The 144,179-nt window shown below is 37.7% G+C and overlaps 1 protein-coding gene across 2 annotated transcripts; it reads right to left on the bottom strand.

The window, feature by feature from the left end:
• Window positions 1-39,433: 39,433 nt before the first annotated feature.
• On the bottom strand, window positions 39,434-80,869 carry LOC129870145 (electron transfer flavoprotein-ubiquinone oxidoreductase, mitochondrial). 2 transcript variants are annotated; one of them, XM_055944764.1, is made up of 17 exons: window positions 80,311-80,868; window positions 80,155-80,231; window positions 79,477-79,583; window positions 76,113-76,194; window positions 75,933-76,041; window positions 71,411-71,457; window positions 71,232-71,306; window positions 68,766-68,951; window positions 68,538-68,630; window positions 68,071-68,173; window positions 43,529-43,653; window positions 43,185-43,234; window positions 43,012-43,078; window positions 40,841-40,920; window positions 40,146-40,274; window positions 39,996-40,062; window positions 39,434-39,715 (listed from the first exon to the last, which is right to left on the bottom strand). In XM_055944764.1, exons 1-17 carry the CDS (start codon window positions 80,669-80,671, stop codon window positions 39,632-39,634), a joined length of 1,842 nt encoding a protein of 613 aa, XP_055800739.1. In that variant the 5' UTR covers window positions 80,672-80,868; the 3' UTR covers window positions 39,434-39,631. The 2 variants fall into 2 exon arrangements, 1 of the variants encoding a protein (XP_055800739.1); XR_008762044.1 differs by lacking the exon at window positions 39,434-39,715 and having other exon boundaries at window positions 43,012-43,092; window positions 80,311-80,869.
• Window positions 80,870-144,179: the final 63,310 nt, after the last annotated feature.

Below are 144,179 nucleotides of genomic sequence, written 5' to 3'. Positions count from 1 at the left end.
GGAAAATATGGAGAGAATATGAGGGTTAGAAGACTTTAGGATAGTTAATAGTTAAGAATCTAGTCCCCAAAACTGTCCATATTCATTAATGAAATATAGGGAAAAGACTAGAATAACCCTTATTTAATCTAAAAGCTAGGGCTACACTGAGGACCCACCACTGTCCGTAAACATTACCACGGCCCGTGGTCAGTGCCTTAATCTTGGGAAAAAGGGGAATCCTTAGGACCTCCTTTACAAAGACCATAATGGTCTATAAGGGTCACCACGACCCATGGTGAGGGTCGTGGTGAGGATTATTATAGGAGGGTCTATAAGGGTGACCACCACGGAACCCACCACGGTCGTGAAGGGCAATACGACTCGTGGTGGTTGGGAAGTAGTCCCTGACTTGGAATATTTTTTGAGGTTCTCAGAGGAGGGGTCCTCACAGAGGGCACTACAGCTTGTGGTGCTCACCACGGCCAGTTCTCCCTATCGTGGACCCTTTCTTACAGGGCTTGAGGTTCTAAAACTTTACCATGGTGGCATACCACGAGCGGTAGTTCTCAATACAACCTATGATGGCTTTCGTGGTCATGTTCTAGTTCCAAAACTGAGTTTTTCTGAGAAATTCATTTTTTATTCATTATTTTCTAACTTTCCAACTTATAGGATCTTACAATATGGTAGGAGGTGTAGATCGCCTATTGGTTGGCTTAAAGTTGGTGAAGTTACCTTGATAGGACCCGAGTTGTTACATGAGGCTATGGAGAAGGTTCAATTGATTAAAGCTGATATGATGTCACGATATCCTCATCTCTTTTCTTCCTTTTCTAGTTAAGGTATTGAGTTCCTTCATGAACCAGTTACTTAAAGCCATGTGTTTTCAGTCATTCTCATGTTTCCATATGTATTCATGTTCATGAAATGAGTTTTAAAGTCATGTTTTATCTTGGGATTTAAAATTCCATGTTTTTATGCATTTTTAGTATACTTTGCATTCATATTGGGCTGTTATGTCTCTTTCCTATTCCATTTATACTAGGTTGAGTCCCATTTGAGGATGAATTTTTCTAAGGGGGAGATTTTGTAAGACCCCAAAGGTTGGAAAGTCGGGAAATAGGGTTTAAGATGAAAATCACACTTTTGGAACCAGGTGAAAGGACATTCTCACCAACTCATGGATTTTTATGAATCAATCATGTTAATGAGTTATTCTTATGATTTTCTTATGATGAGGATTGATATATTTTATTGTCTATCCTAATGTTGTTAATGACTATGTTTTATGAATTTCGATGGGATAATGATTAAGTACCGAGAGGACTTTAAAATAGAATTCGGTCCGATAGACATAATAGCTACCCAAGAGAATCCTAGAAGCAACATTTAGTCCCTAACTACGTTGTCCGCATAGGTTTATGATATCAATATGGACTAGCTAGTGGATCCACATATAGCTCATGAGTATGATGTTCTCATGGAGTCTGCCTTGGAAAGGTAGCCTTTATCTTTTCGATATGGTACTTGCATCAGATTCCATTTTATAGCTCACATAATCTTATATCTCAGTTAAAGGTCCTATCCCATACCAAGGTATATAAAAAGTTAATAAGTTTTCATGATGATATTTTGATGAATTGACCATATGATTATGATGTTTTAAGTTTTCAAGGTTTTACTCATGTTTTATGATATTGGTCATTCATCTCATGATTGATTATGTCCTATATTCATTATTCATACATACTTATCATATACTTAGTGCATTCCATGTACTAATGCATACTTTTTGCCTATATTATTTCATAATGTAGGGTCAGACGATGATGGCGCACTCCTAGTCGTGGCTAGAGTTGAGCCTTACTTTATTTTAGTTGGTGAGTCCTTATGCTTCGAGGACATGACTTTTATCTTTTCATCTATTTTATGACTATCATATGTTGACATTGGGTGATCTAGGAGCTTGTCTTATGCCCCCATCTAGTTTAATAGAGGCATGTTATATGTCATGGAGTCTATGTTGTCTTTTCATTCGAGTTTGAGTCTTTTTCTCTTTTATTGAGACCTTTCACATTGAGTCTTTATTTCCGCATTTATGTCTTACCTTTATTGCTTTACTTACCTTATGTATGCTCATGAATGATATGCTAAGAGGCTTGGTTGGGGTCCTTCGAGATTCTAATAGCTCTGTTACATTTAGGGTCTAGCTTGAGTCGTGACAGAGAGTTACCCTTGTGGAATCAAATAAAGTTGGTGTCATTATTTAGAATAAAGCTGAGTCTTCACTAGTGATGAAAGTAAAGGAAAAGTAAGACCAAGACCCCATCCTACCTTAGTTAAAGGACAATGTTCACAAGCATAATTTGATGGCTTTTGCATAAGGAGGAGATGGTATATCAAAGTAGACTGTGTGTTAAAAATGTAGATGGTCTTCGAGATAGGGTTATGGAAGAGGCCCATAGCTCTAGATGTTCAATTCACGCGGGTTCCACAAAGATGTACAATAACTTGAGAGAAGTCTACTAGTGGAATGGTATGGAGAGAAATATTATAGACTTTGTTTCTACGTGCCCAAATTATGAACAAGTCAAAATTGAGAATCAAAGGCCTTATGGTGTTGCTCAGAATATAGAGTTTCCAAAGTGGAAATATAAGATGATCAACATGGATTTTATTACAGGCTTATCACTATTTCATCGACATAATGGTTCAATTTGGGTAATTTTAGACAAGATGACTAAATCATCCCACTTCCTACTAGTTAAGACGATAGATTTAGCAAAGGACTACACCAGATCGTACATTCATGAGATAGTCAGACTTCACAGAGTTCCCTTGTCTATCATCTCAGACATAGGTTGTCAATTAACTGCTCAATTTTGGAATTTATTTTAGAATGGTCTAGGCTTGAAGGTAAATCTTAGTATCGCTTTCGACCCTTAAAAAAACAGTTAATAGAGCATACAATTAGGGCTTGCATCATTGACTTTCAAGGTAATTCGAATGACCACTTGACTCTCATAGAGTTTACATACAATAATAAATACCACTCAAATATCTAGATGGCCCCTTATGAGGCTTTTTATGGGAGGAGATGTAGATCATCCATTAGTTGGTTCGAAGTTGGTAAAGCTGGGTTGATATGAGACTTTGTTCATTAGGCTATGGAGAAGGTGAAAATCATTCAAGAAATATTGAAAACTGTGCAAAGTTGCCAAAAGTACTACATTGATGTTAGGAGAAGAGTTTTAGATTTTGAGGTGAATGATTAGGTATACTTGAAAGTTTCACTCATGAAGGGTTTTATGAGGTTTGAGAAGAAAGGAAAGATTAGCCCCCGTTACATTGGTCCCTACCAGATCAAAGAGAATTGGTAATATAGCTTATGAGTTAGAGCTACCATCAGAGTTAGCAGTTGTTCATCTAGTATTTCACATTTCTATGCTTAAGATGTGTTTGAGAGATCCTTCGCACATTGTTCCTACCAAAAGAATAAGAGTGAAGGATAGCTTGTCTTATGAGGAAATTCTGGTTCAAATTCTTAATAGTCAGGTTCGCAAGTTGAGGACCACAGAGGTCGCTTCAGTCAAATTTTTGTGGAGGAATCAGTTTGTTGATAAGGCAACATGGGAAGCCAAAGAAGATATGAAAGATACATAACCTCATCTATTCGTTCCTCCTAGTGTTGAACTTGAAAGTAATACTTCTTTCCCCATCACAAATTAAGTGTCTTTTGGAGTGATTGAGGATTTCTATTTTTGCATTGCATTCATGCCTTGAGTAAATTCCTAGTTCGGTCATCATTCGAGGATGAATGATCCCAATAAGGAGATATTGTCACACCAAAAAATATTTTAACTTAGATCAGTCCAAAAAGCCATGAGAAAAAGCTGAGTCTTTGCATTAGAGGACTGTTACGAATGCCATCTACGGCTGATCATATGAGGGACTCAAAGGTCACTTCCTAACATAGTGAGATCCTGATATTTTTGTGACTCTTTTATGGCTTCTAAGTCCCATGAAAGTTTCTATAAACTATAGGTGGTGTCTGTAGGGGAGACCCTAAAGCCCAATTTCAGACCCTTCCATGGGCAAGTTCGTACGACTCTTGAAAGGGCCTACTATAAGGCTCTGTAAGTCAGAAGGTTGGAACCAAGGAGAAAAGTTTCAAAAATCTTGAACTGGCCCAAGTATATGAGTCACTTTACGGCTTGTAGAGCTCTTTATGGCTCATAAATTGAGTTGTAGGGTGACCCATCGAGCAAAAGTAGATGTTTCCCTCAGGAGAGGTTCTACGACTCAAAAGGACAATGATCATCCTATCGAAGGGTCATAGAAACCCCTCATCAACCAGAGTTTAGAGGCCTTGTTCAAAGTTTCCCCAAGGACAAGGTGACGAATTGACAGGATGGGTTGTAGAAGACCTTATGGGTCATAAGAACCACCCATCATAAAACTTCACAGACCCTAAAATTTACAGGTTTTGGGACCTGCAAGACGAGCCTCAGGAATGACTCATTTACAAGTTGACGGGTCGTAAACTTGTCCCATTCCCAAACTTTAGAGACTCTATTTTCAGACTTTTTCTCAGACCTGCAGGATGAGTCGTTTAGACGATTCGTCATCCCTTCGACGACTAGTAGGAGTTTTTTGTCGATTTAAAATTTGAAGTTTAATGAGGGGTAATTATTTCTTTTCCAAAGTTTGGTTCAATGAACCTAGATACTTTTATGACAAAGTTCAAAGTCTGTAAATATTCAATTCTTCAAATTTCCTTTCTATTTAATTCATTCTCCCATAAATTTGACTAAGGCAAGAACAAAGTCTCTCAAAGTTTCTCTCCAAATTCAAGCTAGGGTTTCCATATTTCTTCAACGTTCTTCTTCAATTCTTAGTGAATTCAAGCAGGGTATGCGGGGATTGATTTATGGGTTCTTTTCACCCATGAAGTCCCAAATATTTCTCAAGTTTTTATTCAATTTATAATTGATTATGAGCCCTAGTTTTGATGAATTGCATTGGGCTGAGTTAATTTTATTTTTAGATGTTATTAATGATCACTATATGCATGTTCTCATATGAATTGCATGATTTTAAGTTGAGTTATAGATGCTCATGCATAAAGTTATTTTCAAGTTATTATAATGAGTTAAAGACGAGTTTATGAGTTGAGCTTGAGTTAAATGACTGACAATGAAAGTTTTCAGTGATATAAAGTTGAGATTATGATTTTAATGTTGAAGTTATGATTATGATAAAACTTAAGAACAAAGATGTTATTATAGTGTGATAAGTCTAATTTTCACACAAGTATGTTTTAAGATGGTGGTAAGGATAATTCTCACCTGAGTTATGGATTCTTATGAATCACTAATTTAAGATAAGCTATTTCTATTATGTTTTAAAAGATGGATTGATAGGCAGTTACTATATTTCCCTATTATGTTATGATCATGTTTTTTAATTATGAGTTTCTGTTGGGATATTGACTAAGCATCGAGAGGGTTTCTAGGTAGGGTTCGGTCCGATAACGCAGCTACCCAAGGGAATCGTAATAGCAACCTAAAGTCCAAAACTACATTGCCTGCATAAGTTGACTTTATGGCCTAGCTGGTGGATCCACATAGCCCAGTTGAATAGTTACTTTTGGAGTATGCCCTGGCAAGGTAGCCTCACCTATTTCGATGTAGGAGTTATTGGCCTATCTCGATACAGGTGTCATCGGATTCCATGTAATAGCTTGGATGGTTTTAGATGTCGGTTAATGGTCCTATCCCACATAAGTTGGAGATAAGTTATAAGATGTCAAATTATGAGTTTATGATAAAGTTATATGATATGCATTGACCAAGAGTTTATTATGTTTTAAATTTCTTTTAAGCTTTACTCATATTCATTGTTATTGGTCATGCATCTTATGGCATATTGATTTTGTTTCGTTACTTGTTAATGCATACTTCGCATACTTAGTACATTTAAACGTACTAACGCATATTTTGCCTACATTGTCTTATAATGTAGGGACATACGACCTTCTCGATCATCCTATTTATGGCTAGAGTTGCCCTAGATTATGAAGAAGTTAGTGAGTCCTTATTCTATCAAGGACATGACTTTTATTCTCGTTGCTTCCTTGAATTTCACTTATTGTTTGGGTGAGCTAGGAGATTTACCTAATCCCCCATCAAAGACTAGATTAGAGGCATGTTTAGATAGGCCAGTTTGGACATCTATTGAATGGTTTTCCCTTAGTCCCATTCCCTTGAGTCGATGTCATCCGCTTATTTTGCTATGTGTATTTACCTTATGTATGCGATAAATGCTAAGATGTCTTATGGTTAGGGTCCCTCGCATCCCAATCACCGTGTCGCGACTTGACCCTAGTTTGGGTTGTGACAAACTTAATATTAGAGCACAAGGTTTAAAAAAGTCCTAGGGAGTCTAACATACCATTTTAAGTAGAGTTTTATTCATTGGTGTGAAGTGCTCCATATCCATGAATAAGAGGCCACATTCACTTTTTTCACGATCTATGTCGTGCGGTAGCGTGGTTAAGTCTTTTCCCTCTAACACTTGTTCTTTACAATTTTTGATAGTATGCCTCCACATAGATACCCCATTAGATGGAACGTGGTTAAAGAGGAGAAACAAGATCCAAATGAACCTATGAATAATCAAGTTACCAATGCTGAGTTTCGAGTAGCCTTTCAAGTACTTGCGCAAGCCATTACGACTCAAGTTAACCGTGAGGTGGTAGCTTCTGTGAACCCAAATATGGGTACGGTGGTGACAAGAGTTTGTGATTTCATGAGGATGAATCCTTTGGAGTTTTGGGGTTCTAAAGTTGATGAAGATCCACGAAAGTTTGTTGATAGCATCCATAAGGTTTTTGAGATCAGGGGATTAGCCCAATTGAGAAGGAGGAGTTGGCTATGTACCAATTAAGGGGTATTTCTCAAATTTGGTTTAATCAATGGAAAAGTGAGAGGCATAGAGAGGCAAAGCCCGTGACTTAGGATGGGTTCAGGGAGGTGTTTCTTGATCATGTTTTCCCATTAGAGTGAGGGAGGCTAAAGTGAAAGAGTTTATCAACCTTAAGCAAGTTGGTATGAGTATGAGGGAGTATGCCTTCAAGTTTGGTCAATTGTTAAAATATGCTCCATTCATCGTTGCCGACTCAAGAGCTTGTATGAGCAAGTTCGTATCGAAGGTGTTGGATATGGTAGCGATGGAGTGCAAAATGGCTATGTTGATTCAGGAGATGGATATATCTAGAATTATGAGCTATGCGGAGAAAACAGAGAGTGAGAAGATAAAGGTAAATAATAGGATGTCCAAGAGGCCAAGGATCGATGGTAGTTATTTCTCGCATGCCAAGTCCAGAAGTGGTGGACGTCTTCATTTTTCCAAAAGTACTCTGACCAAGGGTCTTTTAATACCACTACTCCACGATTTGACAAGGATAAGGTGCCCAACCCTAAACTTTAAGAAGGTTCTCTTATAGGCTAAGTTACTCCTGCATATAAGATGTATGGTAGGAACCATAGTTGGATTGACTGTGTGCTACTGGTTTGGTAAGACGGGTCGTCATGCTAAGGAATGCAAGGTCAAAGATGCTCGTACTCAAGGCCAAGTTGCTCAAGGTGGACAAGTGTAACCAAAGGGTGGTTAACACAATAATAGGTTTTATGCTTTCCATGGTAGGCAAGAGGCGGAGGAGACTTCTGATGTTATCACTGGTATGTTACGGGTCTTTTACTATAATGTTTATGCTTTGCTTGATCTGGGTGCAAACTTGTCTTTTGTTTTTCCTTATGTGGCCATGAGATTTGATGTTAGTCCCGAGACATTATTAGAGCCCTTCTCCATTTATACTCCCGTAGGTAAGTCGGCTGTGGCTAAAAGAGTCTATAGAAGTTATTTGGTTATGGCCTTCTATAAAGTTACTTTATATGATCTAGTTGAGCTTAAGATGACTAATCTTGACGTTATCCTTGGTATGGATTATCTATAAGCATGGTATGCTTCTATTGATTGTAGAACCCAATGGTTTAGTTCTAATTCCCAAATGAGCTAGTCCTAGAATAGAAGGGTAGTAACTTCATCTTTAAAGGTCAACTCATTTTGTGCCTTAAATCTTGGAAGATGATTTCCAAGGGTTATATTTATCATATTGTGAGGAATAGGGATAAAAATTCTGAAGCCCCTATCTTAGAGTCGGTCGCTATTGTAAATAAGTTTCTGGTTGTGTTTTCCGATGATATACTCGGTGTCCCTCCCGAAAGGGATATTAATTTTGGTATAGACCTTCTTCTAGATACTCAACCTATTTATATTTCTCCTTACTGGATGGCTCCAGTGGAGTTAAAAGAGTTGAAAAGATCAATTGAAGGACTTGTTAGAGCGGGGTTTCATTAGACCAAGTATATCCCCATGGGTTGCTCCTATATTGTTTGTTAGAAAGAAGGATGGTTCACTATGTATGTGCATTGACTACCGGCAATTGAACAAGGTAACCTTCAATAATATCCAATTTCGAGGATAGATGACTTGGTTGATCAATTACAAGGGGCAAGTTACTTTTCCAAAATAGACCTTCATTCCGGTTATCACCAATTTAGGGTGAGGGAGTGTGACATTCCTAAAATGGCATTTTGGATGAGGTATGACCATTATGAGTTTTTATTCATGTCATTTGGTTTGACCAATGCTCCCACGACTTTCATGGACTTAATGAATAGGGTGTTCAAGAAATATTTAGATATGTTTGTGATTATTTTCATTGATGACATTTTGGTTTACTCTCGGAATGAAGAGGACCATGGAAATCACTTGAGGATTGTATTGCAAACTCTAATATACAAACAACTATTTGCAAATTTCAACAAATGTGAATTTTGGTTAAGGGATGTGGCTTTCCTTGGTCTCATTGTGTCTGGCGAAGGGATTATGTTTGATCCTAAGAAAATCGAGGCAGTTAAGAATTGGTTGAGACCATTATCTCCTTCAGATATTAGAAGTTTCTTGAGATTTGTGGAAGGGTTTTCATCGATCTCATCACCTTTGACCAAGTTGACTTAAAAGAAGGTAAAGTTTCAATGGTCTAAAACATGTGAAAAGAGTTTTCAAGAGTTGATAGATCATCTCACTATTGCTCCTATCTGGACCTTACTGGAAGGGTCCGATGGTTTTTTGGTATATTGTGATTCCTCAAGGGTTGGTATTGGTTGTGTATTGATGCAACATGATAAGGTAATTGCCTATGCTTCTAGGCAACTTAAAGGTGCATGAACGAAATTATCCAACCCATGATCTTGAGCTACCGGCGGTTGTGTTTGCTTTAAAGATTTGGAGACACTATCTTTATGGTGTCCATGTGGATGTGTTCACCGACCATAAGAGTTTACAAAATCATGTTTAAGAAAAAAGATTTTAACCTTCAGCAAAGGAGATAGCTTGATTTGTTGAAGGATTATGATATGAGTGTGTTGTACCATCTGGGCAAGGCGAATGTGGTTATCGATGCACTAAGTAGGTTGTCTATGAGTAGTGTTGCACATATTGAAGAAGATAAGAAAGAATTGATTAAAGATGTTCATATATTGGAACATTTAGGTGTGCGTTTGGTTGATTCTAATGGTAGAGATGTCCTTGTTCATAATGGTTCGGAGTCGTCTCTTGTAGAAGATGTTAAGGCCAAGCAAGAACAATATCAAAATTTGGTTGAGTTAAAGAAGTTAGTTGTCAAAAATGCCATTGAGAGTTTCTCCCAAGGGGGAGATGGTGTGATACATTACCAAGGTCGTTTGTGTGTACCCAATATTGATGGGTTAAGAGAGTTGATATTGAATGAGGCCCATATTTCCCAATATTCTATTCATTCGGGTTCCACAAAGATGTATCGTGAATTGACATGAGTGTATTGGTGGGTCAGTATGAAGAAGGACATAGCAGAGTTTGTAGCTATGTGTCCAAATTGTCAACAAGTTAAAGTTGAGCATCAAAGACCGGGAGGTCTAGACCAAGACATTGAAATTCCTACTTGGAAATGGAAAGATGTAAATATGGATTTTGTAATAGGTTTTCCTCTTACTCAGAAGTAATATGATTCCATTTGGGTTGTTGTAGATCGTATGACCAAGTCATCTCATTTTCTACCGGTTAAGACTTCCTATGGTGCCAAAGATTATGCTTAGTTGTATGTTCTTGAGTTGGTATGACTTCATGGTGTGCCATAGTCCATCATATCGGATCGAGGTACACAATTCACTTCATACTTTTGGAAGTCGTTTTAAAAGGGTCTTGGCATAAAGGTTAAGTTGAGTACCACTTTGCATCCTCAAAATGACGGTCAAGCCAAAAGAACAATCCAAACATTAGAGGATATGTTAAGGGCGTAAGCTATTGATTTTAAAGGAAGCTGGGATGAACATTTGCCATTGATTGAGTTTTCCTATAATAATAGTTATCACTCTAGCATTCAAATGGCTCCTTTCGAAGCATTGTATGGGAGAAGATATAGATCTCCAGTGGGATGGTTTGAAGTAGGTGAGATGGCCTTGATTGGTCCAGATTTGGTGGTAGATGCTATGGAGAAGGTAAAACTCATAAAGCAGAGGTTGAAGATGGCTCAAAGTCATCAAAAGTCCTATTCCTATGTTAGGAAAAAAGAGCTTGAATTTGAGGTAGATGATTGACTGTATTTGAAGGTTTCACCCATAAAGGGTGTAATGAGTTTCAGCAAGAAAGGGAAATTGAGTCCTAGATATGTTGGACCTTACAAGATATTGAGGTGTGTTGGCAATTGCTTATGAGTTAAATTTTCCACTTAAGTTAGCTATGGTTCATCCGGTGTTTCAAAGTTCGTTGGTGATGCAAACTCCATTGTGCCATTAAAAGATGTAAGTGTTGAGGAGAATTTGACTTTTGAAGAAGTTCTGATGGAAATCTTAGACCGGCAAGTTAAGAAGTTAAGAAACAAAGATGTTGTGTTCGTCAAAGTATTATGGAGGAATCAACAAGTAGAAAGTGCTACTTGAGAGGCGGAGGCAGATATGATGAAATGATACCCGTACCTCTTTCCCTATACTCAAGACTAAAGTAGTAAGTTGTTCTTATTCAAGCTATTAAAACTCTTACCTATTCAGTCCCTTCTCTATCATCCATATACATGCATGTTTATGAAAAGTTGATTTTAAAGTCATAATTTTATGTTAAGTTGAAGTTTTCATGTTCTATGCCTTTTAAGGTGTCATCATGTTCATGCTGGGCTGCTAGTTCTCTTTCTGTGTCTTTCCTTTGAAAAGTTAATCTCATTCGAGGATGAATATTTCCAAGAGGGAGATATTGTAAGGACCCGTAAGTCAGAAGGGTTGAACCAAGGAGAAAAGTCTCAAAAGGTTTGAACTGACCCAGGTATGCAAGTCACTTTACAGCTCATAGAGCTCTCAATGACTCATAAAGATGAATCGTAGGGTGACCCCTTGAGAAAAAATAGATGTTGCCCTCAATATAGGTTCTACGACTCAAGAGGATGAGTGGTCATCCTATTGATGGGTCGTAGAAACCCCTCGTTAACCAAAGTTCAGAGGCATTTTTCAAAGTTTCTGTAACACCCCTCAAAAATTTTCCCTAAGATTCGGACCCTTCTTATAGTCAGGTAGGGTCGAACTCGAGTATTGTGGAGCATTTGCATGAGTTAAGATGAGTCCTTGAGAAATTAAGAAGTGTTAGAAGTGATATGGGGTCACAAAGGACCCCTAGGGCCAAGCTAAGTCCAAAAGATTCGTCGTGGCTAAGTTTTAGGATGAGTTCATATAATAGGTCGACTTCTAATGACCCTATATTTTGAAAAACGATAATCTGGGTGGCCCACGGCCTATTAAATTAAAGGTCATCGAGTCTTCTTTCCAACTCCACCAAGAAGGTAATTTTTAGATTTCAGAGTCGAAAGATATGACGATCCTAAGACGAACTAGCACGGTAGGGATTTTCAGGCCTGAGTTGCAATTGCTGGAAAACTGGGCTTGGCGCCGCAGTGTCGCGATGCGCCACTATCACGCCAGGAATATGCCTCAGTAGTTTGGCCCCTGGCGCGGTGCGCCACTACGAGGTGTGCAGGGTTTTTCAAGCCAATTTCCAGAACCCAGAAAATATGGCCTTGGCGCTGTAAGGGCGCGACGCGCCACTATCGCACCAAGAATGTGCCTCAGTAGTTTGGTCCTTGACGTGGCGCGCTACTACGAGATGTGCAGGTTTTAGGCGTAATCGGCTTGGCGCTGCAATGGCGCGACGCGCCACTATCGCGCTAGGAGCATTTTTGCCTATTTTCAGAACTTTTAAGAAGGGGCAATTTGGGAATTCACCAAAATTATATATGTATCATCCTTGGACATTTTGGGATCACAATTTGAAGCCTCTCTCTCTCTAGAAAAGCCCTAGAAATCTCTCTCTCTTCTTCTTCTCCTTCTCCATTTCCAACAAGAGATTGTTCCAAGAGCTTCAAGACTTCAAGCTTTCCATTGAAGAGCCAACAACAAGGTTTCTTCAAGAATCTATTCTAAGGTATGTAAGGCTATCCAAAACATGGGTTGAGTCCACCCATGTGCCCTACTCTTGCTTTGAGGTTAGAGGTCCATGATAATGGAGTTTCTTAGTATGGTTTATGTTTGAATGAGTTTTATCTCCTATTAATTTGACTTTATTGGTGTTGATGTTGTTGACCTAAGAAGTTCCTAAAACCTTCATGTTAGTATGAGTTGATGGAGATGACTTGTTATTATGTTTTGTTGACCTCTTTAACCATGTGATTATGTTGCATAAGTCAATTTCCATAAATGTGTTATTTTACTTAAATTGTTGAGTTTAAGTCATAGAGTTGTGATGAGTCTTGAGGAGAGGTCATAAATGCTTAACTAAATGAGTCTTGATTGAGTTGATTGGAGGATAGAATTGACGAGTGGACGAGGTCCTAAATGGAACTTGTCATTATGACTTAATTGAGTTAAAATGAGAATAGAGTTGATGAGTTGGCAATGTCCCACATGAAACTAGCCGTGAGGGCTTGTTTGAGATGATTGGAGGGATTCTTATGAGCATAGAGTCATGGTAGGAGTATCGAGCACCGAGGCGGGCGAGAGTATAGTCCATACTCGAACCCTAAGAACTACGCCACCAACGTAGGTAGGGATGGAACCGTTAAAGTCGGATGTTTCCCATGGGATCGAACCGTTAAAGTCTGATGTTTCCCATTTATTTGTCCTGAAATGATAGGACTTTACTAATTCATAGAATCCATGATTAGGGAGACGTTCATGCCCTGGCAAGGTATGGACGGACGTGGCAACAACGTCTGATTATTGTACTATCACTGGCTCATAAGTGATGGTTGTCGGATAAGAGAAACTCCCATTTAGGTCTTGCTAGTACTCTGAGTTAGTTGAGTTGAGTGGTATGAGATTTGTTCCGGTCTAAAACACTTCTTGTTATACTTAGGACCCTTGAGTGAGTTGTTATGTATATATATATATATATATATGAGTTGAGATCCTGAGTTGATATTGATGTTTTCTTGATGTTCGTTTCATCCGGTCATTTTACATACTTGTACATTCCCTGTACTGACACCATTGGCCTGCATCATGAAATGATGCAGAGATAGGTACTAGAGATCATCAACCGGCGCTCCGTTGAAGATCCACATACACTTCCAGCCAGTTGGTGAGTCCTCCTAGTTTGCGGAGGATGTTGAGCTTTCTTGTATAGTTTTGTTGTCGTTTCCTTTATTTTGATTGTTGGTATCCATGGGCTTGTCATTGGCACCTTCTAGACTTTGATAGAGGCTTCATAGACTAGAGTGTGGGAAGGTTGGACTATTATTTTTGAGAAGTCTTATTATATCTATTTTGATGAGTTGATAGTGATTGGCCCTCGGCCCTTATATTATGAATAGTATGTTATGATTGAACCCTCCTTCGAGTGAATGCGATTGAATTATAGTGTGACTGAATCAGGTGGTTCGCTTGAAGGTCAGAAATGGCTTTCGAGTGCCGTTCACGTCTAGGGTACCCTCCCGGGGCATGACAGTTTCCCCAAGTCCAAGGTGACGACTTGACATGACGAGTTGTAGAAGACCTTACGGGTCGTAAGAACCATCTATCACAAACCTTCAAAGACCTAAAATTTATAGGTTTTGGGATCTGCAGGACAAGCCTCAGGAATGACTCATTTACAAGTTGATGGGTCATAAACTTTACCCATTCCCAAACTTCAGAGACTCGATTTTCAAAACTTTTCATAGACCTGCTGGATGAGTCATTTAGATAAATCGTCATCCCTTCGATGACCCATAGGAATTGGTTCGTAAGTTCAATATCTAAAGTTTAATGAGGGGTAATTGTGTCTTTTCTAAAGTTTGGTTTAATGAATCTAGATACTTTTATGGCCAAGTTCAAAGTCTATAAATATTCAATTCTTCAAATTCCCCTTCGATTCAATTCATTCTCCCAAAAATTTGACAAAGGCAAGAACAAAGTCTCTCAAAGTTTCTCTCCAAATTCAAGCTAGGGTTTTCAGATTTCTGCAAGGTTCTTCTTTAATTCTTAGTGAATTCAATCAAGGTATGTGGAGATTAATTTATGGGATCTTTTCACCCATGAAGTCCCAAAGATTTCTCAATTTTTCATTCAATTTATAATTGATTATGAACCCTAGTTTTGATGAACTGCATTGGGATGAGTTAACTCCATTTTTAGATATTTTTTACTGATCATTATATGCATGTTCTCATATGAATTGAATGATTTTAAGTTGAGTTATAGATGCCCATGCATAAAGCTATTTTCAAGTTATGATTATGAGTTAAAGATATGTTTATGAGTTGATCATGAGTTAAATGATTTACATTGAAAGTTTTCAATGATATAAAGTTGAGATTATGATTTTAAAGTTAAAGTTATGATGATGATCAAAGTTAATATGAAAGATGTTCTTAGTGTAATAAGGCCAATTCTTTCACACGTATGTTTTAATATGGTGATAGGACAATTCTCACCGGAGTTATGGATTCTTATGAATCACTAAGTTAAGATAACCTATTCCTATTATGTTTTAAAAGATGAATTGATAGGCAGTTACTATCTTTACCTATTATTTTATGATCATATATTTTTTATTATGAGTTTCTGTTGGGATATTGACTAAGCACCGAGATGGCTTCTAGGTGGGGTTCAGTCCAGTAATGCAGTTAATTACCCAAGGGAATCCTAGTGGCAACCTAAATGTTATGCCCCGTACTTTTTTACTTCAAAAAGCTTTCTTAAACTTCTTAAAAGTTGCCATGTGACCAAGATTATTTATAATGTTATCAAATAACTCTAAGGAAGGGAGGACGTGATGTCCCATAAGAGTGAAGGTTGTAAATAGGGCTATAAGGATTTGAAACAAGTTGGGGGCCAAAATAACAAGTTGGGGGACTCGACTTTCTTGCGTAAGCTACCAACTTGGATGTCTTACATACTTAAGCTATTAGAGGGCGTGTTGAGCTTACGTAGCAAGTATTACATAGGTTCTTAAAGTAAGACGAGATTACGAATCTATGAAAGAGGCATAACACCTACTTGGAAGCAAGTAGGTGACTCACCTACTTAGGGTGGACCCACACTGCCACATGGCAGCATATGAGTGGACACATGGATAAGGTGGCGCTCTAAGGAGATTCCACGTGTCACTCCTAGGGGTATTCCATGTGTCACCTCCTAAGGAGGTATATATATGTATGTTATACTGAAGAATATCACATTTTCAGCTTCCTTAGCCAAAAAAAGAGAGAAAAACGTGAGAGAGGAAGAAGGCTGCCACGAATTTGGCCAATTTGAGGTAAGCCTCCGACTTTCTTTCCTTGAATTAATTATTTAAGATATCCCATGGCTACATGATGGTGTTTAAAATCATAAAATTACTTTTTGGGGCAGCAAAGAAGGGACGCGAACAGCCCGTCAATTTTCAGCATGTTAAGAGAACTTCCAAGGCAAGTTTTAGCGAGTTCTAGCAAGGTATGGCTTGGATCTCTTCTCCCACGTTTTGGTAAGGGTTTGGACATGTTATGAAGGTATAAATACGGATTTGAAACATGAAAATATACATGTTATGACTAAAGAACATTGCAGGTCATGTAGGGGCTGGTTTGATGCAATTTTAACGAGTTAAAGTTTGGCTAGAGTCGTTGTTATTGTGGTATTGTGTTTGGCATTGTTTTGAATTATTTAAGGGATGGAACATAACTAAAAATGACTGTATATTCTTCTGGTTTCAGCCACATGACACCCCGGTTCATGTGGTTAAAGGTTTTACAAAATAGAGATTAAAAACCCTATTTTGGTATCGTAGTTTTAAGCGAGTTGTTTGGAGTTTGTGTTGTGTAATGTTGAAGTGGTTTACTTATATATATTCTGCTGATTGTTGTTTTTGGTTGTATTCAAATGTTTGGAGGCTAAAATGGAAGTTTGGATAGGGAAAGTTATAGGAGAGATGTTGCCCGATTTTCGCTAACTTTGGAACTAGTAATGAACTAGTCTAAGGGAATGGATAAGGGATTGGTTCCTATGGGTAATTGGTGGTAGAATTACAGGATGGAAAGTCAAAGTTCACTAACCTTAGAATTACTTTCATGTTAAATAGGTTCAAGAGACGACGAGGCGAACGTGTTAAGAGTAATCCGTAAGAGGTATGTAAAGATAACGTTTCCTCCTTTTGGCATATTTTTGGCATAAGTATGTAAAGCTTATTCTTTCTCTTGGCATGTTTTGACATAAGTATGAAAAGCTAATCTTTCTTTTGGCATGTTCTTTATGAACCAAATATATGAATTTTTTTATGGTTCCAAGGAAGTTCCTATTTCTAGAGCCACTAGGATGGCCAATTTCTTGATTTCCAAAGGACATTTTATTACGCTTTGATGCGAGTATATAATTCCAGAAGTTCCATTTTGATGTAATCCATAGTGACTTTTAAAAGGTACTTGATATGATTCTTGTCTTGATTTTGAACGATATCTTATTTTAATCATTCCATTGAGCCCCATAATATATTTTGAAATATGGAAACGATTTCAGAAAGACTATTTAGACATAGACCATCATGACATCTGGAAATGTTTTATATTTATATTGCATTTAGTTTCTTACTACTCCACTCGTGGATGTCTCAGTGCATATTTCACTAAGCCCGGGCTAGGATTTGTTATTATGCGTACTTTTTTGCATTGTTCGCCATGCCCCAACGTGAGGGGGAAGGTACGACCTGTACATGGGATTTGTGGAGTTATGATGTTCCATGTACACATATGATATGATATGATTTGATATGATCATCTGATATGATATGATATGATCTGTTATGGAGATATTTCCTACTCTAGAGTTATGATGTGCTGTGGCGCCAGTGACGGGGCGGCGACCACGATTTGTTCACCGAGTCCCATAATGGGGTCAGATAAGGCATATGTTTTCTGCATAAATTATATGTAGTTATGAAAAGCATTTTGGTATTCTAGATATTTTGCTCATTTTTTCACCTTTTGTTCTGGTAATGGCTTTACTCATTACAGTCCATGTTTTACATACTCGGTTCATTGCCCATACTGACCCCTTTTCTTTGAGGTCTAAATTACATACCCGTAGGTATAGATACTCGGTTTGCTGATCCTTTCGCCTAGTACATCCACCTTGTTGGTTGGCAGTGTTTCTTTGTCTGGAGCCCTATTTTGGTACTAACTTTTCTGTTGTACATTTGTCCATGTTGGTTAAGGGTACGATGGGGCCTTGTCCCTTCATATGACTAGGCTATCATTTTGTAGAGGTCTGTAGACTTGTGATGTAGATTATGTATATATGTTTTGGGCTTTGTGTTCTGTGATGGACTTAACAGCCCTCTTGTGCTATATCTGTTCTCATACGCTCTCTAGCGACCCTTTTTTGACTCTTACTTTTGTCTATTCTGCTAACATGCTAAGTGGGGCTAAGGGTATGTATGGGTGCCCAACTTGGGCACCAGTCACGGCCTACGAAGTTGGGTCGTAACACTAAAGTCCAAAACTAGATTCCCCACGTAGGTTGCCTTCATTGCCTAGCTTGAGGATCCACATAGCCCAGTTGAATAGTTACTTTTGGAGTATGCCTTGGCAAGGTAGCCTCCTTTGTTTTGATGCAAGAGTCATTGTCCTGTCTCGATGTAGGAGTTATCGGATGGTCTTATATATCGGTTAATGGTCATATCCCACACAAGTTGGAGTTAAGTTATGAGATGTCAAGTTATGAGTTTATGATAAAGTTTTATGATATTCATTGACCAAGAGTTTCTTATGTTTTAAATTGCTTTTAAGCTTTATTCATATTGATTGTGATCGTCATGCATCTTATGACATATTGAGTACGTTTTGTTACTTGTTCATACATACCTCACATATTTAGTACATTCAAATGTACTAATGAATATTTTGTCTACATTATCTTGTAATGTAGGGACGGACGACCTTCTCGATCATCCTATGCATGGCTAAAGTTTCCCTAGATTCTCAAGGAGTTGGTGAGTCATTATTCTATCGATGACATGGCCTTTATTCTCATTTTTTACTTGACTTTCTCTTATTATTCGGGTGAGCTAGGAGCTTGTCCTAAGCTCCCATCAAAGACTAGATTAGAGGCATGTTTAGATGGCTTATGATGTAGTCCGGCTGGTCATCTATTGAATGGTTTTCCCTTAGTCTCATTCCCTTGAGTTGATGTCTTCCGCTTATTTTGCTATGTTTCTTTACCTTATGTATACGATGAATGCTAAGATAACTTATGGTTGGGGTATCTTGTATCCCGATTCCCATGATATGGCTTGGCCCTAGTTCGGGTCGTGACATCTACCACTCATGAAAGGGACTCTTAGACCCATCCCTATAATTCTAGTAGCTTCTTGAAGTGTACGAAGTTTCTATGAACTAGGGTCTATAAGTTGCATGAGGATCTACGACTCATAGGTGGGTCTATGATCCATTGGTGGGACCTGTAGACCCAATCTCTGAGAACCAGTAGTTTCCAGTAGATTAAGTGGGATTCTACGAGCTGGATTGTATGATCGGTAAGTACTTCTACGGACCATAAGAGGGACGTGTAAAATGCTTCTGCCAATTTTATTGAGAGGAAATCCCATCTTTTCCCACCTTTTCCAAGCTAAAAACTTGACGTATTGGGACCAAATTAAGCCCATTATCAGTACCCTATGACACTTTTCTCTCATCAACACTTCAAAAACTTATAGAAAGGATTGAAAATGAGAAAACGCTAGGGTTCAAGGATATTCATAGAGTTCTTCGAGTTTCTCCAAGAATATCATTCTTCTAAGTATGTAAGGCTAGTCATAGTGTCAGACTGATTTAGCCCCTAGAGCTCTACATCTCGATTCAGTTAGTATGAGCCCTAGTTTGAGTTTAATCCTATTGTATTGATCTTTTCAAATAAGTTATGATTCCTTTCATCGAGTTCTAGGTGTAATTATTCAAGATTGTGATTATTTGCATAATTCGAATTCTTGAATTTACTATTCATGCTTACATGAACCCTAGTGGAGTATTCAATTTCTTCTTATGATGCATTGTTTTGAGTTGAAGAATGATGTAATTTCATGTCTTGATTGAGAAAGGAGTTCTGAGTACATTACATTACTTGAGTTACAAAACTTTACATCACTGATTTTTATGCATGTTTTGACTTAGTCTAAATGCGTTAGAGTATTAAGCATAAATGATATTCTTGAGAAAGAGTTTGAGAGGATGCAAGTAGTCCTAAATGCATATCAACTTTTAAAAGAGAAAGCATAAAGAGTTGAGAAGAGTTTGAGCTTATTAAAATAAACTCCAATGAGACTAAATGAGATATAGTTTGAGTGTTTTCACTCACCTGAGGATGTGAGCATTATTGGATATTTTTTTGAATAGTATTGAGCACCGGTTTGGGTAAGAATTTAGATAACTAAAACTCCATAAACTGCATAACCACCGTAGGATAGGATCGTGTCTTTGGTTCGGGCAACTCCTCACTTCAGTTCCTAATATGGACTTTTATATGAATCCATGAGTTGAGTTTGCATCTCTTATCATGGCAAGATAATGGATGGCTCTTGCAACGTAAGCAATACATTGTATCATCATGAGGCTCATAGTGATGGTTGCCGGTTAGAGAAACTCTCCAATAAGAGAAAATACTACATTATTTTGAGTTGCATTTATTGTCTTATTTTACTATAAAGTTGTGAAGTTTTTATTACATCTACATGCTTACTTTCAGTTAGATATTTTCAGTATTCATTTCAATTTAGTATTCAGTGAGAATGTTTCTTTCCAACTATTTTATATATCGTACATTCCATGTACTAATGTCTTTCGACGCTACATTAATTTATGATGTGGATATAGGTATTAGAGATTCTCAATAGGCACATCGTTGAAGATCGAATTTATCCAACTTTTGGAGAGACCTCCTTGCTTTCAAAGGAACTCTTTTAGTCCATTTATTCTTTATTTATTAGTCCTTTTGAGGTAGTCGTAGGCCTATCTCGGTACCTATGTATATTAGTTAGAGGCTTGTTACATAAAATATAAGGTATTTCAGTTTTCAGAGATTACGTTTTAAACATCCTTTTATATTATATTCACAGTACTTTCAGTTTATTATTGAAATGAGATGTCTATGATTTACTCAAAAACAGAAGAAAGGGTGGAAAGTGAGTCTTCCGCTGAGTAGTTAGCTAGACCAAGAGTTCGCTTAGGACCAACAATGGTTTTCAAGTGTCGGTCATGCCTAGGGTGTTAACTCGGAGTGTAACAGTAGCATTCATTAGTCCAAAAGACAACCAAAAATTCATAGTGACTATACCAAGTCCCGAGGACATCTTCAAAATGTGAAATTCTCTCACTCTTATGATAACCTGATCAAAGATCAATCTTCAAAAAGAAACTAACACCCTGTAGATGATAGAACAAGTCATCAACCCTTGGGATGGGATATTTATTCTTAATTTTTACTTTGCTCAGCTGTTAATAATCAATGCATGTGCAGAGAGAACCATCGTTCTTCTGGAGCAAGATAACTGGATCACCCCTAGAGAGATACTCGGTCTAATAAAATCCTTATCCAAAAGGTCCTTTAACTAATCTTTCATATCTTTAAGTTTTGCCGGAGTCATTTTGTAAGAAGGAATAGAGATAGGCAGGATATCTGAAAGAAGATCTATGCCAAAGTCAATTTCCCTTTCGGGAGGAACACTAGGAAGATCACCGGGAAAGATATCCAGAACTCATTCACAATAGGAACTAACTCAAGAGTAGGGGTTTCAGAATTTTTATCCCTAACTCAACTTAGATGATAAATACTACCCTTAGAGATCATCTTTCTAGCTTTAAGGCATGAGAAAAATTGACCTTTAAACGCTGAGTTACTACCTTTCTACTCTATGACTGGTTCATTCAAAAATTGGAATTTAACCACTCAGGATCTATAGTTAACAGAGGCATAATAAGTATGAAGCCAATCCATACCAAGAATAACATCGAAGTCATGTCTAACTCTACTAGATCAACTAAGGTGATTTTCTAAAAATTAAGACCAGGCAATTTCTGAAAGCCCATTTAGCAAAAATTGAATCATCGATAGGAGAAGAGACTGAGAAAGATTATAATAGGATTTTTGAACTGACATCAAACTTCATAGTGACAAAAGGAGTCACAAAAGAAAGCTCCACCTCAGGATCTAACAAGGCATAAACATAAACTGCAGAGCTTGGTGACCTGAAGAACAAGATTGATTCTGCAGACAAACCTCCCTAATATTACTAGCAAAAGAAGGGCAATCTCTCAATATATGTCCAACCTTATCACAACCATAGATCCATTGATACCAGCTAAGCATCTCCCAGGATGACTCTTGCCATATTTTCTGGCAAGGAGGAAAGTCTGACCACTAGAAGCACTCCTTTGAGGCTTAGGGTTAGACACCTTATCCTTGGTAGTACAATCTTGTTTTCATTCCCTATTTTATTACTTGATATTGATAAATTTTAGTTGTTATCTAAAACCTACTTATATATATATATATACATGCTTGTTCAGAACAATAATATCTAATTCTTTTGACTTGTGAAATCAATTGAAGATAGTCCTATTTTCTAGTCCTTATGGTTCTACCCCGACCTCATATGTTGCATAATATTTTTCAAATGACCCCCTATGCTCTGAAATATGGGATATAGTAGAGTGTTCATTATCACGAGTCCCATAAATAGCTATAACTCAACAATTTCTTAACACAAGCTTATAATTATCACCAAACCATCTCATTCAAGCAAACTCAAGATTAACAGTTGAGAACTAGAGAACCACCCCCTGGTCATTATTTATTCCCTCCTTGAACAATAACAATCAACAATCTTTAACCATCCAAACTCTATACCCGAAAGCCTATGCATGATGTCTCCCGTCAATTTACATTATAGTATGTAATGGGGAAAGGTCTATAACTACTAGATTGAGAAAATCAAGCCTACATGAGTTCCAAGAAGTTACTGCGAAGTCTGATCACGAACTTTGATTCTATTGCGACGCTTCATTTTGTTCTTGGTCTAAGAACAACACAAAATACAAAAATCAATCGCGTATGGCATAATATTCACAGATTATAGCTTAATCCCAAACCCCAGGCCAACCTCATGATTTTACCACTATCAATTTCAAGTTAAAACACTACCCCAATGTTACCCTCCTGGATTCTAAAGCTTAAGAATCATATTTACAATTTGGGGAAGTAATTAACTTACCTTAATCGATGAACACGATGAAAAACTTGTGAAAATGGCATAAGTCGCCCTTGCACTTCTCCAAAATGAGATGGCCAATTAATGATTGGTTTTGGGAATTTTCTAATGTAAATCTCGACTTACCCTACTATAGTGGCCCAACCCTCTATAGTGTCCCTACCCCTCTATAGCACCCAAATCCCATTATAACGCCTTATTTGCCTTGTTGTAGTACCAGATCGAGTGCATCTCTCTATAGAAGCACCCAACCGCTATAGCGACTTAGACGGTTCTATATCTTGGAAATTCCCCCAAAAGACCATATATTACAACACACCTCTAATTCTTGATGTTCCAAACCAATCCTTCCACGCTAAGTTAAATTTCGTGAGTTCTACTCACCCAAAAATAATTTTGTAAAGCCCTATGGTAATGTCTTGGCTACTAGAAAATCTAACTGAAGCTTAGATAGTATCCCTGATTCATTCCTGGAATTCCCTAGATCTTACCTGACTTAGATTTTGTCGGAGTGTGATCTAACCTAGTATTTTTAAGACACTACCCAAAAAGTTTTTGTGGCCCAATTCTTTCACTATTCATTTACCCATAATGAACAAAATGAATCGTTAGAATATATACCAATATAAAAATCACTCATCCCCAAGTGGTCAAATAAGAAAAGCTGGGCTAAGTCAGAAAAGAGTAAGGGTACTTGTCCTGCATACCCCTCTCCCAAGTATGGAAAGAGATATACATACTAACCTCATTTGCTGATATTCCACCCTTCACATATAATCCTTTGCTAACGACCCTTCCCTTAGGCCAATTTAGTGAACTATCAGGAAGACTCCTTCTTAACCACCTTGACTAAACCACACAGTCAAATATATTCTAAGTCAGTTTAACAACCATAAATAACCCCAGCCATAATGTTTGCACTAGACCTTCCGGATGAATCGGCTACAAATTATAGGCTTCTGCCAACACTTTCTGAACTAAATCATCAACCCGGGGTATATAAATTCTCCCTCTAAAACTAAGCACCCCACACACATCGAGTGTGGCTTATGATTCCTCACCAAACACCACCTTAATTTTATCAAATGCGACACCTCGAGACACCAGATATATCTGAACCATACAACACATAAATTTTATTAGAAACCATCGTAGCCTAAGAATTTTGTCAACTCTCATCCTAAAGAACTTTACCCGGGCACTTACACCCTAACTAATGCTATAGAGAGCATACCATTACCACTCTATGAGAAGTAACCACAGGGTATTATCATGGCCAACAAGAGGGACATAACTGATCAAGAAACTATCTACTAACCCCACTCCCTCAACTGACCCTAGTACTAAGTATCATCTATCAAGAACAATCCCACATATTTCAAATTCTCCACAAGTCTGCTGTATCTTTTCTAAGAGCTGCTATCGGCCAATCATTCTTATAAAATAAGCCTATGGCAATGTCTAACACTACTCAGCCAATTATAATTATTTAGCAAATTACTACATAGATGACTAGTCCTACTAATGGACAAACACAATTTCACCAATACCCAGAAACTTGGTGCCACCATAGTCTCACGGTTCCTCGTTAACTGAACATTATCACTGCAACATAAGTTGTTACTCAATCAAGGGTAAAATCACTGAGTCAAATAATGTCTGATATTCTAATATATATAGGTCACCTCATTCAAGAAACATCACTGACATCAAACCAATAGCCTTTATACCTAAGGCTACCATATCTACCCTTTCCATTTAACGCACATGGATGTTAATCTTTATAATTCATGCAATAGCTTACAGCTCAACTAATGATTTAAAATAACTCATGTGTCACGACCCAACCTTGCAGGCCGTGACTGGGGTCCGACCTGGACCTTCGTCTACCTAACTATCAAATATAAGGACTATACACCAGAACCTCCCATGGGTGATAACATACGTACATACATATAGCCTCTTTAATTTGTATCATGTCATGAAAGGGCATAAAAGCCGATAAGGCTGCCTTAACATAATAAAATTTGCAATATGCCATATAGGCATAACTGAAGCAAACTTGTAAACAACCCACGTACATATGTTTATAGACCTCTAAGAATATCAATGGTAACATATAGCGGGACAGGGCCCCGCCGTACCTATAAATAAACAAATATATACATCAAGGGTCATTACCAAAATCTGGGCTCCGGCACAATGGAGTTCTCCCAAATCGCTGAGTGGAAACCCTAAGCTGGAGGATCTCCAAAGTAAGTACTTGTACCTGTGGGCATGAAATGCATCCCCCGAAGAAAGGAGGGTCAGCACGATATATGTACTGAGTATGTAAAGCATAACACATCATAATTGAGACCATAGTTGAAACCGGGATGCAGGGGATACGTATAACAATTAACAAATTACTGTACTTGCACCTTAGGACACGTAATCATATACATTATCATACACTGTGCCCAGTCTGCTAAGGAACTCGGTGTCATAATTATTTCATCATATTACCATATCATCATATCATCATGTCATCATCCCTCTCCATCATGTACATTATTTCATTATGCCATCGTATATGGCATCATATCATCGTATACGGCATAATCTTATCGTATATATCATATCCGATCCACTATGGGGATTGGGGTCACAAATGTATCCCTATATTTTCATATGCATGCCTATGTAAAGTATCTGGCCCTTTAGTGAGGGACTCGGTAAAGAGAATAGTGTACGTCTATAGCATACCATCATCATGTATATAGATACCATACTCGGCCCTCTAGGGAGGGACTCGGTGCCATTATCACATGGTAAAATATGCCAAGGAATGTTCGGCCCAATCCATAATTTAAAATAATGCCAAGAAATATACGGCCCAATCCATATTTTTATCATATCATATATATATATATATATTTGGCCCAGAACTCGGTGAATAACATCATCACATACAGCATCATCGTATGCTTCACTTCATCATATACGGCATTTCATTATCGTATACTTCATACATAAATATATATAGCCGACCCGAGACTCGGTGAAAGAAGTAGTAAAGCTGCGCCCAATATAATTTCTGGCCCATCATGGGATGCAGAGAAAGAAAGGTTATAGCATGCACGAGTGGAGTAGTGAGAAACCATATACAACTAAGTCATCATCTGAGACTCGATGAAACAGTCAAGTAAACTATCACCTGAAGACCCGGGGAGTAATTATCCGAGGTACCCCTTTAGATGTCATTAGGCTTACATCAGCTGGGGCCTCAGAGATCACAGACATGCATCAAGATAATGCCACACAATTTATGCAATCAGGAGCATAGTTTATGCAATCGGAAACACAACGTACGCAGTCAGAGACTCAACTTATGCAATCAGAGGCACAGTTTATGCAATCAGAGACATTGATCATTTCAGATCCTATAGGAAGAGGAACTTGTATTTCCCCTTACTATTCAACATAAGGTGACTCAGGAGTAGTGGTCGAACCACTTTAAGACTCTTAATATTCAAAAGTGACTACAAGTCATGAGTGATACCCAGAGTTTATAAGGGAGTTACCTTCAAATACATATCCTACATTACATACAGTCAAGTCTTTCCACAAGTAACAAGAGATAGGCTTTACATGTGCTACTTTTCATTTTCTAGAAGACTTGGAAGGTAGTGACTCAACTATTATCGGAGTTCTAACATCAAGAAGTGAACAGGAGTCTGGACTCATAATCAGAGCTTTAGGAATGGAATAACTTCCAAATTTCACATACATGACACTTACATCTAAGACATGTCAAAAGAGAAGAAAGGATAGGCTTTACATACCTGTAGTAGCTAGATTGTAGTCTAGATTGTTTTGTTTCTCCTTCAACCTATTTAACATGAGAGTAATACCAAGATTACTAACTTTAAACTTTCCATATTCACAATGTATACTCAAGTATCTATAGGCACCATTTCCTTTCTCACCTTCCTCGACTAGTCTGTTGGCTAGTTCTAAAGTTAACGGAAATCGGGCAGCATCTCCCCTATAACTTGCCCTATCTGAACTTTCAATTTAAACCTCTAACCTTAGAAGACATATCAAAAACAACAAGAAACATACATACACCATCAAATCACTACCATATCACGCAATACAAGTTCCACACAACTCACCCAAAACTATGACACCAAAGTAGGGTTTTAGCTCTTTATTTTGCAAAATCTTACCGATACAAATTGGAGTATTACAAGGCTAAAAACATAGGCCTATATACTCATATTTAACCATGTTTCATCCCTGAAACATAGATAAACCACCTCTATATACAATACCACGCTAACGACAACACTAGCCAAACTTTAACTTGCTAAAATAGCGTCAAATCAGTCCCTACATGACCTGCAACATCCTTCAGCCATAACGTGCATATTTTCACATTTCCAACTCATATTTATACACCCACAATATGTTTAAACACTTTCCCAAATGTGGGAGAATGGAATCAAGCCATACCTTAACAAACGACTTCCCCAAACTTGCTGAAAATTGACTTTGGGAGCTTCTTATCGTGGCTGAAAAGTTAATGGCTGCTCGTTGCACTCTTTCGCTTCCCCAAATATTAATTCACATTTTTAACACCTTTATCTAGTTGAAGAATACCCTAGATAATTAATTTATGGAACGAAATCGGAGGACTCACCTTGGAGGAGCAAGCCGTAGCTCTCCTTTCTTCTTTCTCTAGTTTCCTCTCAAGTTTCTCTAAGTTAAAAGATGAGAAAATGAATTCCTTAGTCATCAAACTAGGCATATATACCCCACTTTTGGAGGTGACACATGACATCCCCTAAGGGGTGACACGTGTCCAGCCCCTAGGGATCCCCCTCACACTATGTACCCAATCATTGGCTGCCACGTAGCAGCATGGGGCCCATCCTAAGTAGATGGGTCACCTACTTACTTCTTTTCATAAGTTCGTGTCATGACCCAACCCCATAGGCCGCGACTAGGGTCCGACCTGGACACCCCGTACACATATCAATCAGCTGTGGTCACATTAAATTGTAAATAAGATGATATCATGTAACAGTTCATGATATCGTCTTATTTACAGTTCAATGTGACCACAGCTGATAGATATGTGTACGGGGGGTCCAGGTCGAACCCCAGTCGCGGCCTACGGGGTTGGGTCGTGACAGTTCAGAACCTAGTTATTGCTCCTTTTCATGGGTTCGTAGTCTCATCTCACTTTATGAATCTATATAATCTTTGCTACCTAAGCTCGACATATAATCAAGTAGCTTAATTTTGTAAAACGTCCAAGTTGGTAGCTTACGCGAGTAAGTCGGGTTCCATGACTTTTTACTTAGCCTCCAACCCCTTCCACATCCTTCTAAATCTATTTCCAATTATTTGGGATGGCCTCAGCCTCCCTTCCTTAGGATTATTTAGTCACATTGTAGCCAGTAGGGGTCACATGACAATTGTCAAAAAGCTTAAGAACACGTCCCAAGGTACGAAAGTACGAGGTATAACATCATGAGTGAAAAGTAAAATAGGGAAAATAGGATAGGGATTCTACTGTGCCCATCCTATTTTAGCGGCTTGCACACCTCTATGGCAACCCCTAACAACAACAACCCAAAAAAATTATCATTTTCTACAAAATTCCCCATTTCCCTCCCTATTTTCAATCCTAACACCTGAAATTGCATTATGGCCTTTAACATAATCCCAAGACCAAACCCAACATTCCATAGACAAGAACTTAACATCACATTATTTAAAATTAGTTATGAAACACTAAGAAAATCATTCATAACAACAAATTCGGCTATTATACATCAATAACCCTTTTCCCCATGGCTCCCAATCAAATCTTGAATGTCCTGAAACCGGAGTTTCTCTATATTCATCAATCATTAGGTTCCCTTACTAGTTTTACCAACAGTAAGGCGATGCACAATTCACAACACAAAAATGCTTAGTTATTCAAATAAAAAATTACTACAAAACCACGACACATAACCAATTTATGATCTTTTCCTGACCACAAATTTCACAGTAAATCAAACAATTACATCTCACATTTGACTCATTTAGGCAAGTACACTTCACATAATGGTAGTCATTCGGAAAATTCTATACACATAATTACAATTCCAAGCTATATTTGTCACGAATGAAAAATTGAGGTCATGATGGCACACATACCAACACTACCTTATGTGTAAGTCTAAGTAAAATTCATACAAGACTCCCAAAGGGGAAGTCAGGCCACAAACAAAATGAAAAAAAGGACAATTAAGAAAATATCCCAAAACCTGGTTTCATAAGTGTATACAACATCTAGTACAATATTCAAATCTGATATACATCATAAGCCTATGAATAATAGTAAAGACTAGAAATAAAACATAGAACTAGTGGTAATTCGGAACCCAAGATCTCACCACTAATCTGATAAGGCAAAAACAACTAGAAACATCATCTGTCACACGGGATATCCTGACTAGGATCTGCATCAAAAAGGAACACAGAAAAGGGGGTGAGTACAATCCACATGTACTCAATAGGTCTGACCAAAAGAGTATAAGGAATTAATCAAGATGATGCAATACACTAAGGAATACTTCCACCTGTATACAGAAAAGTCCTATTCCGGCTTCAATATTGACAATTTATATAAAATGGTGCAAGTAAAGTAAACACATATGGATAGTTCAATATCTCATATGATCATATAAGTCAAGTAATCCAAATAGCAATGCAATGAAATTATGCAATGATGTGGTGGTACGGTAGAATTAAGGATGTCACATAACTATCGTATGCACCAGTCGAGCTAAGGCTTATGGACAAGGACCTATGGAGGACTCATAGTCCATATACCAAATCACAATCTCAATATCTCATCAACATACCACCTAGCTCGTGGTTAAGGATATAAAAAGGTGTCATATTTTATTTCTCAAAAAGAATTTCCATATTTCTCAACTTCCCAAGATCAATAATATAATGAATGAGGATGAATGCATCACAACACAAATCGCATGGAGGAAATATTCAACTCAACATGTAATATAAGGTTCAAAGTTCTCAAAACTCAACCTAAAATGATATACACCCTCAATAGATAGCAATGTAAAGGAGGTACATTAAAAGAGTGTTCATCTCGTTTGGAAAATGTTCTAATACTTAAGTGTGATCAAAACCCCCCAACTCAACTCCTATGATGGGCATTACAAGTTAAATAGTATCACAGGCCTCTCTCACAAGAAAATCATGAATCTCAGCCTCTCAAAGTAATTAGTATAGCAAATAAGGCCCTGACACAAGCTACAAAGTACAAATAAGTCCCCACAAAGGCAACACTGTATGATCAAGCGCCCATGCGGGCATCACAATAAACTTACAGTCCCAAATCACATTACTACTCCATTCTAGAGTCTATAATATAGGAATGAATAATTATCCAATCCTAGTCTCAAAGAAGAATAGCCAAACCTACCTCGAAGGCTAAAACTTCGCACGAACGCTCTAACTGGAGCTCAACTCATGAACACCAAAAAGTTTACCCATTATCAAGAATGGAAAGAGCTCATCAAAATAAGTCTAAAGATACTCATATTGCAAGGTTTTAAAGCCGAGGTCAAAATCGCCCAAAAACCACTTTGAAAATGAAAATGGAAAAACTGGAAGTTTATTTGAAAATCATATTCTACAATTCAAGGGGATTTCATGGTTAAAAAACCCATTAAAATTGATCAAGAAATGAACTAGAAATCATCTAATCTTTTATTTTGAAATTGGGAAGAAAAACCCATTTGAAATCTTGATTTTGAAGATGATTTGAAAGATAAGAATAGATGAAATTGATTTAGTAATGATAAAGGAACTTACCCAAATGATTTATCTCAAGAAATCCCACGAAAATCCCTTCTTCTAAGCTCCAAAATGAGTGAAAATGGTGAAATGGAGAAAAATGGGAAGAAACCCGCTATTATACTATTTTGGGAAAAATTTGACTGCCGCGAACATTGTGCACACTGAGGAAACTTTCCGCAAATGCGGTGAACTGTGTCATGAATGTAGATCACAAAGAAGTCCTTCATCGCAAATGTGGGCTTTATACCGCGAACGTAAAGTGCAACCTAGAGGCGCTTCATGAACTTAGGCCTGGCCACCATTATCGCGGAGAAGAAAGGGTTTGGCACTATAACAACATACCAACTTTAGGAAAAAGTCTCCGAACGGACCCTTGAAATTCATTCGGGGTACGATTAAAATAATACGGATATGTTACCATTCTAAATTTGATATTTCAGACTCAATAGAATCATTAGATTTCGAGAAAAGGTCGTTATGATGAAATTACCTTTCCGGACCCCTTTTTGGCCTAAAACTCAACTTTTAGCCCAATTTCCCAAAATAAAAACTAAGATCCCGTAGCTCTAAGTCAATACTCAGCTAGACCAAACTCAACGTTTTGGATGCAATGAAACTGATAGAATTCTCATTCGACGCTCGGATCTTAATATATTTGCCAAAGTCAACCATTTGAATAAAACTCCCCACTCAAAGCCTCAAATCGCCAAAATCACACCTGATCGATTAGGAACCATGCCAACCATCCCATATCACAAACAATGTATGAAAATACTACGGGAAATGGAAAAATGGTCATTTCTCATAGAAAATTAATTTCTCTAGAATTGAGATATTATATAATCCACCACTAAAACATACGTTCATCCTCGAATGAAAAGTAAAGTAAAGTAAAGTACCTATAGGGGAGAAAAGCTGAGGATATCTACGGTGCATGTCAGACTCCACATCCCATGCAGCCCCTTCAATAGGCTGGTGCCTCTACTGCATCTTCACTGAGTCAATATGCTTTGATCTCAATTGTCTAGTCTGCCTATCTAGGATAGCAATAGGCTCCTCCTCAAATGAGGAGTCCTGATCTAAAGCATCAAGTCCCACTAAATCACATGAGAGTCAATGTTTCGGTATCGCTTAAGAATTGATACATGAAATATAGGATGAACAGCTGAAAGGTTTAGGACAAGGCCAATTTATAGGTCACCTTCATATATTTCTCAAGCATTTTAAAAGGGCAAAAAACCTCAAAATGAGCTTCCCTTTCCTCCCAAATATCATCACACCCTTAGTGGGTGAAACCTTGAGCAACACTCGCTCCCCAATAGCAAATGACACTTCACGAACACACCTATTCATATAACTCTTTTGCCTACTCTAGTCAATCACAAAGTGCTGTTGAATCAACTTCACCCTATCCATGAAATCTCTCAACAAATCAATACCCCAAGGTTGTACCCTAAAAGAATCAAACCATCCCATGAGAGAGCTACATCTCCTCTTATATATGGCCTCATACGGTGCCATCTGAATGCTGGAATGGTAACTGCTTGTTATAAGAAAACTCTGTAAGAGAAAGAGATTGATTCTAATAACCACCAAAGTCCATGATACAAGCTCGGAGTATCTCCTCAAGTACCTAAATATGCCGCTCCGACTAAGCGACGGTCTGATGATGAAAAGTTGTGCTCAACTCAAGCTTGGTACCCATTTGTTCCTGCATAGAACTCTAAAAATGAGAGGTAAATTGCTTACCCCTATCAGACATAATAGAAAGGGGCACTCCATGCAACTGAACTATCTCATGGATGTAGATCCTAGCAAATTTCTCTATATTTTAGCTAGGTTTCACCAGAATAAAATGAGTTGATTTGGTCAATTGATCCAAAATAACCCAAATTGAATCATGCTTACCCAAAGTCAAGGATAACCCCATCAAGAATTTCATGGTAATGCACTCCCACTTCTACTCAAGAATGGGCATCCTTTGCATATGACCACCTGGTTTCTGATGCTCATACTTCACCTATTGGCAATTTAAACACATAGCTACAAAATAAATAATGTCTCTCTTCATTCTACACAACCAATAGTGTTGTTTCAAGTCATGAAACATCTTTGACACTCCTGGGTGACTATAATACTTGGAACAATGATCATCCTCCAATATCATACACACCCAATCACCAATCTTGGGCACATAAATACGATTGCTAATCCTCAAAACTCCCTCGGGATCAAGAGAAGCTGACTTAACCTCGCCTCTCAACACTTTATCCTATATAGTCCTCAACTTGTCATCATCAAATTGATGGGCACGAATCTGATCCATCAAGGTGGACCTAGCCTCCACAAAGGCCAAAATGTTATGAGGCGTAGAAATATCAAGTCGGACTAACTGTGTAGCCAATGATTGAACCTCAAAATCCAAAGGTCTCTCCTCCGCCATTCGAAAGGCTAAACTACCCATGCTAGGTGCTTTTCGAGTCAAGGCATCCGCTACCATATTAGCCTTGCCAAGATGATAAAGAATTGTAATGTCATAGCCTTTCAATAGATCCAACCACCTACTCTGCCTCATTTTCAAATTCGGCTAAGAAAGGATATACTTAAGGCGACGGTGATCGGTAAAGACCTCACAATGCACACCATAGAGATATTGTCTCCACAACTTCACAACAAACACTACCACCGCTAACTCCAAGTCATGAGTGGGGTAGATCTTCTCATGTACCTTTAGCTGCTAAGCATAGGCTATAAATATCCCATTTTGCATTAATACACCACCCAAGTCAACGCCCAAAGCATCACAAAATATAATGAAATCCACACCCTACTCGGGTAATGTTAGAAAAGGTGATGCAGTCAATAACTCTTTGAGCTTTTGAAAGCTCGCCTCACACTCATTAGTCTACTAAAATGCCATGGTGTTTTGAGATAGCCTAGTCAATGGGGCTACAACAGAACAGAAACTCTAAAAAAACTGACGATAATAGCCTGTTAACCCAATAAACCTTTGAATCTTTGTAATAGAAGTAGGCCTAACCTAATCACGATCTTCTGCAACCTTGGCCAAATCGACTATAATACCATTCTTGGTCACCACATGACCTAAGAATACCATGGACTCGAGCCAAAACTCACATTTGAATAATTTTGCATATAATTTCTCTTCTCTCAATCTCTTAAGTATGGTCCTCAAATGACTAACATGGCCATCCTTATTCTTAGAATAAACCAAGATATTATTGATAAATACAATCACAAAGGAGTCCAAATAAGGCTGAAATACTGGGTTCATAAACTCTATAAAAATAGTTGGGGCATTAGTCAGTCCAAAGGTCATAACCACAAAGTCATAATTCCATATTGAGTCCTGAATGCAGTCATCGGGATATCATATTCCTGAACTCTCAATTTTTGGTAACCCAACCTCAAATCGATCTTAGAGAACAGCGATGCACCCTAAAACTGATTAAATAAATCATCACTGCGAGAAAGAGGATATTTGTTCTTGATGGTGACTTTGTTCAACTATAGATAGTAAATACACATCCTCATAGTACCATCCTTCTTCTTCACAAATAGAACCGATGCACACCACGATGATATACTAGACCGAATAAACCCCTTGTTCAACAAATCTTCCAATTGTTCTTTCAACTCCTTCAACTCTGTTGGAGCCATCCGATAAGGAGAAATAGAGATAGGCTAAGTGCCCAGCTCCAAATCAATCACAAAATTAATATCACAGTCTAGAGGACACCCGATTAGGATACGGACTCGGATTACCCTTCCAAACCAAGCAAGGAAAACTGAGATAAGATAAGGTCACAGTATTAGCATAAGAATCTAGAATAGCATGATAGGGAGATAGCCAATTCATACCCAATATCACATCAAAATCAAGCATATCTAATAAAATCAAGTTCGCTTGGGTCTTTCTATCCAAAAATATCACCAAACACCCTCGATATACTCAATCTACCATTAAAGATTCACCTACTGGGTAGAAACAGTAATAAGAACAGCAAGAGGCTCACACACATAATCAATGCCCATATGAAAATAAGCCGACACATAAGATTAGATAGACCTGTATCAAATAATACTAAAACAGAATGATGGCAAACTAGAACAATACCTGTAATGACTGCATTAGAGCCTTCTCCCTCAAATCTACCTGCCAAGTTAAGTCAGCCCACATTCATAACACTCAACAACAATTCCAATCCACATACAACTACTACATCTTCCAATTATCCTTAATGATTCATAGTGTTAACGTTTTATTGAAACAATCCTAAAACATCCCAACCAACATATAATGCAACATATAACCTTAATTATCATTAATATTCCAATATCAACAAGAACAATAACAACCTATCAAAATAGCCCTTAACTAACAACATAAAGATGATCAAAAACCTCATGAACACATACCACAAGCCAAGCAAACCACCTATAATTTTTACACCTTATTTCATACTACTTTTCATTAAATTTTCATGACCTATAATAGCAGCCACACTCAACCACAACATCATTTATTCATATGCAAGAAGGTCATGTTAATATCACCATAAGTTCTTCCACAACCCACAACAACTTCAACCTCAACCTTAACGATTTAATCCCCTTATCCCCCTCACATAAACCATGATAACAACAATCAAATACTAAATAAATCAATTCATCAATTTCAACTAAGCAGCCCCCTAACATGGCTCAACAACACTTTAACATCAACACTCATAGTTTCATACATTCATCAACTTACAAAAATTTAAATTGCTTCCAAGATGAAGAAAAAGATGAAATCTTACCTTAGGCTAAAAGGACACAATTTGGTTGGACTTGAGGTCTTGATTCATCAAAGATTTTGCAGCCCTAAATACTCCAACCTTGCTTCCATCTACATGAGAAATAACTACCCTTCACTCTTTATTTCTTCCTTAATTAATGCCTTGGCCGAGAGCCCTTCTCTCTATCCCTCTTACTTCTCTCTCTAATTTGTTTTGGTCAAGAAGATAATGAAATGTATTTTCAGCATTAGGCATTAAGGCATAGACTTTATATGCTCTATATGCTGCTTCCCACGTGCCCCTCTATATATCATCTATCTATCTTATTGATTAACTAGTGTAGGTGGGGACCACACAAGTGATTAGATTAATTAATTTAATGAACCACTAGTTCCTACTTAATCATCTAATTTCAATTAATGAATTTATTCCTAATCTCCAATGATATAAGTTAGTTACACTAATTAAAGTTGATGAACAATTTATGTTCTAATTAAAATTGGAAATTAAGGATTTCCACTCCGTGTCCGAAAATGATCCCGTCTTTAACTTGAGTCAATTCTCTTGCGTATGACTCAACGTATGAAAATACGGAATATAACAATTTTCATGTTGTTTATGACATATTTTTGAGCCTACGTATAATGATAAAGGGCGGTGGATTGGTCCCGCCACGTATCCACCACGTGTTAGCTCTCTACTTGCGGCCAACGTCGATGTTCAGTAAAACAGTCATATCTTTTGATTTCGATATCGAATAAATTTTCACAAGCTATGGTTGGAAATATAATCCAATTATCTACAACTTTCAATTTATGTGTTTTCCCAAATTCCAAAATTATGATGGCGTTAATCTCTCCCCAAATAAGATCGCCCGAAGACGTAGCGTAAAAACATCTTCTTCTTCTTTTTTTGGGTGGCTTACACTTGGATTTAGCTCAAGATTCCTTCTTGAATAGTGCTTAACTTTACATACATTATCCATATAACTTATCATATGTTATTTTTATAAATATTCCATTATGTGGGCTCCACCTCAGCTCACGGTTAAGCCATCTATAGCCATAGTAAAATAATATTTTTTTCGGGGTGTAACACTTTTATTGCGTTTATTCGTGGCCTGACTTCACTTTGGGAGTCTCATATGGTTTTACTTTTCGACTTACACATCGGAATGGAGTTAGGAATATGTGCCATCATGACCTCGGTTCTTGGGTAGTGACATGCAAACACAGATATCTTTTAGATGGAGATATCAGCCTTCTTTTGTTTCTCGACATTGATGATGGGGTGATGCAAATACTGATATCTTTTAGATGTAAAGTGTTTTATATGTTTAGACCTCTGCATATATTTTTTGAGGTATCTTGTGACTTTCCTTAGACAAAAATGTGAACATGCATTTTGGTTACTTAAGAAAATGGTTTACTGTTTTCGGTTTTTTCTTTAAGAGTTTTAAGTTGTATTTAGAATTAATTAAGGGCCTGATTGGCTATATAAATTGTGAAATTTGAGAAAACAAAATACTAAGTTTACATTTTCAAGGATTGAAATTGGAGTTGTATATGTTTGAGTTTGAATACAAAGTTGCTGCTTAGTGCAGCTAAACTTAGTTGTTGTACATTAGTTGCTGCTTTATGCAGCTAAACTTATTCGTAGAAACAACTTGTACCATTATCTTGAATATAAACGATAATGGTGACTGCAAAAATAGTTGAAAAAACCCAAATATTATAGAGCTTGGTAGCCATACAAGTACAATATGAGAAAGGACCAAAGATATTCTATTACAACTCAAGCAATAAAACCAAACATGACTGTAGAAGAAATTATTTCAGTGACTGGCAGCAGGCGTGTAGAAGGAAAAGCAACATCAAACATGTGATAACCTTCTTAGAGTTTTGTTTTCTGAAGAACATACACTTACACAACCAAAAAACATACACTTGAAGACCAACTTCATAGTTGCAATCAAGAAAAATATACACAACTACATTACTTGAAAATTGCAACAACATATCCGACAAAAACAGCAAAGGACAAATAAACAACATCTTCAACCCCAACCATGTCCCTTCCAAATTTCTTGATTTTTTCACCTCGAAGTAGTTTATACACTCTAAATCCTCCAATTTTTTCTTCAAGTTGTCTCTTTCAATCTTAACTGCACTCAACGACTCTCTCAAATTCTCCAGTTTCACCGTAGCAACTTTCAATTAGACTTCAATAAATTTACTTCAACCAAAGCATTTTCCGGAGAATTATCTTCCCACTTCCAAAACCCACAATTTTCAATCAGATCCAGAACAATACAACGGAATTCAGATTCTCAAAAATTACCAAAAGATAATTATAAATCATAAGAATTGATACAATATGCAAAACGTACCTTATGCAAAACGTACCTTAGGTTTAGAACACCTATAAAATCTGCTTCTGGGGTTCAATGGAGTCCTTGATGTGAAACAACGAGCAAATTCACCATAAAAACAAGTCATCACTGAGCTAGTAATTGAATCACAACTTATTTCAGACATGGTTTAAGGATTTAGGGATGAAATAACAAGAAAGAAGAACGGGCTGAAATAACAAGAAAGAAGAACGAGTGATGAACTAGGATTTTTGGTCTATGAGCTTTTGAGTGAGATGAACGAGTGAGTTGAGGGAAAATGGGTTTTTTTTAGGTTTTCGTTTGGGGAATACGGGTGGGTTATTATGGGTAGATGGACGGATGTGGATGGGCAATTGTATTTTGGGTTTAATTAGTTGGTCAAATTGGGTCCTTCCGTAGGATTGCGACACATATCTTAAATTGGTCTTCCGTTAGAGTGAAGGGCTTGTATGCTCTAGTTTTAAGACGATAGGAACACCAATGTCCAAAAAGTATGACGAAGGGCATCTACGTACCATTTTCGATAATTCAGGGATAAATTCATCTTTTTTCCAATTGTTTAATAGATACACCTTTGTTAATATTAGAATGTCTAATAGATATAAGACTGAGTTAAGATATGGTCCCGAAATCTGGGTGTCCGATCCTTATGGACTAACGGGAAAAGTACAACCTGTAAATCCAGCGTGGGGCGTGGAAGGTTTTGATCGTGTCTTGTTTTCTTTGCTGCTTTTTTTTTTACATAAGGTCCGCAGGAAAGCGGTTGCTAAGGCTTGTAGCTCAACCTCCTTGCTTCTCTCATGGTACACTCCTCTTCCCGCCGAGCCCCTTTTCTCCTCGGTCCACAGAGACAAAATGTAGGACTGGTGCCAACAGTCCCTTTCAGGCGATCGGAAAATAAAGAAATAGTTAATATATTCAAGATAATTAATAAGAGCATCCGTCGACAAAAGGATCACCCTAAGATGATCACGAGATCTCGTGGCTATTGAGAACGAATGATATCTAAGTAAATTCTCTGTACAACTGTGTATGACTTAAGCCTTGATTAATTTATGAATCTTCTTTCCCACTAATACAGGCAAACAATTCAAGGAAAGATCAAAATGGTTCTCACCTTCACATTCAAAATGTTGACCACACAACCTTATTCTTACTTCGGCAAATTATACAAATGTCAATCCATAAGCATTACTTACCCTTTTTTTAGCCCAATTTTACCCTTTTTGTAGCCCAATTTATGAAAAATACCTAAAATGGCCACGCAACTTTTCTTTCTTCATCTTCCTCGTTCTTCTTCTGAATCTTCTTCTACTCTTCTACTTCTTCGTTGCTTCCCCTTTTTCTTTGACATTTAATGTACCGCAAACGTAAATAATTAGGATATAAGTATAGTTAAGTCATAATCAATTTTTTGAGTGTATCATAATATATGTCAATGTATAACTCTTGTATATGTAAGCTATATTGTATAATCAGTGTATATTTTGCTATTACTTGTGACTATTTTTATGTAAATAAAAACATGACTATGTTTGTTATAATTTAATTACTTTATTGCATATATTTGAAACTATCCCGGATGAATATCCTCATTCTTGAATCTATTTACAATCAAGCAATGTTTAGGATCCAAGACAAGTATGAGCTCTAAGAGCTTCATTTTTAAGCCTTTCTATTCACAGGGTTGGGAAGAATCCAGTTTTAGCAGTTCATGAGGGCTGAAGGTCATCTACATGATTGTGTAACCAGGCCCCCCTCCACCTTCTGGGACTGTCCATTCGATGTTCTGTTTCGGATCTTTAATACTGCAGGCCTGAAAGAAGACAAAGTTTTTTTTTACTGTAATCTGGATGCCAATATGAAACATCATCAAGTTACATATGAGCATAAACTAAGCAAATGAACAATAGACTCATTGAATTGCCATAGGACTATCTGCAAGAACCCTGGCAGCTCGCCGGAAGCACGATTTCTTTTATGGATTATTGCAGCTTAGAGAAGCCTACACAGGTACCTGACACTATTTTCATGGCTGGCTTTAAAATGTAACAGCTTTAACTCAAGATTGAACCAGGGAGACAAGACAGCATTACCTTGCAGTGCAAGCAGTTTTGAGCATTGATCTGTAACTTTAAGTCACCGGTCTCATCCGGTATGTACCTATCATTTTGAAGAGGACAATTGAATAAATGTGTAGAACATGAGAAGGAAATGAAAAATTATTCTCCAGATCAAAATATTACTCATAAACTCGTGCTGGACAATATCGTGCCTCAGGTCCAGCATACTTGGGCAAGTTGACATTTTCTGGAACAGTAGGATCTCTCAGATGAAGATGAGATGGTTGGTCATGATCATGATTTGTGTTGCTCCTACAGAAATGAAATTAGAAAGGAAAATCAGCAGTTCTATTAAGAAAGAAGATCTGACCACTCAAGGGGCGGGGTTAAAAAGGAAAGATCGTTTAGTCCTTCCTCAACACAATGGGCATTACCTCACATATATAAGTAATTTTATTTGGCACAGTGATTTGATATGTTCAACCGTGATGGAAACCTCTATTAAAAAGGAAAATTAACCAGGATTCACAGACCATAGTCTAGAGTTCTCACATGATGATAAAACTTAAATAAGATTTCAGTTGGCTAAGTAATTCCTGATTGGCTCTCAAGAAATTTGTTGTGCATTTGAGAGATCACAATTCCTGCTTCACCATTCCATTCAAAAAAGATTTTATGTGAAACTGTGCATCAACAGATAAACACATTTAATCGTATTGCATCGTCTTTGACCAAACTATTCTATTTTACTTGCTATATAAAATCATTTTCTTATAGGGAGATACAGCTATAATGTAACTTGAGGGAGAACAAACAAATTAATCACCTACAGCCCAACTAAAGAATCAGAAAATGTTTGTGACAAACAGACAGTCTACCTGTACAGAGAGGTCGGTACATCAAAAGATACAACACCATCTGGCTTTGGGTACTCAATTGGTGAGAATAATTGTGCTTCCTGCAAATAAAGGACCAAATTCATGTAATCACCATACTTGATCTGTGAGATATCCTCTGCAATTTAAGAACATAGTCCACTTCTCTAAAAAGAGCACACTTAACCTCAGCTGTATATTGTGATACAAATAAACAGGGAAAAGTTGAGTCGGCTTGGTATGCAAGAAACTATGGTTTATGGTTTATTTGATAAGTGAGTAACAGTCTCTTTTAGTTTTGAAGAGAACATGAGTATATTTTGGTTCCTCCAAAGATGCCAATCAATATATGAACGTACTTTGATCTGCAACCACAAGAAACCAGACCTGGGGATAATGTGGTACAATGATTTCTCTCTCCTACTTTTCATTATTCCATCTAAACAACTAAAAAGTTCCTGTGCTGTATGAACAGAAAAGTGAGTCAATATGATAATTCTCCATTAGCAAATGAGTTCTCTCTGTAGCATTGACCAATCTGCTTCGGTTTCTATCTTCACCATGAACATTCGTAGGCCAGGGCAATTAAATTTCATAAATCACAGAGATCAATGACAGGTCAATGAGAGTGCACTTCTTCCACAATAAGCAAATCAAAGTGAGCCACACCTTTAAGCTACATCGGTGATCCAGTGACTTCAAAAGAATGAATCACTATAGAGAGTTTCACCAAAAGAAATGGAAAACGATATCTGAATTTTATTTTGCTGATTGATAGAAGTCCTTCAGGGTAATGCCTGAATCCATGCAGAATCTGCGGGAAAGCTAAAAACAAGTACAATTAAGGGAGCATGCCCAGCGTGATCTGTAGCACAGCATCCAATCTGAAGACATTCTAAAAGAATGCAGCAGGAGGGCTCTTTAAGGGAAAATAATATTGACTCAAACTGAATGTTTTTATGCTTTTGTAAATTCCTTGGAACTCACATGACATTCCAGATCCTAGATTAGTCGTCGAGGTCGGGTCCCGATTCGGATGTCGGAGTGTTCCCGAATCGATTGTTGGGGTTGATTTTCATGTCAGAAACTGTTTTCCTAGAAAGTATTTTCTACTCTCTAGCAAAAAATAAAAGATATTTTCTAAAAAAATATTTCACCAAGGAAACAATAGACAATATTTTCCGGAAAATATTTTCCATTCACCAACCAAACATGAGAAATAAGTTAAAATCAACTTATTTTCCAAGAAAACATTTTTTAGGAAAACATTTTCCTTCATACCAAACACACACAAGTGGTAGAGAACTCACAAATTAGAGAACTTAAGCTAATGTTCCTAAGTTAAAGAAAATAAAGTTGAAATCTTTAGGCATGTATTAATGTAAGTTGAACCCAGTTATCATGTAGATTGTGAGTTTGTGATTCGTATTGCTTGAAGGAAGTGTGAGGAGAAGTTAATGCTGTAATTGCCTAACTTACTAGTTGATAAGATTATTCCCTCTATATGTTTGATAAATTGCTTAAAAGAAATAAATCATGCTATACTTATTGCCTTATGTGACTTGTGTACTACTTGGTCCGATACCCAGATAATCTGTGTTTATAGTAATCATAACCTTGTTTATGTAAGCACATTAACTTGTTCTTGTTATGTGCATTGATTGTATGCTTTACTCAAACACAGCTACTGGTGTGATCACATTCATTTTCGGAGAAGTAGCCTATCTCCCCGACCATGAGAGCCACAAAGGCCAGGGTTAGCTATCTCCTGCTTATGGGTGCTAATTGTTTGCCAGTAGAAGAACTAAGTAACTTTGATCGATATATGTAGTAAAGGAACTACTAAATATGTACAAAACTTAAATTCAAAACCCAGTTACTAGCAGTCGAGGCCATTTCCTGGAATCCAGAACCCATAAGGTTCTCCTAGCTCCACCTCCGTTTATGTTAGTACTTAATATAGAATCAGTTGTTCAGTTATTGGCTGAATTATGCCATTTTTTTTAGTTAATACACTGATTAGAATAATTACAGCCGAAAGATCCAAGGTTCTCTTGGTGGGTAGTGAGGGCCTGGCGCCAATCACGTCCCCCCCAGCTATAGGGCGTGACAAAAATAAAGCATCTGGTATTAGATTACATCAAATGAACTCTTATGATAAAAAAATGTCTTACCCTCGTTGCTTCATGATCAGGTTTCCCATGATTAAGAGTGACTGGAGATCTTCCCTTGAGTATGTAACTGCCAAATTTAAGCTGATCCATTTGTCATACAGCTTATGAAAATGGTATGGGAAAAAAATGAGAGTCGAAAAGATAATTTGACTAAGCAAAAGGCGAAATCTTACTGCTCTACAGCACTTAAAGCCAAACCAGGATAGAGCCCATATTCAAATGCCTGCAGGAGTGAAATTAATAAGGATACAAGATCAAAATGAGAATATTAACAGGCATCCTGTAGCTAATCTAACGAAAAAATAGTAGTTGCTTCAATCTATAAGAGGCAACAAAATGTTGGTCATCAGAGCCATTTGTCTCCCTATATCAGGAAGAGCATAGAGGTGCTTCCTCTCCAGCAAAATATTATGCACTATGCTCCAAAGGTATGTCAATAATCTTGAGAAGATGCAATGTCATGATTGGTTAATCTAACAAATATGCTCCTAAAAGGTTTTCGAAACACAACACTCACAGGACGATAGTTCCTTGCAGTATATAGTTCTTCCCATATCCATGAACTTCGTAAATTGTCCCAATAGCTTCCCATCGTCAAGCCTTCTTGGAGCATGCTGAATGCAGATTCTGCTGCTAGCATTCCTGAGTCAGACTTTTTAAGTCAACAGGTGTATCATTCATTTTCTCAAGTATAAGCAGAATAAAATTCAGAAAAGTCCCATGCTTATATCGTCTTATGCCCCTATGCTAGGATAAAGAGTCTTCTGTGCATCAGTAGCTATGAAGTCGTGAAGCCCTTAAGGCTAAAGCATGACTAGCAATGTTGGAGAATCAAATACTCGTTAATATGCAGTCTTCAACCAAGAAAGCATTACAAAAGTTTCGTCCAGGAGAATGGCCTTAGCCAATTTGGACAAGTAAGCTTTAGCCTTTCAAAAACTCTGAAGTATCTCTGTTTTCGTTTTGGTATGCTATTTATTCACTGTTAAGGTGACTAGTAACAGAAAAGAAAGATGCGGTTATGGATGTTCTGCAATGGTGTACATAGAATTTCGTACAAACAGTTTTAGTCAAAAAACAGAGATAGAAACATGGACGCAGCCGATAGTAGAGGCAGCATTGGTCTCAGCAAGTGGGTTTGTTGCTTTCCTTTTTGTTTCTTTTGGGTTCACAATGTGGCCTAAAAACAAATACTTTTGACGCCGCAAACTTTTTTTTCCTAAATGATTAGGCAAAGCAAGGACGTATTTCATTGCACTTATTAAAAATGCAAACCAAGAGTTATATACTGCTCCACTGCATGTTAAAGTTGGATTACAATTTTAAATTAAAATGAGTTAAATATGCATCGACTATAATGACACAAATAATTTCAAAAACATATCTTTTTTTTAAATAGGTAACCAATTGAATTGCTACATTTTTAACATCAAAAACATGTTAAGAGGGGAACTTTACAGTTGCAAAAAGGCAGAAAAAGAGTATGCACTTACACAAATAAACCACAACATACCTAGTGTAGTCCCACAAAGTGAGATATGGGGAAGGTAGAGTGGACCCAAATCTTACCCCTAATGCAAAGGTAGAGAGGTTTCTGATAGACCCACGGCTCAAGGAAAAACAGTCCAAATCAGTCCAGAAAACCAATCAAGTCTCCTACTTCCCCCCTCACATATTCTTTTTACACCAAAAATAAAAAAGACTAAGACAATTCATCCTAACTTTCTGGATGAGACTGCTCGTCTTCAAAATATCTGGAATTTCTTTCCTTTCGTATTGTCTACCATATACAAGCTGGGATGATTTTTGTTACACTCCGCACTTTTGAACCTTGAAACGTGTTCCTAGTCTTCTTGAAAGTGGCCATAAGACCCCCACTGTCCACACACATCAAAAAACGCTAAGGAAAGAAGAATGTGATACCCCGTGAGAGGGAAGTTTGGAAATAGAGTCGTGAGAATCCGAAATGGGTTGGAGGCCAAGAAATGAGTCATAGGACTTAATTTACCTACGTAAGCTACTAATTTAGAAGTCGTATACACTTGAGCTACTTAAGGACATACTAAGCTTACGTAGCATGGATTACATAGGCTCTTAAAATAGGACGAGATTACGAATCCACGGGGAAGGGAACAAGATGACACGAGGCAGCCAATAAGAGAGTGACACGTGGCATCACCTCAAGCAAGGAGGTGACCCACCTGGCTGCTTGGGGTGGGGGTGGACCCCCCCACTGCCACGTGGCAGCCCCTAAGTGGTTGCATAGTTACGGTGGTCCAATAAGGGTTGGACACGTGTCACCCTTAGAGGATGACACATGTCACCTCCTAAACCACCCTACATATGTATGTATTGTGACTAAGAACTTCAGTTCTTAGCCAAAACTTCAGCAGCCAAAGAAGAGGAAAAACGTGAAGAGCAAAAAGAAAGGCAGCCATGGTTTTGAGAAATTAAAGGTAAGTTCTTTAATTTTTCTCCGTGAATTAATTATCTACGGTGCTTCTCAACCACATGGAGATGTATATATGTATCTTACGATATCTACGGAGTTATTCCTTCAGCTTTACGCCTAGAAAAGTAAGAAAGAAGAGGAGAAAAACGTTGGAGGGAAAGAAGAGGAGCTACGGATTTGGGGGATGCCAAGGTAAGCCTCTGAGTTTCGTTCCGTGAATTAATTATTTGAGGTGTCCCACGGCTATACAATGGTGTTTGATAACATAAAATCTCACTTTGGGGCAGCGGAGAAGTAACACAAATAGCCCGCTCAATTTCAGCACTGTTGGAGAAGTTCCGAGTTGCAATTTGGCAGTTTTGGCCAAATTCGGGTAAGGTAAGGTTTCTCCTTTCAAATTGTACTTTATGATGTTGTTGTGGAGTGTATTATAGGCCTTGTATGTGGATGGAAACGTGAAAATGGGATAGGAATGCTTGGCGTTGGAGACAATCCAAATTGTAGTCGTTATAGTTGAATTGTCGTCGAAGTAAAGTGTTGTTCTTGTGAGGTGTTGTTGCAGGGGTGTGGTGTGTTGTTGCAGGGCCTAAATGTGTTCTAAAAGGGGTAGGGGTGCTGCTGGTTGAAGTCACACGACCCCTAGTTTCGTATAATTAAAAGTGTTACAAAATAAAGGCTAGGCACCCTATTTTAATATCGTAATTTGTAGCGAGTCGTTTGGAGTTTATGTTGTATATTGTTGATGTGAATTTCTTTAACATATGCTGCAGGTTGTTGTTGTTGGTTGGCTGTAGTGTTTAGGGATCTGATTGGAAATTTGGATAGGGCACGTTATAGGGGAGGTGCTGCCCAATTTTCGTTAACGCCTTAACTAATTAAAGAACTAGTCGAAGAGACAAACAAAGAAATAGATTCCATGAATACTAAGGTGCAACCTAAGATGTTGGAAAGCTAAGAGTGGTTGATATTCGTATTACTTTCATATTAAATAAGTTCAAAGGACAATGAGGCGAACGGGATAAAGAGTAACTCATAAGAGGTATGTGAAGCTACCCTTTCTTCTCTTTTGGCATGTTTTCAAGTTAAGTAGTGAATGATATGAACTTGAGGGTAAATCTACTCATAAATGCCAAGCGTAATTCACGACCCTTATTTACTTCTTAATGAAAGCACTCTTACAGTAATTGAACTAGGACCTCTCAAGCCTTCCATACGTTAGGAAGTGAGGAGTACGTAAAGTCTATCTTCCTTTTATGTTGGCATATCTCAGTCCTAAGTGGATTGTGTATGTAATGTGGGAATGATTCCATTCATAGAACCCTGAGTATGGCTCCTCAATCTTATTCACTTCTCGATATTAGAACTCATGCGATAGTTGAGTTATGGACTTGTAAGTTTTCTACCTGACAAAAAGTAGTACACGTGAAACCAATCCCTTCCTTCTTTTAAAAGAGTAGGATGTAAGTGAAGCGATATATGGTATGAGTTAGAGGTGATCCCATTTATAGGTTTCGGGTATAAATCATGACTTGTACTCACTTTTTGAGGTTAGGATTCTTAAAGTGGTGAAACTCCTATTCCTCGACCCTTCTATTGGCTGAGTAATGATTGGATGTGTAAACTCTTATACCTAGAGACTCTTTGACATATCTTATGATGATATTCGGGAGATGGTTGTTACGTTACCAGGTTTTGTGTGCACGTATATGCATTATTATATGTATAGGGATCGGGTCGTACGTTCCTCGGCACTAACGTGCTATATGTATAAGGATCGGGCTGTACGTTCCTCGGCACTAACATGTTATATGTATAGGGATCGGGTCGTATGTTCCTCGGCACTAACGTGTTATATGTATAGGGATCGGGCCGTACGTTCCTCGGCACTAACGTATTATATATATGGATTGGGCCGAACGCTCCTCGACACTAACATATTATATGTGTAGGGATCGGGCCTAACGTTCCTCGGCACTAACCTATCATATCTATATGGATCGGGCTATACGTCCCACAACGCTAATAGTATGCATATGCCCACGATGATAAAATGATGCATTTGTAACGTCGGGTCCCCAAGCGGGCCGGATACAATACGTGATAATGATATACATGACCTTACTTTGTAAGGTGCAGGTACAGTACCCTATTAAATGCTATACTTGATTTCCTGCATGCCTATGTCAGTTGTTATCTCAGTTACGTTATGCTTATATACTCAGTACATATGTCGTACTGACCCCCCTTTTCTTCGAGGGCCTGCGTTTCATGCCTGCAGGTACAGACACATGTTTTGGGAGTCCACCAGCTTAGGATTCCACTCAGCCAGTTTGGAAGAAGCTCCATTGATTCGGAGCCGAGTTGTAGTACCAAACCTCCTATGTATATATTTGTTTATTATGGGGTACGGCGGGGACCCTGTTCTGCCATATGTTACTATTAATGTTCTTAGAGATCTGTAGACATATGTGTGGGTTATACGTGTAAGTTCTGTTCAGTTATGTCTGCATGATGTATTGTAAATGTTAAGATACTATGGCAGTCTTATCGGCTTGCACGCCCTTTCATGATAAGATACAAATGAAAGAGGCTACAGGCATGAAAATGCTATGACCCACTGGGGTTCTTATGTATAGTTCTTATATTGATCGTTACATCCGCTAGATACGTATACGGAGGCCCAGGTCAGACCCCTGTCGCGGCCCACGGGGTTGGGTCGTGACAATTTTCTACCAATCCTCCTCATCATTCCTTTTCCCCCAACACTTCCAGCAACACAACAACTCCTTAGTAGAACTAGGCATAACCCAATTTATACCCAAAATACAAAGAACACGTGTCACAGATTTGTAGTTGTACAACAATGTATGAACAAATGTTCAATACTTTCTCCATCCTGCCCATACAGAATACATCTTGAACAAATCTAGATACCTCTTCTTTGTAAATTTTCTTGAGTTAAATTTTCTTACCAACAGCCAAATAAAACAAGATACCTGAACTGGTATTTTGCTTTCCAAGTTCCCAAGGCCAATTTCCATACATAGAGCTATCTTGATTATAACTCCAGTATACAGACTCTACACTTTACAGAGAAGATAAAGATTCGATGTTCAATCACCATCTGAGTGTATCTGAATGTTCTAAGATTCCACCAAAAGATCCTAGCATTGAAGTAGACTTAAAACCTATCAATTTTCCAATCATTCAGGGCTTTCTAAAATTCAAGTCCCATCCATCTGGAGTCCACAATTAATCTAAATGAGCATGAGTCCGAGCTCTTATGGAATAGAGATCAAGGAAAATAGATTTGAGGCTGCTATGACCCAGCCAGTGATCTAACCAAATGGATGTCTTTCTACCATTTCCCACCATGATCTCCACAGTTCCTTGAAACTCCTGCCACTGATTCCTTACAGATTTCAACACAACTTCCAAGAGGACTCTTTACTTCTTTAGTGATCCACTAACTCTATCACATACGTCTGAATGATAAAATTTCTCCATAGTGCATTATTTCTTCAGAGTTGCATCTCCATAACCATTTTTGTAGCAAGCTCCTGTTATGCAAACTCAGATTCTTAGTTCCCAGACCACCCTGCTTTTTGTTAAAAGTGAGGACTTTCCACCTTAGCAGATTAAGGGGGTGTTTGGATCATTTCTTCCGAGTTGAATCTCCATAACCATTTTGTAGCAAGCTCCTGTTATGCAAACTCAGATTCTTGATTCCCAGACCACCCTGCTTTTTGTTTAAAGTGAGGGCTTTCCACCTTACTAGATTAAGGGGGTGTTTGGATGGGCATTTTTAAAGTGGCTTATAAGCTAAATGCTAAAAGTCATAAGTTGGAGACACCCAACTTTTGGCCTTTGGCTTTTTTCCCACTTTTTCAACCTAAAAAGAAAGTGCCTAAAAGTACTTTTTATGTTACCCAAACACTTCCTGTGAGAAATATAAGAGAAAAAATATTATTGAATTGTGTAAGAACAATATTACACAAAGACCCTATTTATACACACTATAAAACAATCATTTTCCAAGTAGGATACTATAAACTATTCCTATTTCTATTCCTATTCTACGTAGGATACTATAAACTATTCATATTTCTATTCCTATTCTAAGAGCCCGTTTGGATTGGCTTTAAGTTGGTTTTGACCAACTTAAAGCCCCTTTTCAGCTTTTGGACGTGTTTGCCTAATGCTAACTTTAAGCCAGAAAATTCTTAAAGTCAGTCAAAAATGAAAAGTTAGGATTCATAACTTTTTTTTTCTAAGTGCTTAAAGTCATTTTCTTTGACCATGGAAATTACTTTTATATCCCTTATATTTTAACTAAATTCACAAACTACCCTTTTTATTTTTTTAACCCTAAAATTCACATAATTTTTCTCATTTAAACACTTTTATCCAAACACTCAACTGCTTATTTATAAAAATAACTTTCAGCACTTAAAAGTTCTAAAAGCACTTTATAGATAAAAGTTACTTTTTTAAGCCCATCCAAACGAGCTCTAAGTAGGATTGTGTACACTTATTCCTATTATAATACTCCCCCTCAAGTTGCTGCATACAAATCATATGTACCTAGCTTGTTACACACAACTTCCAAGAGGACTCTTTACTTCTTTAGTGATCCACTAACTCTATCACATACTTCTGAATGATAAAATTTCTCCATAGTGGATTATTTCTTCAGAGTTGCATCTCCATAACCATTTTTGTAGCAAGCTCCTGTTATGCAAACTCAGATTCTTAGTTCCCAGACCACCCTGCTTTTTGTTAAAAGTGAGGACTTTCCACCTTAGCAGATTAAGGGGGTGTTTGGATCATTTCTTCCGAGTTGAATCTCCATAACCATTTTGTAGCAAGCTCCTGTTATGCAAACTCAGATTCTTGATTCCCAGACCACCCTGCTTTTTGTTTAAAGTGAGGGCTTTCCACCTTACCAGATTAAGGGGGTGTTTGGATGGGCATTTTTAAAGTGGCTTATAAGCTAAATGCTAAAAGTCATAAGTTGGAGACACCCAACTTTTGGCCTTTGGCTTTTTTCCCACTTTTTCAACCTAAAAAGAAAGTGCCTAAAAGTACTTTTTATGTTACCCAAACACTTCCTGTGAGAAATATAAGAGAAAAAATATTATTGAATTGTGTAAGAACAATATTACACAAAGACCCTATTTATAGACACTATAAAACAATCATTTTCCAAGTAGGATACTATAAACTATTCCTATTTCTATTCCTATTCTAAGTAGGATACTATAACAACAACAACAACAACGAACCCAGTGTGATCCCACCATGTGGGGTCTGGGGAGGGTAGAGTGTACGCAGACCTAACCCCCACCTTAAAAGGTAGGGCGGCTATTTTCGAAAGACCCTCGGCTTAAGAGAGAAGAAACAAGGGAGGAGAAACAAGGAAAAACAAGACATAGGTCAGTAAAGCCAGGCATATAACAGACAATATAAAGATATGAATAATGAGAGCTATAAAGCGATAAAGTCAGGGTAGGAAAGATCGGGGATAGAGGAGCATTAACTACTATAGATAAAATAGGATACCCAAAGTAGACTGGGCCAACTAATATAAGCAGTAATCCCATGCAAAATCATATGTTAAGACAGATGAGCGCGACTACGACAACTATGGAGAACCGATCGGCCACCTAGCCCACTATCTTAGTCCGAGTCCTCCATAGCCTCCTATCTAAGGTCATGTCCTCGGAGAGCTGCAACTGTGCCATATCATGTCTAATGACCTCTTCCCAATATTTCTTCGGCCTCCCTTTGCCCCTCCTGAAACCGTCCATAGCCAACCTCTCGCACCTCCGCACTGGAGCATCTGTGTCTCTCCTCTTCACATGCCCAAACCATCTCAGTCTCGCTTCCCGCATCTTGTCCTCCACCGATGCCACTCCCACCTTGTCTCGGATATCTTCATTCCTAATTCTATCCATCCTAGTGTGCCCACACATCCACCGCAGCATTCGCATTTCCGCGACTCTCATCTTCTGGACATGAAGTTTCTTGATTGGCCAACACTCCACCCCGTACAATAGGGTCGGTCTAACCACCACTTTGTAGAACTTGCCTTTGAGTTTTGGTGGCACTTTCTTGTCACACAGCACTCCGGAGGCGAGCCTCCATTTCATCCACCCTGCACTGATGCGGTGTGAAACATCGTCGTCGATATCCCCATCTTCCTGTATAATAGACCCAAGGTATTTGAAGCTTCTTTTCTTTTGAATGACCTGGGTACCAAGCCTCACTTCCCCGTCAGCCTCACGCGGCAGGCCACTGAAACTGCACTCCAAGTATTCTGTCTTGGTCCTACTCAATTTAAATCCTTTAGACTCCAACGTCTGTCTCCAGCCCTCCAGCTTGTCGTTAACTCCGTTGTGAGTCTCGTCAATCAGGACTATGTCATCCGCGAACAACATACACCAAGGCACCTCACCTTGTATATGTCTAGTCAATTGATCCATCACCAGGGCGAATAGTAACGGGCTAAGAGTCGATCCCTAGTGCAACCCCATCGTAACAGGAAAGTGCTCCGAGTCCCCCCTACCGTCCTTACCCTGGTCTTAGCTCCATCATACATGTCTTTAATCGCTCTAATGTATGCCACAGGTATACATTTCGCCTCCAAGCATCTCCATAGGACCTCCCTTGGAACTTTGTCATAGGCCTTTTCTAGGTCAATAAATATCATGTGTAAGTCCCTTTTCCGCTCCCTATACTGCTCTACCAATCTCCTTAAGATATGAATGGCTTCTGTAGTCGAGCGCCCCGGCATAAATCCAAACTGGTTCTCTGAAATAGACACACTACTCCTCACTCTCATTACTATCACCCTTTCCCACACTTTCATAGTGTGACTTAACAGCTTGATACCTCTATAGTTGTTGCAGCTTTGAATGTCTCCCTTGTTCTTGTACACGGGAATGATTGTACTCCACCTCCATTCTTCCGGCATCTTCGATGTCCTGAAAATGACATTAAACAGCGCAGTCAGCCACTCCAATCCTACCCTACCTGCATTCTTCCAAAATTCCCCAGGGATCTCGTCAGGTCCGGTCGCTTTTCCCCTGCTTATCCTACGAACAGCTCCCTTAACCTCCGCAACCTTTATTCTCCTACAATACCCAAAGTCGCGATGCCTATCCAAGTGCTCCAAGTCTCCCAACACAAAGTCTCTGTCCCCTCCTTCGTTCAAGAGTTCGTGAAAGTATGACTGCCATCTCTGTCTAATGCGGGATTCCTGTACCAGTACTTGACCATTCTCGTCCTTGATGTACTTCACTTGATCCAAGTCGCGTGACTTCCTCTCTCTCGCCTTGGCAAGCTTAAATAGCTTCTTATCCCCGCCTTTTTCCTCTAGTTCTGCATAAAGGCGTTCAAAGGCTGCCGTTTTGGCCGTCGAAACTGCCATCTTCGCCTCCTTATTCGCTAACTTATACTTTTTCCTGTTCGTTCGCTTCTCTTCATCATCCTTGCTATATACCAACTTTGCATATGCCTGCTTCTTTGCTTCTACCTTTTCCTGGACTTCTCCATTCCACCACCAATCCCTCCGGTGCCCGTCATGGCGGCCTCGTGAGACCCCCAGCACCTCTCTAGCTGTTTCCCTAATGCAGCTGGCCATCCTATCCCACATACTGCTCGCCTCCCCTCTACTATCCCACGCCCCCATAGCCATCAGCTTCTCCCCCATCTCTAGGGCACTAGACGGAGTCAAACGACCCCACCTAATCCTCAGTCGGTCATCCACGACCCTCTTCTTCTTCTTCCTTCTTATCTCCAAGTCCATGACCAATAGTTTATGTTGGGTCGTAAGGTACTCACTTGGTATGATCTTGCAGTCCTTACAGAGGCTTTTATCATCTTTTCTAAGGAGCAAAAAGTCTATTTGCGTCGCCGCCCTCGAGCTACGAAAGGTTACCAAGTGCTCCTCCTTCTTTGGAAAACTCGAGTTGGCCACCATTAATCCAAAAGCTTTTGCGAAATCCAGGAGTGAGGCTCCTCCACCATTCCTACACCCAAAGCCAAATCCTCCATGCACCTCGTCATAGCCCGTCGAAACAGACCCAATGTGCCCATTGAAATCTCCTCCTATGAATAGCTTCTCAGTAGGCGGTATACTGACCACCACTTCGTCCAAGTCCTCCCAAAAGCGCCTTTTTGTCTCCTCGTCCAACCCCACTTGCGGCGCATAGGCACTAATAATGTTCAGGGTGATCCCTTCAACGACTAACTTAATCGTCATCATCCTATCATTTGTCCTCTTAACCTCTACCACCTGATCTCTAAGCTCGCTATCTACTAATATCCCTACTCCATTCTTAAACCTCGACTTGCCCGAGAACCAAAGTTTGAACCCATCCACCTCCTTAGCTTTAGGTCCTACCCATTTAGTCTCTTGGACGCAAGCTATATTAATCTTCCTCTTCTTAAGAATCTTAACTAACTCTATGGACTTTCCCGATAAGGTCCCAATATTCCAAGACCCTACTCTCAATCTAGAAGCTCCCTCCGCCCCCTTAGCCCTCCCAACCCTGGCCCTTGATCCCAACCGAGGACATGACCCTATTCTACCATCGCACACTAAAGCCAGAAAAGCAGAAATACGCTACTGAAAGGTTATTCTCAGATAAACGGACGATCAATAGTATAGCACAAGTTAGCAATTGTTTAAGAACAGTGAGACAGGTACTTAATTTGGCACTGCAATAAATATTTATAGGCTAAAATATCGGAAATGGACTATTGGAGGTACCAACTCCAAGTTAGTAAAACCTGATCACTGTCGAAACACTGTTCACTGCCGAAAAGTACTGTTCACCCGCCGGAGCACTGTTCACTCGCCGGAAAACAGGATACAAATATATGGTCAGCCTCGGAATGCAGAGGCGACCACCCTGGGAGAAAAAACGGAGCCGAAAAATGGCCGGGAACTGCCACACGCGCCGGAGCGTGTAGCGCGTGGCGTCGCAGATCTGGGGCTGCTGGCGGCGCGTGACGGCGCGTGGCTGAGCAGATCTCAGAGGAGCTACCTGGTGTTTGCTCGCCTGAGTGTTCCGCTCCTCGTGGTGTTGTTGGTTTTGGCAGCAGACGCATAAAAATTGAGGAGAGGGAGAGAGAGAGAGAGAGAGAGAAGTAGGATACTATAAGCTATTCTTATTTCTATTCCTATTCTAAGTAGGATTGTGTACACTTATTCCTATTATAATACTCCCCCTCAAGTTGCTGCATACAAATCATATGTACCTAGCTTGTTACAAATATAATTAATGCGAGAATCGGTGAGGGACTTGGTGAAGATATCTGTAAGTTGATCACTTGACTTCACAACTTTGTAACAATATCTCCTGAGAGTTTCTTTTCTATGACAAAGTGACAATAGATCTCAATGTGGCATAGTCCTCTCATGAAACACTGGATTTGATGTGATATGAAGGGTTGCTTAATTATCACACACAAGTTCCATATGACCGGTTTCTCCAAATTTTAATTTTTTCAGCAACTGTTTGATCCAAACTAGCTCACAAGTTGCTACAGCCATTGCTTGATATTCTGCTTCTGCACTAGATCAGGCAACCACACTTTGTTTCTTACTCTTTCATGACACCAAATTACCTCCTACTAAAACACAATATCCGGATGCAGAACGCCTATCAGAGGGTGATCCTGCCCAATCAGCATCTGTATATCCGATGATATGCTCATGGCCGTGATGCTCAAAGAGTAGTCCTTTACCGAGAGCTGACAAGGAGAAGTCATAAATTGACTTACAACAGTCACAGGAAAAGAGATGTCGGGTCTAATTCAACTTTCCAATCAGTCGTCTATACCTTCCAAGATTACTGAGTGGCTCCCTCTGTCCTGGAAGGAGTTTAACATTTGGATCCATCGGAGTGTCAATGGGTCTACATCACGTCATTCTTGTCTCCTCAAGAATGTCTAAGGCATACCTGCGTTAAGAAATAACAATACCTGATCTAGACTGAGCAACCTCAATACCTAGAAAATACTTCAATATGCTGAGGTCTTTAGTCTGGAAATGCTGAAAGAGATGTTGCTTCAAATTAGTGATACCATCTTGATCATTGTTGGTGATAACGATATCATCAACATAAACAACTAAATAAAAACACAAATTTGGTGCAGAATGCCGATAAAAGACAGAGTGATCAGCTCCACTATGAGTCATGCCAAACTGCTGAATTATTGTGATAAACTTTTCAAACCAGGCTTGAAGAGAGTGTTTCAGACCATATAATGACCTACGCAATCGACATATAAGGGTACTAGACTCCCCCTGAGCAACAAAACCAGGTAGTAGCTCCATATAGACTTCTTCCTAAAGATCACCATTCAAAAAAGCATTCTTAATGTCCAACTGATGAAGAGGCTAATGACGAACGGCAGCCATAGATAGAAAAAGACGAACAAATGCTATTTTAGCCACAGAATTGATTATAGGGTTTGAACTTCCAATCCCCATATTTTTGGAACCAAAAACATCACACCCAAAAGACATGGTGTGAAATTTGTCTTGAAAACAACAAGAAACACTTGATTACCGAGATTTGGTTGCCAGAAATTCTGGATCTCACCGAAAACAGCCTGGAATTCGCCGGAACAACCATAATTTCGGTAATCGAATCTGGTCATAAACTGCAGAATCTGGTCAGAATGGCTGGACGACCACAACTAAAAAAATTGCTCAAAAAAATCGACCGGAACAACCAAGACGACACAAATCAGGCCATACAACCATCGGAAATTGACGCACGGTGACTTGTTTCTACCCTTGAATCTTCTCACCAATGTTCTGATACCATGTGAGAAACACAGACCCTATTTATAAGCACTATAAAACAATCCTTATAAGAGAAAAATATTATGGAATTGTGTAAGAACAATATTACACAAAGACCCTATTTATACAACAACAACAACAACAACAACAACCCAGTAAAATCCCACAACATGGGGTCTGGGGAGGGTAGAATGTACGCAGACCTTACTCCTACCAAGGTAGGATGACTGTTTCCTGGAGACCCTCGGCTCAGTAAAAGCATAAATGCATAAAAAAAAATGTTAGATAAGAATAGAAAATTAAAAGCTTTATGAGAAAAACAACAAACAAATAACGAATAGATAACAAATAAATAAATACAAATAACAAATAACGATTAAATAAATAATGAAAGCGTCACAGGTAAAATTGAGTAATCAAAGCATAGAAAGTAATAAATAATAACAGAAATAACAGAAATCAGAAGTCAAAGCGCAAGAGATCGTAATGCACTACTACGCCTATGAATAGAGAAGAATAACGAGACTATGAACTAGCCTTCTACCCTAATGTGGGTCCTCCACACCCTCCTATCTAAGGTCATGTTCTCCGTAAGTTGTAACTGCGTCATGTCCTGTCTAATCACCTCTCCCCAATACTTCTTCGGCCTACCCCTACCTCTTCTATAACCATCCATGGCCAGCCTCTCACACCTCCGCACTGGGGCATCTGTGTCTCTCCTCTTCACATGTCTATACCATCTCAGTCGCATTTCCCGCATCTTGTCTTCCACCGAGGCCACTCCTACCTTGTCCCGAATAGCCTCATTTCTAATCCTGTCGCTCCTGGTGTGCCCACACATCCATCTCAGCATTCTCATCTCAGAAACTTTCATCTTTTGAATGTGAGAAGTCTTAACTGGCCAACACTCCGCCCCATACAGCATAGCCGGTCTAACCACCACTTTGTAGAACTTGCCCTTAAGTTTTGGTGACACTATAAAACAATCATTTTCCAAGTAGAATACTATAAACTATTCTTGTTTCTATTCCTATTCTAAGTAGGATACTATACACTACTTCTATTTCTATTTCTATTCTAAGGAAGATTTTGTACACCTATTCCTATTCTAACACTTCCAAAAATAAAAAAGAGCTTAAAAATCAAAAGTCATTTAAAACAAGTCAATCCAAACACCCACTAAAGCCCTCGTTCACTTTATTGCCATGACATAGGAAATCTCTTCTTAATTTATCTTTCTTTTTCTCCGCCCCCTTTAGGAATAGGAAAAATAGCCATCATATAAGTAGGAACGCCATCCAACATAGAATTGATTAGAGTCAGTCTGCCACTCAAAGAGACAGTGAGTTTTTCATCTAGACAACTTTTTTGTCACATCTATATAGGAAACCATCCCATATTTCTTTTGACTTATTCTTTGACCCCAGAGGTAACCCCATATACTTAGTGGATAGTGACTCCACCTGGCATCCAAGGTTACCTGCCAAGTTCTGTATAGTGGTGACCTGCAAAAATGGAAACGTAGAACTCTTGTTCCACGTTAAAATGAAGACCAGATAAAGCCTCAGAGATAGTCAGGAATTGCCCTAAGGTGTCTGATCTGCCCCACATCAGCTTTACAAAATACCAGAGTCATCAGCATACAACAGATGAGAAATTTCCAGACCATCATTAACTGTTTGAGAACCAAAGCCTCTGATCCAGTCATTTGATTTGGCTATCTTAAAGATATGATTAAGACCTTGCATAGCTAGCAGAAAGAGGAACAGTGATAATGGATCACCCTTCCTAAGACCCTTTGGGACTGAAAAAATCCCTAAGGACTCCAATTAATTAACACAGAGAATTTCACATTAGAGATGCAAAACATAATTGAATTGAGCCAACTGCTTCCAAAATCCATGTCTTAAAAGAATTTTCAACAGTTGACACGATCATATGCTTTTTCAATGTCCAATTTGCATAAAATCCCGGGTTTTTTCTTTTTCAATCTGGAATCCACCAACTCATTACCAACGACACAACATCCAGGATTTGTCTCCCCTTTTAAAAAGTCATTTGATGTACACCAACCAGCTTGGCAATAACTGCTTTCATTCCTTCTGTAATAAGCTTAGAGATGATCATATATATTCCCCAAATAAGGCTAATAGGCCTGAAATCCTTTAATTCCTCTGCGCCATTTCCTTAGGTATTAAAGCAATAAAAGTAGCATTGAATGATTTCTCAAAAATTTCATTCTGGGGAAAATTGTGAATTTTCAGGCATTACATCTTCCTTCAAAACTTCCCAGCACTCCTTAAAAATCTCATTGTGAAACCATCAGGTCCAGGTACCCTTTCAGTAGCACGTGAATTAATTATTTTGAAAATCTCAACCTCTGAGAAGGATCTCTGCAACCACTCTTTTTCATCTTCATTGATCTTAGGAAATTAGCAACAACAACAACAACAAGCCCAGTATAATCCCACCATGTGGGGTCTGGGGAGGGTAGAGTGTACGCAGACCTAACCCCCACCTTGAAAGGTAGGGCGGCTGTTTCCGAAAGACCCCCGGCTTAAGAGAGAAGAACAAGAGAGGAAAAACAAGGAAAACAAGACATAGGTCAGTAGAGCCAAGCCTATCGAAAACTATATAAAAATATGAATAATGAGAGAGAGAAAGTCAGGGTAGGAAAGACCGAAAAGGAAGGAGCATTAACTACTATAGATAAATAGGATACCCAAAGTAAACCGGACCAACAAATATAAGCAGTAATCAAATGCAGAAATCAAATGTTAATAAACAAATGAGCAAAACTACGACTACTACAGAGAAAAGATAAGCCACCTAACCCACTATCTTAGTCTGAGTCCTCCACAGCTTCCTATCTAAGGTCATGTCCTCGGTGAGCTGCAACTGTGCCATATTATGTCTAATCACCTCTTCCCAATATTTCTTCGGCCTCCCTTTGCCCCTCCTGAAACCGTCCATAGCCAACCTCTCGCACCTCCGCACTGAAGCATCTGTTTCTCTCCTCCTCACATGCCCAAACCATCTCAGTCTCGCTTCCCCCATCTTGTCCTCAACCTATGCCACTCCCACCTTGTTTCGGATATCTTCATTCCTAATTCTATCCATCCTAGTGTGCCCACACATCCACCACAGTATTCGCATTTCCGCGACTTTCATCTTCTGAACATGAAGTTTCTTGATTGGCCAACACTCTGCCCCGTACAATAGAGTCGGTCTAACAACCACTTTGTAGAACTTGCCTTTGAGTTTTGGTGGCACTTTCTTGTCACACAGCACTCCGGAGACGAGCCTCCATTTCATCGACCCTGCACCAATACGGTGTGAAACATCATCGTCGATATCCCCATCTTCCTGTATAATAGACCCAAGATACTTGAAGCTTCTTTTCTTTTGAATGACCTGGGTACCAAGCCTCACTTCCCCATTAGCCTCACGCGGCAGGCCACTGAACCTGCACTCCAAGTATTTTGTCTTGGTCCTACTCAATTTAAATCCTTTAAACTCCAACGTCTGTCTCCAGCCCTCCAGCTTGTCGTTAACTCCGTTGCGAGTCTCGTCAATCAGGACTATATCATCCGCGAACAACATACACCAAGACACCTCACCTTGTATTTGTCTTGTCAATTGATCCATCACCAAGGCGAATAGAAACGGGCTAAGAGCTAATCCCTGGTGCAACCCCATCGTAGCAAGAAAGTGCTCCGAGTCCCCTCCTACCGTCCTTACCCTGGTCTTAGCTCCATCATACATGTCTTTAATCGCTCTAATGTACGCCACAGGTATACATTTCGCCTCCAAGCATCTCCATAGGACCTCTCTTGGCACTTTGTAATAGGCCTTTTCTAGGTCAATAAATATCATGTGTAAGTCCCTCTTTCGCTCCCTATACTGCTCTACCAATCTCCTTACAATATGAATGGCTTCTATAGTCGAGCGCCCCGGCATGAATCCAAACTGATTCTCTGAAATAGACACATTTCTCCTCACCCTCATTTCCATCACCCTTTCCCACACTTTCATAATGTTACTTAGCAGCTTGATACCTCTATAGTTGTTGCAGCTTTGAATGTCTCCCTTGTTCTTGAACACGGGAATGATTGTACTCCACCTCCATTCTTCTGGCATCTTCGATGTCTTGAAAATAACATTAAATAACGCAGTCAGCCACTCCAATCCTACCCTACCTGCATTCTTCCAAAATTCCCCAGGGATCTCATCAGGTCTGGTCGCTCTTCCCCTGCACATCCTATGAACAGCTCCCTTAACCTCCTCAACCTTTATTCTCCTACAATACCCAAAGTCGCGACGCCTATCCAAGTGCTCCAAGTCTCCCAACACAAAGTCTTTGTCCCCTCCTTCATTCAAGAGTTCGTGAAAGTATGACTGTCATCTCTGTCTAATGCGGGATTCTTGTACCAGCACTTGACCATCCTCGTCCTTGATGTACTTCACTTGATCCAAGTCGCGTGCCTTCCTCTCTCTCGCCTTGGCAAACTTGAATAGCTTCTTATCCCCACCTCTGTCCTCTAGTTCTGCATAAAGGCGTTCAAAGGCTGCTGTTTTAGCCGCCGAAACTGCCATCTTCGCCTCCTTATTCGCCATCTTATACTTTTCCCTGTTTGTGCGCTTCTCTTCATCATCCTTGCTATCTACCAACTTTACATATGCCTGCTTCTTTGCTTCTAGCTTTCCCTGGACTTCTCCATTCCACCACCAATCCCCTCGGTGCCCACCATGGAGGCCTCGTGAGACCCCCCGTACCTCTCTAGCTATTTCCCTAATGCAGCTGGCCGTCCTATCCCAAATATTGCTCGCATCCCCCCTACTATCCCACACCCCCATAGCCATCAGCTTCTCCCCCATCTCTAGGGCGCTAGACGGAGTCAAACAACCCCACCTAATCCTCGGTCGGTCATCCACGACCCTCTTCTTCTTCCTTCTTATCTCCAAGTCCATGACCAATAGCTTATGTTGGGTCGTAAGATTCTCACTTGGTATGATCTTGCAGTCCTTACAGAGGCTTTTATCATCTTTTCTAAGGAGCAAAAAGTCTATTTGCGTCGCCGCCCTCGAGCTACGAAAGGTTACCAAGTGCTCCTCCTTCTTTGGAAAACTCGAGTTGGCCACCATTAATCCAAAGGCTTTTGCGAAATCCAGGAGTGAGGCTCCTCCACCATTCCTACACCCAAAGCCAAATCCTCCATACACCTCGTCATAGCCTGTCAAAACAAACCCAATGTGCCCATTGAAATCTCCTCCTATGAATAGCTTCTCAGTAGGTGGTATATTGACCACCACTTCGTCCAAGTCCTCCCAAAAATGCCTTTTTATCTCCTCGTCCAACCCCACTTGCGGCGCGTAGGCACTAATAATGTTCAAGGTGAGCCCTCCAACGACTAACTTAATCGTCATCATCCTATCATTGATCCTCCTAACCTCTACCACCTGATCTCTAAGCTCGCTATCTACTAAGATCCCTACTCCATTCCTATACCTCGACTTGCCCGGAAACCAAAGTTTGTATCCGTCCACCTCCTTAGCTTTAGGTCCTACCCATTTAGTCTCTTGGACGCAAGCTATATTAATCTTCCTCTTCTTAAGAATCTTAACTAACTCTATGGACTTTTCCGATAAAGTCCCAATATTCCAAGACCCTACTCTCAATCTAGAAGCTCCCTCAGCCCCCTTAGCCCCCCCAACCCTGGCCCTCAATCCCAACCGAGAACATGACCCTAGTCTACCGTCGCTCGCTAAAGCCAGAAAAGCAGATATACGCTACTGAAAAGATACTCTCAGATAAAGGAACGATCAATAGTAGAGCACAAGTTAGCAATAGTCTAATAGCAGTGAGATAGGTACTTAATTAGGCGATGCAAGCAAAATTTATAAGGCTGAAATATAGGAAATGGGCTATTGGAGGTACCAACTCCAAGTAAATAAACTTGTTCGCTGTCGGAAACACTATTCACTACCGGAAGCATTGTTCACTCGCCGAAAACACTGAATACAAATATATGGTCAGCCTCGGAATGCAGAGGCGACCACACTGGGAAAAAAATAAACTCGAAAACTGGCCGAAAACTGCCACACGAGCCGGCGCGTGAAGCGCGTGGCGACCAGATATGCGGCTTCTGGCAGCGCGTGACAGCGCGTGACTGAGCAGATCTCAGAGGAGCTAACTGGGGTTTTCTTGCCTGAGTGTTCCGCACCTCGTGGTGTTGTTGGTTTTCGCAGAACACAAGCGCCAGCAAGCGTACAGAAATTGAAGAGAGAGTTCAAAAGATTAATAATCTTTAAGATTAGCAATTTAGCATAATCGAAGGATGGCCTTCAATCTTCTGATTTAGAGTAAAGTTTTTCAGAAAACTTCCCATTGATCTTTTGATTTCTACAACTTGTGTAACTTCTCCACATATTACCGGCCTATCAATGGAATTGTACCTCTGTGAGTTGTTGCCATTCATGAAAAAACCTTGTGTTCTTATCTCCTTGTTGAAGCCATAACACTATGGATTTTTTTTCTCCAACTTGCACTTTCATTTTTGGCAAGTTCCTTCAATTCTACCAAGACAAATTCCCTAATTCATATGTCATCTTCATTGTGTTCTCTATCTTCTTGAATTTGGTCCAGCTCAACTAAGTCATTTAACAAGCTGTTCTTTTTATTAACTAGTTCCCCAATATTAGTTCTGCTCCATCCTTGCATGACCTGTTCAACGTTGGATTTGGCAAAAAAATTGAAAAGGAATCTCCAAGTCCCCATTTCATAAATACTCAGACCATAAGCATGATTCCAAAGAGAACTTGCTCATCTTCTAGATGTTGGACAGAGTTGGACTTTCAGCAATGTTCGCTGATAAAGACCCAACCAAACATCTGTTGAAAAGTTCATTCTGAGAAGGATCGAGATTCTCTTTGAAATGGATAACTTCACCTTTCCTAAATGTCGAACTGTTTGTATCCTCTTTGTTCGACCATGTAATGTTTCTAATTGCATCTGCAAAAGGAAGCTCCTTTCCCACCAACCTGTGGTCTGCTACATCAATATGGTTCACCCAAGTCTTCAAAGTATGACCAATCTTGTCAGTCACAAAAATCCCGCCAGCACTGAATGTTATTTCTGGTATAATTAATACGGCTCTTCTCTTGCCACGGACGTTGATGAGACTTAAACAACTGCCAAAGCCATTATAGCTCCTGGAACAGAAAGTTTCAGAGAAACTGCGTTCTCCATCTTCTCACAACTTCTCCTCAAACTTTCAAGGCCTCCCTTAAAATCTGAACTACCCCGTTCCAGCGGGCTTCCTGTTCAAAGACATTCTTCGAATAAAATTCTTGTTTCTTTAAGTCCAATCGAACCATGACTCTGCTGTGTTGGATGTTCTAACAGTATCACAAGACTTGAACCCGACTGCAAAATAAATGCTTTCCTCCCTCTGAAGAAATGGATGAAAAGAAAAGAAAAGGACAGAAGAAAAAAGGGGAGAAAGAAGAGAGAGACAGTGTTTGCCGGTTATCTGAGTGACCACCAGAATAGGAATCAGAAAGTCTGAACTGAAACTAAGACGTCACCTTGGGACTAGCCGGAGAACATTTTCAAAAAGCCTTTAAAAAAATATATATTTTTAATCTATTTAACAATACATTCAAATTCCTCTAATCTATTTAACAACAGAAATTTATTAATTGCAACAACTTTTATACTTGAAAGATTCACCTAATAAAGAAATGATAAAGGAAATTCAAGATTTAACTCTATTATCGCAAATTGATAAAGCAGAACTCTATTATCGCAAATTGATAAAGCAGACTTCAATGGGAGGAGGCCCCCCTCCCTGAGTTCGCTAGGAAATCTTATAGAAAAGGAATATACCAAAGCACCAAATATGAAACTTATTACCAACAAATATGGAAGCTTAAAACACCACTCATGCTCAACATCAACATAATGGAGTGGAATTTCATCAAAGATTCTTCCATTATTATTTCCAACTTTATCAGAAAGAGTAGGCAAATAACTGTTGATTTTCCTTTTTTGAAACGGGCAACTTCGTATTATTCAGCATTCTTCCATTATTATTTCCAACTTTATCAGAAAGAGTAGGCAAATAACTGTTGATTTTCCTTTTTTGAAACGGGCAACTTCGTATTATTCAGCATTAAAGGCATGCTGGCCACCTCCAAAATTTACACTTACAAGAAAGTACTTACAGTAATCCTATGAAGTCAACTAACTGAACTTCCTCTTCTATACAATGTTCTTTATACCAAAAACATAAAGAAGTGATGACCTTCTACTTGATCTTCTGTATGGAGCTCTCTTTGCCTTCAAAAATCCTTTCATTTCTTTCCTTCCAAATGTTCCACCAAATACAAGCAGGTACTGTTTTCCACCAAATCTCCTTGCTCTTGCTACCTCCCCTCCTAATCTAACAACATGAAAGATCAGCAGTATGTTCTGGCATAGATCAGTTCACCTTAGCCAAATTGATGAATAGTTCCCACAATTGTACTGTAACTCTACAATGTAGAAAAAGGTCGTTGTTTGTCTCTAAAGCGCCTTACATAATGAGCATCTTGAAGCAATGTAGATTCCACTTTTCTGTAGTGTTTCATGAGTCAGACAAGCTCTTCTGACTACTAGCCGCATTTCAGCTTAGTTGGTGACACACTCTTCCATACAGACTTCCAGGTCTTGACGAACTCGCTGTTACTTCAGTCAGCCCATTATTATACACCCTATTTACTCAGAACAGACCATCCTGATGGTGTTTTCATATCATGTTATCAGGTTCCATATTAGTTCCTTCGAAACCAACAATTATTGTCAACAGTTCGGCTGCCCTTTCTATTTCCCAATCATTTAACAACCTTCTGAAAGCTAAATTCCAGCCCTGAGGGGCCAGATCTCCTATGCTTTGACTTCATTATTGGTGCATATTGAGAATAGTCCAGGAAACAAAGCCTGCAATTCCCTGTCCACTCCAATTCTCTTTCCAAAATAAGATCGTCACCTCTACCCAAATTGTAATTTGAATTTTCTTTCAAGCTAACCAGAAATCTCCAACGGTCCTCCATACCCCCACACCAAAAGTATTTGTAACTATTTGTGCACTATTGTTCAGCTTGGCCATATTTATGTGGATCACTTCTTTCCATAAAGCCTGGTCTTCCTGATTATATTTCCATAATCACTTCATGATTAGACTTTTATTTCGTAGCTTAAGTTTTAGACCCTCAAACCTCCTCTATACACTCTGCTCTGCTGAATTGATTCCCATTTCACCACGTTAAATCCTGTGCCCACTTTATTTCCTTGCCACAGAAAATTCCTCCTCAAACTGTCCAAAGACTTGACCACCTTGTTAGGAATGGAATAAAGACATTACTTATATAGGCAAAGCATCTAACACAGAGTTGTTCATGGTGAGCCTTCCAAAGAAAGGTATTGGGACTTCCAAAGTGCTAATTTCTTATCAGTCTTTTCTATAATGCCATCCCAAATTTCCACAGTTTTATGCTTTGAGTCCAGGGGCATTCCAAGATAAACAGCAGGCAAGTTCTCCATCCTGCAGTTCGAAATGTTTGCCACTTTTTATTTCTCCCTCCATTCCACCATTTTAACTGATATAATATTTTTCATCTCGATTCATTCTGTAGGTCCGAAAATGCTACATCGATAATATTATTTGACAGAACTTTCACCAGTTTTGAAGAATTTAAACTTCATTTACCCATTCAAATTGTTGATATTATTCTACACAACTTTCACCACTTTGAAGAATTTGAACTTCATTTACCTATTCAAATTGTTAAATTTGATTTGATGTTATTTTTTCAACAAGAGATTTGATTTGATGTTTTCCAGATAAACTAACAGTAAAATTTGAGAAAGAAGAAAAGGTGTCTTTGTATTTTAGTATATTTAAATCCCATCATAAGGGTATTTATATAATGAATCGTATGACTAATTAAGGAAAGACAATCCATTATAATAAAAGAAAATATTCAATTCTCCTATAAATAAGCTAGGAAATCAAGACAATCGATACTCCCCCTCAAGTTGGTGCAAAGATGTAGCACATGCCCTCCGCTAGATGCTTTTCTGACGGTACTAATCAAGGTCATGTATACTGAATATGGCATCCATAAAAACACCACAAATATCTCCAACGTTCCGGAAAAAATCAAAGCAGCACAAGTGTATCGGCACAACCACTACGTTTATGGTGGCAACGTTGCCGGTGAAGTTTGAATCTGCACACCCAACATTTCAGACACCTGAACCTGGGCGTCTTTTTAGTGTCCAATTTCCGGCAACTCCCTTCCAGCTCTAATACCAGCCAAGCTTGTGCTCCTTTAAAGATATGTTCTCTCTCTTCCTGAATTCTGGAGGAGGAGGAGTTTCTCTCACTGGACTCCATTTTCTTGAAAGAAGTCTTTAAACTTCTACAATGAAAATCCAAGATGTAATGGGAAAACTACCTAATTAGACAAACATCCTAACCATATCTACTAAATCTCACTATACTCTAACATAATTGTGAATCTCTTGCTCTCTCTCTCCTCCCCTTTCTCTTGCTAGCTCGCTCTCTGCCTCTTTCTTTTTTTCTCTCGCTCTCCCCTCTTTATGCTCTCCCTCCTCACTCTCTCCCGTTCTCCCCTCTTTCTCTCTCTCTCCTCCCTCCCCTCTTTCTCTTTCTCTCTCCTCTTTCTACTCGATGATGATGGCACTTAGAGGAAATTGTGCATATTTTGATAACAGATACATATATCTATGCACGGATACACTGATGAATGTGTCAGTGTATTTTTTTTAATTATCAGATACATGTATCTTTGATCTCAGATACATGTATATATGCACAAATACACTAGATACTTGATATTGGATAGACTAGATGAAATTGATTTTAGACACACAGATACATGAAATAGTGAAACTCAGATAAATTGTGAATTTTTTGATATACAGATACATGTATCTGGGATGTATTTTTGATCCCAGATGGTACATGTATCTATGCACGGATACACTAGATACTTGATAGCGGATACACTAATGTATCTATGCACCAATACACTAGATACTTGATACCGGATACACTAATGTATCTATGCACCGATACACTAACGTATCTATGCACGGATACACTAGATACTTGATACCAGATACACTGGATGAAATTGATATTGGATACATCGGTTGAAATTGATTTTGGATACACAGATACATAAAATTGTGAAACTCAGATACATTGTGAAACACATATACATAGCGAAACACGGATATAGAGAAGTAGAGGGACGAGAGATGCGAGATACATTCGCTAGATATAGGTATCCAGAGGAAAATACAATGTATTTAGACGTAAATTGGACAAGATATTTAATTATTGAAACTATCGATGTGTTGAATAATTAGCACCTATACTAGTGTGTTTTATGAAAGTTGCTCAGATGTAATCTATGTGAACCTTTGAATATTGAGTCATATGAGACTGGCGATTTTCTTTCAGAACAAGTTTTGTAATGCAAACTTAGGGTATTATATTCCAGCAATGATTTATCTACTTAATTTTTCAATCCAATGTTCATTATGAATCTTGCACTCGAATAGCTTAAACTATCCATCTGCAGGGCAACAATTTAAAATTAACTGAACATTGTGGAGTCTTCAATAAAGTAACTTAAACTTTCAATTAGTAAGCTATTAAGCTATTATTCTGATTTGCCAGGTCAGACTAAGTACAAGAACAATAGGTAGTACCTGATTTCATAGCTGTATGAGTGCCCTTAATCTTCGGTACATTTAAGAAGCCAGCTGAGCATCCTATAATTGCTCCTCCAGGGAAAACTGGATATGGAATAGACTGAAATTTAACCAAATCAATTGTATTTTTATGACAAGAATAAGTTTAAAAAAAACATGCCCCAAGTATGTCAAAATAAGTATGGGAAGAGAGCTAAAGTGCATTCAATTTATCAGATGTGTTCTCATATTGAACTGATAATCACAAATTTCTATACTGAAATGTACTAAACACATTGGAGTTTGGAAAAATGGCATCACTAATCTTTATCAGACACATCATAGATGCAGATATTACTATATGGCAAAGTCCATAATGCACCAGCTCTTCAGAAACACATTATTGAAGCTGGGGAGATGCTATAAGTATGACAAGAAAGATGTAAATTCCATAAAATAATAAGAAAAAGTATTATCCATCACACCTGAAAACCTCCTTCATTTAAAGACCGAGCACCATATTGGAGAATAGTTCCACCCTCAAGAAGTGGCCTAATAGCAGGATGATGTTTAAACCTCTGAGATTTAGGATATGTGGGGTAAGTAACTAGATGCTTAAAACAAAAGGAATCTTGAAATAGCTTATTCTTTGAGCGATGACCAAAGAGAACAGTAAAAAAACTCCATATAAACAATAGCATCCTCATATTTACCTGATATTCCTCGTACGGATTCAAGAAAGGGTTCTGATAATTTAGAGCAACCACAAGGCCGACAGCGACTTGTCTGTCCTTCATATGATACAAGAAGGAACCTCCATAGTTCTTCTGGTCCAGAGGCCAACCAAGCGTGTGAAGCACATAACCAGGCTGATGTTTGTCTGCATCAATCTCCCAGACCTGAACTAGAAACAAGTTCAGGAATCCACTAAAGTCGATATAAGATCATAGTACATATAAAGTTTCAGGTGAAGGGTGATGTATATTTTAACATACTCCTCTTTATAAGTTTTTGAGATCCTAGATGAACAACCTATTGAGAATATAATTAAATAAATAAATGTGTGTTCTCTCTAACAACTTAAGCTTTTAGATGAGATGGGCACATACTTCAACATGGTATCAGAGCAGGCAAAGGTCCTGGGATCGAATCTCACCATCACCCATTATCAAAAAGAATTTTCACATATTTGGCTTATGAAAAAAATTACACACGAGGGGGCGTATTGAGAATATAATTAAGTAAATAAAAGTTTGTTATGTCTAACAGCTTAAGCTTATAGATGAGATTGTCACACATATTGACATGATAAAAGTATCTTCTTGAGCCTAACTCAACCCCAAAAGCTAGATCATGAGGAGAGGATTGTCCAAAACCATATAAGGAAACCACGTACGCTTTAACCCACCGTTGTGGGACTCCAAGGCCCGCCCTACACCCATTCCACCCACATGCCTTGGACTAGACATCTGAAGTGTGGACAATATAAGAAGAGAGGCTCAACATCGAAAACAATGAATTGGGTGGGCTTGGCTTTGATACCATGATATGGGCCTTGGACCTAATTCATCCCCAAAAGCTAGTTTATGAAGAGAGATTGTCCAAGACCATATAAAGAGATCATGTACCCTTTAACCCACCAATGTGGGACTCCAACACAACCAAAGAGAGAACTTAACTAGACTGTCAAAACAAATCAGTGCGGCCCCACAACTGGAAAAAAAATTGAATTAATGAGAAGAAAACAATTACTGGTAGAAAATAATTATTTATACCTTGCTATATCAGGTTATCCGCGACTCTATTAATGGGAATGGACTTTTTATTATTTGATAACAATGATGTTTGGGCCAACTAGCATGCATCTTAACTATTCCGCCAAGTACCTACTATCTTCCACCAACACAAATACCGGTAACTTCGTACAACTCAAGCTCAGGCAAATGGGAAAAAATCACCAGGCATTTCTTGTCTCTGTTGGTATTTGACACCTAGTCTCACATAATTTTCACTCAAATGACCATTAGGCCGCACCCTTTGGGTGTTTAATGTTGGACTTTAGTATAAAGTTCCTTATGAATTATAAAATGGTAGATTTGCAACTTTTCTTAGTTTTTTATTTAATTTTGAAAGAGATCAATTTTATTATTCTGTTCGTTTTATTTTACATAGAGAAATTTGAGTAAGAAGATAAAGTCTCTTATATTTCTTTTGTATCAAAAAAAAATTAAAAGAATTCATGATAATTTTGAACAATAATATGCTTCATTTTATCCTCCATTGAATCAAATTAGGACTTATATCTTCTTTCTTCATTAATTTAATTTTGAATCGTTGAGGTTATTGTTCTTGTCTAGTAAAATTTGCATCGGTTTTCATTTTTTTGTATATATATTTCTTACTTGGGATTGTGTCTTTTGAGCCGAGGGTCTTTCGAAAACAGCCTCTCTATCTCTATAAGGTAGTCATACGATTTGCATACATCCTATCCTCCCAGACCCCACTTGTGGGATTCCACTAGTATGTTGTTGTTGTTGCTGTTGAGGTTATTGTTCTTTTCATAAGAGTAATTTGAAGAAAAAGTAGCAGAAAAAAAGAAACAACTGAAAAAATGGGTTAACGATTTAATTTTACGAAAGCATGATTTCTGTTCATATAAATCTAAGTTATTTGTTATAAAAAATGGACAAAGACAAAACTTGATAAGTTTTTGAATACTTAAAGGACGAAAACCGGCAAGTGTATAGTTAAGGGACTAAAACCGATAAGTGTATAGTTAAGGGACAAACCTGATAAGTTTTTGAATAGTTAAAGGATTAAATCCAGTAAATGTATAGTTAAGGGACCATTTTAGACCTACTCCTATAGTTAAGGGACTATTTATGGCATTTTCTCTATTTATAAGCAGCTAAATAATTGATATAGGTACCAAAAGGAGGGAAGTAATGCCTGCAGGGCAAAGGTTATCTCCGGTGTAAGTTTGCATGTTGGAGAAGTTGCATTTTCTGCATACCCAGGAATTCCCCCACCTCCCACCCCCTTTGTTGTGATCAGGAGACTTCCCAGATCACGTTGTGAGCTTTATGATTGCCAGGATGAATCAGGAATTAAATAGATGTTTGTGTCTCTTTGTATCAAGAGGCAAAAGGAGTAAATAAAAGAGATCAGAAGAAAATTACCTCTTTAATTCCTAAAGCATAGGTTTGATGTTGCCCCTGCCCTTTTTCTCTCAAATTGTACTTCTTGATTAATTTCTGTCAGGAATACAAGGGTCAACAAAGTCAGTACTGAACTTTAAATGATGTATGGGCCAGAAAAATAGTTTATGATAAAGACAAAAGAATAACCTTCTGCATACCTCTGATAAAGATCCTCTACATCCTTCTGCAAGGAGAGTAACATGCCCTACACACCATTACAGAAAAGACAGGGGTTAGTAAACTAGGAAGTACGGGTAATGAGCCAAATGTAGCAGCGTCCCACAAAATTTTTAGTTTGTTTGGGCTTAATACATGTTAGTTACATGTTAAATGATGAATAATATGTGTGGAAGATACCATACGTTATTGAAAATGTTGTTGAGATAAAGATACATGTGTTGTGAATGATTTGGAATGTATTGAAGTGGTCTTGTAGTTTGGCCCATTTGCATATGTTTTGGAGCAGATGAAGATGAACTATGGTGGAGGGGAGATGAGAAAGGCACAAACAAAGTGAGCAAAGCGTACAGGAAAATGAACAACCACAACCAGCAGCCAAGCAGTTGGCCACGGAAGAACATTTGGAAAACCAAAATACCATATAAAGTGGCATGCTTTGTGTGGCTTCTGGCAAAGGAGGCAGTGCTTACCCAAGAGAACTTAATGAAAAGAGGGATAATTTTAAGCCCCAGGTGCTTCTTGTGTGTGGGGCAGGCAGAGACTGTGAATCATCTATTCCTACATTGTAGAATCACAGGATAACTATGGAGATTGTTTTTGAACCTCAGAGGAATAGTATGGAGCTTGCCTGGGAAGATTACAGAGGCCTTAACAAGCTGGGAACAAGCTGGGTTGTTGGCCAAGAATATAGGCAGGTGGAAGATAGTCCCAGCAAGCATTTGGTGGACAATATGGAAGGAGAGAAATTTTAGGTGTTTTGAGAGCATAGGGAACAGTATGCAACAGATTAAGCTCAATTGCATCTTGCTACTGTGTTTTTGGTGTAATCACTTACTTTTAAATGATCCTGTCTCTATTATTGATGTTTTAGACTCATTATAGACATAGGATCACAGAATCATAGATGTAGGTAGTACTTTGTAAATATGGGAGTACTACAACTCTTGTAAGATTCGGATTCCAACATATATTACCAGTTTCAAAAAAAAATCATTCTCAGGTGGTTAACACCATACTTGTGCATCGCATAGCTATTGCAGGAAGGTCATTTTTGGCCTGGAAAGTTTCATGATATAACACAAGTAACGCGTGAAACGTGATCCTAACCAAGGCCCAAAAAGGCGAGGCAGCACAGTGAAAGAGAATTGTTTGACACTACAGCTCAATATGAAAAATTGTATCCAAGGGAAATAGTCAGATTGCATGACTGGTACTCCAATGTCGACTATATCATACAGAGGTGCTAAGTTCACAACATTCTTCTGGTAATCCTTGTTGAGTCCCACATCGGTTATTAAAGGGATGGGTTGTCTCTTTATATGGTCTTGGGCAATCCTCCTTTCATGAGCAAGCTTTTGGGATACAGTTAGACCCAAGATCCATTTCTTTAATAATCCTTTCAAGGGGATTTCGGAACACAAGTGAACTTGAGCACGTTTATCACCCTTAGACAGATAGGGCAAACCGAAAGACCTACTCAGCCATTTGAGGATATGTTACGGGCATCTGCCATTGGCTTGGATAGCAATTAGGATGCGCATCTCCGGATTAATAGAGCTTGCTTATAACAATAGCTATAAAGTGAGCATCAAAATGGCGCCATTCGAAGTATTATATGGGTGTCAATATAGATCGTCCGTTGGATAGTTTGAACCGTGGGAAGCCAAACTTCTTTGCTCAAATCTTGTACAAGAATCCTTGAAGAAAGTTAGACATAATCAAGAGAGTCTTAGAACAACTCAAAGTCGCGTAAAGTCCTATTTGGACAAGAGGCACCGAGAGGTCGAGTTCATGGTTGGCAACTACATGGTTTTTGAAGATTCCACCAATGAAAGAGGTAATGAGGTTTGGTAAGAATGGTAAGTTGATCTGAGGTTCATTGGGCCATATGAAATTCTTAAGAGGATTGAAACATGGCCTATCAACTTGCCTTGCCACAGAGTTGTAATCAAACCTCCATGTATCGATCCTATGAAATCTGTGTGTGATCCTTCAAATGTGGTTCGTTCTCATACTGTGGAACTTGATGAGAAACTATCATATGATGAAGTTCCTATGGCATACATTTTTTATTTTTTTTGAGAACTAAAGTTCCTATGGCATACTTGGTAGGAAAGTTCACAAATTCACAACAAAAGAGGTTGTTGGTTTAGCATCACTAGCAGCATTGGAGCCTCTGTATCAGTGTCCCACCTTTTGTATGCAGATGGCACACTAATATTCTGCAGGGCAGAGAAGTTGCCGTTGCAGTATCTTAATCTAACCCTTCTTATTTTTTTTAGCTATTTCAGCTCTACATATTAATATGCCAAAAAGCATGTTATTCCCGGTGAATGAAGTGCCTGACCTGGAGGACTTAGCTAGCATAATGTGTTATGGAATTGGCTCATTCCCTACAACATATCTAGGATTGCCTCTGGGAACTAAATACTAGTCTGAGGAAGTATGGAGTGGAGAAAAGACTGGCTGCTTGGCAAATTCAATATCTTTCACTGGGGGAAGAGTGAGCTTGATCAAGAGTGTCCTTAACAGTATTCCTATTTACATAATGTCTCTTTTTCCAATGCCGAGCAAAGTCCTTCAACAACTTGACAAACTGAGAAGATCCTTCCTCTGGGAAGGAAACAGGCCACAAATTCCACCTGGTGGAATGGCCTGCTGTAATTCAACCAAAAATGCAGGGTGGACAGGGAATAAGAGACTTGGCTAAGCACAACAAATGTCTGCTACTGAAATCACTACGGAGGTATGGGCAAGAGGGTAATAGCCTGTGGAAGGCAGTTGTGAGAGCCAAGTATGGCCATCAGGACAATTGGAGCACTAGAGCCCCACATGGAGTGGGTCCTTGGAAGCACATTAAAAACTCAAAGGATTATTTCTAGCAATACATTTCCTTCAAGATTGGCAGTGGTTCTATGGTGAATTTAGAAAATTGGCTTGGTGACTCCACTTTGCAAGTCATGTACCCATCTCTTTTTCTATTAGCCACTAATCCCAACTCCATGGTGGACCAAAACAGATCAGGCAACACATGTGATGTTCAATTTAGGAGGAATATGCAAAATTGGGAGCTAAATGATGAATGTGATCTGTTGGGAAGATTAAACAGTTGTACAGTTGATAGCCAAAGCTCTGACAGAAGGAGATGGGGCAGTTCCAAGGAGGATACATACAGTATAAAGGCAAGTTATCACCAGATGTGCTCACTGAATGAAGTTATTGATGTATGGCCTGGAAGTTAATTTGGAGAACAAAATTACCCCCAAAGGAAAGTTGTTCCATTTGGACAGCACTAGAAGGGGCCATCCTGACTCAAGACAATCTGTGTAGAAGAAAATTTCAGCTTGAATAGATGTTATGTGTGCCAGTGAAGCTCAACCATCTTTTTTTGCATTGCCTAGTGGCTGCTGACCTCTGACACATGTTCCTATCAGTTTTTGGTCTCAGTTGGACACAATCCCAGAGTATCAAGGATGAAGTAGAAAGTTGAAACTTTTGGAAAGTCAGCAAAGCCGTCAAGAACATCGGGCAAATGATCCCAAGTTGTATTTTTTGGAGTGTGTGGACAGAAAGGAATAGAAGGTGTATTGATGTTGTTTCAACTCCTAACTCAGTATTTAAGGCTAGGTATCTGCTACAGCTTTTTAGTTGGAGTAATTATGCTCCTGTAAATAATGTTGTTTCTTTTGTAGATTTAATTGGCTCTGTGAGCCTAGCTTAATAGCCTACTTTTGCTTTTGGTTAGCTCCCGATGCTTATAGAACTTTTTGTCTTTGGAGCTAACATCACTTTTGTAATCTTTGCACCCTCTTGATGCCAGCAATACAACATTTTACTTCATCAAACAAGAGGTTGTTTCAGCCAGCTATGGAAGAACCATTGCAAAGAAGAGTCAGCTTGGAAAGTAGAGAAGGACACGAAAACAAGATATCCTCATCTATGCCAAAACAAAAGTATTTGAGGATGAATGTTCCTAAGTGGGGTTGAGTACACTCTACCCTCCCCAGAACCCCCTTTAGTGGACTACACTGAGTATGGTGTTGTTGCTGTTGTTATTACCATCTGAGTTACCTTTCTGCCCTATAAAGCTCCATATGAATAGCATCATGTTCCAGCTGATACTAATTGAACTGATGCTCCAGTTTGGATTGTTGACAATGAGTTTCCATAACACGCACAATTACTTACCAGAAACTTCTGGAATAATTAAACTGAACTGGGGTGTTGTAATGTAAGTATTGAGATATTTGATTAATTCCCTCTAGAATCTTTATAGGGCACAAATATCGTTGACAATTATACTCAATTTTACTTGAATTCTAGTGTTGAATCACAGATCAAAATTGTTACTGGGGATAGTTAATGTTAAACTAAAGGAAGATTTATAACTTCCATTTGATAGTCATCTAATGAACTGCAGTAACTGCAGACAGAATGTAATTTTGGAAAACTTCTTTGCAGAAAACAAAACAAGGAAAAATATTGAGTAACAGAACTTACCCTTCAGTGCAACACCACGTTGGTAGTTCTCTTTTCTGGAACCATCTTTAGCCACTCCCATATCATTAGTAGCAATACCAGTAACCTCGTTGTGTTCATTGCATAAAATCTGAAATGTTTCTACCTTAGCAAGCAAAAACTAAAAATAAATGAAATAATCAAGAATAGCGAGGCTAATACCTCACTAGCAGCAAAACCTGGGTATATTTCAACTCCTAGCTCTTCAGCTTTCTGCCCCAACCAACGTACCAACTGACTCAAACTGCATTACCATGATTCTAAAGATTTAACATACACGGAAAAGTCGTAATTATATTAGCAAAATGCGCATTCCATTAAAGAAGCAAACCATGCACATTTCTGTCTGTATGATGATATCGGAGTGTGTATGGACCACAACAAAGTGCGTAAGTGCTCTTACATATTTACAAAGGAATCTAAACTCGCTTCCCTTCTCACTTAACAAATGTCAAATACAAGGATACACCAATCAAGCACCAGTGAAGGCCTAATCGGACCAAGTAAACCATTGGACTAATTCCTTACCCTTCCAGATACTGCTGCACCACTTAATCAATGTGTATACGAATATGCTCTGGCCAAGCAATCATTCTCAATAAGTTGAAGCTTCATGGTTAGTAAAACATCACAGGACTGTAATAGGCGTTTGGACATGAATTGAGTGATATTTGAAAAAAAGTAGTATTTGAAGTTAAGATGAAAAAAGGTATTTGGAAGCTGAAGTTCATTAGGACATGCATTTCATTTGTAAAATAAATGAAATTTTGTGTAATAAAAAAGTTACTTGAAAACATTTTTTCAAGTTTGGAGTGAGAAATTGACACAATGTATAGTCAAATTGGTATTTCGAAGGAAAAAAAAACAATATTTCATGTCCAAACGGGTCATGCATATCCACGACAACTTTGCTCCTTTTCAATTATCAAAAGCACCGCAAGCCATTCCATACATATTTCCATATGTCAAATTTTCCCTGATACATCCGAAAATTAGTTGATCAAGGACTTGTGGCCAGTCTTTTTTTTTAATACTAGGAGAGAACAGATTAGGAATGAAGACATCTGGCACAAGGTAGGAGTGGCTTCGATAGAAGACAAGATGCAGGAAACGAGGTTGAGATGGTTCGGGCATGTGCAGAGAAGATGTATAGATACCCAATGCGAGGGTGTGAGAGGTTGGTTATGGATGGTTTCAAGAGAGGTCGAGGTAGGCCGAAGAAATATTGGGGAAGGTGATAGGAGGTTATGGAGGACACAATTTAGATAGCACATGATGCGGCTTCAGTTTACCGAGGACATGACTTAGATAGGAGGATAAGGAGGACATGGATTAGGGTAAAAGGTTAGTTAGATAGTTAAGTGTAGTCGTAGTTGTAGCATACTTTGATTAGATCATTATTTCTTGTCATATAAGAAGAGGCTTGTGGCCAATTTAATTACCAACTTTACTTGAACCATTTGCAAACACATCCAACTTCTCCTTCACCAACTAGTAGAGCCCCTTCAACCTTACCAAGACCTTGTTGCTGTCTTTGCTCCATTTGTTTTGGTTTGTCCCCCTTTTTTCTCTTATGTTAATCTCTATAACTTTCATTTTGGGTGTGTATGTTTGTATCTAATTCATTTTCCACCCCCGATAATCAATAGCAATGCACAAGCTACACTAATGTCCTTTAATTATATCAGTACTAAAATAGACAATGTTAACTTGCACGCATGATGTGCCATGAAATTAGGGCACATCCTATGTCTTTTACTTGAAGTTTTATATGTTCTTATGCATGTTTTTATGAGTTCTAATGTTAGAATGTTGTTTTATAGGTTTTAGAAGTCGGAATGGCTAAAAGAAGGAAAAGATAAAAAAAATTGTCAAAAGAAGGAGCATCCACGGTAGCCGACCAACTCACGAGCCATGGATCCACTCGTGGAAAGAATCAGAGAAGGTGGCGAAAGAATCAGAGAAGGTGGCAAAAGGACTGTACAAGATTGGTCGATGTACGATAGGAAGTACGGAGACGTATGTCACATTCACGGTGCATACATGCATAGCAGATCAAGCCTGCTGGAGGACCTACGGGCTACGACTGGACTTATAGACCATGGATCAATATACCGTCTGTAGTTCAATACACAAGAAAGATTCTGAAACCCTAAAGAGCAATCGACGGCAAGCTTAAGGGCAATCCACGAACCATGGATTGGGTTGTGGATCATGTCGGCAGGTAAATTTAAGTTGTCAGAATTCCAATTTATGGACCATTATAAATAGTTTTCATAGGGTTATTTTGTAAGGGAGTTTCGCATAATTTCTAGTTTGCAGTTTTGGAGTTCTAGTTCCAATATTTTCTCTCTCTAGATTACAAGTCTTGTGAAGAACAAAGAACGCCATTATTTCTTTCATTGTTTATATTCAAAGTAAGCTTTATTAATTCATTCAATTATTATTCTTGTAGTTTATCTTCAATCATGAGTTTGTGAGCCCAATAAGGGTGTAGCGTTCATAGGTTTTCGTGTGTTGCATGATTTTCGGTATTTAAGATATCAACATTTTTCTTGCTTTTATTGATTGGTTGATGGTTGCAAACATTAACCAGCACCATAATATCTTAGTTTTGCTTGGGAAAGTGGATTAAGTTTTGGTAGAAAAAGTGTGCATGAACTCAAGGCGCTAAGCCGCTAACCCTTGTTTAATAGATTCGCTTATTGATAGGTTGAATTTACATGACATAATATGTTGTTCTTATCAAAATAACTCATATCGTTGTGGAAACATCATATTGAGATAAATCGCTCAACTCTTGAAAAGATCAAGTGATGGTTTAGGGACTGAGTGCATATCTAGAAACCTAATAATCTTTCACATCATGAAAACCGAAGAACAGTGCATTCCATTGTGGGAATACAACCTTAGTGCTTTAATCATATAGTTTTACATCTCAAAGTTAGTGCTGCAATTCTTAGTCTTAAGTTACACATATTCTTTTCAACTCTTACAGAATAAAAATCAGAGATCAATGTGGTATTTGGATGTAGCATTTCTCCCTATTCTCTATGGGATTCGACCCCAACCTTGTTTGGGTTACTATACTTGCATACGACAGTGTTACATCATCTTAAGGTGTAATTTTGAGTGTATCAAGGCACCAAGGCCATGGCATCGCATTCACAAAATCACACGTAAAACATAACCTAATGGTTGTTAAAAGCCTAGGCAGCGACGCATAGCACGTGCTGATACATCAACTCATAAAATGCCATGCCTAAATTCCCAATCTGGTATTCGGAATCCTATAAGACTTCTGATTGTTTTCTTCCAAATCCTACGTATTGGAGATCAAAACAAGAAGTTAAATGGCTGATATTGCATTAGCTGTGAAGTAAGAAGTTTCACTATGGATGTGCCAACTCCTTCCAAGAAACAATACACTAAATAAAGAGAGAAACCAAGACTAGAATTTTGAGGCAAAGGAGTAATATCTTTAATGCTCACTTGAATCCATGTTTCAAAATAGATATAAAAGTACCTTATGACATAGTTTCCATTATTGTCAAATGGGCTTGGAAGTGAAAAGGCGCGAGTTTCCGTAAGCAGCCATAAATTATCAGAAGTAACAGGGACATCAACGGGAGCCTGCAATCAGAAACAAAGCTTTAGCAAATGATGGGATTACACATGATATCAATAAAGCCACAGAAAGCCATATTGTTATTTGCAACTTCATTTACAGAATATAAAAGTAAATCAAGACCGCTTTATCACACTCCAAACCTGCCCGAGTTAAAATACAACATTTAGTTCTGAATTCTAACTGTTTGAATGCCAAAGACAGCCAAATCGTTGGTCTTAATAAATGGAACTAATCAATTAACTATGCATAAATAATCATATGAACTATCTATGTCCGGAAAGAGCCTTTTCAAGTAGATGGCTGCCTAAATAACCAACCCTTGCCAAGTTCCTTTCCTATCACTGTGACTTGTATATACAAGGTGAAGAAAATGAAAGTGGAACTGAAATCAAAATAAATTGAATCAAATCCAGCACAAAAGAAAGACAATTTTTATACATCACTGATTTAATTAGCATCTGTATGCCAGGTAGAAACATAACACGAAAATGTAAGAATTATCTCAAACAAGGCAGCTGAAGTTGTATAGGAGACTTGTTTTTTTTTGAAATGTTAATATTGTAAAAGGAGTACCTCTTCCTCTTTCCAATGGGGAACGAGTTCATCGAGTGCCCGTGGCTCAAATACGTTTCCTGACAAGATATGAGCACCTGTAGAATGGAATGCAATAATCAAGACAATGAATAATTTCAGGTCATATCCATTAAGAAAAAGGAAAGGAAACCCTACCCACTTCAGCTCCTTTCTCTACAACGCACACTGATAAGTCAACATCCTTTTGTTGGCACAACTGTTTGAGCTTAATAGCAGCTGATAGCCCAGCTGGTCCAGCTCCAACAATCACCACATCATAGTTAATAGATTCTCTATCTGATTCATTACTATAACTCCTAACTCCACTTTGACCCCCTAAAACCCAACTTCCATTTCCATTCCAAGATTCAATTAACTTTGGCTTATGAAAAAATTTAGAAATTTCATTTCTTGAACTTGAGACCCAATTGGATGAACATGCTGATTTAAAGAGAGTTGAATAAGATAAAAGGGGTATCAATTTGGATTTTGAGGAAGAACTGATGAACTTATACATGATGATATTGTTGACTGCTCCGATGATTTCAATACTTTTGCTTTTTTATGAACTTGAGAAAATAAATTGGCCAAACACATAGGCGGAGGTAACTCCGCTTTCAATTTTTTACACCCCTAAATTAGGTTCCTTTCATTTTTATTACTCCAACTCAGCCAGAGAGGAAAGGAGTGTGTGATGAATAAAATGCGCACCCAAAGAATTGAACTTGACCAATTGAAAAAAAAGAGCTTTAGAAAAAATGTGAAAAAACCAATTATTCATTTTCCGACAAAAAGTACATAAAAAACTATATGCTTAAATTTTTTTGAGACTTAACTTATCATGAAAGTGTTGTAAAATAATAACAATATAGAACAAGCAATATGGAAAAGATATGGAGAGTAGAATGTAGATATATGTTATTCATATGTCTTCAAGTTTCACTTACAAAGGCTATGTTAAATTCCCTAATTACTAGATACATTCTTATCCAAAATAGTTCATAGCACCTAGGAAATATAATACATGAATCTAAGTAGTTCATGTATTGAGAATATGGGCAATCCACTAATTCAATGAATTTATAACACTCCCCCTTGGATGTCCAAAGATGATGTGCCTCATTAAAACTTTACGAGGAAAAACCTAGTGGGAAAAAGCCTAGTGAAGGAAAAAGAGTGCACAAATCTCATAATACGCCTTGAGTGCTGCCTCATTAAAAACCTTATTAGAAAAACTCATTTGGGACAAAATCATGGTTAAGGAAAAGAGTACAACGCGTATTTCACTCCCCTTGCTGAAAGTTTTACTTGATATCTTTGAGACGATACATTCCAATCTTATATCTCAACTTCTCAAATGTTGATATTGACAATGTCTTAGTGAATAAGTCTGCAAGTGTAATGACCTCGAGAGTCATTGTCGGAAATTCTCAATAAATTGCCATTTTACCCTTCTCGTTAGTTTCTCCGGGTGTTAATTGATTGGTTTGTGTGGTTGATTTTGGTAAATTCTTAATAGATGTGATTTGAGGGAGTTTTTGAGTTTTAGAGGTTTAAGTGGCTCAAAAGTAATTTTCAGTACCAACCGAAGCGAAACGGGATTCTGTCAGTTACAACAACTCTAAAATATGGAAATTGGTCTAGTAGATTTGTCGGAATCAGATTTGGGGCTGGTACGTGGATTTGGGGTCCTAAGTTGGAAAGTTTGATTTTAAATGAGCTAAGTTTGACATTGGTCAACAATTCGAGTTCGAAGACTCGGATTGGATTTCTGATGATTCTGTTAGTTTAAGTGGGTGATTTTAGGTCTAGAAACGTCTTCGTTATATTTTTTGGAAGTCCCGTGCTCGTTTTGGCCTTTTTGAGCTTCGAAGCTTGTTTAGTTGCGACATATCGAGTTCTGGGTCAAGGAGACCTTGAATTTGAATTATGATAGTTCCATTAAGTCCGAAACGTTGAATTTAGTATGATTACATATATGGTTTGTGTGTAGGGACCCCAAATGAATTTCGAGGGACATTTTGGAGACTTGGAGAAAAGTTGGGTTGCGTTTGTGTACACCAGCCTTCGAGATCGCGATAGGCTATCGCTTTTACGATGCTCTACTTTAGCGGAGGCCTTCGCTTTCGAGAATGGGAGGATATTTTTGCGACCTAATGTCGCTTTTGTGATCATCGCGATAGCGACCTAGGGTTTTCGATCGCGACACTTGAGAGTCCAAAAATTGGATTTTTGGTCATTTCTTCCATTTTTAAATTCCAAGAGCTAGGAGGGATGATTTGTGAAAGAGATTTTCGAGGATTTCATTTGGGTAAGTATTTTTCAACTAAAACTTTTGATTTTCTTCCATTATTTTATGATTTTGACTTCTAAATTCCAAATTTCAACCTCAAATTTCATGTTTTCTTTCCTAGCTCGAATTTAAGAAAATTGGTGATTTCTGACTCGATTTCCACTCTATTTTTATGGGTTTTTCAACAATAAGTTCCTTGTTACTAGTAGAATATAATTTTACCATAAAATTCCAGATTTACCCCTTTTCGAAACTAATGGATTTTTGAACTATTTTACCCCTGATTTCGAAATCTATCAATATGGGTGTTATTGGACTCCTTGTGACGTGTATGTTTCATTCTTCATAGTGGTTTGTCAATTCGGATGTTAAATTTGAGGGTTGTCCATCCAGTAGAAGCATTTAAGTGCGATTTCGGTAATCGATATAGGTTTGGCTATCCTTCTTTGTGACTGGGATGGGGTAATTAGTCATTCCTATGTTATAGACTTTGGCATGGGGTAGTAATATAAATTGGGACTATTTATTTGCATTGTGATGTCCGTGTGGGAGCCTATTTGTGTTGTGTAGCTTGTATGGGGGCCTTATTTGCTACCTTATCTATCTTGAGAATATATGATTCATGGTTTACTTGTGAGAGAGGCGTGAGGAGACCATTTGACTTGAAATGCTCGCCTGAGGGGTCAAGTTTGGGTTTTGAGCTTACATGAGTAGTAAAATATTTTCTAAAAGGAGTGAACATTTATTTTGATGTACCTCCTTCCCATTGCTATCTACTGAGGGTGAATATCATATTTAGGTTGAGTTGAGAGAACTTGAACCTTGTATATACATGTTGAGTAGAATATTGTTTTCATGCCATATGTATTGTGATGCATACATCCTCATTCATTTTTAACATTGATATTGAGAAGTTGAGAACTATGACAGTCTTTTTGAGAAACAAAACGTGGCACCTTTTTGATCCTTGACCATGAGTTAGGTGGCAAGCTGATGAGATTGGAGCTTGTGTTCGGTATATGAACTGTGAGTCCCTCATGGGTCCTTGTATGGAAGCCTTAGCTCGACAGGTGTATATGACAGGTTGTGCAACAGCCTTGATTCCACCGTACCACTATATCATTACATCATCATATTGCATTACATTACACTGATATCTAAGATACTTGACTTATCTGATTAATTGTTATATCAAAATGTACTTATGTTTTTACTTTTTTTGCATCGTTCTATATAAATTGGTGGCACCGTAGTTGGAGTGGAACTTTTTAGTGTACAGGTGGAAACATTTCTTAGTTTATTTCATAGGTTTGATTAATTCCTTATACTCAATCGTCTTAACCTACTGAGTACATATGGATTGTACTCACCCCTACTTTTGTGTCCCTTTCTTGATGCAGATTCTAGTCAGGGCGTTCTATGCGACAACTGATTCTCTAGCGGTCTTGTAGCTCCAGATTGGTGGTGAGATCTCGAGATTTTGAATCGTCACTAGTCTATCTTTATTTCTCAGTCTTTAGTTCTTTTCAAGAGACTTATGTGTATTTTTGGATTCTAATACTGTATTAGTTGCTATTATACTTGTGACACCAGGTTTTTGGGATTATTTCTTTGTTATCTTCCTTTTCATTTTAATTGTGGCTTGATTTCCGCTTGGGAGTCTTGTATGAGTTTTGCTTTTAGGCTTGCACATCGGGATTGGGTTCGGGATGTGTGTCGTCATGACCTCAATTTTTGGATCGTGACAATAAGATTATCACTTGTATGTATCTTTTGAATGTTTGTCTCACCATTTTTTTGAAGATTATATGTGAAAAAGAATATTGGTGAAATATGCTTTGTCCGGTCTCCTTTGATTGTATCCTTCCTTTAGTCGAGCTATACATGCAACATTATGTTCGTACATGGTAGCTAGAATATCCTTTCCAAAGAAAAATCACATATTTTCTGAATATGATGGGTCATTGATCCCAACCAAACACACTCCTGACTTATTTCATAGATGAATACTATTTCTACATGATTTGAAGAAGTGGCTACTGGAGTTTGATTCATTGAATGTCAAAATATTGTTATGCCTCCACATGTAAACAAATAGCCCATTTGCGCTAGAGCTTTATGCGGCTATAATAAATATTCGACATCAGCATAATTAATATTTTTTAACTCGGAGATTGAACATTCCAATTTTGTTGAAGCTCGTCTATTCTTCTCAAAGAAAATCACATATCTTCGATGTGTTGAGTCACTTGTTTTGTTAGCTTCTTGCCATAAATTGAATGATAATATGACAATCTCCTCACATAACTTTTGTTATGTAGATCAAATAATATTTTAGCATTTGCATATCCAACAATCTGTAAGTGCACCAATGCACTAATATATATATATATATATATATATATATATATATATATATATATATATATATATATATATTATTTTTTTTTTATTTTTTTATTTTTTTCTTATTATTTTCATAAGATCGGAATTGTTCTTTCTTTAAGTTAAGCAATCTCACAATCATTGGGGTACTCAATGAAATTGCTTTAAGACCTTTTAAATCCTACAAGGATTTTCATAACCTTCTTCGTCTAGCTAGACATAATAATCATTCATTATACATATTCAAGTATTTCATCCATTGGCAGACTGAAACAAGTTTCATTGCATCTACCCCAGGAGAACACATCTCCATTTAATATCGTCAGGATTTTGCGAAAATCTTTTATGCCCTGAGGCACAAATCGTACTGTATATCTTAAGGTTATACTTTTGCACAATGATTCATTTGTACCCCACTGATATTATATCTTAATCTATGGACTATAAGTCCAAAAACATCACTTTTCTAAGTGAAATAAAATATACTTGAATTTTTTACTTTATTTGGCCAATCATTTTTCTGTCCACACTATATGACAAATTTAAATTCAAGATCCTCGTCATCATCATAGCATTGAGTGCCCCTTCATATCAAAGATACCATCAACATCATTTGACTCAATTCCAATATGACATAACTTATCGCGATCTCTTCATTTTTCATCATTTTAGGTACTTGAACCTTTGCCATGGTTTTATGAAGTGTTATGTCGTCGTGCTTCTTGAAAGCACTTGCCTCATTATGATGACCATCTTGATCGTTTGCTCCTCTCCTTCCTTAATAAATTTTATATTTGAAATCGATTGGTTTATCACGCTTCAGGCGTACCATAAACTATATCATTCAAGGACTTCCTATTGCAGCATTTGCAGCTGAATTATAACCTGGGTCACCAAATTCATTTGCCAATTGATTTACAACATTATGCAAATGAATTATCTCTTGAACTTCAAGTTAATATTTTTTTAACGAGGATCTAGATAATTCATTCCACATATAATTTTTAGCTGCTAATCATCTCTCCCCCTAATGTTAGAAAATCTAACATTTACCCCGATCTTATTTTGGGAATCCATCTTTGTGCGTGATGGAGAAATTAAATCAGATACCGCATATTTCAATTTTTAGATGGAAATTATTGCCAAGATAACCTTTGAGGTACCTTAAGATCATGTATACTACATGTAGGTGTGCTTGACAAGGAGCATGCATATACTGGATTACCAACTCCACATCATAGGTAATGTCAGGTCTAGTGATAGTAAGATATCTAAGTTTTCCCACAAGACTCTTATCGAATCCTCTGTGAGTGAGGGTACTCCTTATTTTCCTTATTATAGAGATCGTTCTTAGGATAGCTTATGGCTAGTTAATATAGACTTTCCTATTCATATTATTGGCTCTATATTGAAGGTGAATGTGAGTACGAGTCGAGCCATGTTGAAAGTCTTGAATCCGCTCTTACTGGTCTCATATTTGCTACTCAAGTGAAAGTGGGAATTTGGTAAGATTTGAGAATGCCTGTTTTCGATTCTTAAACGAGGAAAATAATCCAATCAGTGTGGTCAATCCACCCTTCTGACATGGGGGGGGGGGTCTGGAGTACGGTAGAACGAGTTACGAGGGGTTCATGATCTTGAACCAATTGTGAGGGGGGAACTATGTTGGCTTTATGTGTACATGTGCTACTATATTTAATCTCATACCATAATTTATTTGGGAGTTTTATTTTCATAATCATGGTTTAGATATAATTAGAGGCATACAAACTCTGCTAAACCAAGAAGTATTATCAATATAATCTTATAGTTTGGAACTATGCTCTCAATTTAAAAATTCGAGCAACCAACTTTACAAAAAAAAAAACCTATTTGTAAGTGGATAGCAAAGCACATGTGACCATTTCATAGATGTAACTATTAAAATCATATAGTTGCAAAATGGTCCACATGTCATGTGAACAGGCCCATATTCACATTTTTATGATCCAAAATTTTAGGGGAATACGATCACAACCTTAATGATCATTTATTATGAAAACACGCAACACAACAAAAATTTTGAAGAATCTTTTATTTCTTCAATATATAGCCCGGCAAATTCTCTGTTATTTTTGCATCATAATTGAACTGAAATGGTCAATCGGTCATGCCAACTGATCTTTATTTCAGTAAACTTTTAGTTTACTTTTGCATGTGATTCCATCTTCATGCTCATGTTTGTATACAACAATAAAAAGGAAAATGCGGGTAACCATTTACATAAATATTTATAACCCGCTTCGGTTGTAGTAATCTAAAGATATTAAATCTTTCCATAATTTATAGTCTCAATTATAATATTTTTTTATTTTTAATTCCTTCGAAACTTAAAAAGTTTCTTTTGAGACTTAGTACAACTCCTTGATAGTACAATAACTCTTTTGAAGCTCACAATTAATTTTGTGTACTATTTCATGATACCATCCGTATGGTGAACATCTTCTTTTAGGAGAAAATTATATTATTATTATCATGGTCAAAATTATCACAGACAAGACATGTTTCTTATTTTTCTTTTGTCGTACCACATGTACACAATCAATGACCATTAATGCCAAAATAAAATTTATTTATTTCTCTCAAACCTCGCGTAGAGGTGAGTTGTGGTATATATTCAATCTATAATATTTTTATTTATTTCTCTCAAACCTCTCGTAGAGGTGAGTTGTGACATATATCCAACCCATAATATTTTTATCACATCTTGACTCATTCACTTTCAGAATGGTCGAGCATTTATGATGCTTATCACAAGTCACATTCTCTTCAGGATATGGACTAATCATGTGTATAAGCTTCATAAATTTGCATTATAAGCTCATTATCATTCCTTTAAAATTCATCATTTTGGATGACCCACCTCAACATCATTTTGAAAGGCTAAGTGTACCACCACTTTATCTTTCTTTCTTTTGATGGAGGATTTATAAATTTATCAAATTATTAGGTCGCACAATGACCACGGGTCCAATGACCTTTCATGCCATTATGATGATAAAAATTACATTCACATTTTGAAGGACTATTTGGAGAACCCATAGTGTTCTCCCTTTTATAATTATCATAATGATGACTATTATAATTTTGTCCCTCCACGCCCTTTTTCATACATTCAATCACTTGTCTTCTTTCAGATTTATTATTCACTGCTACCACATTCATACAGTAGAATGGAGTAAATCAATTAGGCGGGTTTGAAACTTATCATATAATGCTACCACATTCACTTCAGGGAATGAAGTAAATTCAATGGGATGAATTTCATGACTTTTTATCAACTCATACTCAATGTCTTATCCATATAAGGCATGTTAGGCCATAATTCTATTAGACTCATACCCAATATCTTATCATCATGGTGCATCAAAATTCAAATTGATATCTTACTCTCTTGGTGTGATAGAACTTGAATCTACCGTCTTACCTTCAAATAGTTTTTATTATGGTGCATCCGGACTTTAACCTGATGTTTTACCATTTTGGTGTGATGGGACTTGAATCCACCGTCTTAATCCTCAACCAATGGTATAATAGATCGAAGTACAACATGACTCACCCTTTGAGTCTTTTAAAATATTTAAATAATATTTATAAAATATAAGTACTTCTGTCAATTCATGCCTTTCGATAATAGAAGTAATTATAATAAGATACATATAAAACTAATCCTCAAAGATTATCGTAATCAAAACAATACTCTATCAAACATCTCCATTTTGTTTTAAATGAAAAATAAATAGAAGTGTGACTCACCATGCTCTCAATCTTACTAGAGAGCTCTCCATTCTTTATCTGCAGTTAAACAAACTCATGCTCCCGAATTTCATACCTTATCCTATTTAAGGAATTTACTGGAGCAAAGAATATTCAACCAGTAGGAGTATATGCCTTTGGTTCTTGATCATTGTTAGTGATCGAACAGTATTGTATTGTAGAGTATCGATTGAAACTAATTTCTAAATCACAAAAAAAATATTAGAAAATAAATACTTGATTTTATGAATATAATATCTTGACGGCAGTAGTTATCATTTACCTTCTTGATTCTCATAACGAATCAACCAAAACATGAGCTAAAGAAAAAACTAAAAATCAATCTCAATTGGCTAGAGTATCTTGTTGATAACGTGTTGTAAATCATAAGTAATATAGGACAAGAAATATATCTAGACAAGAGATGTGGAGAGTAGAATGTAGAGATTATCTTATTCAAATGTCTTCAAGTCTTACAAAGGTGGATGACAAACCTATTTATAGGTTGAGAAGTCACTATGTTAAATTCCCTAATTAGTAGCTACATGATTATCCAAAATGGTTCATAAAACCTAGGGAATATAATACTTGAATATAAGTAGTTCATGTATTGAGAATATGGACAATCCACGAATTCAATGAATTTATAATAAAAAGTACTTTGTATTTAAGTGATACATTGGAGATGTGATTGAAGTGTTCAAATGAAATACAACTAAAATGGCACAAACTTTAATAAAATTGAGACGAAGTGTTGAGATAAAATGTGGCACGAATTTTAATGAATTGCTTATGAATTTGGCCAAACCACATCTAGATGTTGACATCTATTTATGGCTTTCACTTTCATTTAAATTAGAAAAACTATATAAATTGAACACATTAGTGAAAATATTTATCCAAATTGGACGCAACCCAAACTATTTATCCTTAATGGACCCATGGCCCAAACTATTTATGCGTCTACCCCACTTTCTCATTTTTTATTTCGTGCATGACATCAACATCATAACTATAATTTAATCATATGTGAAACTCCATCGGTATATTGATACCATATCAGTATCATATAGGATTGAGTTTAATCCTCTGTGATACTCCTTTGGTATATTGATACCCTATGTATCATATAGGATTGGACTCTTTTTTTAAGAAATAAATAAGAAACAATTAAGAGAAAATTATGAAAGTCACAATCTTATTTAGTAAACTCTAAATTAGTAGAAAATATATATATTTTTTCTCTTTTTACAAATTTTTGGGGTATAAGTGTTCTTTTCCCTTAATTTTTTTCTCCGTTTTGGGGCCTTTTTCCTTATCTAAATTAATTATTTCATTGGAAAAATGAACTACTTAATTTATTACAAATAAATATTCTCTCTTCATTTAGAACATGCATCGTCCGCTAGGTACTTTGATCTCCATTTAGTATTGCATAATCACATTATTTTATTTTTGTTTTGTAGCTCCTTTCTAGTAGACTTTGCACTATTTCCTTGTTGCTTGACATATTATCTTCATCATCTCCTTCTTTCTTGTACCTGAATTTGTTGTACTTGAACCAAAGGTCTTTCCTAAACAGTCTCTCTATCTTCACGAGGTAGTGGTAAGGTCTACATACATTTTACCCCTCTTCAAACCTCACGTGTGGGATTTCACTAGGTATGCTGTTATTCTTGTTGTATTTAAGGAGTAACATTTACGAAAAAAACTCTCCACATGCCAATTTATAAAGAGGAACTATCCATAACTCACAACTCTCTAATTCTACTCTTAATAAATTTTTATTTCTTTTTTCTCTATTTTTGACTTTGTTCTAATTATAAAATCTATATTTATTTCCATACTTATATCTAATATAATGCTAAATATAGGCAAGGTGACGTGGTACCTGTATATGGCCACCATTCTTATTTTTGTCTCCTCATAATTTGGTCTTTCTTATTTTTCTGCTTAATAACTAATTTTTAAAAAATGTAAAAGTTATCTACATTTTAATTACGCTTTGTCGAGACCCACAAATTGGGGTCATAATGGCCTACTAACTCCCATCAGTAAGTAAGCCTAAACCTTAACCTAAAACCAATGATAATGGGCCTGGGAGCGAAAGAAGTAAATGAAGCATAATGAACAGAAATAAAGAAGAAACAACATAAATAAGATATATATGCAGTTGTACACTTCAACTTTTCGAAATGTCTAAATTAACATGTGTCTTCGTTGTAAGATGAAGAGTGATTAATAAATTAAGACTAATGTGGTATGTCATATTTTAAGTTTCAAGGTTCGTATTTTATGTTTTGAAGTTAAGCGGGTTGCGAAATAAAAGTTAGCAAAAATTATTACATGTTTCATTTTAAAGATTTCTCTGAAATTTTGGTCAAATATCTTAGAGTTTTTCTCCCAATCTATAATGATTTATGGGGTCCACAACCTATCATATTAAAGGTCTACGAGTCTAATTTTCAACGCATCAAAACCCTTTGTCTATACGACTTCATAATAGGGAGATATTCGTGTTTTCGTAAAACTGCATAAGCAGGCACGTCAATGTGGTCCCAAGTCTGTAAAATGGATATTTATTGAGATTTTAGCTTTTAAAATTCAGTTTCTCTTCAAATTACTTTGTCCAAACTTTAAGAAATAGTTAAACCTCTCCCTAGACCAAAATACTCCATAGAGTTTGCCAATTAGAGATTAAGGGCTTCACCAAAGTTGTTCTACACTTCGAGTTCATTATCTTGACATAGTTTTTTTCTGTATTTTGTGTGGTGCTTCTCTTTTAGGATTTGGACAGTGAGAGTTCCAGGAGATTACTGATATTTGCAGTAGCTATGGATCTGTATTGGTAAGCTAAGGATCATGTACACTTATCCATTTGTTAAAACGAGATTCTAATCTTCTAGTTATGAAAAGTTGTATTTGCCGATGACTTATAGTAGTTTCTTATTGGTTTTTGCTTTCTTTGTTGTTACTGAAAGGAGGTAGGTTTTTTATCTTTGGAATTAAGTCCCTTTTGTCAAGGAAATGTGCCCCCTATGACCTGCCTTCATAATTATATGTTCTAGTATCATTTTTATAGTATTCTGGCAATGAAAAGGTGTTTTGGATACTGTGGCTTTGGAAAGCCCCTTTATCTTACTATGTTTGGTTATTGTTGTTGTATACTTATGGCGTTTAGATGATGGAAGGATTAAGGCGATTCATATTGGAATCATGTACGATAGTTATTAGATTGAACGACGGGAAGTACGCCTTGTTATATTGACGCGGGAGCTCGTCACTCCTTTGATATGTCATTGGAATATCTGCATTGGATATAGCTATTGTTTATCATTCTTATTGGCCTAATTTTATGATTTGTTCTCTAATGGTTACGAGTGTGACATTGATGCCTTATTGATTGGCTATGGCTCATTCTTGTAGCCTTTTGATTCTCACATTTGTTGCATTACATTTGGTTGGTCAAGATTCATAGTAACACCTTTGGGGATTTAGTTGAAAGGTATGCTAAGTCTATTCCCTTATTTAGGCATGTTTCCTTAAGGCTTAGGAGCAATACAAAAAGGTTGTTGTTATCGTTGATATACTTGTAGCCGTGATTATTGGTTGTTGGCTACTTGAGTTGTTATAATTCTAAATTATTGGGATTTTTATTATGTTAGTAGAGGCTCTATGTTGGGAACAACTTAGAGACTATTCATATAGGTTGATTATAGCTAAAATTCTCTCTTTTAGCCTATTGAATTTTTGTTGTTGCCCTTAGGTCTATTTTGGTTAGCGACAGGAATGTGATCGATACCTAAGAAGGCTATGAGTTGCCTATAGAGTAATATTGATGCTTAAGAAGGATATCTGCTACCTATAGAACTATGTTATTATCTAAGATGGCTATAAGTGTCCTACGGATATATTGATGCTTGAGAAGGCTATGTATTTCCTACAGGGCGATATTGTTACCTAGATGGCTATGAGTTAACTATGAGGTTATATTGATGCCTAAGAGGGATATGTGCTGCCTATGGAGCTATATTATTGCCTAAAAGGACTATGTGACTGCCTACGGGGCTAGGGGACTACTGAGAGGGGTAGATAGATTGAATTGGCACCTTCTGGGTTATAGGGGCCTAGGCAGAGTCTTGTCTATTGTTTGTACTTGCCAAGCTTATGGGGGCTTGGTTAGGTTGTTGTTTGATTATTTTTGGTATACTTAGATTCAAGAGCAGGTCAATATGCTTATCTTATTCTTGACTTCCTTACCTTATTACTTTTAGTATATTATGATACCTGCTCATTTAGACTATTGCCTTTCATACTTGGTACACTATTTCATACTCCCGCTAAGCTTTACTACTCTTAGAGATTTGTAGACTAGTGTGTGGTTTATATAGCTATGTTAATGGCCATGCTAGCCTGGTTTGTTTGTTTGGTTAGTCTTGATAGCTGTTTGATATATTGTCTTGATATATACTCATTTTTAGCTTTTGTATAGAGATCATGGCATCGACGACCCAAACAGGACTTGTGTGCTAGTCGTTATTTCTTTATAGGAACTATTGTGAGTAGTTGTTTCTTTTATAAAGTTGTTGATAGGGGTCTTGATGGACGAGAGATTATTTTTAAGCCGAGATATACTTGTTTTTTTTTCTTGATTTTATATGGCTACTATGCGCTAGTAGCAACTGATTCAACAGGGTCGGGTCAGGCTTGAGTGTTGGCATTAAGTGGCAGTTGCTCCCCTTGAGTTTGGGGTGTGACAACAACCTTCGAACGAGGAAAAAATACAAAACATCCCATTTAAGACCTGGTTGATGTCAATGCAAAGCTACTACAAAAGGAGAGTACAAACCAGACATATACATCAAGTGTACAAGCTGTCTTGAAATGCGAAAAACTTGCAAAAAGTATATATAGATGGAGATGAGTCAACTCTGGTTTCCAATAAGCTCATGCTTGTTCTCTAGAATATCTACAATAATAACGCGAGAAACAACGTAGGTTAGTAGAATTTGAATGTTCAACAAAGAACTGATTTTTGGGATATAACTATTAGCGATGGCCGTTAAAGCAGTCACTTGGCCGCTTGAGAGGTTGGGCTTGCTTATGGCCTTCGCTAAAGCGACACTCTGGCTGCTTAAGCGTCCATCACTTAAGTAGTGCCTAGGTTTTTAAAGCGGCTGGCATGTCCCTCTAAAGTGGCTCTATAGCCGCTTAAGAGACCATCACTTCAATGGTTCTAGGCCTTCTTAGGCGGCTACACCTACATCAAGCACCGACAAAATTAGCTAAGTCACAATGATCTCCATTTAGGTGTAGAGGGATTGGTTTGGAAATCCGTGCATACAAACGAACTATGGTAACCTATAAAATTAGACATTCTAGAGTCAACGGAGATGTTGAAACTTCCATCAGAGGTTGTCTCGACCAAATATGGTTCCCACACCCAAGGCTTCATTTTAGCCATAAGCCACAAGGTTGCTCAAAATTAATACAGAATCCTTGAGACACAAACCAAAGGTCCTTCTAGACCAAACTTAACATTTCAAAGCTAATAGAACCATCAGAATTGCATTCCAAGGTTGTTTATTTGAAGTTTTGAATGAAGTCAACCATTTAAACTTCAAAAGCACCAAAATGCAAAAACTTGCATAAAAACCAAATAAACGACCAAATGAATGAACTGTCAGTCCCAAAAAGTCATAAATGACTTAGAGTCACTATAAAAAAACTCTAAACGCTGAATATACTGCAAAATAGAGTAAATGACCTATAGAATCATTACAACATCCACTACTAAAAGGACTTTCGTCCTCGAAAGTAAAGAGTGCAAAAGTACCTAAAGCCTCAAACATGTGGGGATACTGGGCCCACAAGTCATCCTTGGTTTCCTAGGTAGACTTCTCGACCGGATGATGTTTCCACTCAACCTTCACCACAAGAATTTCTCTTGAGTGCAACCGTCTGACATCCCTTGCCGAAATAGCAATTATCTCCTCCACAAAGGTCAAACAGTCGTCCAGCTGAATTAAATCCTATCGTACCACATGAGACACTTCAAGAACATATCAGCGAAGCATCGATATATGGAATATTGGATGAATATCTAAATAAGTAGGTGACAAGGCCAACACATATACAACATCACCAACTCAAAGGATATCAATGGCCCAATATATCACAACCCAACCCCGTAGGCCGTGACTGGATTCCAACCTAGACCCCCGTATACCTATCTGTCGACTATAGTCAAATTGGACTATGTATAACGTGATACTACTCACAAAAACCTTAATGGGTTAAAACTTTTTCATGTTCATATAGCCTCCTTCATTCATATTATATCATGAAAGGGCATGCAAGCCGACAAGGCTACCACAACATACTAGCTTTTACAATATATCGCATAGGCATAACCGAAATAAACTCATAAACAACCCACACATATGTCTACAGACCTCCAAGAATAGGAACGACAACATATGGCAGGACAGGGCCCTCGCCGTACCCTTGAGTAACCAAATATATACATCGGAGGTTTGGTACCAAAACTTGGCTCCGAATCGATGGAGCTTCTTCTAAACTTGCTGAGTGGAATCCTATGCTGGTGGACTCCTAAAACCTGTATCTGTACCTGCAGGCATGAAAGGCAGTCCTCCCCAAAAAGAGGGGGTTAGTAAGACATATGTACTGAGTATGTAAAGTATGAAACATCATAAAGAGGGCACAACTAACATAAGGATGTAGGAAATTAATTATAGCATTTAATAGGGTACTGTACTTGCACCTCACAAAATACATTCATGTACACCTTTATCACGTACTGTATCTAGCCCACTCGAGAACTCGGTATTACAAATACATCATCTATCATGATGGCATATGCATATTATTAGCATTGTGGAACGTACAACCCAATCCATATATAGCAAGCATATGCCGAGGAACGACGGCCCGATCTACATATCATGTAATAATGCCGAAGAACGACAACCTGATCCGTATATCATATGATAATGCCGAGGTACGATGGCCCGATCCATATATCATGTAATAATGCCGAGGTAAGATGGCCCGATCCATATAATGCATAATAATGCCGAGGTACGACGACCCAATCTATATATAGCAAGATATACCGAGGTACGTTCGGCCCGATCCATATATCATAATGCATATACGTGCACGTAAAACTCTATAACATATCAAACATCCCTTAGATATCACCATAAAGCATGTTCAAGAGCCTCTGGTATAGGACCTTACACATCCCAACACTATTCAACCTATAGTAGACTCAAGGGTCGTAGTTTAACTACTTCAAGGTCCTTATCATTCAGAAGTGGGTACAAGTTATGAGTTACGTCCAGAATCTATAAATGGAGCTATCTCCAAATCCATGTTCTATAGTACCTATCTTCCAGTCTTTCTAGAAGTAGGAAAAGACAAGCTTTATATGTATCATTTCCTATCACATGGAAGACTTTGAAAAGTAATGACTCAACTTGTTACAGGAGTTCTAATCAGTAGGAAGTGAACAAGAGCCTTAAATCATACTCAAAGTTTTAAGAGTGGAATAAATTCCAACTTCATATACATAATACGTACATCTAAGTCATGCCAAAAGAGAGGAAGAATAACTTTACATACACTACTTTTCAGCATATAGAAGACTTGAGGAATTGAAGCTTAACTACTTTAAGAGTCTTAACACTCAATAGTGAATACGAATTATGAATCATGAATTATGTCTGAGCTCATGAATAGAATTAACCCAGGCTTCATACACATATCATTTGTCACTTAAATCTAAGACATTCCCAAAAGAAAGAAAAGATAGGCTTTACATACCTCTTATCGATTGCTTTAAACCCGTCTTGTCTCATCGTCCTTTGAACCTATTTAACACGAAGGTAATACTAGTATTAACAATCTTTGACTTTCCATATTTTAAGTCCACAATCAAGCACCCATAGGAACCAACTCCTTATTCGCCTTTCTCGACTAGTCTCGACTAGTCTATTAACTAGTTTAGAAGTTAACAGAATTCGGGCAGCATCTCCTCTATAACTCGCCCTATCCGAACCTCCAATCCCATATTCAATTAGTACAACCAACCAAAAAAAACAATCAGCAGCCAACACACAATTATACCACTTCGATAATACAGAAAACAAACTCCAAACAACTCGCTTAAAACTATGATACCAAAATAGAGTTTTTAATCTTTGTTTCGTAAAATCTTTAATCATACGCAATGGAGGGTAGTGTGGCTGAAACTAGAAGCTACAACACCTCTTTTAGAATAATTTTATGCCCTGCAACACATCACCACACCCCTACAGCCACAGCACCACAAGCGCAATGCCCTACTCGATTTAATTTAACTATAGCGACTCCAATTTAGTTTATTTCGAACGTCAAGCATCCCAATGAAATTTTCATATTTCCATCCACTTAAAAGACTTATAATACACTCCATAACAACATCAAAATCTCCAAATTGAAGGGAAAGACCTTACCTTATTCAAAACTTGTCAAAACTAGCCTCGGAAGTTCCTTAGCGCGCTGAAAATTAGAGGACTGTTTGGGGCTGTTTGTGTCACATTTTTTCTGCCCCAAATAGAAGTTTTTCATTATTAAAAACTGCTATATCACCATAGGATACCTTAAATAATTAAATCACGGAACAATATTGGGCCTTACCTTTATTTTTCTTGGCAAACCCGTAGGTCTCTCTCTTGTTCTCTCAAGTTTTCCTTCAATTTTTCCAAGTGAAAGATGCTGAAAATGTGATGAATTAGTCATCACTTAACATATATATCCCCTTTTGGAAGGTGACATGTGTCATCCTCTAAGGGTGACATGTGTCACAACCTTAGGCAGCCATGTCACCGCATACAACGAATCACATGCTGCCACGTGGTGATGTGGGACCCACCTCAAGTAGGTGTGTCACCTACTTGGTCCAAGTAGGTGCATCACCTACTTAGTCAAAGTAGGTGCATCACTTGCTTGCTTCTGAGTATGTGCTACGCCTCCTTCCGCCTCTCCCGGGGGTTGTAATCTCATCTTACATTAGGCGCCTATGTAATACTTGCTACGTAAGCTCAACATGTACTCTAGTGGCTTAGTTATGTAAGTCGTCCATGTTGGTAGCTTACGTAAGTAAGTCGAGTCCTACGACTTGTTATTTTGGCCTCCAACTCATTTCAAATCCTTATAGACCTATTTCCAACCTTCACTCTTAAGGGGCGTCACGTCCTCCCTTCTTTAGAGTTATTTAATCATGTTATAGATAATCTAGGTCACGGGACAACTTTTAAGAAGCTTAAGAAGATGTTCTAAAGCATAAAGGTATGGGGTATAACACAATATACCAGAGGTTAAGCTTTCCCCGCCTCCCAAATCTCATCACGTCCTTCAAGGGCGATACCCAAAGGAAAATTAGATCACCAACACCAAAACTCAAAGGACGATGCTAACAATCATCATATCTTTTCTATCTATTTTGAGCCTCCCATAGCCTATTCTGAATTGCATGAACTCAGGCCAAAGCATCCTGAAGCAAGTCCATACCATACGACCTAGGCTCTGAAGCCTCAAACCAAATAATAGGAGATTGACAATGCCTACAATATAATTCCTCGATATGAATATTCAAAAAGTAGTTGTTTTTATAGGCAAACTCTGCCATGGCTAGAAACGGATCCCACTGACCTCCAAAATCTAATACATAGGCTTGAAACATATCCTCCAAAACCTGAATAGTCTGCTCTGACTTTTCATTGGTATATGGTGAAATATTGTGCTAAGATCAATCGAGTGCCTAATTCCTCCTAAAAAGCCCTTCAGAAGTTAAAAGTGAATTAAGAGACTCTATCAGAGATAATAGACTCAAGCACCTCATAAAGATAAGACACCTCTCGAACATAGATAAGAGCTAACCTCTCGGCACTAAAAAAGATTGGATGGGTAAGAAATGAGCCTATTTAGTCAATTAATCTACTATGACCCAATTATTATCAACATCTCGAGAAGTCCATGACAACTCCACAATAATATTTATAGTGATCCGTTCCTACTTCCACTCGGGAATAGGTAATCTCTGGAACTCCTCGCCAGGCCTCAAATTCTCGGCCTTTACCTGTTGGACAAGCAATGAGCCACATAGTCTGCTATATCCCTCTTCATACCTCTCTACTAGTATTGCCTTCTCAAATCTCTATACATCTTAGTTGTGAGCTATAAGACCCCAGAAGTTGGAAAGTCAGAAAATGAGGAACAAAAGATGAATCTCCAAAAAATTTCAGTTTTTGGGCACTAGGTGATGACCACAAAGGCCATCACGGGCCGTAATGATCACCATGTCTTATGATGTACTACCGTGGTGGAGTTTCTGAACCCTCAGTCTTATAAAAAAGGGACCATGGCCGTGGTGAGCACCATGAACCGTGGTACCCTTTGTGGTGACCCCTCCTCTGAGACCCTCAGATTTCATCTCCAAGGCAGGGACCACGTTTGATCACCATGGGTCGTATAGACCTTCACGTACTATGACGGGTCTCGTGGTGAGCACTCTTACAGACCCTATGTCAGGTTCCTCACCACGACCCTCATCAAGGGCCATGGTGACCTTCACGGGCCATCATGATCTTTGTGAAGGAGGTCCTGAAGATATTACTTTTTCCCAAGTTCAAGAAAGTTACCACAATTACCACCACGAATTATGGTGGTGTTCACAATCCGTGGGGGGTCCTTTGTGAGCTCTAGTTTCCAATTTTAAGTGAGGTTATTTTAGTCCTTTCCCTATATCTCATTAATAAATATGGATGGTTTTATGGAATAAGTTCTTAACTATTAACTATCCTAAAGCATTCTAACTCTCTCATTCTCTCCATAATCCCTAAATCACAAAACCTTTTCTCCTAATTTTTCTCTCAAGGTCTTCTTCTTCTTCAAGCAACCCGAGGAAAATTCTTCAAGGTCAAGATTTCAATATCTTAAATTTAGGGCTAATATAGGTCAAGTTATGTGGGACTTCATCCATGGGCTCCTTTCACCCATGGAATCCCAAAGATTTCTTCTCAATTCTCTTATGAATTCCTCAATTAAAATCCCTAATTTCATGATTTGCATTGGGTCTTCTCAATTATGATATGTATCTATGCTATTAGCCTAATTATGCATAATTCACTTCATATTTCATGATTTCAAGTTGAATTTTAATGCCCCATGCTATATACTAATTTCAAGTATGATTTATGAAATATGATCATGATTTTCAATGTTATTTCAATACAAGCTCTATGAATGAGTTTTAAGATGCTTTATGTAAAGAAGTTTATGAATGCCTTATGAAAGGCTATGAATAATATTTTAAAGATATTATAAGTAAGTTTATGAGAAAGAGTGACTTGAGATCCTTGAAAGGTGACTCAAGACTCTATTGAAAGGGTGACTTAAGATCCTTAATGAGGAAGGTGACTTAAGACCCTAAAAGATGGTTTGTGGAAGTCCTACACCCACATTACTTGAGATATATGATAATGAGCTATTCCTATGAACAAGTTTATGAATTATGATTATTAAAAACTTATGATTATTACAAGTATGATTTATGATTATTACATGATATGTATTTCGTAGGATGATGTACTTAGCACGGAGTGGACTTTGAGGTGGGGGCTCGACCTAAGCCCTAGTAGCAACCTCTAGTTTCTTAAACTACATTGCCACCGTAGGTTTATCAATATGGACTAGCTAGTGGATCCACATATAGTACATGGTGACATTAATTAGAGGGAGCCTACCTTGGCAAGTAGCCTCCCCCTTTCTCGATGTGGGGATCATCGGATTCCATGTAATAACTCTCATGGTCTTAATGTTGGTTATGGTTATCTCCCACATATGTAAGTTTATGATGACTATGAGATTATTTTGGAGCATTGACCAATGAGATAAATGACTATAAAGTTTTAATATTTACTCACGTTTTTGATGATATTGGTCTTGTATCCATGATTTATATTGATTATGTCCCATGCTTATTGTTCATGCACATTCTCACATACTTAGTGCATTTCATGTACTAACACATACTTTTTGCCTATATTGTATCATAATATAAGGGCTGGCGATCACGTTCATCCTTCTTCCGCTCGTGGCTAGAGTTTACTATTAGCTTCGTGTTGGTGTGTCGTTACAGTTCGAGGATATCACATTTATTTTACATTTGGCAGTTATACTCCATTACTCTATGTTTTCTATTGGGTGAGCTGGGAGATTGTCTCACGCCCCCATCTAGTATTGGAGGCACATTAGATAGTGAGAGTCTATGTTCTTATTTCTATATTTTTGAGACTATTGTTCTCATTTGAGGATTTTTGCTTTCGTATCTTGTTTTAGCTTAATTTATTATTACCTTATGTATGCTCATGAATGTTATGCTATGAGGCTTGGTTGGAAAACCTTCGAGATTCTAATCATCGTGTTATGGCTAGGCCCTAGGTCGAGTCGTGACATAAGTGAATGAATAGAATACACAAAGTTTTGAGCCTCTTAAAGTACCATATGAATCAAATATTTGACTCAAGGAACATAAATACGAGTGCCAAACCTCAAGACACCTCAGAATCTAAGGTTGCCTTAATAGAATCATCCATCAGAACTCTATCACAGATAACCACCAAACTCATATCCTTGAACTATTGACGATGAATCTGTTCTAGTAGGGTAGAGCGAGCCTCAACATAAGTTAGAACTATGTTAGGGTCATACATGTCCAGTCGAACCAACCTTTTGGCTAAGGGATGGATGTCCAAATCCGAAGGTCTCTCCAAAACTTAAATGAAGGCTATATTCTCCCATAGTTTCCACCTTCCGGCTCAAGGTGTCCACCAACACATTCCTCTTTACAGATGATATAAAATATAGAGGTCATGGTTCTTCAGAAGCTCAATCCACCTACGCTGCGCCGAGTTGAGGTCTTTCTTACTCTAAATATACTGAAGACATTTGTGATCGATGAAAATATCACAATGAGCTCCGTACAAGTATTACCTCCAGATCTTAAGCACAAAAACTACCACTGCCAATCCAAATCATGGGTGGGGTAGTTGCGCTCGTGCACCTTTAGTTTTCTCAACAAATATGCTATGATACGACCCTATTACATTACAACACAACAAAAATGAATGTATGATGTATTGAAATAAAATGTAAACCCCTCGCCCTTACCTAGATGAGTCAAAATGGAAGTAACGGTAAAAAACTCCTTGAGCTTTAGAAAGCTCGCCCCACACTCATCCGATCAGTCAAAGGGAACATCAACCTAGTCAATGGTGCTGCTATATAAGAGAAGCCCTCGAAAAATATCATGTAGTTGTCTGCCAACCCAAACCTTGATTCAATTAAATTCATCAAGCTTTAGCAGCAAACACAAGAAAGCTAAGAATCATTAACTATATTTTCTACCCTAGAGTTCTTTCACAAGAAACACTAAAGCTCAAAAGTAAATCTGAGTTTGCAACCTCAAATAATAGATTAAACAACAAAAATACAGAGAACCCATACTAAATGAACATTATATATAGAAATCAACCAATACCCATATGCTAATTATGTATTCACTTACATTGCACACTTCCGAAAATTGGAGTTTTAGCTACTTATACTAAAAACTAAATAGAAATTACCATAATAAGCATCCATTGTACCTAAACAACTGATTTTAAACTAAAAAGTTAATACCCATGTCTTCTAAATCTGAAAAAACCCTAAGAGTAAGCTAAATTCACCAAGGTTATAAGGTTCTTTAGCTCAAGGGAATATTTAGAAAAATGCTTGGAATATTCAGAAAGTAGAAGATGTTTTCTCTCTCCAAAAATGACCTATTTATATGTTTCCCAACTTCTTCACAAAAATACCCTTTGAAACCATTTTGGCAATCTCGATTAAACTAATTGACTGGATCGGCCATGCGCTGAAGTCACATTTCTATTATAACACCCCCTAAAAACGTAGTATATGATATTCCAATTCTCGATGAAAATGACATCACTTCTATATTTTAGGCATAACTTTTACTAGGATTATCCAAATTAGGTGATTCAAATTTCTGAATAACTCGAACATCAATACCTAAAACTTTTGTAAGATCATATTTTAAGTTTCAGAGTAAAGTAGGTCAAATAAATTAATTGTTGCAAGATAAGGTGCTGTGATAAAATGGAGTATTTTTGGAAAAAAAATCATATCTCACTATAGGATGCTTCAAATCGGTTGATTTTTGAATGAAATGAAAATAGACTTCTAGAAAAACAATTCATATGAAGACATTAAATCCTAATGAGGAAGTTATATTTTTCAAATGCAGCTTCAAAAAAGGTTATTCCGTTAAAAGAAGGTTCATCTCACCAACCATGGAAAGATCTAGATCAATTTTACATCACCCATGACATCACAATCTTCTATTAATTTTTTAGATTTTTCTTTATAATTGTTTTAGTTATTGTTAGGTCCCTCCTTCACACCTATAAATACCTACCTTATTTCATCATTTTGTTCATCTTGCTTTTTCAAGAAACCCTTCTCTCTATACACTCTTTTACTCATTCTCAAAATATAAATTTAGTTCTTAGTAGTGTAGAAATACTATTCCGGTGATTCATATACTTTGGGTAGTACATAAAATGCTCTGGCGGGGAGAAAATGCTAGGATTCAAGAGTGTTTATTAAGTCATTCGATTATGAGTAACGCTTCCGATTTCAGGTATGTAAGGCTTCAGTGAGAGTATTCCTTCCACTCTCATGCCTAAAATATTTTGATTATATGATAAATTATATTTATTTTCTTTAAGATTTACTCAAATTTATGTGGGTGTTTATCCATGGATTCTTCCATCCATGTAGTTTAAAACTCTTTCAACTAAATCTCTTGATTTTGAGTAAGATTTTCTTATGGGTAAATTCTTATTTCTACTTAATAGCCTGAATCATGGTTAAACTAATAATTATTGATCTATTTTGATGCAACATAATTTAATATGTATGAATGGATGGTTTGTAAGTAATTTCTCTATTTATCTCTTTAAAGATTTTTGAAATTCATTGTGGATTGTTTAAAGCATGATTTTTAATTAATAGATTTCAAAGTATTTATGCATATTCATTTACATACATGCTTGCAAGTTGAAGTGATTTGAACCAACCTAATTTTACTATATTTTCAATGAAGTTTGACTTGAAAGCTTTGACTGCAAATGAATATTTATGAAAATAAATTCTATAATCAAAATGGAGCCTTATGAAATAAAAGAATGATGAAATGATATGAATGATGAATTCTTTATCCAATAAGGACAATTCTTGCATATTTGAATAACCAAATATTTTAATGAGCTATTCTACTGAATATGATGTTTTGAATTCTCAAGCTATATGCTATGAATATTTTGAAATATTAAACTATTTCGTGGGATTGACTTAACATCGAATGGGGCATTGAGGTGGGATTTGGTAAGAAAATTCTAGTAGCAACCCATTGTCTCATTAACTATGGGCCAACATAGGAACCCTTGTAGGCTTAGGCTAATGGATCCATGAAAGCCCTTAAAGTTAAAGTTACAGAAATGAATGAAGTTGACGTAGTTCTACCTGGCAAGTAGTCTCTCCGGCCAATGTAGGGGGTTATGTTGGATTCCATGTAATAGCTCGCATGGTCTTAAATATTGGTTATGGTCATGTTCCTACAAAATAAATATTTTAAAGGATATCTATATGATTGATTATGCATGCATTGCATTATGTTTCATATTACATAAGTGTTTTAATATTTCCTCAATGTTCATGCATGCTTATATACTTAGTACATTGAAAGTACTAATGCATACTCTTTTTCCTAAATGATATCACCATGTAGGGACCGATGTTCCTCCTCATTCTCCTCCAAGTGGCTAGTTGAGATTTCGTTTGAAAACTACTTTTGGTGAGTTCCCATGTTTCAGGAATAATACTTCTTTATATTTCTACCTTATGATATGTTGAGATCTTTAGCCATTTACTATGACATTTCTTTCTATTATGATTGAGGGTGAGCTAGGGACTTGTCTTAGCCCCATTAAATCTAAAAAATAGAGGTATTGTTGGACATATGTAAGTTGAAGATTTACTATTATGATTTTTGATTGTTTATTTATTGTCATTACCTATGAAAGGCTAAAAAAATACTAAGAGTTTTGTTTGAGGTACTTTCGGGTTCCTCATTCACCATGTCACATCTAGGCCCTAGGCTTGGGTTGTGATAAATTTGGTATCAGAGCCTGAGGTTTTAAATGGTCCTTAGAGTCCAACATACCACGTCATATAGGATCTTGTTCATGGTTGTGAAGCACGTCATAACTATGAATAAGAGACTATGGGACGTTTAGGAATATTTTCACTTCTTTCAAATTCCTGTCGTGCCTTAGATTGTCTTCATCTTTCCTTTAACTTACGACCCATTTCATGTTCTCTAGATAATGACTCGTGGAAGAGCATCTCCAAGGGTAAGGATTGACGATGAGGACTAAGCTCCTTCAGATTCCAATGCCCCACATCATGAGGAAGGGGTAACCCATGCCGAGTTTCGCAATATCATTACTTTGTTGACTCAAGTCATAGCCAATCAAGGGAATCAAGGTGTTCCTCCTTCCCAAATGCAAAATCTGGCTTCTAACATTCGATATTTCCAAAGGATGAATCTGCTCGAGTTCGATGGTTCTAAACTAGATGAGAACTCTATGGTATTTATTGATGAGGTATACCATATTATGGCTATCATAGGTGTGCCATCGAATGAGAAGGCCAAGCTAGTGGCCTATCAACTCAAAGGTATGGCTCGAGTGTAGTACGAATAATGGCATGTTGAGAGGGATAAAGAAATGAGGCTGATAGGATGAGAAGAGTTGAAAGGTGTCTTCCTAGACCACTTCTTCGCATTGGATCTAAGAGAGGCAAAAATCCAAGAGTTCATCAAGCTCCATCAAGGGAGTATGAGCATGAGGGAGTATGATTTCAAATTCACTAAGATTTCAAAGTATGCTCCCTTCATGGTCTCTGACTAAAGATGTAGGATGAGCAAGTTTATTTCAGGTGTCTCAAGCTTGGTGTCCATGTTATGAAAAATGGCTATGTTGGTAAGGAGATAGACATCTCTCGGTTAATGACTTACGTAGAATAAATTAAAGAAGAGAAGCTGAGAGAGAAATTTAGGGGGTTCAAAAAGGCTAGAGTGGTTGGTGGAGGGTTTAACCCTCAAAGGTCCAATTATAGTAACAATGGCAAAGTCTAAGGTGGGCAACAGTTTGTGGAAAAAGGTTCCACCAATACTTCTCTTCCAAGAGAGAATGTTGTTGCTCAAACTTTCCCCGCATGCAAAAAGTGTGGAAGGACTCATAAAGGGGAATGCTTAGCTGGCTCCAATGCATGATTTAAGTATGGCAAGCTGGGCCACCATTCTTGGGATTATAGAGATGGTGGTGGTAGGCCTCAAGGCCAGATTGCTCATGGTCAACAAGCCCAAAGAGGTATCTAACGCACCAACCACTTTTATGCCTTGCATGGGAGATAAGAGGTTGGGGACGCACCCAATTTCATTACCCATATGTTAAAGGTCTTTGCTTTTGATATGTACGCACTATTAGAACTGGGTGCAAATTTATCATTTGTTAGTCTATTCTTTGCTAATAGTTTTGACATGTCACCCGAAATGTTATTAGAGCTCTATTTGGTGTCTACCCCTGTTGGTGAGTCGGTTATTACTAGAAAAGTCTATAATGGTTGTCCCGTGTCTATCTTGCATAAATTTATTCCTTATGATCTCATTGAGTTTGACATGGTTGATTTCGATGTTGTTCTTGGGATGGATTAGTTACATGCATCTTATGCTTCTATAAATTGTAGGACTCGTTGAGTCAAGTTCTAATTTCCAAATGAGTCTACTATTGAATGGGAGGGTCGTGATTTGGTGGTGAAGGGTAAGTTCATTTCTTTTCTTAAGTCCCAAAAAATAATTTCTAAGGGTTGTATTTACCACATGGTAAGAGTTAGGGATGTCGACTCTGAAATTCCTCCTCTTGAGTCAGTTTCCATAGTCAATGAGTTCCCCGATGTCTTTATCGATGACCTTCCCAATGTTCCTCCTAAAAGGAAAGTTGATTTTGGTATTGATCGCCTCCTCGATACCCAACATATCTCTATTCCTCCTTATCGGATGGCCCCGGCAAAATTGAAAGAGTTGAAGAAACAATTAAAGGACTTGTTAGGAAAGGGGTTTATAAGACCAAGTATTTCACCATTGGGTGCTCCCATGTTATTTGTGAGAAAGAAGGATGGGTAGCTTCGAATGTGCATAGACTACCAATAATTAAATAAGATGACCATTAAGAACAAGTACCCAATCCTTAGAATATATGACTTGTTTGATTAATTGCAAGGGGAAAATCACTTCTCCAAGATCGATCTTTTGTCCAGCTATCACCAACTATGGGTGAGGGAGTGTGACATTCCCAAAATGTCTTTCCGAACAATGTATGGTCACTTCAAATTTGTGGTGATGAGTTTTAGGTTGACAAATACGCCGACGACGTTCATGGACTTGATGAATAGGGTGTTCAAACCTTTCCTTGATACTTTTGTGGTGGTCTTTAATGATGATATTTTGAATTACTCTTGGGGTGAGGAAGAACATAAGAATCACTTAAGAGTTGTGCTTCAAACTTTGAGGGATAGACAATTGTTTGCAAAATTTAGTAGGTGTGAATTTTGGTTGAAGGAGGTAACATTTGTTGGTCATGTAGTATCTAGTGATGGGATCAAGGTTGATCTATGAAAATGGAGACAATCAAGAATTAGCCTAGAATATTATCTCTTTTAGACATTAGGAGCTTCTCAGGTCTAGCCAGGTACTATAAAAGGTTCGTTGAAGGGTTTTCTTCCATCTCATCTCCAATGAGAAATTGACCCAAAAAAAGACAAATTTATATGGACGGATGAGTGTGAGAAGGGTTTCCAGACCTTAAAAGATCGACTTACCTCCATTCCTATTTTGACTCTACCAGAAGGATTAGAAGGGTTTGTGGTTTATTGTAGTGCTTGAAAGATTGGTTTAGGTTGTGTCTTAATGCAAAACGAAAAGGTCATAACCTATGCTTCTAGGCAATTAAAGGTGCATGAGTGTAACTACCCTACCCATAACCTTAAATTGGCGGGCCATTGTTTTTGTTCTAAAGATTTGGCGATATTACCTCTATGGGGTATATGTGGATGTATATACTGATCATAAAAGTCTTCAACATGTGTTCACCCAAAAGGACCTTAATCTAAGGGAAATGAGGTGGCTAAAACTCCTTAAGGACTATGACATGAGTGTGCATTATTATCCGACTAAAGATAATGTGGTTGCCGATGTACTTAGTAGAGTGTCTATGAAGAGTGTGGCCCATGTTAATGAAAGGAAGATGGAGTTGGTTAAAGATGTTCATCAGTTGGCAAAGATTACAGATAAAGTTGTGTGGTACCGATGATGGTGGTATGGTTTTTCAAAATGGGTCTAAATCCTCTTTGGTGGTAGATGTTAAGTTACAGCAAGATCTTGACTCGATGTTTATTGAGTTAAAGAAGGTGGTGAAGGAAAAGAAGATAAAGGTCTTTTCCCAAGGGGGAGATAGGGTGCTATACTACCAAGGTCGGCTATGTATTCCAGATATATATGATCTAAGGAGTTTGATCTTGATTGAGGCTCATAATTCTACATAATCCATTCATCCCGGTTCAACAAAAATATACCAAGACTTAAAAGAGTTTTATTGGTGGGGTGGCATGGAGAAGGACATAGCAAGGTTCGTGTCCGAATGTCCGAATCGCCAATAAGTGAAGGTCGAAAATCAAAGGCCGGGTGGACGAGCCCAAGATATTGTAATTCCTACTTGGAAGTGGGAAGATGTGAATATGGATTTTGTAGTGGGTTTGCCTCATACGCGGAAGTGTCATGATTTAATTTGGGTGATTGTTGATAGAATGACTAAGTCGGCTCACTTCCTACCAGTTAAACTTCCTATAGTGCCGAAGACATTGCCAAGTTGTATATTAGGGAGTTGGTGAGGTTGCATGGTGTGCTGTTAACCATTATTTCTGATCATGGTAGCCAATTCACTTCTCACTTTTGGAGATTGTTTCAAAAGGGCCTCGGTACTAAGGTAAAATTGAGCACCGCATTCCATCCTCAAATGGATGGGCAAGCCAAAAGGATGATTCAAACACTAGAGGATATGTTAAGGCCTTGTGTGTTGGAGTTTAAAGAAATTGGGATGATCATCTACTGCACATCAAGTTTGCCTATAATAATAGTTACCACTCAAGTATTGAGATAGTGCCGTTTGAGGCTTTGTCTGGGAGACGATGTAGATCTCCGGTTGGTTGGTTCAAAGTAGGTGAGATGAACTTGTTGGGACCTGATTTGGTACTTGATGCTTTGGAGAGGGTGAAGATCATTAGAGAAAGGTTGAAGATAGCTCAAAGTCGTCAAAAGTCCTATTCCGACACTAGAAGAAGGGATCTTGAGTTTAATGTGGACGATTGTGTGTATATTAAGGTTTCACCCATGAAGGGTGTGGTTCGGTTTGGTAAGAAATGGAAATTGAGCCCTAGGTATGTAGGGCCTTATAGAATTGTGAGACATGTTGGCAAGGTTGCATATGAGTTGGAGTTGCCATTAGAAATGACCATGGTTCATCCGGTTTTCCATGTGTATATGTTTAGAAAATGTGTGGGTGATCCTAGTTCCATTGTTCCTTTGAGATTAGTGAATGTTGAGAAAACTTGACCTATGAACAAGTTTCGGTTGAAATTTTGGACCGACAAGTTAAGAGATTGAGGAACAAAAAAGTTACATCTGTTAAAGTCCTTTGGAGGAATCCACAAATCGAAAGTTCTACATGGGAAGCGGAAGAGGATATGATTAAGCAATACCCTCATCTTTTTTCCTCTACCCAAACCTAAGGTATTAAGTTGTCCTTGCTCAATTACTTGAAATCCTTGCATTTTAACTTTTCTTGTCATATGCTTCCAAAATTATGAAATATATTTTGAATGATGTTTTAAATTACACTATTGCGTTAATGATGGGTTGTTTTTACACTCTACTCTACTCAAGCTAAGTCAGTCCTCATTCGAGGATGAATGTTCCTAAGGGGGAGATAATGTAACACCCCCTAAAAACATTGTATATGATGTTCCAATTATCGATGAAAAAATAATATCACTTATGTATTTTGGGCATAACCTTTAATAGGATGGTCAAAATTAGGTGATTCAAATAGTTGAATAACTCAAACATCATTACCTACAACTTTTGGGAAGACCATAATTTAAGTTTCAGAGGTTAAGTAGGTCAAATAAATTAATTGTTGCAAGATATAGTACTGTAATAAAATAGAGTATTTATAGAAAAAAAATCATATCTCACTGTAGGATGCTCCAAATTGGTTGATTCTTAAACGACGTAAAAGTAGACTTCTAGAGCAATAATTCATATGAAACACCAAATCCTAATGAGGAAGTATCTTTTTCAAATACAGCTCCGAAAAAGGGTATTCCGTTAAAAGAAGGTTCATCTCACCAATTATGAAAAGATCTAGATCCATTTGACATCAACAATGACATCAATAGTCCTCTATTTGACATCACCCATGACATAAAAATCTTTCATTAAATTTTTAGATTTTTCTTTATAATTATTTTAATTATTGTTAGGTCCCTTCTTCACAGCTATAAATACCCACCTTATTTCATCATTTTGTTCATTAAGCTTTCTCAAGCAACTCTTCACTTTATACACTCCTTTACTCATTCTCAAAATATAGTTTTAGTTCTTAGTAGTGTATAAATACTATTCCGGTGGTTCATATATTCTGGGTAGTACACAAAAAGCTCCGGAGAGGAGAAAATGCTAGGATTCAAGAGTGTTTATTAAGTCCTTCAATTCTGAGTAACGCTTCGGATTTGAGGTATGTAAGGCTTCAATGAGAGTATTCCTTCCACTTTCATGCCTAAAGTATTTTGATTATATGATAAATTATATTTATTTTCTTTAAGTTTTACTCTAAGTTATGTGGGTGTTTATCCATGAGTTCTTCTACCCATGTAGTCCAAAAATCTTTCAAATAAATCTCTTGATTTCGAATAATATTTTCTTATGGGTAATTTTTATTATTACTTAATAGCATGAATCATGGTTAAAATAATGATTATTGGTCTATTTTGATGCAACATGATTTCATATGTATGAATTGAAGGTTTGCAAGTAATTTCTCTATTTATCACTTTAAAGGTTCTAGAAATTCATGGTGGTTGATTAAAACATGATTTTTAATTAATGAATTTCAAAGTATTTATGCATATTCATTTACATAAATGTTTGAAAGTTGAACTGATTTGAACCCACCTAATTTTACTATATTTTTATTGAAGTTTGGCTTGAAAGCTTTGACTGCAAATGAATATTTATGAAAACAAATTCTATAATCAAAAGGGAGCCTTATGAAATAATAGAATGATGAAATGATATGAATGATGAATTCTTTATCCAATAAGGATAATTATTGCATATTTGAATAACCAAATATTTTAATGAGCTATTCCATCGAATATGATATTTTGAATTCTCAAGCTATATGTTATAAATATTTTGAACTATTAAACTATTAAACTATTCCGTGGGATTGACTTATCACTAAATGGGGCATTTAGGTGGAATTTGGTAAGGAAATCCTAGTAACAACCCATTATCTTATTAACTATGTGCCAACATAGGAGCCCTTGTAGGCTTAGGCTAATGGATCCATGAAAGCCCTTAAAGTTAAAGTTACAGAAATGAATGAAGTTGACGTAGTTCTACCCGGAAAGTAGTCTCCCCGGCCAACGTAGGGGGTTATGTTGGATTCCATGTAATAGCTCACATGGTCTTAAATATCGGTTATGGTCATGTTCCTACAAAATGAATATTTTAAAGGATATCTATATGATTGATTATGCATGCATTGTATTATGTTTCATATTACATATATGTTTTAATGTTTCCTCTATGTTCATGCATGCTTAAATACTTAGTACATTGAAAGTACTAATGCATACTCTTTTTCCTAAATGATATCACCATGTAGGGACCGATGTTCCTCCTCATTCTCCTCCAAGTGGCTAGTTGAAATTTTGTTTGAAGACTACTTTTGGTGAGTTCCCATGTTCCAGAAACAATACTCCTTTATCTTTCAACCTTATGATATATTGAGATCTTTAGCCACTTACTATGACATTTTTTTCTATTATGATTTAGGGTGAGCTAGGGATTTGTCTTAGCCTTGTTAAATCTAAAAGTTAGAGGTATTGTTGGATATATGTAAGTTGAAGATTTACTATTATGATTTTTGTTTTTTTTATTTATTGTCATTACCTATAAAAGACTAAAATAATGCTAAGAGGCTTGTTTGAGGTACTTTCGGGTTTCTCATTCTCCATGTCACGTCTAGGCCCTAGGCTTGGGTTGTGACATCTATTTCCTAATCGACCTTTTAGAGTAGGGTTGTGTAATTAAACTCTTGTGGCTTTAGGCAAGCTCTATTGTTCTCACTGAGTTGATTTAGCGATACGCTGAATGCTCTTGTTATCCTATATTTTGCCTCTCATAGTAGATGGTAATTCCCAGGTGTCCTATAACTTTCAGCAAACTCAATGGAGTCCATTAAGTGACTTCAGCGATTCGCCAAACCTCCACTTCCTCACCACTTGGCCCTGGCACTTAGGGCTTGAACTTCTAATCTTTTCGGCAGTCTGGGAGTAACTCGGCGAGTCACTGAGTTCTCTTTGGCGATCTTTAGCCTTGCTTTTTCACCCATTTTTTAAAATGATTTTTGGCTTCTTTTGCTTTCATTTGTCCTCGTTTTATCCTTGAGCTCTATCAACTGCACATCAAACATATTTTTATCAATTGGACATAAACAAGCATTAAGGACATACTTTGAGGAACTATAATCCTAGAATGAGTCCAAAATTCAACACCCCAACTAAATATTATGCTTGTCCTCAAGTATATCATTTTACGTACAAGTTTAACAAAGATGTCCACAAATAGTGCTTTTTGGGAGCTAACATGCAAATGCTATCACATGGCTATGCTCAAAGTTACAACTTCCAATTGTGCATCAAAGCTTCAAGCAATGACTAGTGGCTATCAATCTACCTACATGATCATAAGTGCTTACTAAGATGCAAACTTATGCTCAACAAATGTATCCAAGTGACCTCACATCAAGAATGTGTCCATACTCTCACAAACCACGAGGACAATATGAATTTTAGGAATCAAAACAAACTCTCACACTCACAAAAAGAAAAATATGCATTTTTCTACCCATATACTTGCCTATATTTTCCCAAATATCAATGTTTTAATTCCCACGGGATCACAAAGGTCTTTCAAGACTTGTAACGGGGATGATAGATATGGTAGGACAATTATTTTTTGTTCAAGTGACTCAGACCTTCTTGAAGCATTCACAAGGCCTTGTTTTTTTTGCTTTCTTTCTTTTTGGAAACTAAACTCTCATCCAACTTCTTTTCTTTGTAATCGTTTTTTTGACTCATCTCAATTGGGAACCCCTTTTATTGAACTTCACCAAAAAAATCACTATATTTACACAATCACATTACGACTTCTCACTTTTTTCAATTTTTTTTCTCTGTTTTTATATTGAGGGGTTCCATCTTTTTATCACAACGACTTTTGAGACAAGATTCTTTCGGGATAAGATTCATATCTATCCCTTCTATTTCATTCCTTCTCCATTTCCTCTTTCCTTACCACACCCCAACTTAGGGTTTTGGCCTAAGTTGGTTTTCAATCACATGCCAATGATTCAAGATGGTCATGGGTGAGAAGGATGGGACTTGATTCAAAATGATTCAAGGATTGGAGGTTCACTTCTTTAAAAGAAAGGTTCAGGTTCAAATGGTGCCAAAATTGGTTCACACTCATAAGGTGGTCACCATGAAGGTTTAATCGATAGGTTCATTCTCTAGAATAATGCCTAAGATCATTTTCTGTGTTTACTAAAATCAATTGATAGGACCAGCAAGGTAAGTTATAGGTATTCACAACACATAAATTTTAAGTAGCCTCACCACACATGGTACTCAAATACAATCATCAAACACAACTCTACAACCCTAGTTTGCATACAACGATCATTACAAGTCTCATAACTCGATATTCAACTAGTTATTATAAGATGCTTAAAACTCATACAAGGATTATGCAACTCAAAATGACTCATTTGAATATTGACAAACACATCCCTCACCAATAGTACAATTCAGTTTAAAGATATTGATCACAATCGATACTCAAATGTTCAAGAAAAGCATACACATATTTCAAGACAAATATCCAACCAACTCTTTTGATCAAATGGAAGAAGAGGAAAGCATTAGACTTATAACAAAAACAAAAAGTTATTTAATAGAAAATAATAAGTTAAACTACATCATCATCAAGTTAAAATTTACAACCCAACATACTTAAATGTAATCAAAATATTACAATCCAAAATGACATAAGCATAAACTAAACACCTCTCCTCCATACAAATAAGGCTTCATCCTCAATGCAATAAAACAAATATGAAAACATAAGGAAATAGAAAGTAAGAATCCCCTTACCAGTCTAAGTATAAGGAGATATATGGCCTGCAACTCCTATCATAGATGTGTAACAATGGGGTTTCTAAGTAGCTACCTACGCCATCGCATCCTCCAAGTCATTCAAATCATCATATGGACCACTCCTTTGTCACTCCTAATGCCTCCTCATTTGAATCAGAGCCAGTATCCTTAACATAAATGGTGGGGTCAACACCCAAAAATATCCCTATACAACCAGTCACTAAAGCCGTAAGGATCTCAAAATCAACTCAAACAACAGGTGGACTTTAGCTCATGCCCGGTCGTTTTAACCAAAGGAATCTCAGAATTAGCACTTTCGTTGGTATCAAAATTACCCTATAGCATCGATATATTGGTGGACTTTAGCTCATCCACATCTTTTCTCAATCCCGTAATATCACTTTTCAAGGCTTTAAATCAATAAAACGGGCCTTTTTCTTCTGACACCCCTCAACCCGTGCGGTGAGGGTGCCCAATCTCAGTCCATAATAAGTTAGCAACTGATGTTGTCTTATCATCTCTTCTTGAATGGGAGAAAAGGTGGACTCAATGGCATACTCAATCATAATGAAGATAGTAGCCTCAACTCTAGAGGCTTTTACATCCACCGAATGAGCTAGATTGCCCATTTGAATTTCATCGCTTGAGTCAAAGAGGGACAAGAGCTAGAATGAGATATATAAGAAGTAGTAGGTGCGGGTATACTTGAGGTTTTGACTGTGGGAGTGGGAGGTGTAGGGGAAACCTCTAGAGACTACACATTAATCACTGGGGAAGTATCCACCAGGGCTTTCTTCTTTCGTTTGACCTTATCTCTCAAATATTATGCCCCAATCTGATGGATGTCACCTGAAGAGAATAGAGTTATCTCAACTTTTGTCTTTTCCACGAATGGTATACCTTCCTTCAGACATAGATTAGTGATCAAGACTAGAAAAGGTAATGATTTGATTTTGTTTTGCCCTCATAGCTATTTCTAGATAAAAAATGGAACCCAAATTGAGCCTCTCCTGATCAATAATACACCCCAACAATGTATCTTTTAGGTGTGGAAGAATGGATTAATTTTGGGAGGGCATCAATGAGTTTCTAATAAACCCAAACCAATATCGAGCGGTGATATTGATATCTTTATTCTCAATAACGCCCCCCTCCGTAATCCATGAGGAAGTAGCATCACTCAACACTAGGGCAAGCCACCCCTTCAATTCATTCTAAGTATTTGTCTTTATTTTATCTGGCAATGAATGACGAGTTTTCTTCGTGTAATTGAGCTCATTATTGATGTTAATTTCACTGCATTTCACTTTTTCCCCATACCTCAACAACTTTGAAGGGTAAATGTACGAGTTTTTCTCTCTCTCTTAGGAATTAACTTTGCACAACCTTTATAAAATTCTCAAACCCAAGATGGTATATATAGGAGTCGAGGCTTTGTAAATAGTTATAAATCATGATAGTGGAGTGTCCGCAAAATATCTGGTTATCTATCCACCACACAATCCATGAATAATCTCTTCTCCTCAAGTATTGTCCTAAATCTAATAACTTTTTATTGGTTCATAGAGTTAAAGAGATAGTACAGGAAGTACTCGAGGCACAAATCCATCTATTTGGCCGTGAAATGACTTAGAGCGCAACTCAAATCACTTCCTCTTAGTTTATTCATGTTCAGTGCTCGAACCTTCTATTTCTTCATTTTCATCAGACCAAGAGTAGTCCAATGACCTTGTGCTAGGAGTGTCATTATCATTTCTCGACTCGATAACCTTTTTCTTCCCTTTGCAACTCACACACATAGATATGCTTTGAATAGTTCTAGGATTTTCATCCTATTAACATATTATGACCCCCTTAGCCTTTTTTGGAGAGGTGTATCATTAGGCGTGACATTCTTTCAAACTGGTACCTTAAGATGATCCATATCTTTATAGAAGAGCACACGAGAACATATTTTGGGTGAAGGTTTAGTGAATGAGTTAAAAAAAAAAGAAACATTAGCAGTTGAAGCTTGCTAAAGTGTTTCGACATGTCTCCAAGCTCGTTTGGTGAGCTGACTCAGTGACTCGATGTAATGGCCATTCGATGACTCATGAGTTGACTCGGTAAGGTGAAGGATCATTTCTGAAATGATCAGAGGCTCCCCTTCAAAACTATGACAATTTAAGAGATGAGGGAAGCAAATAGTAATGGACCAAATTAATTCGGTGAGCCCGATCTCGCCAAACTGACTCAACACATCACCACCCCATGTTTTTGTCAATTCTCAACCAACATCTGACAATGTAAAAATTCAACCAAAATTTCTCTCAATTCTAACTTACCCATGGTGATTTCACAAGTAAGGGTACTCCAACTTCCCCCTTAATATTTTTAAATCCGACACAATGATGATTTTCCCTTAAGAAAGGCGTCACCTAATCCATCATTGGGCAAATTCAAGTAGTTTGATTGAATTCAGGCTACTTAGACTTCACCCAATCACAACCCAAACATTAAAACCAATAATTTTGCATAAATTTAAGCATACACACTATTACACCCATATTCCCATTCCATCAAAAACTCATGAAACAATCAAGAATTTTGAATCCAAATCACTGGGCAACTTTATTAAGACATGTATTTAGCAAATTTTAACATGAAATCAACATAATTAAGTAAACTAACAAGACCCAAGCACAACATCAATACCATTTTAACCAAATCATGGTCAATGAAATGCGCATAGGAAAACCAACCTTAATTATGATCACAAAGAATTGATATAATCAAATGATAGTATGAGTGTTAGATTGAGTTGATGTTGTATCCTACATCTCAATTCAGTTAGTATGAGTTCGAGCTTGAGTTTTAATCCTATTGTACCGAGTTTCTGAATGAGTTACAATTTCTTTCATTGAGTTCTACGTATATTTATTAAGATGGTGACTATTTCCATAATTTAAATTCCTGAATTTATTGTTCATGCTTGCATTCACATGAACCATAGTTGAGTATTTACATTGTTTCTCATTATGTATTGTTTAAAGTTGTAGAATGATGTATTTTCATTACTTAATTTAAAGAAGAGTTTTGAGGGGACGTGAGTTTCCCAAGTGCATATATTGCTTGACTTATGAAGCTTTACATTATTAATTTTATGCATGAATTTACAAAGTTCAAAATGAGGTATTAAGCATAAATGATATTTTTGAGATAGAGTTTGAGCGGACACGAGTAGTCTAAAAATGCATATTGATTTTAAAAGAGAAAGCATAAAGTTTTTAGAAGAGTTTGAGCTTATTAAAGTGAAGTCCAATAAGATTAATTGAGATATATTTTAAGTAACTTACTCATATTGTTATATGAGCGTTATTGCATGATTTGAGACTAGTATTGAGAATTGATTTGGGTAAGAATTTAGATAACTCAAACCACATAAACTATATAGCCAGCGTAGGATAGGATGGTCTCGTTGGTTTAGGTAACTCCTCACTTCAGTCCCTGAGACAGACTTTTATAGGGATCCATGAGTTGAGATTAATCCCTTACCATGACAAGGTAATGAACATCTCTAATAATATGAGCAGTATATTTTATCATCACGAGGCTCATACTGTTGGTTAGAGAACTCCCCAATAAGAGAAAATATTACATATTTTTGAGTTGCATTTATTATCTTTTTTTACTGTAAAGTTGTGAAGTTTTAATTATATCTACATGCTTTACTTTCAGTTAGATATTTTTAATATTCATTTTAGTTTAGTATTCAGTGAGTATGTTTCCTTCCAGCTATTTTACATACCGTATATTTCATGTATCGATGTCTTTTAACACTGTATAATTTTATGATGCAAATATAAGGGTTAGAGATTCTTATTAAGTGCATCATTAAAGATGGAGGTTAGGTATGCATACACTTTACCCTCCCCAGACCCCACATTATGGGATTATACTGGGTTTGTTGTTGTTGTTGTTGTTGTTGTTATTAAAGATCACATTCTTCCATCTTTTGGCGAGACCTCCTTACTTTTGGTGGAACTCTTTTAGTCCATTTATTCTTTATTTATTAGTCTTTTTGAGGTAGCCGTGGACCTATTGCAGTACCTATCCTTAGTAGTTAGAGGGTTCTTAGATAGAGCATAGAGTTATTTTAGTTTTTAGAGATTATGTCAAACATCTTTTTATATTATATTCAGAGTTCTTTCAGTTTATTATTTAAATGAGATGTCTATGCTTTAAATTACCCATCTGAGGTAGCTTTATTTGTTGAGTCTTCCGTTGAGTAGTTATCTAGACCAATGATTCGCTTGCTACCAATAATGGTTTTTGAGTGACGACCACACCTAGGGAGTAAATTCAAGGTGTGATAGACTTGGTATTAGAGCACATAGTTCAAGAGTCCTAGGATGTCTATGAAGCCAAGTCTAGTAGATTCCTTCTTATCGATGTGAAACACACCATATCTTTAACGGAGAAGCGACAGGACTTTAGGAATTGTCTCACTCCTTTCATACTCTAAATTCATGTGATAGAGTTTAACTTTATAAAAGTTTCTTTTAACTCATGCGTTTATACATTTTCAGATTATGCCCCTAAAATACACTGTTAGTCAGAGGAACCCCACCAACTACTACACCTCCACCATCAGGAACATAAACAAGGAATATAACCCGAGTAGTTGAGTCAGAGAATAACAATGGAACTCAAGAGATTCCATAGACACCTGCAACTCATCCTTCCCTTACTTCTTAGGCGGAGTTTATATAAGCTATTACCATGATAACTTAGTTGATGGCTACCTAGTTAGGTCATCAAAGCACTCAGTCACTAGTTGTAGCTCCTAAGAAACTTTAGCTACTATGAGGATTAGAGAGTTCTTAAGGATGAATCCACTAGTGTTCATCGGGTCCAAGGTTGATGAGGATCCCCAAAACTTCATCGATGAGATGTGGAAGATCCTTAAGGCTATGCATGCCACTAAGGTTGAGGGAGTTGAGCTTGTTTCCTATAAGCTCAAAGATGTGGCTAATGTTTGATACAACCAATGATAGGAGAGTCGTGGTGAGGATGTTGAGCCTGCTATTTGGGATGAGTTTAAAAGTGAATTCATAGACTATTTCTTTCCCCGAGAGGTGAGAAGTTAAAAGAGTTCGTGAATATAAAACAAGAGGGATAAATGGTAAAATAGTACAACCTTAAGTTCATCTATCTTTTTGGGTATGCTCTAGATATGGTTCCTAATGTGAGGTCAAAGATGAGGAAGTTTGTCCCTGGGCAAACATGTGAAGAAGGAGTGCAAGGCTGCCTTATTGATTTCTAACATAGACATCTCTAAACTCATGGTGTCTGCGCAATAAGTTGAGAAGGACAAGATAAAAGATAGAGAGGACTACCAACACAATAAAGCAAGGTCTGAAGGGAATGAGGCTAACCACCAAAAGAGTGGTAATTGAAACCGCTCATTCTTTAAATGAGGTCTTCTGGCTATGCACCATCATCAACAAGTGCTCGGACATTGAACAACAGTAATGACCAGAGATCATTGAGTAACCAGAAATTTAGAGACTAGGGTTCTTAGTCTTAAGAAAGTGTGACCTAAAGTTCTTCACGTAAGCTGCCTTGCGATAAGTGTGGTAGACTTTATTTATGAGAGTGTCATGATGGCATTAGTGGGTACTATAAGTGTGGTCAGATAGGTCACTACGTGAGAGACTTTCCATTCGAAAGACTAGGTAATGGGGGCAACAAGGCCCAATCTTCAGCAACAACTTCATCTGGTAGAATTTCCCAAAGGGGTACTAGTTCTGGGTAGGCGGAGGTTCAAACTATCTATATGCTATGGCTAGTTGCCAAAATTAAGAGAATTCAATTGATTTCATCACTGGTATGCTTAAAGTCCTTTCTTTTGATGTTTATATCTTACTTGATCCGGGTGTAAATTTATCCTTTGTGACTCCATATATAGTCATGAAGTTTGGGATTCATCTCGAACGTCTTTTAGAGCCCTTCAGTGTTTTTACCCCTATTGGCAATTCTATTCTAGAAAAAAGAGTCTATAAAGATTGTGCAATTTCCACCTATCATAAAGGTACTACAATCAACTTATTTGAGTTGGATATGGTAGATTTTGATGTCATTCTATGTACGGATTGACTGTATGCTTGCTATGCCTTAACCGATTTAAGAACTTAAGTTGTCAAATTTCAGTTTCCAGATGAACTAGTTATTATGTTGAAGGATATTTCAGTAGTTCCTAAGGTTTGATTTATTTCATACCTTAAGAGAAGAATTTAGTCTCTAAGGGGTGTATCTAGGACATTGTTTGAGTTAGAGATAATAATGTGGAGACACCGTCCCCTTAGTCAATTCCAGTCATAAATGAGTTTCCTAAAGTCTTTTCTGATGATTTGCCTAGAGTCCCTCCCACCAAGAAGATAAACTTTGGAATCTATGTTCTCCCTAATATTCAACCTATCTCTATTCTTCCATATGGAATTGCTCCAGCCGAGTTAAAAAATTTAAAAAATAGTTGAAACCATCTTTTTGCTAAAGGATTCATTAGGCCGAGTGTCTCACCTTAGGGTGCTCCTGTCCTATTTTTGTGAAAGAAATATGGTTCTCTTAGAATGTGCATTGACTACCGTCAGTTGAAAAAGGTCACTATACCCTCTTCCTAGAATCAATGAACAATATATCCAACTTCAGGATGCCACTTGTTTCTCTAACATAAACATCAGATCAAGCTCTCATCAGTTGAAAGTGAGAGATAGTGACATCCTAAAGACGTCGTTCAGAACCCGTTATGGTTATTATGAGTTTCTTGTTATGTCATTTGGTTTGACTAACGCCCCTAAAGCATTCATGGACATCATGAACAAAGTGTTTAAGCAGTACATAGACATGTTCATTATCATGTTCATGCACATCATTCTGATCTATTCTAGAAATGAGGAGGAGTATGTCAATCATCTTAGAATTGTTCTCCAAACTCTCATAAATAGTAAGTTATATACTAAATTTCCTAAGTATGAGTTTTTTCTTGTATCTATGGCGTTCCTAGGCCATATTGTTTCTGGTGAAGGTATTTGAGTGGATTTGCAAAAGAGAAAAGCAGTAAAGAATTGGCCTAGATCCATCTCCCTGATTGACATAAGTAGTTTCTTAGGTTTGGCCATTTACTATAGAAGATTCATAGAAGTATTTTCATCCATATCATCTGCATTGACTAAGTTGACTCAAAAGAAGACTAAGTTTAATGGTCTAATGCTTTCTAGAAAAGTTTTCAAGAGTTGAAAACTAGATTGACTACTGCTTAGTGTTGTCCTTACCCGAGGGAATAGATGGTTTTGTCATTTATTGTAATGCATCCAGAGTTGGATTGGATTTTCTGTTGATTTAAAGGGGTAAAGTTATAGGTTATACTTCCCGATAGCTTAAGATCATCACGAGTTGGCAAAAGTAGTATTTACTTTGAAAATATTGCATCACTATCTCTATGGCATGCATATGGATATGTTCACCGACCACAAAAGTCTTCTATATATTTTTATTCATAAAGAGTTGAACCTGAGGGAGAGGAGATGGCTTGAGTTGCTCAAAGACTATGATATGAGCATTCTCTACCACCCAGGTAAAGCTAATGTTGTTGTTGATTCTCTTAAAAGGTTTTCCATATGGAGTATTTCTCATGTTGTGGAGGAAAAGAAGGAGTTGTCTAATGAAGTGCAAAGTCTTGCATGTTTGGGATTCTAATACCGTAGAAGTTGGAAAGTCAGGAAATAGGGTTTAAGATGAAAATCACAACTTTTGGCACCAGGTCATCCTTCACAGAGCCTTTCACGAGCTGTGGTGCTCGTCACTGGCCATGGAGAGCAATAGTAAAGGTGCGCTAGTGAATAGAAAAATTGGAACGAGGACCACGGCTTGTGGTGCTCACCACGGACCATGAACCTAACCCCTCGAGATCTCCTCATCCTAATTTCTCTCCTCCTCCACCATGATCATCACACGACCCTTGGTAAGCTTCACAGGCTATGGTGGGTCTTCTGTGCAGGAGCCCGAAATTAGTTAAACTTTGGGTATTTTGGTCTTTTCCCTATGTTTTCATTAATAAATGTGGATGATTTTTAGGGGTTTATTCTATCCTATTAACTACCCTAAGCCCTCCTAACCTTCTCATTCTCACCCTAACACTAAAAATCCAAAATCTTCTTTCTAAAGTTATCTCTTAAGGGTCTTCTTCTTCCTCAAGCAATTTAAAGAGAAATTCAAGATCAAGTCTCCAAGACAAGAGAAAATTAAGGCATCTAAGATATAAGGTATGTGGAAATTCATCCATGGGTCTATTCACCCATAGAGTCCCAAGGTTCTCTCAAAATTCTCTCGTGAATTCTACTTCTAAAAGCCCAGGTTCTCTCAAAATTCTCATATGAAATATTCTTCTAAAAGCCCTAGTTTCATGAATTTGCATTGGGTCTTCTTAATTATGATGTATCGTATGATTATTGTTTAAATTATTCATAATTCACATCATATTTCATGATTTCAAGTTAAATTTCAATGACCCATGTTATATGCTATTTCAAGTATGTTTTCAAGGAACTATGATCATGAATTTCAAGTGATTTCAATGAAAGCTTTATGAATGACTACCAAGGTTTATGAATGAATCAGGAAAGATTATGAATGATATTTCGATGTTTTAAGCAATTCACACAATCATGTTAAACAAGTGAAAGGACATTCTCACCAACTCAGGATTCTTATAAATCAATCATGTTAATGAGCTATTCTTATGATTTTCTTATGATGAGGATTGATATCTTTTATTTTCTCTCCTAATAATGTTAATGACTATGTTTATGAATTTTATTAGGATAATGACTAAGCACCGAGAGGACTTTTAGGTGGAGTTTGGTCTGGTAGCCATAGTAGCTACCTAAGGAAATTCTAGAAACAACCTTTAGTCCCTTACTATGTTTCTCGCATAGGTATATGATGCCAATATAGCCAAGATAGTGGATCCATATATAGCTAATGATTATAATGTTCTCACGGAGTCTACCTTGGTAAATTAACCTCTCTTTTCTCGATGTGAGAGTTATATCAGATTTTATGTTATAGCTCGCATAGTCTTATATGTCGGTTAAAGGTCCTATCCCACACCAAGGTATATGAAAAGGTAAGAAGTTCTCATGATGATATTTTGATGCAATGATTATGATGTTTTAAGGTTTTCAAGGTTTTACTCATGTTTTACGATATTGGTCATGCATCTGATGATTCATATTGATTATGTCCTATATTCATTGTTCATAAAAAATTCTCACATACTTAGTTATTACGTGTACTAATGCATACTTTTTGCCTACATTGTATCATTATATAGGGTTGGATGGTCATCGTGCACCTCCTACTCGTGGCTAGAGTTACGATTTACTTTATTTTAGTTGGTGAGTCCTCATGCTTTTAGGAAAAGACTTTTATCTTTTCATCTTTCTTATGAATAACATATATTGTCATGAGTGATCTAGGAGCTTGTCTTATGTCCCTATATAGTTAAGTAGAGGCATGTTGGATGTTATGAACTCTATGTTGTCTTTTCATTCGAGTTTGAGACTTATTCTCTTTTATTGAGACCTTTCATGTTGAGACTTTATTTCCACATCTATGTCTTAGCCTTATTGCTCTACTTAACTTATGCATACTCATGAATGATATGCTAAGAGGCTTATTGGGGTTCCTTGGGATTCTAATCACCGTATCACACCTAGGGTCTAGCTTGGGTCATGACAAACTTGGTATCAAATCCAGGTTTAAAGTGTCCTATCGAGTAGTGTCTTGTTCATGGATGTGAAGCGCATCACATCTATGAATAGGAGGCTAAGAGGAGTCTTAGGAAAAACATCACTTCTTTCATGATCTTATCGTGTGATAGATTTAAACTCAAAGTATCCCTCCTCTAACACTTTCTTTTTGCAATATCATAAATATGCCTCCAAGAAGGAACCTTGTTCGAAGGAATGTAGAGAAGGAGAAACAATCTCCTAATATTCCTTTGAATGAGCAAGTCTTTCATGCGGAGTTTTGTGTTGCCTTTCAAATTCTTTCTTAAGTCATATATACTCAAGAAAATAGGGTAGTGGTAGATCTCGTGAGCCTAAATATAGGAACATCGGCTAGTCGAGTTCGTGATTTCACCCGTATGAACCCTTTTGAGTTTCATGATTCTACGGTGGATGAGGATCCACAAGAGTTCATAGAGGGTATTAGTAAGATTGTTGTCATGACCCAATTCCTTAGGTCATGATGGCACCTAGTATAACCCACCAGTAGTTAAGCCAACTTGTCAACCTGGAACTTCAAGTAATGGGTTTGAAGGCAAAAACTAAAAAATAGTGGTGAATTATAAAGATAGGCAGAAACAATAAGGGGAAGTAAACCAAAACATGATATAAACAACTAAAGATCCCTCCCAAAACCTGGAAGTCACAAGTACAGAGCTGTTACAAAATAAAAGATGAGTATAATTCCCGAAAGTTGACCAAAAATATATATAAAAACTAGCAAGTCTCAAAAGGCAAAAGGCGAGCGATCCATACTGAAGGACGAATGATCCAAAAATGCCAAGTGCTCACCCTAGTCTTCGAAGCTGACTTGAACAGGCTCGATCTATCTACGGTGGTAGTTGGTGCTCGGTCCTATATCACGAAAGTAGATGCAGAGTGTAGTATGAGTACCAAGACAACAGGTACCCAGTAGGCATCATAGGCCGAATGGGCACTAAAGGTAAAAACAATATGAAAAAGAGGAATAGCCTAAATAGGAGTCAACATAAGCATCAAAAAGGGAAAAGAGTACTGCCTATGAGAACTACAACTAACTATACCCAACTGGCCCCCCATAAGCCCAGTCGGAACACTCGTGCGTAAGTTAAATAAAAACTCAGACGAACCCCCATAATCCTGCTGAGTACACAGAATAGCTACAACCACCAAGGCAAGGAACCAAGAATCTGCGATGTCAGGAGCCGAAGTACTGTATCATTTCCAAACCCATAATCTCCAAGAGTCAATCGATCTAGGGGTGACTTAAGGGTCGAGGCTGGGACCCAGATGCTCACCCGAATGTTCAAAGTGGCCAAGGCTGGGACTGGGTACCCGGATGCTTGCCATAATATATAAGTGCGGTTGAGGCCAGGACTGGGTATCGTAATACTCACCGTAATACATCGATATGATGGAGGCCAAGACTGGGTACTTGGATGCTCGTCATACTAGCAAGTCGGTAGAGGCTAGGGCTGAGTACCCAGATACTCCCCGATAATTCTGAATGGAGGCCGGACGTGGTACCAGGATACTCACAGATAATTTATCCCATGATGCCAAACATTCTACTTTCCAAATAGAATACAACAGTACCAAAAATCTTTTCCCAAATGAGTCAACCGATATGCCGCCAAAACTGGAATCGGAGTCAAAGTCAACAATCACAAAATCTAGTATTGTCGACGCATCACGAAAGTCATGATTATACCGATTTATGGATGAGGATATTTTTAAGAGCAAGGGTAACACCTAACTAAGGCCAAACTACTAGGCACTAGGCCGCTACACCATTCTACAAGGATCTAAGTCCATCGGAACGACGCCGGGTCTTCTAAAGTAAGTTTACATCCCATAGTAAGGCCAACATACTCCACAGTATCAACAACATGCTCATTCAACTCTCCTTATAATACTAACAACGACAAGATATACATGCTTCTAAATATCTAAAAAAAACCCGATAACAAGCCTAAAACATGATTTCTAACAGCTAAAATATACAATCAAACTACCCACCCAAATTCCAACTATTTCAACATGCTTTCATACGTTCCAACTCAATCTAAAGAAAGGTAAAATCGTAGCCTACCTGTAGGCTAAACACGCAAGCTTCAAATCACTATGCTAGAGCTTTTCCCTTTCGAACGACCTCAGAACGCTGCCACGCTATCAAAAACAGAACCATAATGTCGATACGGTCGTTTAGACACTAATTTCATAATTTTTGGAGACGGACCAATTTTGGGGTCTAAATGGGAATTGTGGGACCCGTATATGGAATTTTGGATTTGACCCCCTAAAACAGGTTCCAAACGTCACCCCGAGCTCACAAATAAGATATATAACATAATTCGGGGTGAGAAACTATGTGGGACAAGCATTAAACCAAAACTCATAAATTCCGACTAAAGGACCAGAAATGGAAGTATCAAAATCAGCTAATTTTGAAGAAATGAGACTCTTCCAACTTAAAACAATTGCACTATGATGATCCTTTCAAAAAACCCCATAATGTAGCCTCAAGAATCACTCAAAATGGAGGTATATTCCCCTCGCATTTCTAAGATTACCAAGAGACTTCTCACGAAATTCTCTTGAATTTAGGCCCTTGAATCACCAAAATCGGATTTATATATAGGTCAAGAAATAACTTCTCAAAGTTCTTCAAAAAATCATTCCGAAAATAGACACTGCTGCAAATAAGATCATGATTTTTACCTGAATTGAATACTCCAAATTAGTTTTCAAGCTCTGCAATGCATTCTCCATGAAAAATCTTACTAGTTTTCCTTTTGAATCACCCAATTTGGAGATATATAACTCAATATAGAGGGTTTTAAAGTTAGAGAAAAATCCAAAAACGGGCTGCACAAGCTGCTACCAAAATCAGATTTTGGAAAATCCAAAATATCCGATGGGGTGCTCGAGATTTATTCAGAATCTGATAAAAATAAATCAGATATGCTACCCCACTAAATTCGACGTACCGGACTCAATGGCGCATTCAGAAATCTTATACGAGATTATTTTAATATAAAGTGGGTGTCACACCCAAGAGCCATTTTAAGTCACATTCCACAATGGGCCTCAATATTAATCCAAAAGCTCCGAAAAGCAAACGAAGGGTCATTCTAGACCAAAATCGATATTTCTGAACTATCCGCGCTGTCATAATTTTCATTCAAGTGCGTTTTCCAAGAATATTGACCAAAGTCAACCATAGACTAACTTTCAAAGTCAAAAGCACCAAATGACCTCTAACTCGTATCGATTGCCTCGATAGTTATTCCAACAGTGCTACTAGCCTAATTTGGTCATTCCGGAGCTGATGGAACCATTTCAATTTGAATTTGAGATTTTGTTGACCCAAAACTTGAAAAGTCACAACTAAACCAACTTGGCCTTCAAATACCAAAACGAACTCAGGACCTCTAAAAATTCAACCAACACTTTTTTCTAGACCAAAAACCATCTCACTAATCCAACGGAGTTGTTGGAATTCCATTTCGAGCATTGAAACTCCAAAACTTGACCAAAGTCAAACATTGGCTTAAAATTCCTCAATTTCTCAACTCAAGGCCTCAAAACTTTGTTACAACTCCAAAACTGATTCCGTCAAGTCTTTGAAGCAAATTTCGATATTTCGGAGTTGCTGGAATTGATGGAATTCAATTCCGAGATGTATAGCTCCGATACAACTCCAAAGACTTAACTTTTCATAGGATTTTCTAAAAATCAACACCCGGTACCAATCAGAAATGACTCGAGGCATCTAATGGGAGGGGTAAAATGGTCATTTTACAAAAATTTCAAAAATGATCTTGAGGGACATTACAACATCCACTACTAAAAGAACTTTCGTCCGCAAAAGTATGGACAAAAGTATACTGGATGGCCAAATAAGCTGGAGAACTGCTCGCGCATCTCCTACTCGGTCTCCCATGTAGCCTCCTCGATCGGATGATGGCGCCACTGGACCTTAATCACAGGGATGGACTTAGAATGAAGTTGGCGAACCTCTCTAGCTAGAATAGCAACTGGCTCCTCAGCAAACATCAGGTAATCATCCAACTCAACATAGTCATACTGAAGCATGTGAGACTCATATGGAATGTACCGGCCCAACATAGAAACATGAAAAATAAGGCGTATAGCTGAAAATGCTGGTGGTAAAGCCAACTCATAAGTAACCTCTCCAACTCTCCTTAGAATATCAAATGGCCCAATATACTTGGGGTTAAGCTTACCCCGCCTGCCGAATCTCATCACGCCTTTCAAGGAAGACACCCGCAATAACACTTGATCTCCTACCTCGAAGCGCAAGGGCCGACGCCTGCGATCAGCATAACTCTAGTGCCTACTCTGAACTGTCCTCAACCTATCCTGAATAACTCGAACTCTAGCAATGGCATCCTGAAGTAAATTGGTACTGTGCAGCCTAGGCTCTGAAGACTCAAACCAACCAACTGGAGTGCGAGAATGCCTACCATATAAGGCCTCAAACGAGGCCATCTGAATACTAGAGTGGTAGCTATTATTGTACGCAAACTCTACCAAAGCTAAGTACTGCTCCCAATGACCCTTAAACTCTAATACACAAGCTTGCAGCATATCCTCCAGAACCTGAATAGTACGCTCTGACTGACAGTTGATCTATGGATGAAATGCCGTACTAAGATCAACCCAAGTGACCAACTCTCTCCGAAAGGCCCTCCAAAAACTGGAAGTAAATTGAGATCCCTTATATGATATAATGGATATCAGTACCCCATGCAGACGGACCACCTCCTGTATATAGATTTGAGCTAGACGATCTGTAGTAAAAGTGGACCGTACTGGCAAGAAATGCGCTCACTTGGTCAATCAATCAATGATGACCCAAATACCATTATTACCTCTTGATGTTCGAGGAAATCCCATCACGAAGTCCATGGTAATCCGTTTCCATTTCCACTCGGGAATGGGTAATCTCTGAAAGACTCCACCAAGCCACTAATGCTCGGTCTTAACCTACTGACAACTTAAACAATGGGATACATACTCAGCTATATCTCTCTTCATACCACACCACCAGTAATGCTATCTCAAATCTTGATATATCTTCGCGATACCCAAATGGATAGAATATCTGGAATTGTGGGCCTCATGAAGGATCAACTAAATAAAGTCTCCAACTCTAGGAACACAAAGGCGACCATCGAACCATAGTATGCCATCTGAATCTATAGAAGCCTGGCCACTCTCACCTCATAACACTAACTATCGAAGCTCTACCAATGCTCCATCCTCAAACTGTCGGTCACGAATCTAGTCCAGTAGAGATGATCGAGCTCTCACAAAATCCAAAATCAGTCTAGAATCTGAGATTTCTAACCTGACCATTTGATTAGCTAAATACTGGATGTCCAAGGCTAGGGGCCGTTAGGCAGCAGACAAGTAAGCTAAACTACCCATACTCTCTATCTTCCGGCTAAAGGCATCCGCTACTACATTCGCCTTGCAAGGGTGGTAGAGGATAGAGATGTCATAATTGGCCAGTAGCTCAATCCAGCGCTGCTGTCTAGAATTAAGATCCTTCTGACTCATAATGTACTGTAAGCTGTGGTGATCTGTATATATCTCGCAATGAACTCCATATAAGTAGTGCCTCCATATCTTGAGCGTGAAAACTACCTCCGCCAGTTCCAGGTCATGGGTGGGGTAGTTGTGCTCGTGTATTCTCAACTCTCTGGAAGCATAAGCAATAACTCACCCATGCTGCATCAGTACACACCCAAGACCTACACCAGAAGCGATACAATATATCGAAAAGATCTCTTCCTCAACTGGTAGAGTCAGAACAGAAGTGGTGGTAAGAAACTCCTTAAGCTTCCGAAATCTCGACTCACACTCCTCGAACCATATAAAGGGAATATCTTGGCGGGTCAAATGGGTCAATGGGACTGCAATGGTAGAGAAACCCTTAATGAATTGCCTATAATACCTAGCCAATCCAATGAAACTCTGAATCTCTGTAATAGATGTGGGCCTAGACCAACCACGAATAGCCTCAATCGTTGCCGAATCCACTTTGATACCCTCTCTGGACACCACGTGTTCTAGAAATGCCACAGACTCCAACCAAAACTTGCACTTTGAGAATTTAGCATAAAGTTGCTGATTTCTTAAAGTCTGGATCACAAATCTCAAGTGTTGCGTGTGCTCCTCCCTACTCCGCGAGTATACCAGTATGTTATCGATGAATAAAATCACGAAGGAGTCAAGATAAGGCTTGAATACTTGAGTCATAAGGTCTATAAAAGCTGCGGGGGCATTGGTAAGCCTAAAAGACATCACAAGGAACTCATAGTGGCCATAGAGAGTCCGGAAAGCAGTCTTAGGAATGTCGGCTACTCTAATCTACAACTGGTGGTAGCCAAACCTTAAGTCAATCTTAGAAAACACGGTCTCACCCTAAATCTGATCGATTAGATCATCAATACGAGACATGGGGTAATAGTTTTTCACCGTCACCTTATTCAACTACTTGTAATAAACATATATCCACATAGTCCTATCCTTTTTCTTAACAAAAAGGATGGGTGCACCCCACGGCGACACAATCGGGTGAATAAATCCCTTACCTAGAAGATCCTCAAGCTACACACTAAGCTCTTTGAGCTCTACAGGGGCCATACGGTAAGGTGGTATAGAAATAGGCTTAGTTCCCGGCTCCAAATCTATGCCAAAGTCAATATCTCTCTTTGGGGGTAGACTAGGTAGGTCAGTAAGGAAGACATCAATATACTCCCAAACCACAGGGACTGAATCAATAGTAGGGGCCTCGCTAGATACATCACAAACATATGTTAAGTACGCCAAGCACCCGGACCCAACTAGCCGCTGGGCCTGCATAAAGGATATGATCCCAATTGGTGAGCAACTATAAATACCCTGCCATAAGACCGGGGGAATACCAGGCATGGCTAATGTAACGGTTTTAGAATAATAGTCTAAAACTGCATGATGAGGGGATAGCCAATCCATGCCCAAAATAACATTGAAGTCCAGTATATCAAGTAAAATAAGATCTACCTGAGTCTCATGCCCCTGAATAGTCACTGTATAGGATCTACAAACTTGATCCACTACTAAAGAATCCCCTACCGAGGTCGAAACATACAACAAGATCTCAAGTGACTCATAAGCAATACCCAGATGTAGAGGAAAATATATAAACATACAGGAATACATGGAACCTGGATCAAATAAAGCTAAAGTAGTCTGCTGAAAATAAGGATAGTACTTGTGATAACATCATTTGAGGCCTTAGCCTCTGCCCTAGCTGGAGCAGTATAAAAGTGTCCTTGTCGGCCTTCCCCACGAACATTCGCCCTACCACTTAAACTGCCTCCCTGAACAACCTACTGACCATCGCTGTGGCTGTGACCCTGATCTATACCTCCTGGTGGAGGTGGTACTACTATCAATAGTCTACCCCAGCTGGGACACTCCCTAGCCCAGTGCTCCAGTGAGCCACAATTGAAGCATCCTAAAGCTGAGCGACCCATGATAACTCATCCGCGGTAGGAAGAAAGCAGAGCTGATCCCCTCGAGCTCTGCCTATGGAACCCCACGAATGGGGCTGACTACCCTCAACTACTAGCAGGGCGACCTAAATCGGCCAACTAGACTGACTTTGCTGGTATTTATCCTATTAGAACCGCTGGCGGGGCCTGTCATAACTATCATGGCCTCTAGACTAGGACCCACTATAGCTACCCTAATGCCTGAATCTCTTATCGCTGCCTCCTTGGGCCTGATGATGAATAATCTCGATCGTGTGGATATGATCCACCACATCCAGAAAAGAGCAGCCCATAGAAACCAAGTGCTTGGTCCCTAACCTCAGGTAAGGTCTTAATCCATGTACAAAAAATCATACCTGCTCCTCCTCAGTGGGTAGAAACATCATGGCATGTTAGGAAAGCTGATGAAATCTAGCCTCGTACTCCACAATTATTATCTAGCCCTACTCTAACTGGGTAAACTTATCCCGAAGTCGATCCCTAACACTCCTAAGGATGTATCGAGTTAGGTAAGCCTTTGAGAACTAGGCCCATGTAAATAGTGGTGACTCAGCTAGCCTGGACTGCAAATAAGAGCGCCACCACTGTCTTCTGCCCCTGTGAACTAGTGAGAAGTGATAATGACTAAGTATGTGAGAATTTTTATTATAGGCTTTTCCCTTTTTGATTCTTATGTTGACTCTTATTTAGGCTATTCCTCTTTTTCATATTGTTTTAACCTTTTTTGCTCATTTGGCCTATGATACCTACTAGGTACCTGTTGTTTTGGTACTCATACTACACTCTGTATCTACTTTAGTAATTCAGGACCGAGCACCAGCTACCGCCGTAGATAGATTGAGCCTATTACAGTCAGCTTCGGAGACTAAGGTGAGAACTTGGCATTTTTGGATCATTCTTGTCTCCTTCAGTATGGATGACTTGTCTTTTTCCTTTTGAGACTAACCAGTTATTGTATATATTTTCAGTCCACTTTTAGGACTTGTACTCATCTTTTATTTTGTAGCAGCTCTGTAATTATGACTTCCAGGTTTAGGAGGGATCTTTAGTTATTTATATCATATTTTGGTTTACTTTCGCTTATTCTTTCTGCCTATCTTTATAATTCACTACTCTTGTTTAGTTTCTACCCTCAAACCCATTATATGAAGTTCTGGGTTGATGGGTTGTCTTACCTACTAGTGGATTATAGTAGGTGTCATCATGACCTAAGGAATTGGGTCATGACAAATTGGTATCAGAGCCCCAGGTTCATTGGTCTCACTTGTATAGAGCTAATGTCTAGTAGAGTCTCGCGGATGGGTGCGGAGACGTCCGTAACTTATCTTTGGGAGGCTACAGGATGTCATTAGGAACATTCTCTATGTTGTATCATTTAGTGTAGTGTTATGTTTTATTGATTTCATAAAATCTCATTTGTTCCACTCTTTCACAGGGATGGTTCGTATGCACGGTACCATCGGTTGTGATAACATACCAAGGACTGGCATGCCTAGAGGTTATCTTTGTGGGATAGGTAGAGGAGCAGCACCAGATCCTGACCCAGAGATAGAGCCAGAGCTGGTAAAGAAGTATCAGGATGCTCATATTCCTACTCAGCCAGAGGGACAACCACTACTAGCACAGCCCCCAGCTGCACCAGTAATGACCCAAGCACTACAGGCAGCGAATGTGTATCTCTTCACGGCTATTGGGGTTGTACCACAGGCCCCGACCCTAATAGCAGATATACCAGCACCGCGAGATCCTCCTGTCCAGCTAACACCTGAGGTTCAGCTGCCTCTACCAGTTATTACACCCCCGCTAGCAGTTTCGGAGGGTGTGATGTCATTATAGGATCAGAAGATGTTAGGGGTATTTTAGAGGCTGTCACCCCCGATATTTTCTGGAGACATTGGCGAGGATGCCAAGGAGTTCTTGACTATCTGTTAGGAGCAGCTTCATTCCTTGGGTCTTATGAAGTCTAGAAGCACCAGAGCTTTGGACAATATCATATTTTTCAAGCCGCCAACATTCAGCACACACAATTGGCTTTGATATGTCAAAACACCATATCCCCCTTAGGAGAAAGCCTCAATGGCTTTTTTGACAACCGCTTTCTTCAATTTAACTAAGGAGGGATCATTATCTTTCTTTGCCTTTAAATCTGCCATAAAAGAAACCATTTTGGACAATAACACAATTATCTTTGGATTCAACTGATCAAACAGCTAAACGGGCTAATCTATGCGCATCCTGAACTAACTCTTTTTTCTCATCATCAACATAGGTAACACTGTTCATAGATAATCTACTAAGAGTATGGCAACCACATTTTCTTTTTTGGGTAGAATTTGTGGCTGAGTGTCCCAATGGTCAACAAGTGAAAGTTAAGCATCAAAAATTGGGAGGTTTTGCTCAAGACATTGAGATTTTGACTTGGAAGTGGGAATCCTTGAATATGGACTTTATTACAGATTTGTCTCGTACTCATAGACAATGCGATCCCATTTGGGTGATTGTTGACTGAATGACTAAGTCGGATCATTTTCTTCCAGTCAAGACTGCATGCTCAGCTGAAGACTATGCTAAATTATATATTTGAGAGTTGGTGAATCTTCATGGTGTCCCATTGTCTATCAGTTTGGATTGAGCTACTCAATTTATGTCTTAGTTTTGGAGATCTTTCCAAAAGGGTCTTGTTACCCAAATAAAGCTAAGTACAATGTTTCACCCACAAATAGACAGTTAAGTGGAGCGTACCATTCAGATATTAGAGGATATATTGAGAGCATGCGTGATTAATTTTAAAGGTAATTGAGATAACTATTTGCTGTGAATGGAATTTGATTATAATAATAGTTATCACTCTAGCATTCAAATGGCTCCATTTGAGGCCTTGTAGGGTAGACGGTGTAGATTACCTATTGGTTGGTTCAAAGTATGTGAAGTGGCTTTAATAGAACCTGAGTTGGTATTTGAGGATATGGAGAAGCTTAGACTTATTAGAGAAAGATTAAAAATGGCCCAAAGACGACAAAAGTCCTATTCAAATATGAGAAGAAGGGAACTTAAATTTGAAATCAATGATTGGGTTTACTTGAAAATTTTAGCAATGAAGGGTGTGATGCATTTTGGTAAGAAAGGAAAGCTAAGTCCCCTCTATGTTAGTCCATATCAGATTTTAAGGTGAATTGGTAAAATGGCCTATGAGTTGGATTTACATTTAGATTTGGCATCGGTGTACCGGTGTTACATGTGTGATTATTGAGGAAGTTTGTTGGTGATCCTAGATCGATTGTGCCATTAGAAAACATTGAGGTTAAGTAGAGTCTTTCTCATGAAGAGGTTCCAGTTGAGATCTTGGACCGACAAGTTAAAAAATTGAGAAATAAAGAAATAGCTTCAGTTAAAGTGTTATCGAGGAACCAAGAGGTTGAGGGTGCTACATGTGAGTCCGAGGCTGATATAATGTCCTGATATCCTCATCTATTTCCTTCCATGCCTAGTTGAGGTATGTAGTTCCTTCGTGAACCAATTAGCCTAAATCATGTGTTTCAGTTGCTTTAATGGTTTCATGTGCATTCATGTTTATGATAGGAGTTTTAAAGTCATGATTTAGCTTGAGATTAAAGATTTCAAATTTTATGCATTATCGAGATGTTTTGCATTCACGTTGGGCTGTTATGTTCCTTTCCTATTTCATTCATACTAGCTTGAGTCCCATTCGAGAATGAATATTCCCAAGGGGACGATATTGTAAGACTTCAGAGTTGGAAAGTCAAAAAAATGAGGAACAAAAGATAAAATTCCAGAAAACTCAAATTTTGGGCATTAGGTGGTCTTCACAAGACCCAATATGGACCGTGAAGAGTATCACATGCCGTAAAAGGCTACCATGGTCCATGTCCTGCTAAATGGTTACAGAGGTGAGGGCTACGAGAGACCACTATGACCCATGGTGCGATCTACGGACCATTATGGCTTCTGTTGTGGACACCTCTGCAGATCCCTCTTAGAGTCCCCCTCACGCCTCCAACCCATGGACCGTAGAAGCCTCCATAGACCATAAAGGCCTCCATGGAGGAGCTTTTGAAAATTCCCTGCAAACTCTAAAAATTTGAAGTTCAAGGCAACTACTACGGAAGACCACCACGGACCGTAGTGCTCATAATGGGCCATGGTGGGTCTCGTGGTGGGCAGCTCTTTCAGAACCCTTTTTCAGAAATTCCAATTCCCTCATCACAGAGGGGACCATGCACCATGGTGCCCTTCACGGTCTATAGTGATGGCCCATTATGGGTCCCAAATTCAGCATTAATGAAGGTTATTCTAGTCTTTTCCATTTATGTCATTAATGATTGTGGACGGTTTTTGGGATTAAGTTTATGCCTATTAACTAACCAAAAACATTCTAACTCTCTCAGTCTCTCCAGAACTCCCAAAACCCCAAAGCCTTTTCTCCCAAGTCTTCTCTCAAGGTTTTCTTCTCTCTCAAGAAAATTCAATAGGATTCTTCAGGGTCAAGCTTGCAATCTCTACAATCTAGGGCTAATCAAGGTTAAGGTATGTGAGACTTCATCGATGGGTACCTTTCAACCATGGAATCCCAAAGATTTTTCCTCAATTCCTATTTTAATTTCTTTAATTAATAGCCCTAATTTCGTGATTTGCATTGGGTCTTCTCAATTATGATATATTTTAATGTTATTAGTCTAATTACGCATAGTTCACATCATATTGCATAGTTTCAAGTTGAATTTCAATGACCCATGCTATATGCTAGTTTCAAGTATGATTTATGATATATGATCATGATTTTCAAGTTATATCTTATGAAAGCTTCATGCTATGAATTAAAGATGCTATGTGCAAAGAAGTTCATGAGTGATGGGTCTTTAGTTTATTTACCTAATGAATGCTCATGAATATTATGCTAAGAGGCTTGTTTGGGGTCCTTTGGGATTCTAATCACTGTGTTACGACTAGGCCCTAGGTCAGGTTATGACAACGACCATATACTTTTCCACCTATCGTATTTTTGTCATGACCTAATCTAGATCTTAGAAGTGACATGGCGATTAAAATCCCGAAGGACCCCTCAACCAAGCTTCTTAGCATACATTGCATGACATATATGAAAAAAAATTGAAAATGAACTTTAAATGTGGAAGATAGTCTCAAAATATAGAATTTTGATATAAGAGAATTCAGCAATGATAGTCAAAATGAACTAAACATACTCACATAATCTAGACATGCCTCTTCTTACTTTAGACGGGTTCTTAGGACAAGCCCTAACTCACACAATTATAAGAAACTAAAAGTCATAACATAAAGCATAAAACTCATAAGGGTTGTGTCCTAGAAACATCAGGACTCACCAATAATATACTCAAAAGCAATTCAGAACTAGTCACAGGTAAAAGTATGCGTTAGTACCTGGAATGCACTAAGTATGCGAGAACATGCATAAGGTAAACATGATATCGGAATGAGCATAAAACATGAATGCAAGATAAAGAATTCTTTAAAACATGAAAGTAAATCATAAGATTTGAAATAAGGTCAATGCATTATATAAAAGACATAAAAGAGATTGTAAGAAACAAGTTTCTTTTTGTGAGATATTAAACTTAATCAATATTTAAGACCATGTGATTTATCACATGGAATCCCATGTAACTTTTACATAGAGAAGAGAGGGGCTACTTTTCAAGGTATACTTCGTATCATAATCATCATCATGTGATATATGTGGATCCACTAGCTAGGCCAATTTAGGCAAACTTATGGGGGCACATAGTTTGGGATTAGGGGTTGCTACTAAAGACTCCCTTACCAAGTTTCCACCACAAAGTCTTCTCGGTGCTAAGTTAATTCCGTCAAAATAAGTAAGTCATTTGTCATTCATATCATTAGGAAAGAATATAATCAATATCAATCCACTTCATAACATATATCATAAGAATAACTTCTTGATAATCAATAATCATAACATAATTCATATAGACACTTACCTTACTAAGAATCTAAATCATGATTGTGAGAAAACCTTTCATAATTCATTCACTCGTACTTGAAAACTTACTTGAAATATAATTCATAACTTTAGTAAAACATTCTTAAATCATTCATAAAGTTCATGATCATAAATTCACAGTTCATAATTGATAATTATAGCATAATGCATGGGTTCATGTAAAATAAATATAAAATCATGTATCATAGTAAATTTATAAATAATATAATATAATAACATTAATTGAAATCAATTGAGAAAGACCCATGAAGAATTGACATGACATCCTCTTGAATTGGTTAAATTGAAATGTGAGAATTTGAGTTCTTTTGGGACATAGGATGAAATGAATCCATTGGTGAATTCCCACATACCTTAGCTATCAAAGTCCAAAAAAGCAATGGAGATTAGAGATTGAAACTTTGAAGATCCTTGAAAACCCTAGTTTCTTGTTCCTTGAACTTGAGAGAGAATTTGAGAAGATGAGTTAAGAATTTTTGAGTATCGTGAGTGAATAAGAGGGATTAGTGTATTATTGAGGATAACAATGGTTATGAAGGTAGTTTTAGGTCTAAAACGATGTAGTTTAGGAGTTAAACAAAGGGACAAAAGTCTAAAATACCCTTACTTAAAATCTATGCCTATGGATGGGACATACTATCATATGTCTTTGTACTATTCATCAACCACCACTGGTATAAGCCCATGTCCAAAGATCCTCAGCTACTACGTCCACCAACCTACGGGTCGTACGACCCTTTCGTAGGACTAGTGTACCAAAACTAGAGCTACTGGAATTACACATGGACCCTACGAGTTGGGTTTATAGGTCATATAATTATTTACTGGTCATAGAACCTTCTCATCACATGGTTCCATACATAAACAAATTTCCCCACCTTCAGGGCCTCCCTACGACCCCTTCCTATAGTTCATCAAAACTTCTATGGCCCATCAAACCCTATCGTCTTATCAATTTTTCTAAATACTCAGTCTTAGAACTTCTTCTATGGGTTATACTTATGGATCATACGACTTCCTACGATCTGCAGAGACCCTTCATAGAGTGAGTTCACACTTGGTCAAATTTTCAATTCTCAGTGACCTTTCTACGATTCTTAGGACTTCCTATGATCCATAGATTGGCTCGTAGGAACTAGCACCAATAACCTTTATGCAATATTTCATTTCCATTTTGACTTTCCAACTTTTGGGGTCTTATAATATCTCCCCCTTGGAAACATTCATCCTCAAGTGGGACTAAAACTAGCATGAATAGAGTATGGAAAGAGATCCTAAAACCCAACATGAATGCAACAACTCATAAAAAGGCATAAACCAAGGAGTAATCAACCCCATGCTAAAACATGGCTTTAAAACTCATTTCATGAACATGCATGCATGCAAAAACATGAGAGTTTTCGTATTTATGAAGGAACTTAATACCTTAAGTTGGAACAGAGGGAAAGAGATGAGGATAATGAGATATCATATCGGTTTCAGCCTCCTATGTAGCACTCTCAACACGTTGGTTTCTCTAAAGGGCCTTCACGATTGCAACTTCTTTGTTCCTCAACTTTTGAACTTGACAATCTAAAATCTCAATCGTAACCTCTTCATAAGATAGACTCTCTTTAACACCAAAGTTGTCTGGTAGCACAATAGAAGTAGGATCACCAACACATTTCTTCAACAATGAGACATGAAACACCGGATGCACCGATGCCAACTCCGAAGGCAAATACAACTTGTAATCTACTGTGCCAAAGAACCTGAAAATTTGATATGGGCCTACATAATGGGGAATATGCTTTCCTTTCTTTCCAAAATACATCACACCCTTCATAAGTGAAATTTTTATGTAAATTCAATCATCAACCTCAAATTCAAGCTCCCTTCTCATAACATTTGAATAAGACTTTTGTTGGCTTTGGGTAGTTTTCAACCACTCTCTAATGAGTCTAACCTTTTACATTGCTTCACAAACTAACTCTAGCCCTATCAATTCAACCTCACCAACCTCAAACCATCCAATAGGAGACCTATACCTCCTATCATGCTGAGCCTAAGATGGAACCATTGGGATACTCGAATGATAATGGTTGTTATAAGAAAGTTCAATTAATGGAAAATTTTCATCCCAATACCTTTTGTAGTCAATTAGATAAGTCCTCAACATATCCTCGAAAGTCTGAATAGTATGTTCGACTTGACCATCGGTCTTAGGGTGAAAATATATACTAAGCTTAACTTGAGTACCAAGACCCTTTTGGAATGACCTCTAAAACTGAGATGTAAACTAAGTATATCGGTCCAAAATGATAGACAACAGAACCCCATGAAGATTGACCAACTCTTGAATACTCGACTTAGTCATTCGGTCAATAACAATCCAAATCAAATCATGTTTCCTACGGATACGAGACAAACCTATAATGAAGTCCATATTCAAGTCTTCCCACTTCCAAGTATGAATCTCAATATCTTGAACTAAACCTCCCATTTTTGATGCTCAAACTTCACTTGTTGATAATTCGACACTTAGCCATAAATTCTATAATATCCTTCTTCACACCATTCCATCAATACACTTTTCTTAAATCTCGATACATCTTTGTGGATCCTAAATGAATAGAATAACACAAACTATGGGCTTCGAACAATATCATTTCCCTCAAGGCATCAAAATTTAGAACACATATTCGGCCTTGATATCTAACCACATCATCTCCCCCTTGGGAGAAAGGCCTAATGGAATTTTCGGTAACCATTTTTTTCAACTCAACCAAAGTCAGATAACTATCTAGCTTTTCCCTTAAATATGATATGAGGGACGATTCAGAACTATTTTGCACAACACCACCACCATCTTCAGAATCAACCAAGCAGACACCCAAATAAGCTAGTCTATGGACATCACAAACTAACTCCTTCAATTCATCCTCAATATAGGAAACACTATTCATGGACAGCCTACTAAGAGCATTGACAACCACATTGGCTTTTTTGGATGGTACAACACACTCATATCATAGTCCTTTAGCAACTCAAGTCATCTTTTTTGTTGAAACTTTAGATCTTTTTTCTTGAATACATATTGTAAAATCTTATGGTCGGTGAATAAATCAACATGGACGCTATAGAGATAATGTCTCCAAATTTTCAAAGCAAACATCACCGCCAGTAATTTCAAGTCATGAGTCAGATAGTTCTTGTCATGCACCTTGAGTTGCCTAGAAGCATAGGCTATGACCTTACCATTTTGAATCAAAACAAAACCAAGAATAATTCTCAAAGCATCATAATATACCACAAAACCATTAGATCCTTTCGGTAAAGTCAACACCGAAGCGAAAGTAATTCAATCTTTCAACTCTTGGAAGCTTTTCTCATATTTCTCAAACTATTGAAATTCACCTTCTTTTGAGTCAAAATAGTTAAGGGCGATGCAATGAAAGAAAATTCTTCCACAAATTATCTATAATAACCGACTAAGCCCAAGAAACTTTGAATATCAGAAGGAGATAAAGGTCTAGGCTAATTCTTTACCGCCTCGGTCTTCTTAGGATCAACCATAATACCTTCACCAAAAATAATATGACACAAGAAAAGCAACCGACCTAAACTAAACTCATTTTTGCTAAATTTAGCAAATAATTTGCGATCTTTGAGAACTTGCAAAATAATCCTCAAAAGATTGGCATACAGAATAGATTAATATATCATCAATGAACACAATAACAAATATATCCAAGTATTACTGGAAATCATGTTCATTAAATCCATAAAAGTTGTAGGAGCATTTATTAGTCTCATAAGACAAAACAAAAAATTCAAAGTGACCATATCGAGTTCTAAAAGCTGTCTTCAAAATATCACATTTCTTTACTCAAAGTTGATGATAACCCAATCAAAGGTCAATCTTTGAGAAATAGCTAGCTCCTCGAAGTTGATCGAACTAGTTATCAATCCTTGGAATACAATATATTTTCTTGATTGTGACCTTGTTCAATTGTCAATGATTGAAACACATGTAAAAAGAACTGTCACTACCCAAACTAGGCCCAAGCCACGACATAGTGATTGGGATGTGAGGGACCCCAACTAATCCATCTTAGCATTCATTTCATTCATAAGGTAAAGAACATGATAATAATATATAAGAGGAAGTAATCAAATTAAGGGTGTGGGACTAAGGGAAATCAACTCAATAGACATCCAACACGGACTACATCATAAAGCTGTCTAAACATGCCTCTAGTCTAGTCTTTGATGGGGGCTTAGGACAAGCTCCTAGATCACCCGAATAATAAGAAGGAAAATAATAGAAATAAGAAACCAAGTCATTGTCCTCGATAAGATGAGGACTCACCAACTCTATCCACGAATAAGATGGTCATGAGTGTTGTCCGTCCCTACATTATGAGACAATATAGGCAAAATATGCAGTAGTACGTTTAAATGTACTAAGTATATGAGGTATGTATGTACAAGTAAAGTAACATAACCATATTCCATAAGATAAATGAACAATAATAATGAACATGAATAAAGCTTAAAGCATTTGAAAACATATGAAACTCGTGGTCAATGCATTTCATAAAACTTTATCATAGAACTAATAAGTTAACTTCAACTTGTGTGGGATAAGACCTTTAACCGACATTTAAGACCATGAGCTATTACAAGGAATCCGATGAACCCTCATCAATAAAGGAGAGGCTACCTTTCCAGGGTATACTCAATCATGGTACTCATCTCAACTCAAATCAATTGTGCTATATGTGGATCCACTAGCTAGGACATGAAGGCAATACTATGCGGGCAAAGTAGTTTGGGACTTTAGGTTGCTACTAGGATTCCCTTGGGTAACTAACTGCGTTACCATACCAAACCCCACCTAGAATCCCTCTCGGTGCTTAGTTAATATCCAAATGGAAACTCATAAACATGATCATAACATAATAGAGAAAGATAGTAACTGCCATGAATCTATCTTTAAAACATATTAAAAATAGCTCATTAACTTAGTGATTCATAGGAATCTATAACTTTGGTGAGAATTGTATTTATCACCATCTTTAACATGATTGTGTGAGAATTGGACTTATCACACCATAATAATATCTTTAATCTTAAGTTTGATCATCATCATAACTTTCATCATAGAATCATAATCTCAACTTTAAATCATTGAACTTTCATTGAAAATCATTGAACTCATAATCTATTAATGAAAATTATCTTTAACTTCATAATTATAACTTGGAAATATCTTTATACATGAGCATTTATAATTCAACTTAAAATCATGTAATTCATATGAAAAGATACATATAATGATCCTTGATAACATCTAAAAACGGAATTAAATTAGTCCAATGTAATTCATCAAAATTAGGGTTCATAGTTACTTTTAAATTGAAAGAAACTTTGAGACAATCTTGGGACTCCATGGGTGAGAAGGTACCATGAATCAATCCCACATATCTTGATTGAATTCACTAAGAATTGAGAAGAAACCTTGGAAGAAATATAGAGCCCTAGTTTAAACTTGAAGAGAAACCTTGAGAGAAATTTTGGAGTTCTTGCCTTAGTGAAATTTTGAGGAATGAATTGAATAGAAGGGGAATTGGAAGAATTGAATATGTATAGACTTTGAACTTGGACATAAAAGTTTCTAGGTTCATTGAACTAAACTTTGGAAATGACATAACTACCCCATATTAAAGCTTAAACTTGACCCTATGAGACCCTTCCTATGGGTCATAGAAGAATTGATGAGTCTTTAAAATGACTTATCTTGTAGTTCTGGGAAAAGGCCTAATTTTTCAAGTCTCTTAAGTTTGCAAAATGGGTTGTTTCTATGACCCGTAAGCTTCATTATGACTCATCAAATTAATCCGTCCTGCAGGTCTCAAAATTTGCAAAAATATAGGTCTCTAAAGTTTTGTTTTGAGTCATTCCTACAACTCCTAACATCTTCTACGGACCATCCAGTCTAGTCATAGACTTGACCTTGAGGGATTCCTGAAATATACCCTCTGAAATCTATCTACGAATTGTGTCTACCAGTCGTTTATGGGTTTATGGGTCATCAACTTGAGTCGTAGGACCTTCCTCTGAGGTTGGTCATGATGAACCACCAAGAGTCCCTCTATGTGTCGTAGAAGCCTCTACGACTTGTAGAGATGATTGTAAACTTGGGTCCAGTCAACTTTTTGAAGATTTCTCATTGGTTTCTAACTTTTTGACTTCTGGGTTCTTACAATATCTCCTCCTTGGGAACATTCGTCCTCGAATAAGATTAAATTATCATAGGAAGGACACAGAAAGAGGGATAGCAACCTAACATGAAGATGATGACACCTTAATATGCATGGAACATGAAAACTTCAACTTAACATAAAATCAACTTT

Source organism: Solanum dulcamara, chromosome 10 (assembly GCF_947179165.1).
Source record: "Solanum dulcamara chromosome 10, daSolDulc1.2, whole genome shotgun sequence".
In the NCBI taxonomy this organism is placed as follows: Eukaryota; Viridiplantae; Streptophyta; class Magnoliopsida; order Solanales; family Solanaceae; genus Solanum; species Solanum dulcamara.
The sequence above is the reverse complement of the archived record's forward strand: the minus strand, read 5'-3'. Positions and strand labels throughout refer to the sequence as shown.

Bases quoted from the DNA above. Each gene is read 5' to 3' on its own strand.
- LOC129870145 (XM_055944764.1), bottom strand. From the start codon at position 80,671: ATGTATAAGTTCATCAGTTCTTCCTCAAAATCCAAATTGATACCCCTT. The intron at 76,042-76,112 runs GTATTAGCCTCG...GAAACATTTCAG, and splicing joins CAGGTTTTGCTGCTAGTGAG to ATTTTATGCAATGAACACAA. The intron at 40,275-40,840 runs GTAGACTGTCTG...TCATTTCTGTAG, and splicing joins GTACCGACCTCTCTGTACAG to GAGCAACACAAATCATGATC.